The sequence below is a fragment of the Myodes glareolus genome, chromosome 24, assembly GCF_982192425.1.
Source record: "Myodes glareolus chromosome 24, mMyoGla1.1, whole genome shotgun sequence".
Classification (NCBI taxonomy): domain Eukaryota; kingdom Metazoa; phylum Chordata; class Mammalia; order Rodentia; family Cricetidae; genus Myodes; species Myodes glareolus.
In genome coordinates, this window is record NC_142049.1 from 22785128 (window position 1) to 22911694 (window position 126567).

The 126567-nt window shown below is 41.6% G+C and overlaps 1 protein-coding gene across 3 annotated transcripts; it reads left to right on the top strand.

Moving 5' to 3' along the window:
- Positions 1–1999: 1999 nt before the first annotated feature.
- Positions 2000–115082, top strand: Chd2 (chromodomain helicase DNA binding protein 2). 3 transcript variants are annotated; one of them, XM_048434830.3, is made up of 39 exons: positions 2000–2567; positions 2910–3042; positions 22987–23218; positions 26995–27081; positions 28808–28869; positions 34747–34854; positions 37068–37208; positions 38707–38840; positions 39474–39699; positions 40395–40495; positions 42181–42225; positions 42394–42572; positions 45168–45292; positions 48683–48899; positions 51159–51248; positions 52086–52276; positions 57257–57445; positions 60564–60726; positions 61111–61263; positions 63110–63181; positions 66601–66750; positions 67516–67664; positions 68263–68359; positions 69186–69278; positions 72715–72885; positions 73792–73967; positions 77822–77863; positions 79330–79469; positions 86521–86659; positions 86795–86945; positions 87949–88071; positions 89103–89231; positions 90470–90610; positions 93362–93496; positions 95365–95543; positions 99208–99307; positions 101941–102154; positions 107255–107501; positions 111878–115082. In XM_048434830.3, exons 2-39 carry the CDS (start codon positions 2981–2983, stop codon positions 112209–112211), a joined length of 5487 nt encoding a protein of 1828 aa, XP_048290787.1. In that variant the 5' UTR covers positions 2000–2567; positions 2910–2980; the 3' UTR covers positions 112212–115082. The 3 variants fall into 3 exon arrangements, with proteins under 3 accessions (XP_048290787.1, XP_048290788.1, XP_048290786.1); XM_048434829.3 differs by lacking the exons at positions 2000–2567; positions 2910–3042 and adding an exon at positions 6166–6572; XM_048434831.3 differs by lacking the exons at positions 2000–2567; positions 2910–3042; positions 90470–90610 and adding an exon at positions 6165–6572.
- The last annotated feature ends 11485 nt before the right edge of the window (positions 115083–126567 follow it).

The window sequence follows — 126567 nt, forward strand, 5'->3', positions numbered from 1 at the left end:
GAAACTTTCATTAAATGTTCATTTCTCTTTATCATTTTGACCTTTATCGTTGCTTTTCATTAAAGTATATTGAATAAAGCTGGTAAAATGGAATGGCGTACTGAAGAATGTTTTGTTTGGTTGGGGTTTTTTATTTACAAAGCAGTGTCAATGTACCTGTGCTTAGTGGAATGACGTTTTGGTTAAAAAACAATTTGGTTGGTGTTTTTTTATTACAGGGTTTAAATGAATTTCATTAAATTTGTTTGGGTCTTTTCAAAAAATCTTGCATTTTAATCAGTGGATAATAGGAACCTTGAAAGTATTTTGAGATTATAAGGAATTTACAAAACAAAGTACTTGTTGCGTACAGAGACTGAGAACCAGTCTCTCAATTCCTGTTGATGGAAGTGACTCCATTGACCTGTGTTTTCAAAGTATTATAAGTAAAACCTGGAATGCTCATCCTTAACATCTGAGTTACAATGATGTTTGTATTGTCTGATATTAGATGTGTAATTTGCAGGGCCTTTACGGTATACACCAAAGGGCTTAATTTTTAAGGGCTTTAATTTTTAATGTACATGTGAAAAAATAGCTTGTTTACCTTCTTCTGTCCAGTTTGCGGTTTAAATGAATCACACTATGCTTTAGATTACCCCATGGTTGGAATCAAATGCCAGGTTTTCATTTGCTGATCTTAGGTAATAACAGTTTTGGTAACTAATATAAAGGAATGATGGTGATTTTTTTTTGTTGACATTGATTATGTTTTCTCAGTATAGAGAATAAAGAACAAAATAATCCATTGTTAATATAAAGTATCTTAGAATATACATCTATGCTTAATACACGTGCAGTGTTTGTTGAGTGATGTGAAGTGGTTGGTTTTTGCTTAAATTGAAAAATGAGTTTTGGATTTTGATTGGAATGTAAAAATATCTGTAGATTTGAAACTTGATTATGGATTTTACATTTATTTAGATTTAACATAAGTGCTTTTGGTTGTCAACCTAAAATGAATTACGACTCATGTTGGTGAGTGACATGGATTTGGATGCTTTGAGTTTTTAGGGCACACATGTGGTTACTTGTCTGCATGGGAGAGAATACTTTGTTGCATTTGTAATTTGTTTCTTTAGACCTTTCCACCTTTAGGGAGTTTGCCTTTGAAAGTTTGATTGGCATTTAGATGTGGTCTATTGTAAGTGACCTGTCATTGATGAAATATGAGTGTACCTAGAATTTGATTTTAAAAATGAGTGAAGATTGGTATATGCTCGTTCTTTTGGGTTTGGAGTTGAGGTTGAGTTTTTGATTTAAAGGTGACCATGGTTGGTGTATATTCTTGATTTTGTAGTTACTCATTTTGCCCAAATCAGTTAATGTAACAAGTATGAGAATTTTTTGATGTATGATGCGTCCAAGGTTATTTAATGGGTTAAAGAATTTTGATGATTCTGGAGGGGGTTGTACTAAGTTTTGCTCTACTGCAACTGAACACTAGGGAGGCGCTCTTGAGTTGTAAAAAAAATTACCCCTTCCAGTTGGGGTGGAAAATTCCCCTTTAAACTTGGTCTTTAGATGGTTTTTTAGGGACCATAAGGAGGGCAAGAGTTCATCTTAATTTATGGTATTGATGTTGCTTCTATTTGCAATCCATTTTACTCATGGGGGTGTTAATTTTTTAAAAGATTAGTACTTAAACTGAGCTTTAGATTCTCAAAAATTATCCCTATTTCAAAATGGCTTGATAAAACACCACTTCCTGTCCAGGGAGGAAGTTATTTTAGCTCAAGGACTGAAATATTTAGCAGATCTTTAGACAAAAGGAACAAATTACATTTCTCTCTGGCTTAAAAAGGGTGCTTGAGCCAGAGGGGGTTAAGAAGCCCTTCCCCCTCCCCCTTATGAAGTGGTCTGGAGGGGCAGGGAGGTGTGGGGTTGGGGGTCTTAAGGCTCCCTTGGATGGAGGATCTAGCTTTTTTTCTTTTTTTTTTTTTTTGGTGGAGATGAAGGGGTGGGTCTATGGTACATCACCTGAGTTGTGGGGTAAATGTAGAGAGTGTCAATCAAAGGCAGAGCTCTCAGAGCTGGGAAGGAGGCTCTAGATGGCGGCTGTGCCTTAGAGAGAGCGCGCTTTGCTCCCTGCTTCGGTTCACTTTACGCAACTTTCCCTAACTTTCGGGCACCCTCAGGGGGCCCCCGCAGCCCCCTGCCTCTTCTAGTGAGTTACTGGGGTCGATCCGAACCTTTTTTTGGGAGAAAAGCAGCTTTGAGGAGCTTTCTTTTCGTGCCTTGTTGGAAGAAGCTGCCGTATTGAGAGCCCAGGTCGTTGTTTTTTCCAGCTTAGAAGCCATGGCGCACCTCCATTTTTGTGCGCTCTCCTAATGAGGCTTTTTTTTTCCCCTTCCGGACCTGTTTTAGTATTAATTATTGCTTTATTTTTGACAAGTCAACATATTTGGGGACTATTTAATTTACTTTTTGTTTTTTAACGGAGGATTTTGCTTTTTAAAATTATTTTGGCTCTGATATTTTTCTACTACTAGATAGGACTCTTGCTTTGGACATACTACATGGATCAGGTAAGTCCATGATAATTAGTGATAATTTTAAAGATTTTTATGTTGAAGTTGGCTTTATTTACTGTAAATAGGAGAAATTCCTGGATGACGCAATAAGATACAGAGATTGTTATTTGTATCCAGTGTGTTACTTTGAGAAACTTTCCTTATTGATAGTGATGCTTCTACCGTTCAGTTTATCCCCTACTTATTTTAAAAAGGAAAAATAGAAATATTTTTGTTTTTTTGGTGCTTACCGTTGTTGCATTGCATGAATATCGCTAACATCGTCAGGACTTTGTTCCTGATAATAAAAACCACCCATAGAAGCTGGGACCTTACCTTTCTTTCAACTTTTGACAGTAAATACCTGGGCACAGGACTTCAAAGCAAACACTGGTTCCCCCTCCCCCTTAATATTTAAGAATTAAAAGATGATGAGAAATAAGGACAAAAGCCAAGAGGAGGACAGTTCGCTACACAGCAATGCATCGAGGTATGAGCTATCAACTTTCTTTTTCTTCTGTTTTTTTTGGGGGGGAAACCTCAGCTTACACTTGTTTACTTTGACAGACATGGATTGCTGTCTGTGTTATAAGAATTTTCTAACTTGGGTTGATTTTTTTTTTTAAAGCGTGACCTTGAGATTGCTAACATGCCACACCCTGATTTTTTTGGTAGCAATTTATGAAAGTTGAGTTGTGACTTAAGGCCTCTTACAGCATTCAGAAGGTAATGTACTTTTGTACGGAGGGGCCTTTCCTAGAAACTGTAGTTTTTCTGTCAGTAAATTTTTAGTTTTTAGGTTTTCGTGCTGCAGAAAAATGACCTTGTCTGTTTAGCCATTGCTGCATTGCACCATTTTACATACAAGGCAGATTTTTTTCTTTGAAGAATCTGGGATATTCAAACTTGTAACTGAGGGCCATAGAGGAGCCTTATGGTAGTAAATTATAGTAAATAGACATTTGAGAAAGTTACATGAATGGAAAATGTATATTTAAAAACAGAATCACAAATGGGACCCTTTGACTGATGCCTTTCGTTTATATTTTTGATTGTTTCTTTTGATACACTTCCATTTCGGGAATTTTTATGACTTAACCAAAACCCCTTCCTTATATTTCCTGAAATCATTAAATCTGTAACATGCAAAAATCCTGGAATGTTATTAATAGTTAAGCTTTGTATTTGTTAATATGACAATATAATTTTAGATTTTATGTTTTAAAATGCTCCAAGGTTTATGTTTGTGTATTTATGTTAAGACAGTGCTTTCAGGATGGTAATTGTATTTTATCTTTACCTTTTAGTTTATGCTGCTTTAAATTTATCCATTTATTTTGACAGAGTCGTCTGGAATGTTTTCTCTTCTGAAGCTTTAATGTACTGTTTGTTCAAATAATGATTTGTCTCACATTCCTTGAAGTAGTTTATCAGCAACCGAAGTAATAAAACCTATAAGATATTTTTGTTGTATGACTATCTTTATCTTAATTTTAAAAGCTAATGTGCATGCATTTCTGGATGTATTAAGAATTGTCATAATTTTAAATCATGTAACTAACAAGGATGTGATTGGTTATGTGTTCTTTTCCCAATTTTGATTTTACTTTATAATTTTGCATAAAATTATTTTCTAAATTAGCTTGTAAACTTGGAAAATTTGAATATGGTTATTACAAATGATGAATTTTACATTCTACTTAAAGATATTTTGAGTCTTGCTTTTAAAGATAATTTCCAAGTTCCTCTTCAAATTGAGTTGTTAGAATTTTGGATGTCTTTTGAGTTGCCTGTGTAATTATTGGGTTTTATATAGGACAAAAAGCTTCTTATGCAAAACTAGTTTTCTGGAAAGTAATAATTTGAAGCTATATAGGAAGTTCAGATATATTTGAAAATTATGAAAGACCCAGTACTAAAGTTGTTACTCCCTTGAGTATAGATTTGCATATTCTCACCAGGGTTTTGGCTTTCTTATGCAGGTTTTTTGTTTCATTGATCAGACTGCTCTCTAACTCATTGCAAAGTGCTGCTTTTGAATACACTTTTACTTTTATCTGGAATATGACTAGGGTATTGTCATGCATCTATTTGATTTCTTTAGTTAAAACAAGAAGCATATTTTTAATGCTTTTGCCAACTATACTTTAAATCAAATCATATACTTTATGAATGTCCAAATACTCTTGAATTCTTGAAGATGCTGTTACTCTTAAGTGTTATACATTATTAATGCATGTACATAGTTATGACATCACTTCCTTTAAAAGATTGTAAAGTTTAAAGGATGTTTGTGTTGTTTTGGTACAGTACACTGTTATTTCCAGTGAGCTGAAATTGGATTGCCTGTGTACCTGGTTCCTGTTATTAGTAGATTGCCTAAAGAGGCTAAATTTTTGAAGTACAGTGTTTAGGGAACATTACTAAAATAACTTTTGCACCTTGATACTGCAAGAGAGGAAAGGAATTGTTTTCAGGTCAAGTAAACTTTGGAATGAGAATCACTTGGGAAACAGGAATGAACACTAGTTTTAAGTAAACTTTTTTTCGTGCTTTGGAAACACGTGCTATAACTTACTATTGATATCTTGTATTCTTTTGAAGTTAATGCTTAATTCTAAAGTGCTTTGTATATCATGATTTTTGGAGTTTAAAAATTCACTTTTTAGAATGTAATTTTAAACAATTCATATTTGTAAATTTCTAAATAAAACAGTTTTAGTGATGGACATATAAAGTATGCCACATACTTACCTAAGTTATATCCAGGAGTGAAACTAGGGGAAAGAGAATGCACATGAAACCGTGTGCACACATTTCTGTGTACTTGGCACGGCATTTATAAACTCACAAATGTGTATCCAGAATCATCTGCCTTTGAGCCATAATTTGATATTCGGAGGTCTGGGTAAAATCTTAACGTTTTAAAGAGCCTCTTACAAGAGCCTCTTAGCCTTGTAAGGCTGGGGGTGATTAGAAAAGGCTTATGCAGTCAGTGCTTGTGGACTGGAACAGGCAGTTTTCAGTGGCAGCCATTTTATGACTGATAATACGTATAAAAATCGGATTTTTAAGAAGGCTGGAAATAAATGAATCCAAATCCTTAATATCAGAACATCCCTTTCCCCATGTTCCCATTGGTACTCTGATGATGAAATAAGGGGGCAGCTCGGTAGTTGGCGTAGGGAGCAGCTCTCGGAGGCTCTGGCATCTTGGTGCACGTCCAGCTCAGTCACAAAATGGCTGTTCCTTTGTGCCGCAGCGCTGACAGACATACTGCATTGCACTGTGTACTCGCCAAACAGCAGGAAGTTGCCGTGCCGAGTTCAAAGGCCGGCCGGCGCTGGCGGCGGGCGCTGATTGGCTGCCTTCGCGCCTGGCAACAGCCGGGTCAACGGCGGCGCCGCGGGGATGGCCCCGCCCTCTTACGTCAGCCGTGCTGGGCGGGAGAACGTGGTGACGCGTGGCCTCGTGCGCCGGTCGACTGCTTCCTGTTCGGGCCCGGGTAGTGGCGGGGGCGGGGCAGAGGAAGGGAATTTTGGTCGGGACTTTCCGGTGGGCGGCTTCTTTCCGGAACGATTTTGATCTTGCAGTCCTCAGGCCTGGCCTGTAGTTGTCCACACCGCGCCCTGCAGTGTGTTCCTGAGCACATTCCTGGAATAGTTGTCCGCTTTTGGAGAAAAGACACTGTAATCGTACATCTCCAAATAGAAGTCCGCTAGGTTTTTTTATTTCCAGTTTTCGTGGTTTCTTTTCCTTTTTTAATATTCCGGTGCGTTTTTTCTCTCCCGTTTATTTCCTTGTTCATTGTAAAGAGATTAGTGAGTTTCATTTTGTTCCATTGATTGAAAACAGTTCAGTGTGAGTGGAATGTTTTCAATTGAAAGGCCTTAACGGGTGTTTAAGGTCTGTGTCACACATGGCTCATAAACCAAGTGAAGAGCGCTTGAGCTTGTCCCCGTGCATTTTTACTTGGTACCAAACATTTTCTCAATTGACATTTGAGGAAGAAAAACTCAGGTCAGTATGTGTTTAGTGGTTTGTATGAGTCTCAGTGGGTAGTTAAATGGAAAACGGCCTAGGTACTTTTAGTTGTGACTACAAATGTCCGTGCATTAGGAAATACATTATTTTGTAGTGTCAGCAAACTACTAAAGTGTTACTGGCGCTGGCTGAGATTCAAACTGCTTAGTTAGCAGAATTGCTTGTTAAGGTCTTGAGAAATGCCTTGGCCCTAGCCTCCCTTTAGTTAATTTCTGGTAAACAAACTTCTGTGTTGTTCATTTACTACCTTTTTGGAAACCCTTGGAAGAATTTGCTCTTAAAAATAGTTTACCAACTTCTGCTTGAAATTAATCACAAGTAAGGAATTTAAAGTTGAAGGAAGTGCAGTTAGTACACTTCTGTATTGTTTCCTTACATATTCCAGTACATCTTAGGACTATTAAATGTGTTATTCTCAGGAGACACTATTAACAATTCAGTAGAACGTTTTACTATAAAACAGGTATGGGCACCGAATGTGGAGGCACACGCTTTTCATTCAGCGCTTTGGCATTAGTGGCAGAAACAGGCTGATCTCTGATTTCAAGGCCAATCTGGTCTGCAAACCAGGACAGTCAGGGAAATGTCCGGTGAGACTAATTCAAAATGAAAAACGGAACCAACGGACTGTATGGGCTTCTTGACTGTTACTGGAAATGTTTTTGTGCGTGTTTGTGAAAGCAACAGTTAGTTTCCTCAATGGGTTTTATAGGTTTCCCTTAATTATATTTGTTTAGGTGGAAGTCTTAGGAATATAAGAATCGCACAGAAAAGCTTGCACGTGATTTGAAATTATGTTCTCATGTTTATTCTACACAAAATGCCTAATATCCTTATAGTTCTATATTTTATAAGCTAATTTAATTGTTTCCAACATTTTAAAGTGTTTATTAAATAATAGCAGCAAGAACAACAAAAGCATCTTGTTATCAGAAGGAAGATTGTAATTCCATGTCCCTTTTGGTGTATTGAAATTATAGTAATATTAGATTTTTAGCATTTGTTAAATATTCTTAAATTTCTGTGTGGGTCAGAATTAAGTAGCCAACCTTGCATTGTATTTATGAAAGAATAAACAGTTTTGTGGAAGATAATTTCAGCCCAGGTATATTGCACTGTGCCAGTTGATATATTACAGGTTTAGTGGTTTCAGAACTGATTACAGTACCAGTGAACATTTCAAAACATTTTCTAAGGTCTGCCTTTTGAGCCTGTGTGGATATGGTAGAAATTGGCAAGAAACTTTTTTCTTTTCTTTTTGGTATGTGTATTTCATTTTTTAAAACTTGCATGCCATTTTTTTTTGGCCTTTTTTAATGATTCGTATTTTTTGTAGATTAAGTCAGTGGGGGATGGGAGCTCAGTTGATTGCCTTGCATGCAAGAGGTCCGAGGTTTGTTTCCTAATTTTGTAAACTGGATGCGACACACCTGAAATCTCTTTATTTGGAATATGAATTCTGAGAATAAGGAGTTCCAGATTATCTTCAACTGCATAAGATTTGAGGCCAGTCTTGGCTACTACTTGAGATTACTGTTCCAAAACAGGATAAAAAGGCGGTGTTGCTGGGTGTGGTGATAGAAGTCTTTAATTCCAGCACTTGGGGGCAGAGGCTGGAGGTTCACTGTGAGTTCAAGGTCGGCCTGATTCACCAGAGCTTGCTAGTTCAAGGACAGGCTCCAAAACTGGAGAAACCGGCTCCAAAACAAAACACAACACAACAAAACAAAACAAAACAAAACGACAGAGTTAATAGAGGGAAGTGTAAACAATATTTGATAAAGTTTATTAAATTATAGCCAGTTAATTTCTTGAGGAACGAATATGAAATTTTATTTGAACTTTGTATGACATTCAGATTTTATAATTTACATCGCTGTAGTGTTCAGCCCAGCTGTGTAAATTTGAACCCCATAGCTGCTGAGATCACCTGGGATATGCACACCCCTACCATTTCTCCCATAAACTTGGTATGTAGTGAACTTGTTCCTGACAAAGTCTTGTGACTGCTAGTAAGTCATTTTTGCTGGTTGTGGGTTGCTTTAGATTGCCTCACTTCTTGAATGTTACTTTAATAAAGAAATTGTGCTTAACAGTTCTCCTCTGGGGCTACCTAAGAGTTACTATTTTTCAAGGAAATAAAAGCAAAGTTGTAAGCTTGTTTATCTTAGGTGATTGTCTTGATCCTGTAGCTTAGTATTATCTCATGCACTGTAGCATGACTGGGCAGCCTCTCCACTGTTGCCAATTATTACTTGTTTTGGAACATTAAGGTTATTGAGAAAAGACCAGATTAAAACTATTATGACCCAAATCACCAGATCCCCAAGGGCTGTTTTCCTTTCCCAGGTTTTACTTTGTTTATGTCTGTTGTGACCTTTGCTCCCTAATCAATTTGTGTTTTAGTTGATTAGGTGACACTGGGGTCAGAGACATTTCTGAAAAGTTCTTATGCTGAAAACATTTGATCCCAAATTGGTACCTGAGGGTCAAGGCCGTTCTGAAATAAGTGATAATGAGCCTAGAAGTTGCTATTCATGTTCTGTTTTCTGAAGTACTTAGCTTTGAGTACTTCATTTATGGGCTCGCTTATGAGTCCCCCTGTTTTGGTGTTTCAAATGTCTTTGTGACTCTATGTAGTAATTATTATCACCATCACTATTCTCCTCGTTATTAGGTTTTTTGAGACAGGGGTTCTTTGTGTATGTAGCCTTACCTGTCCTTTTTTTTGTTTGTTTGTTTTGTTTTTTGAGACAGGGTTTCTCAGTACCTTGGAGCTTGTCCTGGAACTAACTCTTGTAGACCAGGCTGGCCTCCGAACTCACAGAAATCCATCCACCTGCCTCTGCCTCCCAAATGCTGGGTTTAAAGGCGTGCGCCACCACCACTCGGTTATATCTTATTTTCAAAAGACTTTGGATTCTCTTGTAGGTTGGGAAAAATAGGTTCCCTTCCTCTTTTGAAATTTATTTTTTTATCCGTATGAGCATTTGCCTGGATGTATGTATGTATGTGTACTACGTGTAAGTGTGCCTGGTGCCCTTGGAGGCTGGAAGAGAGCATTGTATCCTCTGGGACTAGAGCTACTAACAGTTGTGATAGGCTACACACGGATGCTGGGAACTACAGATCTTCGTCTTAAGAGTAGTAAGTTCCTTACCCCTGTAAGAGGCTGGGTGAAGGAAGGTCGAGTGAGGCCTGATTTTAGGGCTTCATTCTCGTCATGCTCTTGCTAGGCTCTAAGAGTTGTGTTTGGAATCATAATGGGTATCAATTCGACTTTTACTTTAGTGCTCAAAGCTTCCAATTTGGGTTATTTTGGGGCATGAAATTTTCTCATCTTAAGAATGTAGACCGTGTAAATCATTGGGTTGTGAGGATTTAGTATTAGAATGCCTGTATGTGTAGGTCCTTAGCAAAGTGCCCAGCACTCAGCGAATGTGAGCTACTAGTAATACTGTTCTGTTACTGCTCAATTTATCCTTGTCTCTCCTCACCGTTCAGCCCTGCAGTTCTAAGTGTACTTCTGATGAGCCAGGTTCTGCCCAAGTACACTGGTGGTTACCAAGAGCTGTTTTAGGCCAATTAGAGGAGAGATTTTCGAGAATGACCTCAGGAGGCAAGTCCCATTTAATTTAAAATCTTGGGTGCATTTTGTAGTTAAACCTCAGTTTTGTTTTTGTATTTTGTTTTTTTTTTCCTACTCCAAGGAGCCAGCCAGCCTGTGGGAGCTGATTGTTCTTCCTGTTGTGAGTCAGAGCCCAGTTCTTGGCAGTAATGAGTTACTTTCCCCACCCCTCTGATGGTAATTGCTGCCTGTTCCTGGCTGCTTCTGTTGCTCCTCTAGCTGCTGGAGGAGAGTGACTAGTGAGTGCTCTGGTAGTAGTAGAGCCCTGCACAGTCTGATGTGTATGGTATTTCATTGGAACTGTAGTGTCAAGATTTGGGTGCTTCTGATTTCTTCAGTTCCATGTGTTTTATGGGTTAGATGAGTTTGTTTCTGTCATTGGAGGGCTTTTAAAATAATCCAAGTCCCGCCCTACCTTCCAGGTTTACTTTGTAAAAGTCCTCCATGTGACTCAGTTTTTTTTATATGTTTTTATGTGTTTCTATGTGTTTTTCTATATGCAGTGTTCACTTTTTGTTCTTCTTTTCTTTAGTAATAACCACTAGCCCGTCGCATCTCCTTTGTTGGTGCTTTCAGGCCAATGGTTTTAGTTTGGAGTCCAGAAAATAAAAGGTGGGTGGAGTTTTGAGAAAAGGAATTAGAGGTTTAGTGGAGAAGGAAGGAAGTGTTTGGGTTCAGTATGCTCCTGCGTCAGGCATTCTTTTCAAATGTGCAGTGAGGAGCTCTTCCGTACTCACACTGTTCAGTTTGATTCGGGAGTTTGTTTGGATGCTAATCTCTTCACGTTTACTTAGTACCTTCCCAAATCTTAAGAATTACTTGGTTTCAGTACATTCATATTCCATGCTCAGAGGATGGGGGAGGGGTTGAGAGTGGGCGGGACTTGTCTCTTAAAGGGACAGGGTACCCATGTGACAGACCAGGCCAGCATGCTGACTACTTCCCCTGCCCCCTGTTGCTTATATAGGTAAGTACCTAACCAGATCATACAGGAGTGGAACTGTGGTGTGCTGTTCTCAGACTGTCTCCCAGGTGACAGATATAAACTGTAACAAGCACCAGCATTTTAAAAATTGATGAAAAACCTTAGGGAATCTCATTTATGTAGTCTTTCTTTTTTGAAACAGAGTCTCACTTTGTAGCTCTGTCTGTCTTATAACTCACTGTGTAGACCAGGCTGATCTTTGAACAGTCTGTCTGCTTTGCCTCTGCCTCTAGTGCTGAGATTAAAGGATTGTACCACCATACTTGGCCCTGCCTTTTTCCTCCCTCTTCCCTTCTTTTAGAATTTTGATACGAGGTCTACTCTCTCTGTAGCTCTGGCTGTCCTGGAATGCTGTAGACCAGGCTGCCTTAACTCAGATCCACCTGCTCTCACCCCAGAGTGCTGGGATTAAAGATGTGTACCACTGTTCCCGAGTAGCCTTGTGTTTTTGATCTTTGTATTTTGATAGGCACCAAACCTGTAGATGAAATGATTTTAAGAGAATGTTTAAAAGAAAATAGCGAGAAGGCTCAGTAAGAACCACCATTCATTACGCCTGCTGTGAACCCAGTTGTTATGATTTTTATCCCTGCATGTGGGAAGTGAGAAAAATTGAAGTATAGGGGAGTCAGTATGGAATCGTGACTCAGATTTTTGGTAGCTGGCTTAAGCATGCCATGAATGGTTACTGTCCCCTTGGTCGATTCAGAGAAAAATGTAGAGGAAATAGGAGACATAGTAAAACATCTTGGATCCTTCTCTTCTGCTTCTCCTAAAGCTTTTATGTTTGTTCATTTACTCGCTCGTTCGTTCATTTGTTCTTTTGTTCATTCATTCATTCATTCATTGTGTGGCGTATGTAGGTCATGCACACGCTAAGGCCAGAAGAGGTCATCATTGGGTGACCTGTTCCTTTGAGACAGGGGCCTCACTGAATCTAGAGCTAGACCGGCAAATTACAGAGATCCTCCTCCCTGTGTGCCTCAGCATTCCACTTTGAAAAAAAGACAGTCTCACTATGTAGTTCTGGAATAAGTGTAAAGATTTTTATATATTTGTATTTTATTTGTATGAATGTTTCCTGTATGTATGTTTATGTGCTTCATGTGTTCCTGGTGCCTTTTGGAGAACAGAGAAAGGTCAGGATCCCCACAGAACTGGAGTTATAGACAGTCATGAGCTGCTGTGTGGGTGCTGAGAATTGAATCTGGGTCCTCTGGAAGAGCAGCAAGTGTGCTTTAACAACAGACCATCTCCAGCCCTACACCTGTTTTTTTTTTTTAATTGAGGATTCTGGGGATTTGAATTCAGGTCTTCATGTTTGCAAAGCAAGTGCTCCTTCCTGCCCACCTTTTCTACATTTTACTTTTATTTATTTATTTATTTTTGAGACAGGGTTTCTTTGTGTAACCCTGCCTGTTTTGGAATTTGCTCTGCCTCAAACTCAAGATAATCCATTTCCACCACCTCCCAGCTAACCTTTACATTCTAAAGAAACAAAAGCCTCAGGAGTACAGTCTTTCCTGGATGTGATCTTCAAAAGGCCAGTGTTTTACATAAAACCTGAGGTGGGAATGTGGCCACTGAAGTGGTTTCCTTGGGGGTAGTGAAGTACCTGTGGGTTCCTTGAGTGGCTGAATCCTGGAAGTGTAGATGGGGAGGTCTTGGGAACCTTAAACTTAGGACTTGCTCTTCTGTTGCTTGGCTTTTATTCACACGTGAATAAAACTTACTTTGTGTTAGTTTGTAATGCATGAAAAGTTTGTGTTTGTGGCCTCCCCTGTATCCTAAGTTTAATTTTTGTGCATCTTTTGCTTGAGAATTACCTGGATAATTTAAACAAGTGTCAGAATTGAGTGGACTTTTTTCTTTTTAAGATTTCATATAGCAGGTTAGGGGAAAGGGAAAGCTCATGTTGGGTCAGTTGTTTTGTAGATGTGCCTTGTCAAGAAACAGTACTAGGTGGCAGGGTGGTGGCGCAAGCCTTTAATCCCATCTCTGGAGGCAGAGGCAGGCGGATCTCTGTGAGCTCGAGGTCAGTCTAGTCTGCAGAGCAAGTTCCAGGACAGGTTCCAAAGCTACACAGAGAAACCCTGTTTCAAAAACCAAAACCAGGGCTGGAGAGATGGTTCAGCGGTTAAGAGCATTGCCTGTTCTTCCAAAGGTCCTGAGTTCAATTCCCAGCAACCACATGGTGGTTCACAACCATCTGAAATGAGATCTGATGCCCTCTTCTGGCCTGCAGACAGACACACAGACAGAATATTGTATACACAATAAATAAATAAAAAAAACCAAAATCAAACCAAAAGTAACAGTCCTTAATCAATCAGGTAGACATTAGGAATCTTAAGAATTAGTGTGTCCCCTTGTTCACATTCAGATACAGGTTGCTTGACCATTCCCATGATCAGTCTATGACTGCTAAGGTGCAAGTTGGGACTGATGGACCAAACAGCTGTAATACTTTCTTTTTCTGTTTAACAATCTATTAACTTCTAACTTGAAAAATATTCTTGCTAAGAATTAATCACCTGTCCAGGACAGGCACCAACGCTACAGAGAAACCCTGTCTCAAAAAAAAAAAAAAAAAAAAACCAGAAAAAGAATTATTAATCACCTGGGTTGCCTGTGAATACCAGATGTCTTGCGTGGAAGTGTGGAATAGGGTAATTGAGGGATTTGTACCTAGGAGTCTGCATATGGAACAGTAGACTCAGGTGACTGTGGGTTTCATAGTTTGGGCAGCAGGGTAGGGTTGTGTGGCAGGTGCACAGAGAGCTCTTGACAGCTTGGATCTCTGTTCTTTTCCTCCCTTTGGCTATTAATTTTTTCTGGAGATGTTTTCACCTAGTCTGGACTGGTATTTGAGGCAGTTCAGTCTGGCCTCCCGAGCGAAGTTGTTATGGCTGTGTGAAACCCCAACACCTATTATTTTGCTTCCTTTTGTCTGTAGAATTCCATGCAAGAGCTTCTGAGCTTTTTTCATTTTTAAAATAATAGGTGGTAATACTGTGTTTCTGAAGCAGGATTATGGGCAGTGGCAGCTTTTCATTCTTGATAGAGTGTGGTCCCCTTATCCCCAGTTTCATCTTGTTTGATTATTCATATTTTTGGCTTACCAGGTGCTGAGGTGCTGTTGACATCTAATGCAAAGAAGTGTGGGGTGCCAGGTAGTCTACAAACATTGGCACTCTCTCAACAATCCAGTTCTAGCCTCATCAAAGGTGTCCCAATGTAGAAAGCATGTGTAATGAAAAGTATGGTGGAGTTCTTCTCTTAGTGACTGTTGGTGCTTGCTATGCTGAGGTGCCTCCCCTTGCTTTCTTAGCTCCAAGGACTCTTGAGGACATGGGCATACATTTCACATTTATTATTGGGGTGTTAACCAGGGCTTTTAATTTCCTTTGAACTTTGAAGTTTCGTCAGCACAGTCTGTTTCATAAAAGTCTATAAAAGTTATAGTCTACAAGTTAGCTAATAAGAAAATAGAAGACTCGCAAGTTTAAAGGGAACTCCAGGCCAAACTAGGTCGTTTATTCTTAGTGTTCAGAGTGTAAGTGTCCCCTTTGATGGTTGGTGAGTGCAGGGAGGTGTCCCCTGTAGCCTTACCTCTTCAGTTTCCTGCTTTGTCTTGTTCTTTTTATTTTTATTTTATTTACTTATTTTTTTACCTGAATGGAAAGCTTTCTTTTTGCCTTTCAGTATGAAACTGTTGCCAGATCCTGATTAGCTGCGCATGTGATTCTCCAGGTAGACCATATCTAGCCTCCTTGATGTCATTCACACCCCTGTCTGCTGGAGGCAGATTAGTTGATTATTGGGGAGCAGAAGTAGCATGAGAAAGCTTAAGGTGACTTCTGCCTAGTTCCAGATGAGAATTTCAGAAACAGCTAGTTACATGCTTTTCTTTTAAAATTCTGGCTATCCTTGCTGCCCCAGCCTCCCATAATAGCTAGAGTTGTAGGCCTAAACCACCATACTGGGTATTGAACCTAGAGGACCTTAATGAACGCTGGCTGGGAAGCCCTCTGCTACTGAGCTATAAACTGCAGACCATTGGCTGACTTAATTTGAGAAGCACTGTTGGGTTCTAGCTTTGCTATCCCGTAGAATTGTACGTGCCATTTTGAGGCATTTCCTTTAAAGGGAAAATGCATTTTCCTCCAGAGAAATGACAGTGTTTAATAGAAATGGGAAGATGTTGTGGGCTTTATTAGCGACTGAGGAATGGGCTGCCTCCCATCCCTAAGTAGAAACTGTGGAGGAGCATGTTTCTAAAGCATTTTGTTAGAACAAGAAAACAAAAAGCAAAGCAGTTTCAGTTACATTAGGTTGTAAGACAGAGAACTTGACTGTGCCAATATAAATTGCTAATTTAGAAGCATGAGTGACTTCATTTTGGTTTGGTTTCTTGTTTACTGGTGTATTAGCTTGGTTCAAATCATTGGCCTTTCATAGATTTTATAGTCAGTGGGACAGAGATAAACTCAATTTCTGCTGACTCCACTACCTTGAAAATTTTTTTTTTCAGTTAAAGGAGAACTCATTGCTTCGCCACAGCAAAGAACTTCATTTCAGGTTGACATATATAAGATAGAGATTTGTTGTATTGACCCAGGAAACATTTCTAATGTAAAATTTAAGCACAGATGTTAATAAAGGGGCACTCAGGAAGGTACATTGTGAGTTTGGCTTCCTCAAGGGGTTTGAAATTAAGGTCTTTGTAGCCATAAATAATGACTTTGGTGGCTCTGGAGTTCCATCCTGAAGACCTGCTAGAGGAACCTTAAATTCTTTGACAGTTTCATGCATGTATATGGGGACTTTAGTTGTTTTCACCCTCCACTGGCCTTTTACTTCCCCTTTCTCTTCTGCTGAAATCCTCTTCTGAGGGACATTGTCTTTTTTGGGAAGTAAGGTGGTGGGGGTGGTTTCTGTTTTGCTTTGGGTAGGATTATATTTGATCAAGGGGAGGCCTAGAGCACCAGGGTTGCCGGGGAAGTTAAGATGTTCTGTAAATAGCCTGGTATGGTGGTGCACACACTTAGTCCCAACACAGGCAGTTAGATCTTTGTGAGTTCAAGGCCAGCCTGTTCGAGGACAGCCAACTAGCTAGGGGTATGTAAAGAAACCTTTTCTCAAAAACAAAAATAAGATGTGTGGGCGTGGGAAGGGGTTAATATATAGTCTTGTTCCTGTTTGAGATTCTGAGGAAATGAGATGTCAGAATGCAGCGAAGCAGCCAAGCTCATGTTGGCAGGTCTGCCTTCACAGTGGTGTCGGCTGGAGGGACCTGGACCGGATTCCTCCCTTCCCTGCCATTTCTAGCTCAACCAGGAAAGTCCTAAGGTGTTGTCACTGTTAAGAAAACTTCCAGAAGAACTGAATACCATGAAGGGATAGATTCAATGGGAAAAAGAGCCCTTGCTGGCTATTTAGCTCCAGCACTTGTGAATCTCTGGGTCCTATTTTGGTCTACAGGTTTCAGGCTAGCCAGAACTTCATAGTGAGACCTTGTCTCAAAAATAAAATAAACCTTTTTGAAAAATTACGAATAAACAAGAAGCTCAAAGAGTAAATTCTAGTGAGAGAGTTAAGACATAGCCACGCTCCCAGCATACCCTTATATTATTGTTGTGTTTGTGCTAACCTGGCATATATATACGCTCTGAAAAGCGTTTGTAGTTCTTATAGTTATGTTTCAAAATTTGTAGTTTTGAATTGTCACTGGTATTTACAGATATATTTTGTTTATTATTATTTTTTGAGACAGGGTTTCTCAGTGTAACAGCCCTAGCTGTCCTGAAACTAATTCTTATAGAGTAGGCTGGCCTCAAACTCAGAGATCCGCCAGTCTCTGCCTCCTGAGTGCTAGGATTAAAGGCGTGCCCCACCACTGCCTGGCTTGTTTGTTTACTTTTTTTTTCTTTTGTATTTACAGATATATTAAGGCCCAATCCTGTTTGGGTTTGTATGGACAGTGTGGGTAATTCACATCTTGTATATTTTATACATGGATATGTAGACTTTTTTTCCACCTCATTTTGGCTTTGAATAATTTTGTGTTTGGCTGTTGCCCAACTTTGATTTATCTAGGAACATACCTACTTACTAATTGGCAGGATTTGTGTGTGAAGCTTTGACTGTCCTGGAACTCACTCACACTATAGACCAGACAGACTTTGACCTCACAGAGATCTTCCTGCCTCTGCCTCCCAAGTGTTGGGATTAAAGGCCTACACTACTGTACCAGAACCGTTTCTGGAACAGACAAGAAGCTCATGAGTAAAGATGCCCTGGAACCCACAAAGCTTCACATGTATGTTATGGAATGTCATGCACATATACTCAGTTTAAGTAAGAAAAAACATGCTGGTTAATACCTTCTTTCTCCAAACCTGTGCTAATCAAATCACTTTGATTGATTAGTGGCGTGACTACTCTTTTCCTTTACTGTCTTATCATTGCTCACAATTTTTATTTGGGCAAAATATAAAATTGACTATCATAATATATTCTCCAAATTACTAATAAAATTAATTTTTTTATGTCATGATAGTCATCCTTTCTTCTTTCCTTTCTTGTTTTGTTTTGTTTTGTTTTGTTTTTCAAGACCGGGTTTCTTTGTGTAGCTGTGACTGTCGTGGAACTTACTCTGTAGACCAGTCTGGCCCTATACTCAGATCTGTCAGCCTTTGTCTGCCAAGTGCTGGCCTTAAAGATGTTATATTTTATTAAGTTTATTGACAATTTCAGTTTCTTTTCTTTGGTTGTATGTTTGTTGTTTTTACCTAATTTTCTACTGTATTTTTGATTTGCCAGTCTTTATATGTTGTTTTGTTAATGTATACATTCAACTTTGTTTTCCTAATTTACTAGACTTAGCTATGTTCATACTATAACTTAAAAACTTACAAGTTTATACTATAACTTACTCTTCAGAATCTGAAGACTTGAACTTAGACGCATAAGGGACCTTAGAAACAAAGCTTAAGGAGTTGTCCCATATCCTCGTTGGTGAGAACAGCTTCCCCTTTCCATTTCCTTAGAGCCTAGGAGTGGTCACGTGGCAGTTTGTTGATTTGATAAAGTGTTTGACTGAAGAATGTGTGGGATGCAGGGCCAGCAATGCCACAGGAATGCATAGGGCAAATTCTGTAATTCAGACATCCTTAACACACTAGGACTTTGTCTTTATAGGAGTCATGCAAGGATTAGGCTTTCTGTGTATTTTTGACACTTTCAATGTCTGTAATGCAGACTTTGTATGGATATCAGTTGGCGGTTCAGATTTTGGTTTTACCTGTGGTAACCACGGAGCTCTGTCAAGTAGTAAGTAGTTCAGCCATTTTGTAAGTTAGGAAAATAAACACCAGTGTACTGAAATGGAGACTCTTGGAGAACCTACAGACTTTCTCTTTTAAGTGAACCGTTGCTGTGCTGTCCTCTTGTGACCATTTTGGAAATGGCACTTTAAGAAACAGAAGTGACCCTATTGTCGTCAAAGTCCACTGTTATAAGAATGACTGACCCGTTTCATAAAAACCTCAGTAAAGGTGTTCCTTTTCTTTTCTTCTTTATTGGATTTTGACTCATCAGTTTTTTTTTGTCCATTTGAAAACTAATGAAATTTGCTTGAAGTTTAGAGTTTGAATAATTTTCAAATAAATACGATCTTTATGAGACTGTAGTAGATAATTTCTATGAATTTAAGTTTCAGCTGCCTTGTTAACTATTACATCTTGAAAGTCAGACAATCATACTTATTAGTGGGAGTTTTATTTAAGTATTGTCACCCGAATAGGAGCTGAATTTGGCATTCTCTCTTTCTGTTGGAGTGGTGTCTCCTGATCTTCAGCTTCCCAAGTGCTGGTATTAAAGCATGTACCACTGTACCAGGCTGACCTTTTTCTTTAGGGATTTCTCTGAATCCGTGAGAAAGCTACAGCGAAGTACTGAAGCCCTTAGTATTGCTAGGCATTAAGAAATACCGTGTCACAGTAATCCTGTTAAAACAATTCTGTTTTCAACAGTAAAAACGTTCTCTTAGGCTTCTGATCCCAGCACTAGTGAGGTAGAGGCCGGTCTGTCTCTGAGTTCAAGGCCAGCCTGGGCTTTTATCTGAAAACAAGTAACAATTCCCCCCCCCCCCCCACCCCCAAAGACCTTTGTTAAGGTTTTTATGAGAAGCATCCCAGCATTCTTCCTGGGAATGTTAAGTCTTATATCTAACTTGCTTGTTCCAAAATAAAGTTCCTTTTCTTGGTTTTTACATAGCACTTGCTTCCCTTGATTTCGTACAACCGGTCTGTACCCTTATACTTTGGCAAAAACAAGTATTTTATTGATTTTGGAGACTGTTTTACTATGGTTCTCCTGAAGGTTGCCTTTTAGACCAGGCTGGCCTGGAACTCACAGAGCTCTCTACCTGCCTCTGTCTGCTGAGTCCTACAATTAAAGCTGTGAGCTACCACTGCCTGGTCAAAGTAAATATTAAATTACTTAGTCGTATACTGACTGACTCACATGCATCTTTATTTTAGTTAGTGACCTAGTTTATGCATCAAAAAATTTTAAGTTTTAAGCAGCTGTGAGTTCACCACTAAAGCCATAAGGATGCCAATGTCTTAACCTGGTTACACCTGTTTTGCTCTGATCTACAGGCAACTGTAGCTTTCTTGTTTCCTTAGGTTTGATTTCTGTTACATTTTATTTTTTACTTTTTATTTTTTATATTACAGCATACTTTTCCCACAGAATAAGTCACTCTTAACTAATTAAATTTGTAGACTAACATTTACATACATGTGTGCTAATGGGAATGTGGGTGTTTTTGTGGTAATTGTATGCAGTGTTAACATTTCTAATGGTCACATACACAAAAAAATACAGCTGTCCTAGAAGAAGGTTTATACAAGAATATTTATAGTTTTACTGATTATAGTGAGCAGTGGCAAAAGAACATAAATATTCTTCTTGGGAGTAAAGATATTCAGAAATTAATCATAGATATTTATAGCTTATTGTTTAAGAGAACAGTTTGAAAATAGCCTGAGTAAACATTGAAGTCCAGCTTTCTTACATGGCATTTCACAGAGAACTGTCTTTTTGACATGGCAATGACACATTGTGCCATGTGTGATTCTTTTTTTTTTTTAATAAACTAAGGATCCTAAGGTGAAGTGTAGGATTTATTTATTTAAAGATTTATTTATTATGTATACAGTGTTCTGTCTGTATATATGCCTGCAGGTCAGAAGAGGGCACCAGATCTCATTATAGATGGTTGTGAGCCACCATGTGGTTGCTGGGAATTGAACTCAGGACCTCTAGGGAGAGCAGCCTGTCCTCTTAACCGCTGAGTCTTCTCTTACGCCTGTTTTGACAAGTCACCACGTTATTTTTATAGGATGGGACAAGTGGAAGACGTGGCATTGTGTCAAGTAAATAGCTGGGCTTTACAAAAACTTACATTTATCATTCTTTGGTAGGTGTTGTGGGACCAAGCCTCATATGCATGATTATGCAAGCACTGTATCACTGAGCCAAACCCCCATCCCAAGAGCTCGGGCTTTGGATTCTGTTTAGGATCAGGAGTCATGATGAAGAGTAAAAGGTAGCAGAGGTTGGGAGTTGAAGCCAATACCAAGGTCAGGATGCCAGTTTTCACTTCTTACGGTAGTGATTTCAGTAATAGGTGAGTGTCTGGAAGTGTCTAATAGGCTGATCCTATTAGAGAGAGCAAAGCTTGCTTTCCTACAGAAGATGATACCCGGCCCCTCAACGTCAGATACTTAGCTTGCTGCATAAGCACTGTGTACTCGGGTTGGAGGTGAATGGTACTGTAATTTCTGCCATGCTTCTCTAAGTGTTACATGGAGCAAATGGAGTTGAGGGAAGGAATGAAGAAGAGATGAGCAGGGGTTGGAGAGAGGGCCCGGGTTGAGAGGATTTACTGGTTTTGTAGACAACCTTGGCTTCAGTTCCCTGCAACTACATGATGGCTCACAACTGTCTATGATTCCAGTTCTAGGGTATCGGATACCCTCTTCTGGCTTATGGTACACAGGCATGCATGGAAACAAAACACCAATACAAAAAAATGTAGATCTTACAGAGAGAGGTGGGAATCATTCAGACATGAGCATAGGGGGATTGTCAGAAGCTAGATTTTTTTCCAGCTCATACTGAGTCTAGTAAAAATACCAGGCTGGGGTGTCTGGGCTGTTAGGGACAGGCCTTGTAAGCTCTGCATGACAGTTTGACCTCTAGTCCTAGGGGATCCAAGTGGCTTCTGTAAGTCCTGCACACACACATACATTCAGGCAGAATACTAACACACATGAAAGGAGATGAAAAAAATGTACAGCCAGAAGGTAAGAGATGGCAGAGGTTTTCTTTGCTTCCTTCCTTCCTTTCTTTTTTTTTTTTCTTTTTCTTTTGACTTTTTGAGACAGGGTTTCTCTGTGTAGCTGCTTTGGAGCCTGTCCTGGAACTCTCTCTGTAGACCAGTCTGACCCCGAACTCATAGAGATCCACCTGCCTCTGCCTCCTGAGTGCTGGGATTAAAGGCGTGTGCCACCACCGCCTGGCTACGGTATCAATTTCAAAGGAAGAGAGAGGGCTGAGTTTCTTAAAAGTGTGTCTTTTCATAGGATTGTTCTGGAGAATAAACATGTATAAAGTATTTAGCATAATGTCTGACACTATGAGGTGATCAGGAAGTTTGTAGTTGTCTTGCCTTTTCTTCTTAGAGATAGATTTTTCCATTTCTTCATCTTGACTGAAAGACTTCTATTCTATAATGGGCTTTTTATAGAGTTGAATCAATTCAAGTTTCCAGTAATTTATTTTCTTTCTCTTTCTCTCATGTTTTGGCAGGGACTCATATATTCTAGGCTGGCCTCCAATTGTGTAATAGAGGCTGCCTTTGAATTTCTAGTCCTTCTGAGCGTGTACCACCATACCTGGTGTGCTGAAGCCTAGGGCCCTGCTGGCTTTAAAAGCACACTGCCAACCCAGTTCATCTGCAGCCCGGCGGTTTTCTATAGCCGTTTGTTAGTTGTGTGACCTCATTTCTAGTTTGGAAGCTTCGTGCTACCGTGTCTGCCTCTCAGCCTAAAGCTTGGGTTTTGTGGCTTTCACCGTCATTTACCTCCTCAAGATTGTTCTCTGAGGGTGGTTTCAAATGAGGGAGGTGACTGGATGTCCATAGGCCATTATCAGGTCTGTGGGAGGACCATCATTAGAGTCACTGCTGAGGAGGCAGGGCCTGTGAACTACAGACGGTGTGTGTGGCTCCCTACCCGAGTTTAACCCCTGCACGAGAACCGCTGATTGGATAATTACATTCTTCCTGGGGGTGGTGGTGGTGTTTTTCTCATTTTTGAATTACTGTTTTTTTTTTTTTTTTTATTTTGAAGGGGCATTGGTATTAAGGTGACTTAGTCAGTTCTAGTGTTTCAGTGAGGTCTTAGAGTTTCTTAAATACTCGGAGCTATATAGTTTTACCTCATCAGAATGAGAAGGGGTCTATGTTCACTGGAATGTGAGAATGTGTATGTATGGTTTCAACAAAATTCAAAGTCAAGGTTGAAAACGGTAGGAAAGTGTTACCTGCAGCACAAGAATAAAAGTGAATTTGAAGATGTGGATGTTTAATTGCTGAAATAATGGTCTGAAGACATTACTAGAGGATTTAAAAACCTATTTCTGTGGCAGTTCTTAGATGATTTTAAGTTTTCTCTCTCTGCCTGTGTCTCTATTAAATGAAGTCATTCGGCCTCTGAAGAAGCTTCGGGTTCAGACTCTGGCAGTCAGTCGGAAAGTGAGCAGGGCAGCGATCCCGGAAGTGGACATGGCAGCGAGTCCAATAGCAGTTCCGAGTCTTCTGAGAGTCAATCAGAATCGGAGAGTGAATCAGCAGGTTCCAAATCCCAGCCAGTCCTTCCAGAAGCCAAAGAGAAGCCTGCCTCTAAGAAGGAACGGATAGCTGACGTGAAGAAGGTATCTCCCGGGCTGTCTATTGCAAATCTGCTCCTATCCAGGACCAGCGCTCAGACGGTTTCCAAAGAAGATTGATTAGTGCGCCTTTTGGTCTGTCTGTTTCTGGAGCTAGCCAGGAACTTGCTTGCCGTACAGCCAAGACTGGCTTTGTACTCCTGATCCTCCTGTATCTGTCTCCTAAGTGCTGAGATGATCGGTGTGCACCATTATACCTGGTTAGTCCTTCCCTCCCCACTCGACCTTTTTTTCAGGCAGTGTGTTACAGCACAGCCTGGTGTGGCCTGGAGCTCAAGATGCTGCTCTTTTGACCCAGTGTGCTGGCCTTACAGCCCTGACCATCACACTGTCATAAGGAGACTTCTTGCCAAGTGCAGCTGCACTTTGATTATTAGAAAAGAGTCTTATAGCAAAGACTACCAAAGGCACACATTAACTTGCATAACATTTTCACGTTGATTCTAAACTTTGGATACATTCCCTTTTTTGGTGGAAAAGGATTAGTAATTATGTGGCTTCATCAGCAGGTGAACTTATTTTTGGATAGGATATCATATAGCCAAGGTTGACCCCGAACTCATAGCAACCAAAGATGGTCTTGAATTCCTCATCTTCCTTCCTCTCCCTCCTGTCCCTCTATCGTGTGGTTTTCTGCGGTGCTGGGTTTGCGCATGCTAGATAAGCACTATCCAGCTAAGCTGCTTTCCAGCCCACCACATTTGAACCTGGGAGATTTTATTTGAGAGAATTCTGTGTGAGCCACCACAGAAGAGTACTGTTTTCTGTTTCTTAAAAAAAAAAAAAAAAATCCTGGGGTTGGGGATTTAGCTCAGTGGTAGAGCCCTTGCCTAGCAAGCACAAGGCTCTGGGTTTGGCCCTCAGCTTTGATGGGTGGGAGGAAACTTAATAAAATTAAGTTTTATGCTGTCATTTTTCAAATTTAAGCTATACTCTAAGATGCAAATATATATTCTACATACTAGCTTTCATATAAGCTGTACTAAATTGTAGGCAGTAGTGAACATTTTCAGACAATATGAGAAGAAACAATTGGAGCTCTGGAGACAGACTTGGGTTGAATAGTTATTTCAGTTGTCAGGAAAGTTGCCGTGTATAGGTGTTTGAATTTTAGGGGCCAGCAGATGGCCAGGCTTAGAAACACTTAGTAGGTTTTTCTGTTTTGTTTGCTGACAGGATCTTATTATGTAGCCCTGGCTGTCCTGGAACTCACTGTGTAGGCCAGGCTGGCCCCGAACTCACAGAGATCCACCTGCAATTAGAGCAGGTACGACAACCCCCCCCCCCCCCGCTCCCAGCTTTTTTGTGGGTGTATGTGTGCTGATCCTTGAAGAGGCCAAAAGTGAGTGTCCAGTCTACTGGAGCTGGACTTACAGGCAGTTCTTTGCACTATTCCTGGCTTGAGAAAGCATTACTGAGATTGGATTTGTATATTCAGGTTTTACCAGAAAAATACATACATATATGCATACATATGCACATACACAAACGTGCATACTATTTTAAGATAAAATTGCAAATGTCCGGCCGGGTGGTGGTGGCGCACGCCTTTAATCCCAGCACTCAGGAGGCAGAGGCAGGCGAATCCCTGTGAGTTCGAGGCCAGCCTGGTCTACAAGAGCTAGTTCCAGGACAGGCACCAAAAACTACAGAGAAACCCTGTCTCGAAAAATAAAAAAATGAATAAATAAAAAAAAAAAATTGCAAATGTCCGGTGGTTTTTTAGTGGTTAGGATGATCAGTACTAAAAAGGTAAAAATGCATAGTTTCATGTAGCTGGACCTAGTAGAAGAATTACCATAAATGAGAAATTCCAAAAATACTGCTTTGTATACATATATACATCCTGTTTACAGTCTAGCTTCCCCCACCTTCCCCTGACAGGAGGAAAGTTTTATTACCTGTGTAAGAGCATGCAGTAGTGAGTGAGTTCTCATGCCAGCTCTTTTTTGGAAGAGCAGAATTAGGTGGCCTCTAACGGACAGATGACACGAGCTGCTGTGTGGTGTAAGTAGTGCAGTAGTGGGACTTGGAGCACAGCTACAGCCCTGGAGCCAACATGCCTAGGCAGAGTCTGCGAGTGCTGAGACTGGCTGATCCGTGTCGCCGTATTAGCGTGATTTATCCATTCAGTTAAACTAGACACTGTGAAATTCTCTGCGGGGTCACACAGATAATTTCTTTTGTGTAGCAGAGGCCCGTAAAGAGCTAGGTGTGGGTGCGGGCAGAAAGGTCAGTGTGCACGCCTCTCACTTGTCTTTTACTTCCCTCCCACTTGGTCGCTTCTAACTCATGCTTGGGTCTTTTGCCCTTTAAAATTTGGGTAATGCTAAAGCCCTTTTTAGGGAATCTAACAACATTGAGTCCAAATCCTACAATTGTGTTGGATTTTAGTTCTAATAGTCTATTCCTGGGCTATTTTAACTTGCTTGCTTTTCTTTTCAGTTTATTCCTTGTTTTTCAGTTTACTACAGCTTTTTTTGGTCACTGGTTAATACTGTCCTCCTTTTCCCATTGACTTTTTGTTGTTGTTGTTTAATCTTTGATCAGTTTTGACTTTTTCAGGGCAGTTTTCTACTTTCTATTTTCCTTGTTAATATCTCAGTATGCCATCCTGACTGTCCTGGAACTCACTGTGTAGACCAGGCTGTCTTTGAAAGTACAATGATCTGCGTGTCTCTGCCTCCTGAGTACTTGGATTAAAGGCATGAGCCACCATGCCTGGATTAGGCATGTCTGGTTTATTCATCGTATTAAAACTTTTAAGAGAAAGAAACAATGGCACTTGTTTCCAGTGCTGTTCTAGACTTAGAAATGCTGCCTGTTTTGGGACATGGTGTCGTGTGTCACCCCTCCCCCCATCTAGATACTTTGTGGTTGATTTCCCATTAGAGTTTCAGAGTGAAATAGCCATATAGCATAGACTGTGTACTGTCTGGTTTCCTAAGGAAAACATAGTTAGGTGCAACATTTCTCTGGCCTTAGACAGTAGCTCCTCATCCTTTGTATATACTGTTTTGAATTTCCAAATGTTTTTATGACATTAGCTGCTGCTTCTGTTTTTAATAAAGCCCCTGTTCCTAAGCTTGGCTTTCTAACATCTGTTCCACATGTCTGACCATGATTAAACAGCTTCACGCCAGTGTTCCACAGTCCATTCAGATCCCTTTTGCTTCCCTGTGGCTTTATGTAAAAATACAGAGTGTACTTAAGCATAGTAGGGAAGACAGTGGAAAAGCCAGCCCCTCCTTGAAGGTTGCCTTTTCAAATTGCTGAAAATTGTTAGCAAAAGTCTGAAAGCCAGAGGGCTAATTACTAGGAGTTGAAGCGGGTGGGCGAGGGAGATGGCGCTGACTCTCATCTGGAGAACTTGTAGCAGGGGTGCTGCCTTCTCTGATTAGATTCTGTGGGAGCTCTTCTGCTTGCGTTTTTTGTTTCTATTTGTTGTTTATAATTGAAACTGCAAGCATCAGGAGATTTCAGAATTCTTCAGTAATTTGTATTTTGTGGAAGGAACTGGATATTTTAGTTTAGTGACAGTAAACAGTGCTAAACACATTGAATAACATGAAGGCAGTGTTAAAACTTTTTAATGCCTGTTCTTTTGGAAGGATACTGGCTAGCTTTCTCTCAAAACTAGCAAAACGATCCTTTGGATAGTTAATGACATGATTGTGTTTGATTTGAAGTAAGTGTTCTAATAATGATAATAGCGGTGTAGTTAAGGAAATGATTCATGTGCAGTCTATTAAATTTTGCAGATGTGGGAAGAATATCCTGATGTTTATGGGGTTAGGCGATCAAACCGAAGCAGACAAGAACCATCACGATTTAATATTAAGGAAGAGGTAAGAAAAAATGATTGGAAGGGATGTGTTTTGGTTCCCTATCTTACCTCATCATCCTTGACTGGTGTATATTATTATTGAAAAGACTAACTTTCAGGTGAGGCAGCTAAAAGTGAATCTGTTGGGGCCTTTGTATGAACAGAGAGTGGGGTAAGAAGTTAACACTTACCAAGCACGTAATAGTTAATGCTTCGTTCCTCTATTGTATGGTGTGACTTAATTTTAATTTAAACTTGATTTAAAGTTAAATTTCTCAGAGTGTAACCGATTGTGGCCAGTTAACTTTAGATATCAAATGTTTTGTTTAAGTGCTTAACAACTAGAACATGGAAATAATTTTGGATTTACTCCAGAGAAAGGAAAGAGGAGTGTTTAATGTCTCTTGTTTTTCTTACTAATTTTCTGATCTAATTATGAGAGACGGAGTACTTTATTTTCTATTTTTTAGTGATGGGGCAGAGTCTTGGTACTTGAGCATTCTTAGCAAGCCCCCATCATGGGACTACATCCATCTAAGGTGCCTACACTGGTGATTTTTTTTTTAAAGATTTTATTTATTATGTATACAGCATTCTGCCTTCACATATGCCTGCACACCAGAAGAGGACGCCAGATCTCATTACAGATGGTTGTGAGCCACCATGTGGTTGCTGGGAATTGAACTCAGATCCTCTGGAAGAACAGTCAGTGCTCTTAACCTCTGAGCCATCTCTCCAGCCCCTACACTGGTGATTTTTAAAGCCAGTAATATTTGGGTTCATACATTCATAGAATTGGATTTGTTTCATATTTCTCAGATTGTGTAATTGTTTTGTGAAACCTCTGTATATTAGGTTTGTAGATAGAGTCTGAAGGGATACTCTTGCCTCAGTGAAATGTCCCCTTTCTGCCATAGGAGGATTGCTCTTTTTTTTTTTTAAGCTATGTAGCATACTTCCAGTGGAAGTTATGTGATTGATAGCCAAATGTTGGGAAGTTAGGTATGGGTTTTCAGCAAATGTCCTATGAAAATCAGATTCATGCCAACACCTGCATGTATGTGCGGTTTGAGTTCGAGTGACTTCTGAGCTGATGTGTCTGTGCTTCCCTTTCCCATAGTGCCTTGGGCCACTGAGCCTTAGTCGTGTGTCCAGTCACATCTGTCTGCCCTTCCTGGTTTATACATTGGTATATACTCAATAGGACCCCAGACTTAGTCTTAGAGGAGTGCCATTTTGCTTCATTTGAGGGAAGAAGCTGTCTCAGTGTGTTTGGCCTAGTGCTGTTAGCTCTTCATCATGATTCAGATGCTCTTTCAAGTATAAAGTGGATACATCAGCGGCAGTGCCGTTAAGGTGCACTCACTAAATTTGGTGTTTTATACGCTGTTTTAGATCTGCAGCATTCTGTACAGTTACTGCCAACACGTGGCTTTTAAAATTTATATTTAGAATTTATTCATCAGCCCTAGTAGGCACATTTGAAGTGCTGAGCTCACACGTGGCTGGCGGCTCACTGTGCTGAACATTATAGTTATAGAACATTTATGTGTAGAAAGTTGTATTTGATGTTACTGCTCTGGGTGTCTGAGCTAAGTATAGACTTGAGAAAGAAAGTGACATTGATTCTTTTTTTTTCTTTCAAAGCAAAAGAGTGGGCTCCACCTAGCAAGTGCTTAGGTTTCACTCTGTCTAAAATCTCACTGTGAACTAAAGTCTGTAATCATTTCCCCCCTCACACATTGAAGGCAAGTAGCGGGTCTGAGAGCGGGAGTCCAAAAAGAAGAGGCCAGAGGCAGCTGAAAAAACAGTAAGTCTTTCATGGGGGAGATGACGGCATCTGATAGTTGTGAGCATGTCTACATTTCTAGGACAATCTTTTTGTTCTGTGTATCCCAGATCTCTTGGTTTGGGTTACTGCCCTGCATTCCATATAGCTTCAACTTAAGTTAACTCAGTTAATTTTTTCTTGAAAGTAAGCATAAATAGCAAAGTAGATGTTGGCATATTTGGTAAGTGAGGACCAGATTTAACCTGGCCACTTCTCATGTTGACGTGATAAGGTTTATATTGCTTGAACATGTATTTGTTATGAAATATGTACTGTTGCAGTATAATTCTAAGATTATAGTTTATAGACCAGAAGATTTTAATTCTTGAGCTTAGATTTGAAATATTTTATAACAGATTATACTTTGTTCATTATTGTTATTTATTATTATTATTATTATTATTTTTTCTTTTGGTTAGCACTTGAGATTGAATTTAGGTCATCATACATGCTATAGGCAAGCACTCTACCATTGATCACACATGCTATAAGCAAGCACTCTACTATTGATCACACATGCTACAGGCAAGCACTCTACCATTGATCACACATGCTATAGGCAAGCACTGTACCATTGGATTAAACCCTTAGTTCTATGCTCATTCATCTTGCAAATTAAGTTTTTTCTTACAATTAAATTAAAAAGTTTTTTTTGTATGTATATGTATATGAGTGTACATGTGAAGGTCAGAGAACAGTTTATGGGAGTCTCATGTGGGCTTGGGAGATGGAAAACAGTTTATCATGCTTGGAGTTGAGAAACTATCTGCTGAACCATCTCACTGGCCTTGTTTATTTTCACACAGGGTCTCAAGTGCCCTAGTTTGTAGCTGAGGATGACTTTGAGCTCTTTATTTTTATGCCTTTCTTTTCCAAATCCTGGAATTACAGGTGCATACCATCATATATAACCCTTTGATTTATATGTAATAGTTCATATTTTTTTTCTTTAAAAATTTTTTAAAGATAGAATCTCATTTTTACCTGGATCATATGCCTTGCCTAGAATTCACTTTGTAGACCAGGCTGGCCTTGAACTATGACAGATTTTCTTGACTCTGCTTCCCAAGTGTTGAGATTACAGGTGTGTGCCACAAACCCTAACTTCAGGATAATGATAATTATTTTTAATTTTAATTTTTATTATTTTTGAGGCAAATCTTGTTTTATTGCCCACCCTAGCCTCAAATTTACAGTGATCCACTTGCTTCAGTCTGATGATGAGAGTGCAGGACCGTGGCACTTCCTGCTGCTCATTGTTGTCTTCATTGACCTTTGAGACAAAGGTCTCACTGTGTAGTCAAGGCCTTCACTTTCCAAGTTCCAGGATTACAAGTGAATCCCCCTTTACCTAGCTGTGCATTATTTCTAGTTAGAAAAATTCTGTGTAGTGAAAACATTGTAAGATTTTTAAATTACAGCCCTTTCCATTTCCATGATGTACTGTCCTTTAACTGTGTGTATTCTGTAGATCCTTTTTGAAAAATGTAGATGTCCAAAACTTAGTATACCAATTCAGGAATATTTTCCACTAAGGTCTGCAGTTACTGTTGTCTAATTATTGGGCAAATTTGAATTTCTTAAACCAATTTCTAAAATATTAATACAAATTCTGCCTGCTCAGCAATGAATAGAAGTGGTTACATTATATGTATATTTTAAAGAACTTTGTAGAGCAGTATTTAATTTTGTCTTGCCTGAATACACCCAGTTTCTATTGTGTTTTACAAACTGACTTGGAGTTGGAGACTGCAAGCTCTAAGCAGGGATGGCTTAGGTTTTCCTTGTGCTTCAGTCTCGTGAGCTGTGTGGGGGACTCTTCTGCTTTTTTTTGGTTGTTGTTCCTGTCTAATGTCTTTGTGGGATGTTTTCTGAAATGTCCTTGATCACATTATGGGAAGGCATCACACTTTGCATATGACTGGCACTCTGAGCTAATAACAAGTGTAATGAAATCTACTGTATGTGGGGATGTGAATTTGAGAGAGAGAACTTATTTGTTCATTTTCAATGTTTTTAATTGGGAATCTATCACGGACTTATGCCAGAATGAAACTGAGTCATTATTAGTCTGAGATTGGAATTGTTGGTGAAAGTATTCTGGCTTGGAGATATATGCTATCTAGAAGCCAGTTTCTTCTTTTCCTGATGTGTCTTTTAAGGAGAAAAACGAATTCTCTTTGGCACTTAGCCATTTTCAGTATAGCCCTTGTACCAATAATATCCAGGCCTATTATATTTAAAAGTGGCTTTTGCTCACTGCCTGCTTAGATGGGAGTCAGTTGTTTACGTTCCTCAGCCTCTCTTTTGTAATAATGAAAGTTGATGTTCCCAGGTGATTAGTATTTGAACTGCTTGTTTGTTTACATTACTTTGTAGTCTCATTACCTATATTTTGGTAGTGTTTTCCTCAATCCCCCAAATTTGGGGAAATTTTTGTTGGTGTTTCTTTTGTTAAGTGAAATAGTTTTTAATCAAATTCTTGGCTCTCTTTTTCTCTTAAATGTATTTATTTTATGTGTACTGGTGTTTCGTCTGCAAGTAAATATATGCACCTATGTATACCTAGTGTCCTTAGGAGTTCAGAGAAGAGTGTGTGCCTCCTCTGGAACTGGCGTTATGGATGGTTGTGAGCCTCCATGTGGTGATGGGAATCAAACTCAGGTCCTGTGGAGGAGCAGCCAGTGCTCTTAACTGCTGAGCCAGGTCCACGTTCTTGTCTATTAAGACTCCTCTTTACTGCAGTGGGACCTAGAGAGTATGGGTGACTGGGGAGTCTCCTTTGAAAAGGCACAAGAAATGAGCAATTTTACTTGTCTAAGAGCTGTATGTGTGTGGGGTCAGGAAATTGATGTTCATTTTTGCTTAATCCCCACTGCTTTTTTCTCCTTGTGGGGCATGCTGGCAAGCACCTGTAATCCCAGTTCTTGGGAGGCAGAGGCTGGGAGTAGTAGGTGTGTCTAGGCGAGCTTAAGGCCAGCCTTGTCTTCTTAGTAAGTTCCAGGGCAGGCAGAGGTGTATAGTGAGTTCCTGTTTCAGAAAAAACAAACCAAAACAAATATTTTTCTCTTTTCTTGTTCTTGAAAATTAAAATATAATGTGCCCAGTTTCAAACACCTGTCCCTCTGTTTGTCTATATATTCTGGAATGTATGAGCTTGACTGTAATTTTTCCTAGGTCTTTTGTAAAACCCCCCAAACGGTCCTGTATTACGTGCTTTACGGTATTATGCATGTAACTTCCGTGCTGCTACAGGTCTGTATGCAAGCCGGAAACCGGGCTGAGAAACTTAAAATCATACAAAGACACAGAAACAGAGAGACAGAGACATGGGTCACTCTTGATACAAGAGTGCCAAGTTTATTGTCCTCAGGGGAAGCTTATGTAGGGCTCTGGCCACTCCCCAGCTCTCGGATCTTTCAGCTGCAGACCCACCAGCCTGCCATCAGGATCTCGTGCTCAGAGCAGAGGAAAATAAGTTTTGCTCAGTTCACTCCAGCAGGCAAAGGGTCTGAGGCAGGCAAAGAAAATCAGGTGGGCAAGGGATCCATAGCTTCCAACGGTCTTTAAGGGTCTTCTATGGATTATGATTGAGACTAGTCTGTGTGAGGTTTGCTGTGCATGCAAGCAACTTTCTTAGTGGACTTAGTCTTCAAGGAAGAGCATCTCACTAGGCTTTAGACCAGTTGATTTGATCAGTTTTTTCCTTATACATTCCTGTGCTGGAAGAGCCCAAACTCTCCTGGTTGTATATAACTTTTTAATTTGACTAGGATACTCTGGCCTCAACATACACTTTCTCTTTTTAGTTTGCAGTATCCTTTGTCAGGTGCCTCATTGATAGTCTTAGCTCTAACCCTAGTGATGCCCTAACTGTAGTGGACCTTGTTGATAGCCCTGGTGATGCTCTAGATCTAGTGGGCCTCACTGTTAGCCCCTAGGTCAGATTATTTGACTCTGGATTTTCCTCATTGATATACTTTCCCCAGGTCCTTAAATGTCCATGTTTTTGAGACTTGTTCCTGGGAGTCCAGGTTTTGCAGCATGACTTTGGAGGGTAATGACTTTTTCAGAGTCCTAGGTCGACGGCTGACTCACATCCCAGTTTTTTGAGTGTTGGGGTCACTTTTTCTTCCATCTTCTTGACAATCAACTTCTATAACTTAGATTCCTTTAGTTGTTGTTTCTTGCAACAGGGTTTCTCTTGTAGCCAAGATTGGTTTTGAACTGGTCATTGCTGTCTTGTTTTGAGTACACTGTTGTGTCTCACTTCTTTGTATTCTTTAGCAAAATTTTATTCTAGACCTTGAGTAAGCAGAAGAAGCTAGATACCAGAGTACAGGTAGATATAAGAAAGTCTTTTTTGGTCAGGGGAGGTTTGGACAGGGATTTTCTGTGTAACAGCCCTAGCTGGAATTGGCTAAGTAGACCAGACTGTCCTCAAACTCACAGAGCCTCCATCTGTCTTTGCTTCCCAAGTGCTGGGATTAAAGGTTTGCATCACCACCACTTGGGGGAAGTTTTGATTTAAATATAGACTGATAGATGGAAACCAGTAACAGGGCTTACTGTCTAGTCTCTCTCCAAAAGTACTCAACGTGGTGACTCAAAAACTGATAGGACTTGTTCATTAGTTAATTTCATTATTTAACCAAGGCCATTTCTATTAGCTTTTGTATCCATCTCTGTGCAAGGAGTCAACGATTGAATATGACTAATGTACATGAAAGTGTTAGATTGCTATTTTATGAAAGGGTTGATTCTCCTCTTCCAAGCTTTAACTAGTTCAGGTGGAGCTGAAGTGGTTGTAGTAACTAATTAGTAACTCTTGCAGCTATTAGGAAGGGCCTCAGGAATCTGCAGATCAACCCCTTTTTGGAGCAATCCAGCACTGTTTTTCTTGACTTGACCTATGATGAATATTAATTTGACTTGGCAGTTCTGTAATAAGCATCTTTGTTATGACCTCTGTTAAGGGAACCCATGGGTACAGTGGTAATTGTTTTGTTTACAGAGGAACCTCAAGCTTGTGCCTGTCGGGTTTTTTCCTAGGTCTTTCATGCTTAGTAGCTATTACATACTTTGTTCACTACAGGTGAGAAATGACTTAGGTCCCTGTGGTGTTGTGGTTAGCCTTTAAGAGATTAAAGCTCTTAGAAGTAGAAGGACACCTACAGGTTATGACTCTTTCAAACCTTGTAAGATCTCGAGAAACAAAAGAACACTTTCCTTCTCTAATAATAATTCAAAACTAGGTCTTAGAAACAGAACAGTCTTAAATTGTTTAGTTGAGTGGCAGGTTCAGCACTGAAAATTTATTTAGGAACTGTTTCCTTAATTATGTTCTAAAGATTAATAAAACATTTCATACAGTCTTCAGGTGGACCTTAGTGGGAGAGTACTTGCTAGTCCGGCAAAATTCGTTCTTGTATTGTTTTCAAATACATTTCTACCCAATATCGGCATCATGTGTGACTATTACAATTCCGAGCTGTCTTGATTGACAGCTTTTGAGTAAGAAGCAAGCTCTTTTGCTACTTCTGATGTATGTGAAAGCTTAGAAATCTTTGGGGTTCAGACAGTGGTGAACAAAATAGAATGGGTCTCAGAATTTTTCTGCCCCAGAAAAGGTGGTTTGAAAATTATACTCATATTCTCCATTTATATGTTACCAGAGTTAAACTAGGAATAGATGGTATGTAACTTAGAAAGAGTAACAGAAACCAAGACTATAAAATATAATGTCTAAAATACATATGTTCTGTGTTTCAGATAATACGTTTGGAATTTATTTTTTGAGATCGTTTAGCTTATTAATTCTTAAAGGAAAAATTTGTTTTGCTTTTTTGATCACAGAGAAAAATGGAAACAGGACCCCTCAGAAGATGAGCACGAACAAGGCACCAGCGCAGAGAGTGAACCGGAACAAAAGAAAGGAAAAGCTAGGAGACCTGTGCCCAGAAGGTGTGCTGCCAGCCTGCCCCGTCTGCCTCTAGCTCAGCTCCGCTGGAGCCAGAGCCCTAATCAGCACAGATTGTCCTGTTGTAGAATTTGGATATCTGGTTTTCTTTGTGCCAGCCTGTATCTTTACCAAGTGACCAAGTGACTGAGCTACTGAGATCACTTTTAAGTATTTGCGTGGATGTGGTTCTGACTGGAGATACTTTTTCCCTCTTCATATACCATGGAGTTTAAACTAAATCATTTTATTATTAGTATATAATAATTGTAAATAGTAATGGATTTGCTCATTGCATTTTCATATATGTGTATCATGGACTCTGATCATATTCTCTGACAGTGGATCTTTGCTTCTTTCGTGGCAGTCTATTTAGGGCATGGTATATGCAACCATATCTTCTGCTTTAAAACATTAACAACAAAAACCAAAAAACCTCCCCTTTTTGTATGGTTAGGTTATAAGTTCTTTTTGGAAGAATTAATTCTTTGCTTGTATTTACTTTTTGGCTTTTTGAGACAGGGTTTCTTCATTTAGTTTTGACTGTCTTGGTACTCACTATGTAGCTCTTGCTGCTATCAAACTCATAGAGATTCTCCTGCCTCTGCCTCCTGAGTTGGGATTCAAGGCCTGTGCCACCATGCTTGGTGAGAACTAATTCTTAAGATGAAAATACTCTTTTTGGCTGGTCCAAAGCATATTTACTGCTTAATGTCCATAGCGTTAAGCAGAGCGCCTAATTGTATAGAGATGGGCAGAGGTTAAGAAGGCGACAAGTTTTAGTAATTTTTGGTGAAACATGGCAACTGATGACAGGTATAAGAAGGCAGAAGAAATTCACTGTGAGGCTCGAAGTGATTGAGGAGTGAGAGCACCGCCCATCCCTTGTTCTGGATAGCCTCGGGGACAGGACGTGACCTTGGTTAAGACAGTGTCAAACGAGCTGCTGTTATGCTCCTCCTCTGGGCTCAACACCAGTTTTTCTCAAGGATGACTAGACTCTGAGAGCAGCTTTAGTACACAGCTTATATTCTTTTTTGGTTTTTGAGAAAAGGTCTTACCGTGTAGTTCTGACCTTTCAGACTGGCCTTAAATTTAACCTCATTTATTTATTTATCTATTTATTTATTTGTGTGTGTGTGTGTGTGTTGGTAGGCCAGAGGTCACCTTTGGGTGTTGTTACTTAGCTGTCTACCTTGGTTTTTAAGAGGATTTCTCACTGGGACCTGGGCTTAGTGATGAGTTTAGCCTGGCTGACCGGCCTAGCCCCAAGGTCCTACTGTCACTACCTTCCTGATACTGGGATTACAAATGCATGCCACTGTGCGTGTGTGGGTTTTTTTTTTTTTTTTTTTTTTTTTTTTTTTTTTTTTTGGTGTGTGTGTGTAGATTATGAAGATTGAACAGGTCATCATGCTTGTGTGACAAACAGTTTACAGACTGAGTCACCTCCACAGTCACAGAATATACCTTCTTTCAGTATTGAGTAGGATGGGGTAAAATCACAACCAACACTTCCTTTCTTAATGGCTTGAAAACTCATAATAGTTTTTGTTGATGAACATTTATCATTTATAGTATGGTAATAGTATTAAATTTGAATCCTAGTTATGTGAATCATTCTCTCTACAATAATTCTATTCTTATTAATCATATCACCAAAACATTCTATATCTTTGTTTTGAATTGTCAGTAAAAATGTTGTGAAGAATATTATGTCTTCTATTTGCATAAATGCTTATTCAATGGCCCAGTTTTATGCCTAGGCCAAAAAAAATCTAAAATATTTTCTCCCTTGCCATTTGCAGAAAAAAATTGTCAACTCCTGGCCTAGTGCCTGTCCTTACCTCATCATGGAAAGCTTGAGTTTCGTCTCCCCGAATTCAAGCTCTCAAGATTGACATGCCGTGCTCGATTTTAGTGCATTATTTGCTGATCATTTTCTAGGGTTCATTAGGTAGGCAGGAGAAACACATCTGTGGGAGTGTACGTTATCTTTTTCCCCTTGCTTTTCCGAGAGTATCTTGTAGTGGAGGTTTACTTTGAACTCCCGATCCTCATTGTGTGTGCTGGAGACTCCAGTCTGATACCATGCCTGGCCGCCTTTAGTGAGTTCTCTCTGTGTGCCACTGCTCTGAGAAATGCCTGTATGTAGGTCTGAAATAGCCACCAAGTGACAGAGTTAAAGCTTTGCTATTTCTTTCTCTGTTTATTTTAGAACAGTGCCTAAACCTCAGGTTAAAAAGCAGCCTAAGCCTCAGCGTGGAAAGCGGAAAAAGCAAGAGTCTTCTGATGATGATGACGACGATGATGAAGCTCCCAAAAGGCAGACTCGACGACGAGCTGCTAAAAATGTGAGGTCAGTTGTGGCCTGGGAGGTCTTTGTTGACGTGATGGTAATGACATTGCTGTTTAGACCTTGACTTCAAGTTTTAGATAATGTGATTGACAGGTAAGAAAATCAGCCTGAACAGGACACAGTAGCACAAGCCTTTCATCCCAGCACTCGGGAGGCAGAGGCAGGTGGATCTCTGTGAGTTTGAGGCCAGCCTGGTCTACATAACTTGTTTCAGAAAGGCCAGAGATACACAGTGAGGCCTTGTCTCAAAAAACAAAAAAGGACATAAGCCTCTGTGATAAAGTTGTTTTCAGAGTCTAGCCCAGGGGAGAAGGAGAGTAACAGCAGTGCATTTGACACTGCCCCAGCCGAGGTCACATCCTGCCCTGGTGGCTATCTTTCTGATGTTTCAGAACAATGGATGGACGGGGCTTTCACTTCTGAATCACTCCTGAGTCCTACTGTATCTACTGACATTTGGGTATAATAATAATTATTATTATTATTGTAGGATACGAGGCATTAATTGATGCTCAAATAAAGTAGAATATATTCAGATATGTTCTTTGTTTAATCTAGAGAATGTGAAGTACGTTTACTTTGAGAACAAATATATCTTTCTTTTGGTCTACTTAGCAATGTGAAGCCGAGCACTAGAGATATTAATTACTTGTTGGATGTTTCCAATTGATAGTTAAATGTAGGGCTAGACTTAATGTGCTGGTGTTTAGCTTAGCTCATTTTCTTACCGTGTTATCTTGTATCTTGCTTTATGTTTCTCTATTATCATTTTGTTTTGTTGGAGATTAAACCCAGCACTTTGCTTATACTAGGCAAATACTACTGAACTGTGTCCCCTTGTATTTACTGTTTATGTGTGTTTTAGTTGTAAAGGCTTTATTTTGTTTTTCTTTTCTTTTTATGTTTTTGATGTAATTTAGGCTAGCCTGGAACTTACTATGTAGTCAAGACAATCCTGAAATTTACTGTGTAGCTCAGATCAGCCTCAGATCACTTCTCTGTGCTCAGTCTCTCCAGTTCTGGGATTATCATGGCCAAATACATTTTATATTTTATAATTCAGAAGTATGAGTTTGAACATTCTCATCTGTTTGGGTCAAATTAAATTTCATTTTTTTTTGTCATTGGGAGATAAAATTGCATGATTGAAACATTTAATCTTAGGAATTTTTTTCTTTTGTCTGAAATAATAGCAATTTTTCTTTCCTTATGGATTTTCTTTTTTCGTCATAATTTAGATATTATCTGATACTAAATAAAGGGTATCCTTGTAGATTCCTGTATCTTGCTCATACGTGTAGTATGAGCTACTTTAGTTTGTGGACTTGTGTGAGTGATTGAAATGGAACGAGGGAGGTTTTGAGCCATCGACTGGAAAATCTGTGAGTAATTTGTTGGCGTCAAAGAGTGTGGCTCTTATGTACGCCAGTGCTATCTGTAGGGATATGTAGTTCTGAAGGTACAGTCCCCTGCTCATTCAGCATTATTTCTCACACAGTTACAAGGAAGATGATGACTTTGAGACTGACTCAGATGACCTCATTGAAATGACTGGAGAAGGAGTTGATGAACAGCAAGATAATAGTGAAACGATTGAAAAGGTCTTAGATTCAAGACTGGGAAAGAAAGGAGGTTTGTGTCTTTGGGAAGCAAATTATTCTCTGGATTTTTGACACAGGGTCTCTGGTAGCCTTGACTGGTCTCCAGTTTTCTATATACTCAGCAATGACTCCCTGCCTCTGCCTCCCAAGTTCTGGGATTACAGACGTGTACTATCATTGGCACTGTCCACAGTGCTGGCAGCTGAACCAGGCCTTGGTGCTCACCTCCCTGCCACACTCCCAGTCTGGTTTACTTGAGGGTAAGACTTAGCTTTGGGGAGGTGAGTAAGGAGAGGAGGTTTTGATTTCTTACTCTGTTCTCAGAGGAAGAGGTCTGCTTTTTTAGGCAGTCATACTGAAAAGGAAAGGTGCTGTTGTTTGATTTTTAAGGTGTTTGCAGATTTGCTTGCCTTCACCTGCAAGTTTGCGCATGCTTTAAGATAAACAGTAGCATTTTTGGGATATTTAAAATTACTGGACCCATCCTGTGTTGCAAGTTGACTTACGTATTGTAATAGTTATAATTGAACAGTAAGTTGACCACTTATTGTAAGTCAGAGGCATTTGGCTTATTTAAGGAGAGATTCTTATTGGCAATTGCTTTTTTCGCCTGGTTTCTTACATTTCCTTTAAAGTTGACCTAAAACTGCAAATCCTTTTGCAGCCACGGGGGCATCTACCACTGTGTATGCTGTTGAAGCTAATGGAGATCCTAGTGAGGCTTTTGAGCCTGAGAGGGAGGAAGGTGAAATCCAGTACCTTATCAAGTGGAAGGGCTGGTCTTACATCCACAGCACATGGGAGAGCGAAGAGTCCTTACAGCAGCAGAAAGTGAAGGGCCTGAAAAAACTGGAGAACTTCAAGAAGAAAGAGGATGAAATCAAACAATGGTATGCTTCCTGCTGCGGATTCAAGTGGTGTTTTCAGTCCATACGGGAAGGGAGGTTTTTAAATGTGTGGAGAGCAGTGCTCTCTAGGATTTCATCTGATCAAGGAGTGCTGAGCATTCTACAGTTCTGTTTCTGAAATTGTGACATGCTGACAGTGAATGCTTTCATGTGTGGTTACTAAATTCTCAAATTTAACAAGAACAGCTGGCTCATGGAACACTTGCCACATTTCCTTTCCTAAGTATGTTGTTTGATCTTGACAATAAAATTGTGAGATTTTTGTTTGTTTCGTTAACAGTTTTGTAGATGGGAGAAGTGACTGCAAGTGAATCAGTGACTTGAATTTAGACAGCTGTATGTAGAGCCAATCTCAGAACATGTTGCTACTTTCGTTTGATTAGGCTGGGGTGGCTTATATGTGAAAGTTAATAGTCTAGAGCCCTCTGGGTTTTGATACACTTGAAATTATTCTTGGTTGTAATACAGTTTGTAGAAATAATGGGAAGTTTTTTTGTTGTATTTTCCCTTTTTTTGGTCTCATTTAAACATCTCAGACTTGTTACTATTGAAGGTTACTAAAGGGACATCTGGAAGCAATTAAGTTTACATTTGTACTTAGAACGTTTGCTCTGATACATATGTGTAGATTTCTAAGCTCTAACTGGTATATGCTTGTTTTTTGGTTTTCTGTCTAGGTTAGGGAAAGTTTCTCCAGAAGATGTTGAATATTTCAATTGCCAACAGGAGCTGGCCTCAGAGTTGAATAAACAGTATCAAATAGTAGAAAGAATAATAGGTAAGTTCTTGGAAATTCATTTTAGTCATGTATAAACTTGGAGAAAATAACCTAGGCTTTAGGATTATATAAATTCATAAGATGCATTTTATAGGTTTACTTTTTGAGACTAAACAGAGGCCTGTATTTATTTATTTTGAAGGGAGAATTATTTTTTGCTTGTAGATTTGGGTGTGGGGAATGAAAGTTGGAAGTGTCAGGGATGCTTGGCTTGCAGGATTTCCTAAGACAGTATAGGTACTGTTCACTGAAATGGAAAGATCAAGGGAAGAACTGATTTTTGGATTTGAAATCAAATGCATTGGTTGGTAACTTCGTTGTTATCTAAGAGACAAGTATTATTTGAGGACTCCAATGTGTATTCATGTGGTGACTTGGAGGTTATATTTAGGTATTGTTGATATATTGGTAGTACTTAAATTTTGAAATGTACTGAGACAGAGAGAGAGAACACACATTGTATGAAGAGAAAGTCTGAGAACATTGTAGCCTGTTTTCTGGAGACCGAGAAGGAGTAGGCCGTGAGCTAAGAGTGATCGCTGCCGTGGAAGTAGGTGTGACTGACGTGGAATAGTGCCTCGGATTTGATCCTTAAATTGGGAGTAGCGCTGTCTGGCTTCAGGGAAATGGCAGCAGGAAGTAATTGTTGGCAGAACAGGTCTGCTTGAGGGGGCCTTAGGAGAGATGAGAGGTGGTTTTGAGTGTAGACTCAGTGATGCCTTACTTTAAAAAGTAACAGAACCAGTTTTTACTCTTTCAACTAGAAGTTCTTTGTTTTGGGAATTACTTCATTTTTAAAGCTTGTGGAGACGGCTCCAAAGCAACACAGAGAAACCCTGTCTCGAAAAACCAACCAACCAACCAGACAAACAACAACAACAAAAAAAGCCAAACCAAAACAAAACAAAACAAAAAAACTTGTGGAGAATGAACCTGTAAGACTAAAAGTTAAGGCTTTTCCCAGTTGCTTTATTGCACCTCTAAATGAGGAGATCATTCTGTGAAATAGTATGTCATTCTGCTGACTGTGCAAAGTCTGTGCCTCAAATGCTCTTTTTTGTCAGTGATAGACACTGAAAGCACATGACATTTACAACTCTCCAGAGCCCAGCACGCTTGCCTTAGGAGACGATGCACAGGAAGTCTTTCAGACATTCACCGATGGTGGCCGTGGAATTTATTTTCCATCACTCATTGCTGTGGTTTGTTCGGTGTCTTGCTGACCCAGAAAAGGTCTTCTATTTATTTGAACCCTTATACTTAAATACTTTTAATGTATTTGAAAAGAAAAATAACAGAGTACTAGGATGAGAGTGTGACACCCAGGCTAGAACAGGCTTCCTTTAACCAATGGAGAATGAGCACACGTTCTTACTTGTAAAAGCTTTTTTTATTAAGCTATTTATATTTTATATGTATGTGTTTTGCCTGCATGTATACCTGTGCACAAAGTTCATGCTTGCTCCTGAGGAGGCCAGAAGAGAAGGCCTCAGATCCCCTGAGGCTGGAGTAACAAAACTTGTGATCTGCCTTGTGGGTGCTGGGAATTGAATCTGGGTCCTTTTGGGGAGCAGCTAGTGCTCTTAACCCCTGAACCATCTCTCCAGTCCCTTACTCGTAAGGTCTGTTTTTTCTTCTTTCTTGGTATATTTATAACTTTTCTGTCTTATTTTATATTTGTTTAGCTGTGAAGACAAGTAAATCTACATTGGGCCAAACAGATTTTCCAGGTGAGTAACAATCTTATATTTAGTGAATATTCAATATTTATGAGCACATCGTGATTTGATTTGCAGATTTATAGTTTTGCCACATGGTGTTTATTAGTTACATATTTATAAAGAATATCACTTCTGTTAATTTGATATTGTCTGATAATTTTTTTATTCATGATATAGCTCATAGTCGGAAGCCCGCACCTTCAAATGAGCCTGAATATCTCTGCAAATGGATGGGACTGCCTTACTCAGAGTGTAGCTGGGAAGATGAAGCCTTGATTGGAAAGAAATTCCAGAATTGTATTGACAGCTTCCACAGCCGTAACAACTCCAAAACCATTCCAACAAGAGAGTGCAAGGTTGGCCATTGTTGGCTTTTGTGTTTTTATGTTTTATAGTTTTATTTATTTACTTATTGAGACAGAGTCTCTTATGTTTCCGTGGCTTTCCTGAAACTAACTGTGTAGATCAGGTTGGCCTGGAACACACAGAGATCAATCTGCTTCTGCAACCTGACTGCTGGAATATATATATGCTGAGTGTGGTGGCTCATGGCTTTGATTTATATATTTATTTTAATTTTGTGTGTGTGTGTGTGTGTGTATGTATAAATGTATGTGTGTATTTGTGGAAAGGTACTATAACCAAAGGATTAGCTGTATAGGTATATAGAGCAAAGCAAGAATGAATGATGACTTAAACGTAACATTAAATACAAATGATTACTGCATGGACTGGGTATATAGCACAGTTAGCAGACTGTACTTGGAATGTGTGCAACCTTTGGGTTTGATTGCCTAACATTACACAAAACTGGGTTTCATTGTGCATGCCTATAATCCCTGGGTTCTGGAGGTGGAGATAGAGGAGTCAGAAATTCAGGGTCAACCTTGGCCTTGGAGTGAGTTCAAGGCCATCCTGAAATATACTTTACTTGGTGCAAAGTAAAAAGAAAGCTAAAGGAGAGGACTAGGGGCTGGAGAGATGACTTAGAGGTTAAGAATACTTACTGGTCTTGGAGAAGATCTGGGTGTGGCTCACAGCAGCCTGTGACTCCAATTCCAGGAGATGCAGTGCCATCTTCTGACCCCTGAAGGGTCCTGCATGCATGTGGTACACAGTAGTGTATTTTTTTTTTTTTTTAGAAATTTTTAAAAACACCCCCCTTTTTTTTTTGAAAGAGAATCTGTTGTATAATAACTTTGCTGCTTTCTATAATTTGCTACTTTATAGAGTTAGATATATTATTAGAAATTTTTGAAAATAGTCATTTTAAAATAAACAGGAAAGATGTCTCTGAATATTAAATCAGAAACTGAATGTACAGGCTTTTTATTGTCAGATTGGTTGTACCAGTCTTTCTCCATTTTTGAAATTTGTTGAGATCTAGAAGTATGCTTGGTTCCTTGGACTGCCTTATAGAAGGTGAAGTTCATGTTAACATCAGTCGCGTCTGTGAAGATCAGCGTGTGCTTGTGGTGGAGAAGCCGTGGTCCGAACAGAGAGGAGGTGGAGGCCACGGCTCTGGTGGGCAGTGAAGAGGTTTTCAGAGGAAAGCAGCTAGTGCTTACTTTGCCTCTGCTCGGAAAAGTGGATTGGTGCTTAATAGCATACAAGAAAGGGCTCTGGGGCCTGGAGAGTTGGCTAAGTGGTTAAGAGCAGTTGTTGTTCTCGCAGAATACTGGGCTTCAATTCCCAGCACCCACATGGTGGCTTACAACCATCTGTAACTTCAGTCTCAGGGATCCGACACCCTCTTCTGACCACCTCAGGTACCTAGCACACATGTGGTGTATATACTTACATGCAGGCAAAACACTCATATACATAATACAATAATAAAATAAATCTATGAAAAACAGTGTTAAAAAGAGCAAAAGACCCTAGGATTGACTTCCCATGAAGAGTACCAAAAGAATTTTGTAATAGAAAACTCGTGGAGCTGAAAGTATTGCTGAGCACATTTCCTTCAAAGCACGCGTCCTGACTGTGTTGACGGAGGTGTGACTTGACTATCCTGCAGATTTTGGGACCTTTCAATGTAGAGGGCCAGGTTGTGATCAGCGTTTTATTTGAAGGCTTCAGATAATGACAGTGAGTAGGAGACTAGAGCCAGAAGATCCATCGAGTAATATGTTACAGAAGTCGGTAACTGAAGACTGCATGGAGGGCCAAGTAGCCGAGGCATGGGACGGTTGTGTTTGTCAGCAGTAGACACATGGCTAGTGTGTAGAAGGTGAGCATGAGGAGCCAGACTGTAGTCACTGTCCCCTTGCATAGGAGAATTGAGTTTACTAATGACCACACAGTTATGGTGGCCGTTCCCATAACAGAGAAAGGCACCTTGCAGAAAGACATGAGGAATTCATCTTATAGATGTACACATCATATGTGTAGAATTTGAAAGTCATGAGTAGAGAAACTTACATAACTTTGAATGCTTCATTTGCGCCCCAAATGGATTTGACTACAGAATCTACGTTTTGTGTAAGCAGTAGACTTGGCTTAGAAGAATGCAAGTTTTCAAACCCCCAGCAGTGGAAAGTGCAAGTTTTCTTTCTGAAAGCTAGACTCACAAGGTTGGGGACTCAATGTAAGTGGGCTGAACCTCAGAGTTCCCAGTTACAGTAGTTGTAGGATTACTTGTTCAGCATTTCTCAGTGACAGACTTCCAGAGTGTTAACGTGTGCGCCACACAGTAAAGGATGAGAAAATACGGAGCTAATTTATGCTCATAACTTTATCTTAGAAAAAGAGCAAGTTATTTAGAAACACTTGACTTTAAGATGAATTCTGAGAACAGAGAGTACTGGGATGGGGTAGGGTGGGGTAACTATTCATATTTAAATTAAGCTTTTTTTGGCGTAGAGTACATAAAATATGGCTAACATTGTAATTTAAGAGCAGGGGAAAATGTTTCTAAGACGTAGGTTTTGTTAATTTTTGTTTTTCAGGCACTAAAGCAAAGACCACGATTTGTAGCTTTAAAGAAGCAGCCAGCATACTTAGGAGGGGAGAATCTGGAGCTCCGGGATTATCAGCTAGAGGGTCTCAACTGGCTTGCTCACTCCTGGTGCAAGTAGGTAGAAGATACGGCTAGATTGTTCTCCACTGTGTTTGGCTTATTTTTATCCTAAGTTATGGGGACCACTTAGGCTTTAAGAATTTAAGTGATTCAAGATAAACATGGTTCCTCTGTCATTATGTGATGCGCATGTGAGAGCCTTCTTTAGTGCCAGTGACAGATTCTTCTACGCATACCTTTTTGTAAAAGAAATTTCTACACACACAAAAGCACATTCACATAAGAACACCCAGAGCACGCACGTGAACACACACACACACACACACACACACACACACACACACACACAAAATGTGTTTTCCTGCATGTATGTCTGTCTAACACTTGTGCCTAGTACCCATAGAGGCCAGTAGAGGGTATCAGTATCCTGGAACTGGCGTTAAAGATGGTTGTGGGCTGCTTTGTGGGTGCTGGGAATTGAATCAGGTTCTCTGGAAGAGCAGCCAGTGCTTTGAATCACTGAGCCATCTCTCCATCCCACCCTTTCTTTGTGTCTTCTTTTTTTTCTCCCTGAGACAGGGTTTCTCTCTGTAACAGCTCTGGCTGTCCTGGAACTCACTTTGTAGACCAGGCTGGCCTTGAACTCACAGAGATCCACCTGCCTCTGCCTCCCAAGTGCTGGGATTAAAGATATGTACTTCCATGCCTGGCTTGTGTCTTCATTTTTCTTCCAGGCGATGGTTTCTAGTTACAGACACATTTACAATTTCCCAGGTGAACCACCTTCAAAACTTATCTTTCAATTGAATGTAGTGTTTAAGACTCTGAAGAAAATCCAGTATTTGAGCTTCAGGTTGTATGAGAAAGTGTATTTTAGCTGCTTAAAACCTTAACCCCCCCACCCATGCTCCTGCAGGCAAACCTAATTAATTGCAGTGGCAGTCATATAGACACAAATAAACAGATAGGAAAGTACGTAAGAGACTTGGGAAGAAGGGGCTTGGTTTGGTGGAGGGAGTGTGGGATAAGAGGAAAATGGAGGGATTGAACAAAGAATATTATGTGTATGAAATTATAGAGCAAATACTAAAAAAAAAACCAATTTTCCTTTCAGAAGATAATAAGTCCTACTCTTTTTAGGGATCAGTATGAACTTAGATGTAATTAAAGAGGTTATATGAGCTAGCCCTTTTATTTTACGATTGAGGGTTCTTAGGAGCCAGGATACCATGATCTTTCTCCAGCGTTGTATAATATTTGCTGTACAGTCATTAGGTAGTGGTTTTGTTTTTTGTTTTTTTTTTAAAGAGTGTCATTGTGGCTCTGACTTGCCCTGGGACTCACTATGTAGACCAGGTTTGCTGAAAACACAGAGATCTGTCTGCAGTCTTGGCAAATTAAATGCCTTTTTCCTGTTCTTCTAGTTAGACATTAACTTTTATTTTTTCTTTCAGTTCACTGGTTCACTAGTGAAGCATACACACACACACACTCTCATACATACATACATACATACATACATACTATAGTTCATTTGGGACAGAAAGACTTTATGTTGAAATACAGTCACAGTAACATGAGCATAGCTAAAGGAACAAGGACTGGGCTGCTTGGGGGGATGTTGATAGCAGCTTCTCTCCAGGCACAGGAACAAGAATACAAATGCCTCAAGTTCTGTGTGCTTCAATCCCCACTTGTCAATATTTATAAGATACAGATAGCACAAAGACCCACCCACCCACAGCTCCTGAACAGCCTCGAACTGTCAGCACTTACCCGTCTGGCTGTACCTTGTGCTCTTCTGGTTTCAAACCAGGTGTACTGATGTTTGCTATACTTCCATTGACTTGTTGAACAGCTATAGTTAAATCTTCCAGATGTCAGAAAAAGCAGGAAGGGAAGAATGACCAATACCCCTTCCTAAAGTAGGCTGGGCAGACCCCTCCAGAGGGACTGTCAGCACCTTTATTCCCCTCCTCAGGCTTTGCCGGCAGGAAAGAGAGCTGGTTTCTGCAGGGAAATGTAGTCCCCTACTACAGATAAAGATGCAAGCAGGAGCACAGCAGAGTGGCACAGGGATTGGGTTATGCACGTATTCTGATTCGGTAAGGACCCACATGAACTGCAGTACCCCGAAACAGCATAAAGCCACAAACAACAAGCAAATTCAGAGCTCTGAGGCTCCTTGGCAGACCCACAACTCTGATGCTTGGGGAGATCTAGAACCTCAGCTAAATACAGGATGATCTTTTATAAGTTTGCTTATATTGCATGTGTACCTCATATGTTTGTATATATATTTGCATGTCTGACATTGAAGGAATCCTATCTTCCCTAATATGTGGGTTCTGGAGACTGAGATTGGGTAGTTAGACTTTGTGGCAAGTGCTTTACTCTTTGACCTTTCTCATTGGCCCTTGAAGAGCCTTTCAAAAATGTTTACAGATTGTGCCGTACATCAATTTCTAGTTTCCTGACTACTTTCTATTTCCCAAGCATACTTTCCTAACCTTGCTCATTTTCTTCATCTAGTTTTCTTTTTACATGTGTACAATTGAAGAAACAAATGTGGAATCCAGCCCATTTCCTGGTTCAGTGTCTCTTAGACTGCCCATGAGCACTTGGTCAGTCTTCAAAGGCTGGATGTACTACCTTTCCTACTAGCTCTTCAAGGTGGAGGAAGAGTGCAAATTCCAGATCAACCTGCACAACACAGTGGGACTTCATAAAAAAACAAAACAAATCCCTCAGAATCCTGCACTCTCTCTTGAATAGTCTCTCGTATGTGCACAAAGAACACACAGCAGGTCTGGAATGAGCTCCAGAAGTCTAGACTGTGACATAGTTAAAACAGTTCCACTTTGCCTAGAGCATATAAGGCCCTGAGCTCTATCTCCAGCACTTCAAACAAACAAAAAACAAGCCCTTCACAACCTGCATCAAGCAGGTCTATAAAACAGTAGATGTGGTATTGGACAGTCAAGTGGAGCACAGTGGAAAGGGGAGGTAATGTGAGCAGAGGCAAGTGACTCCTGGAATTAGCATTCAGCAGCATGCTGATAGCCAGTTTCCTTGGTTTGTATATTGTTGGACCAAGGGCTACATACTTGTGTGCATCTATGGTAGAACTTATCTTCACTGTTAGGGATAGCCTGTGGTAGACAAGATAATTCGAAGCCTTACATGTAAGATAGAAACAATTAGAGGAGTCTTGTGTAATCTGGATCTTGAATATTCTTCCAGATAGATTTGCCTGATCTGTTGTTCTGTCTCCTGCTTTCTTCCTTATTTAGGAGGTTTAAGTCATTAAAAATGAAGGTGAGGAGAAATTCATTGAAGGGTCACTCTGATGCCTTTCTCTGCTGGTATTGTCAAGTGTGTAATTGGTGCACATACTGTTTTCTCATGAACTAATAATTTGTTTGTGTTTTTTTCTTACTGCAGAAGTAACAGTGTAATCCTTGCTGATGAAATGGGCCTAGGAAAGACCATTCAGACCATATCATTTCTCTCCTACCTGTTCCACCAGCACCAGCTCTATGGACCCTTTCTTATAGTCGTCCCCTTATCCACCCTCACTTCATGGCAGAGGGAGTTCGAAATCTGGGCCCCAGAGATTAACGTGGTGGTTTACATAGGTGACCTGATGAGCAGAAATACGGTGCGTAAGCAAAAGGAGTTGAAGTAGCATGTGTGTTAAAAATGTATTTTAGAATCGACTGAAAATATTTTATAGATGTATTAGTGAACTCTTGAGTAAAATCATTCATACATGCTGGGCAGTGGTGGTGCGCACCTTTAATCCCATCGCTTGGGAGGCAGAGACGGGATCTTTGTGAGCTCAAGGCCAGCCTTGTCTACAGAGCAAGTTCAAGGACAACCAGGGGTGTTACACAGAGAAACCCCGTTTCAAAAAAGAAACAAAAACAAAATCATTCACACTGTGTACTATGGGCTCAGTACTTGGAGGTCTGTCAGTGCAACTCAGATATTTTTTAAAGCATTGAACAAGGTTTATACTCCTTTGTTTTAAAACAGCAATAATTGCATGGGAATCTTTTAGTTAGACTGCACTGTTTTCTCTCTGATTTTACTCTTCTTTCTGATTTTTCTCTTCTCTCTTCCTCCCTTCTCTTTTCCCTCCTAGTGTCTGACTGTGTAGCTCAGGTTGGCCTCTAACTTGTGGCAATCCTCCTGCCTCAGCCCCTGAGAGCTATGATTATTGGCATGCAGTACCACTACTAGTTTGATCTTTTTATTTAAAATTACCTTTTCTTATGGAAAATTAATGTCTTTGCTGTCTTACCCGAAATGTTATTGGGAAGACTTGAGTTCTTAGAATTTATTTCCCAATCTCTTAAATCAGTTTGTTTTCATAAGGAAACAAGAAAGAAAGAAATAAAAATCAAGGAGAACAATACATTTCTAGGCTTGCAGAAAAGAGAGTTATTTGGTATCAAACAATGCCTTGAACATCATGAATTTAGCACATGGTGATGTAAAGTTGTCTTTGTTTGGAATTTTTTTTGAGAAATATGATTTTTTTTGACCACCTACTATATGCTAGTTCTTGTGTTGGGTGCTTTTATTTGTATCCCTGTAATTTTTGTGATAGTTCTCAAAATTAATGGCATCAAATATCTGACAGACTGCTGAAGACTGCCCAGGAAGTCTGTCTCACCCTTGCTGTTAGATGACTAGAATGGAGCACTGGAACCTTAGCTCACCAGACACAGTTGTGCCCTTCTAGGTGAGACTGCTTGTAGTAAGAGCAGGTCACCAGGAATCTTTAACAATTTACAGAAGTGCTGTAAACACATTTTCATGGGTTCAAACTTGTTTTTATTGAATGCTGTCATTTTGTTCACACTTGGTTAGAGCTGTAGCTCAGTTGATGGACCCTAGCTTGCTAGACCGTGGGTTTGATTGCCCCACCCTGCAAACAAAACAAAATGAGAAAAATCATTTGATTATAAACTATATTAGGCTTTGGTGCCATAATTTTGACTTTCTAAGACATAGTAGTTCTTAGTTCTTCTAATTAGTTAGTTCTTAAAGGAGAAGGAAGCGCGTGGGAATTTGATTTGTGACAGGTACCCAGTTCTCCTTCCCTTTAGTCTTTGGTGGTAATCACCTGTAAATGCTCATTGTCTCGAGTTCTGTTTTCTCAGTCAACACACCATAAGACCTTTGTCAGTAGGCATTGTGTTTGCTGAATTTCTGGTCATGTTTCAGAATGGATTCATTAGTTTTCCAGTTTCTTTACATTCTCAATGTTTTTCTACTTATATTAAATTCTATTTTTATTCTGTAAAATTTCTTTTCTTGAATGTATCCATTGACTATGATTAATGAAATTTCTGGCGTATAATTTGTCACGTTTTAGTAAATATCACTGTATCTAAGGAATAATGGAAATTTTATTTTCTTAAGAACACTTCAGGGGTCTGGGAAAGCCCTCCATTATTGAGTTCAAGTGCCCCAAGGTTTTTTTTTTCTCCCCCAAGATGGGGTTTCTTTGTGTAATAGCTCTGGCAGTCCTGAAACTTACTTTGTACACCAGGTTGGCCCTGAACTCCGAGAGGTCTGTCTGCCTCTGCCGCCTCAGTGCTGGAACGTTACATCAAACCCAGCAAGTTTCTGAAGTTCGATTGTTGGGAAATGCTTCACACTCATCAGATCTTTGAGGGGTGGTTTAGTTTATTTGAAAGACTAATGATTTTCCTGCTTAGTGCAACATATTGATTCAGACTCACTTTTCAATGCTTGAGTTATTTAAGTTTCTTTAGAGTACATAGGATATTTATTCAATTTTTGTGAGACTTTTATTTTTGTCATTTTTATTCCATCTATTATAAAACTTGTTAAAAGTTTGGAAGTCGAAATTGTGTTTTAATTACTATTTCTTTTCTTCTAATAGATAAGGGAATATGAGTGGATTCATTCTCAAACCAAAAGGTTGAAGTTCAATGCACTTATAACAACATATGAGATCCTCTTAAAAGATAAGGTGTGTAATTAGTAATAAAAAAGTTAAATCTTGGGTGCTGAAGAGATGACTCAGAAGTTAAGAATAAGAACACTGTCTGCTCTTCCAGAGGTCCTGAGTTCATTTCCCAGCAACCACATGGTGGCTCACACCATCTATATGGAAATCTGCTGCCCTCTTCTGGTGTGCAGGCAGAACACTGCATACATAATAAATAATTAAATCTTTAAAAAAACAAAGTTAAGTCTTGCCCATGTGTGTCATACTTCAGTAGTGGGGACTGTGCTTCCTACTTGTCAGTCTTCCGGCTTTGTTTAAAAAGCCAAGCAAAGAAACAAACTTAAGATATCCCTCAGATACTACAATTGTGAGTAGAAACCAAACCTCACAGTTGAATGGGAGCTCACATTGCCCAAGTCCAGTTGAGCTGAGCTACAGTGTAGAGACTGGAGAGCCTTTGCTAAAGTTACTAAGTGGTAACTGTTTTTGTATTCTATTTGGTGGTGTTGTGTTTTCTGTGTTTCAGGGTTGGGGTGGGAAATAGGCAAGAAAATAGTCTTGCAAAGACAGAGTCCTATGAAGTTTTTGTTCTGTTTTGTTCAGCATAGTTTTCATCCTCTTGCCGACGTGGCAGTAGTGGTTTGTGTCAGAGACTCACAGTGTAGAGGATGAGGTACTCTTGACTCTGGCCATTGCTAGAACAAACAGAAGAATCCTAATAGATATTAAAGCTGTGAAGAATAAGCGTGTGCACCTGTGTATGTCTGTGACAGTATTTATGCAGAAATGCTTCCATGTGTAAGCACTGTGGGTCCCCTTCTGACCTAGTGGCTCGTTCTCTTCTGTTTTTTACTTTAGACCGTGCTGGGCAGTATTAACTGGGCCTTCCTGGGAGTAGATGAAGCCCATCGGTTGAAGAATGATGACTCTTTATTGTATAAAACTCTGATTGATTTCAAGTCCAGCCATAGGCTACTGATCACGGGCACCCCTCTGCAGAATTCCCTCAAGGAGCTTTGGTCCTTGCTGCACTTTATTATGCCGGAGAAGTAAGCTCCTTTCTGTTTCTTTCAAAAGGCGCTAGAATGTCTGATTGCAAATGTTTCCCCCCCTTTTTTGCATTTTTGAAAAAGGGTCTAATGTAGTCTTGGCTAGCCTGGAACTAACTATGTAGACCAGGCTGGCATCAATATCGTAAGAGATGAGCTTGCCTCTGTCTCCCAAGTGCTGGCATTAAAGACTGCACTGCCATGTCTGGCAACTTTTTGATGTTAATAGACTTAACATAACTGATGGCATGGGGAGGCAAAACATTTATCTGTGGCAGAAGCAGCTGTATTGTGGTCTTCTATAATAGAGTGATAAAAACTGAAGAAATTAGCCTGCAAAGGAGGACTATGTAATTGCCTACCAAAGGTTTGAATTATTTAAAGCATTTGGAAAGTAATTATTAAGACATATGAGAGTCAGATGGGATAGTGATTCTTTTTGTACCTAATCCCAATACTTGGGAGGTTGAAGCAGGAGGATTAGGAATTCAGTGCCAGCTACATAGTGAGTTTGAGGCCATTCTAAGCTTCATATAAGTCTGCCTCAAAAAGTATAAAACAAAACAAAAACTGAAAAGCCGCATGAATGAAGTATATGGTGTACATAGTCTGACATGTCTTAAATTCTGTCTTTGCTAATACAAGCATTAGTTTTAGTCCTTACTCAAATCAACTTGTTTCTTACAGGACTTTGGCTTATCTCTATTATAAATTATATAGTATAGATATGTAGTATATATATTCATTCTACAGTCTTAAATTGTCTAGTGGTTCTCTGTGGCAACTTAGATGAAATCTAAGTTCCTTCCTCTAGTGTGAAAGACTGAACTGAGCTGGATCCTGGCTCATACTGACTCTAGCACTTGTTCCATTACTCATTATGTATCAACCTTTCTCGCCATCTTTCTGTCCCTTCCACATGGTATTCCATTCCTACTGTGTCTTGTCTGGAATGCTTCTCCTTATTTTTACAAGACAGCCACCTCCTTTCTTATCCTTCTCTCGTGTAAGCAGAAGTTTGTGTCCGACCCAGTCCCACAGCTGTTCAGTCCCAAAGAAACACACAGAGGCTTATATTAATTATAAACTCTTTGGCTTATTAGCTCAGGATTATTATTAACTAACTCTTACAACTTAAATTACCCTTAATTCTTGTCTGTGTTTAGCCATATGGCATAGTACCTTTTATCACTGAGGCATTCTCATCTTGCTTCCTCTGCTTCTGACTGGTGACTGCAGACTGAGCATTTCCTTTTCCCAGAATTCTCCTACTCTGGTCACTCCACCTATTCTTCCTGTTTAGCTACTGGCCAATCAGTGTTTTATTAAACCATTATGAGTGTCAAATCTATACAGGGTACAAGAGCATTGTCCCACAACATCCCTGTTTGATTTGCTGCATAGCACCTCTTCATCTGTTAACACTAAATTAGCCATGTGAAAATACTAGTGATCTTGGCTGCTAGTCAACACTGGTTCACATTACCTGGAATAGCAACTGACACACAGTAAGCAATTGAATTACTAATTGTTTAATTGACAGGTAAATGTTCCATAATATATTTTTCTTTATAAGTACTAAGGATGTTCAGCATCATCTCTTTTCTCTTTGGCTATTTGGGCTTCTTTAGTGAAATCTTTTCCTGTTAAGAAAATTAGATTGAAACTAGCGAGCTGGCTCAGTGATTAAGAGCATTTGTTGCTCTTGTGAGGATCTGGGTTCGGTTCCTAAAAACTCCATGGTGGCTAACGTGGAGTCTGTAATTCCAATTCCAGGGAATCTGCAATCTCTTTTAGCCTCTGCAGTCACTGCATGTACTTTGTACCTGAACATACATGCTGGCAAACATTTATACACATAAAATAAAGATAAATAGAATTTTAAAAGCATAGCTTTGGTTTTTTTTTAAAATTGAGTTGACAATATATGGGTTGAACAACTTATCTCTTTAAAAACACTTGTAGATGCAGGTGTTCTCAATAGATAAAGCACTTTTGTCTAAGTAAAGAGTATGATTGGCTTTTATCAAGCTGTTTTTTGTGTGACATGTATAGAATAGATAGGCCTAACCATGGGCTATGAAGACATTTTTGTTCTAGAAATTTTAGCTGTCACATTAGGTGCATATTTTATTTTGAGACATTTAGTATATGGAGTGTGAGGACTCTGATTCATTTTTCTTCACTGAGCAGTCTGGATAGTTGTTCCAGCATCATTGTTGAAGATGTGTGTTCTGTTGGAAATCTTAGTAGAGACAGGAAGGATTTGCTTCTGGTCTGTCAATCCTGGGCTGTGAATACTTCCTTCCGTTAGTCTGTACAGCAGTCCTTAGCGCTGCTTCCTACTGGTGCTTAACATGGGGAAGTGTAAGAATCCGTTTCTTTCTTTCTTAGAGCATTTTGTGTACTCGTAAAGGCTTTGCATCCCTGTTTCATGATCAGCTCATTAATTTCTGGGGGGAGGAACCTACTGGAGTTTTGTTGGGATTGTGTTGAATCTTAGTATCAGTTAAGGGAGAGCTGTTAATCAGTAATAACTGAGCCATCTAATCCATGGCCAAGGAAGGTTATTTGTTTAGCTGTGTCACTTTTCGCAGTAGTGTTTAGTGGGTTCATTGTTACAGTCTTCAACTTTTGTTGAATTTACTTAAATTTTGATTACGTTTTAGGATGCTTTGTTGTTTCCGTAAGATGCTGGGGCTGAAAGCCTTGTGCGGTGAGTGGGTCAGTGCTCCCTACTGAGCTCATCATATATCCTGGACCTCTTATGTTGTTTTCTTCATCTCATTTTATACTGTACTAGAGTCTCGAGCTACAGTTGAGGCTAGAGCTAGAGACTAAAGCAGTGGTTTTAGGATTGTGGGTCAATGACAGGGGTCTAATGATCCTTTGACAAGAGTTTCCTAAGACTGTTGGAAAACAGATATTTATATTAAAACATAGATATTTACATTATGATTTATAAAGTAGGAAAATTGCAGTCATGAAGTAGCACTGGAAATAATTTTATGGTTGGTGTCACCACACCATGAGGAACTGTAGTACAGGGTTGCAGCATGAGGAAGGTTGGGAATTACTAGTCTACAGCTATAGTTGAGTATAGAGCTGTGGTTAGGGTCTAGAGCTCCAGTTAGTGTAGGGCTATGTTTGAGTGTTTCATATTTATCTGGTGTTCATAAATTTGTCCTCACAACTTTTTTTATTGTTACCAATTTTCTTTGTGTTTTTACTTTGGGGACCATATTTCTGCAGGTACAGGCTTTTCAGTGTCTTTCTTATGTGAATGCTTTTTATATCTTACCTTAGTTAATATTCTGTAGAACCTTGTGTTGAATGTAATTGGTGGAAACGGAAACAGAGCATTAGATCCAAGTTTTGTTTTTGGTTTGTTTTTGTTTTTGTTTTTTTTTTTTTTTGATTAGGTTGAGGCAGTTTCTTGGATATAAATAGTGATAGGGTTGGCCCTGTTCCTGTCATTTGGCTACTTGTTTCCATGGTTCTTGTTTATTCTTAGTTCTCCTTTTCTGCCTTGCTTAGTATATTTATTTTTAGTGTACTATGTAATTCTTCTCTTAGTTTATGTTACTATTTTAAAATTATTTACTCTTGGATTGTCTAGGGATTCTGTAGTTCAGCGTAATCTTCAGGTTAATGCCAATTTAATTCTTAAGAAGGATAACTTTGTTCCACAATGGCTCCACCTTAAATTCTCTTTGTTAGAAACTCAGGAATACAGCAGTAATTATTGGTTAACACAGGATTGCCTTTTAAGGAAGCATTGAAAAGAGAAAAATAACACTTATATTTTATCATTTCCAGGTTATCTTTATTTCTTCCTGTGGATTGAGGTTTCTGTAGACCTTTTCTTTTAGCTCAAAGAGCTAACTTTAGTGTTTCTTGTAAGGCAGACCTATAGGCAGCATGTTTATTGTCTTTATTTGCTTTTGACCTTTTTCAAACAAAGTATTATTTGTGAGACTGTTTAGCATCCTCATGGTGGTTTGAGACATAGAACCTCTGATTGTGCTAGCTCCACTGCAGTTGTTACTTGAACAGATTAACAACAGGCTGATCTTTCTTCCTTCTAACCCCTCCCCGTCCCATCATCCCATCCCGTCCAGTCCCCGTCCCTGTCCCTGTCCCCTCTCCATCCCCTCCCTCTCCCCTCCTCTCCTCTCCCCTTCCCCTCACTCCTCTCTCCCTTTCCTCACTACAGTGTTTTTCTGCAAGGAGAGTTCTCTTCATTCCTCCATCTACTGCCATCTCATAGAGCTGGGCTTCTTATCTTTGTGTTGGACTGGACACCCCACCCTCACCCCAGCTGCCTTGTGTCATTTTCCTTGTAGGACATCTAGCAGTATTCTTGGCTTCTATGCACTGCAGGCCAGTTGTCACAACTAAAAATGTCTCCAGACATTACCAGTCTCCCTTGGGGATGGTGGGGTAACCATCAACTGAGCAGCACCATTTAGAGTTCTGGCTCATATGTCCCTCTATTTGCTGCATGTGTGTTCTTTCTCATTGCTGTTCTTTGTCCCTGTCTGCTTACTGGATCCCTCTTTCCTTCCCTGGAAATCAAAGTCCGTAGTGGCCATATCAATTACTTTACACAATTTCCCACAAAATACCTGACAGAAGCAACTTGAGGGAGGGTTGATTTTTGGCTTCCAATTTTAGTACACAGCACATTGTGGATGGTGGCTGCAGCTGACCACACTGCATCAACCAGAATGCAGACCATGATGAGTTGCAGGTGTCCACCTGCTGAGCCACTTTGTCGCTTTTTGAAATTTAGAATTAGATTTTATTTATTCCCTTCTCTTTTGTTGAAGATTCAGTCCTTTCCTTGAGGGATGAATTGAAGGATTGAAAGTTATTTTGTTTTAAAATCCCCTCCAAGCCACCCTCTTCCTAGTTCAGTTCCTATTTGGTGTGCAGATGCTCTTTTCGTATAACTGATGGTGACAATTTCATCCGTAGGTTTGAGTTCTGGGAAGATTTTGAAGAAGACCATGGAAAGGGGAGAGAGAATGGCTATCAGAGTCTTCATAAGGTACTGGAGCCCTTCCTTCTTCGGAGAGTCAAAAAAGATGTGGAGAAATCCCTTCCTGCCAAAGTGGAGCAGATTCTCAGGGTGGAGATGTCAGCCCTTCAGAAACAGTATTATAAGTAAGTTCCTGCTATGAGTTAGATGAGTCATAAGCGAGACGTGCCAATCTAGCAAGTTCTCAGTAGTAAAGTTTTTTATTTTATTTTTTTGAGACAGGGTCTCTCTATGTAATTCTACCTGGCCTTGAACTCAAGAGATCTGCCTCCCTACAGAACACTAGGAACAGGCCTGCGCCTGAGCTTTGCTTCCTTATAGCAGTAGGAATTGGATTTCAGCCGTGGGCATGTTAGGTAATCATTGAGCTCTGTAAACTCAACACAGAATTAGGTTGAAATTCATACTCAGTTAGGAAAAAAAGGGAATTTGTTTTTCTTTGAGTAAGCGAGAATTTCCACAGAATTTTTGTTATATAAATGATAAAGTTTTTCAATCAAAACATTTTTTGGGAGGATTTATTTATTTTACGTTGTATTTTATGAGTGTTTTGCCTGTGTATGTACCACTTGCATGCCTGTTGCCTGCAGAGATTAGAAAAGGGTGTCAGATCTCCTGGAACTGGAGGTAAGGATGGTTGTGGACCACCAGGTCTGTCCTGGGACCCAAGCTACAAGATCAGCAAGTGCTCTTAATTAACAAACCAGCTCTGCAGCCCATAATTTCTAGTGTTAATACTCTTATACTAAGTAGGTATTGGTTAAGCTAGACAATTTTTGTTTTCCATTCAATAAATCTCTTGTGAAGTTTTTAATGCTAGGCATTCTTCTAGCTACTGAGAATAATAGAGATGAATGAAACATGTCCCTTCCGAAATCCTTGTTGTGCGGCTAGAAACACGTCATTACAACACAGTCTTATTTAAGACAGGAACGTGATGTGCAAGGGCTTACGAATGTCCAGGAAAGATAGCTCTCACTCTAGAACAGTGAGTACTCCTTCCTGTCCAGCATTCTAAGCAGCATGGCCAAGCCATGTTTTTGGCTCACTGTATTATTACTGAAATTTGAAAATAGTATGTCCAGCATAGATGACAGAATAAAATGTGTTTGTTATCAGCTTTCACATTTAATTTCATAAAATGTTGTGTATTAATGTGTGTGCATATACATGTTTCTGGAAGATCAAACTAGGGCCTCATATGTGCTGGGGCAGACTTTGCTGAACTGTAGGTGGTCCCAAACTCCCGTTTGACTTTTAGAGATATTATTATGGGGCGTTTCAAATATAAGCAAAAATAGTACAGTGTTTACTCATCTCATAATCCAGCTTCAGTGGTTATTAACTCATGGCTATTGATTAGTTTACCCCTATCTTTTCTTCTACTCCTGTTTTGGTGTGTATCTTTAAAAGAGAAGACTTCTTAATCAAAAATTTATCCTGTTACCATGCTTAAAAGTAGTTAATGATTCCTTAACAATTTAATAATGTCCCAGAATGTTTACATTTCCCAGTTGACACACACATACACACACACACACACACACACACACACACACACACACAAGAACATTCATGCTTTTTGTTTGTTTGGGAATCTGCATAATTCTCTCCATTATAATTTGTTAGTATGTCTTTTTTATATATTAATTTTTAGAGAAAAACCTTGGCCTTTGAAAATGTTTTTTTCAAGGTAGAGTCTTGTGTCTACATCAAGTTGACCTCAAACTTATGCTCCTTCTGCCTCAGCCTCCTAGTACTGTGTGTTCCACCACATTGATTTTGTAAAGTGTGTGTGTGACACATGTACATGTGTGTACACGTGTATGTGTACACTTTATGTATGTTTTTAGTACACTTGCATTTGACTGTTATCCGGTCTGGTGTGGAATTTTCCATTTGTGGAATCATGTTCATACTTAGAATGTTTTGTAGTTTGTAGTTTGTAGTTCTAGATAGGAATGCTTTCCTTATTGTAGTTGCTAGCTGCTTTACCCTCTAAAATGGTAGAGTGTTTCATGTTCATGTCCTTTTCCTCTCTCAAACCGGAGCCAAGCAGTTAGGAATTGTACCTACTATTTTACTGGTAGATTGTACATGTAGACTGCAGACTTGTGGTCTAGGGGTGCACTTGGTGAATAGAATTAATGAATTCCTTACACTTAGAGAACACCAATATTCCCTACTTGTGAACTGAGTAGTCTACAGGTCTCCTTTCTTATGCCCAGCGTATTGGTTGCTGGTGTTACAGGTGTGATGTTTCTGGCTGCCACCCATTTCCCTCCCCAACCCTTTTGGCAGGATCTTGCTGTTTAGTCTCCTTTGGCCTTGAACTTGATACTCCTCTAGACTCAGGCTCCTGAGTGCTGGGATTAAGGACTGGATTTAGTTGTGCATCATCATGGTACTCTTTTCTGGGAGAACCAACTCTCTCATCTGAGTGTGGACCTGCAGTTTATTTGTCCAGTTCTCTGGTATCCACATGGACCTTTTCAAGTACTTTGGCTTTATAAATGGTGATGCAGTGAGCATTGTGAGATACATTCCCAAAATTGTGGTTATTACGAGAAATGTAAAGATGCCATTACTCAGGTAAAAGTACTTTCAACATTTAAAGTTTATTACTAAGGCTTAGCTATAAATATACCATAATATATGTATTTCTCCTTGGTAATATAAAACGTTAATACTTAACATTATTTAGCATTTTGTACTATAAAATACTCCTTTTCAATCTCTTATAATTTATATATCTAATGAATATATTATACACACACACACACGCACACACGTGGTTTCTATATTTTTTGGAGACAAGTTCTCTCATTATAGCGCATGCTGACTGTCCACTGACTGTCCTCTTACCTTGGCCTGCCGAGTGCTGGGATTACAGATGTGTACCACCATGCTAGCTTCTACAGTATATTTAGCTTAATTAGTGTTGTACTGTTAGATGACTTACTCTCCGTTTTAAAAATTCTTCAGTGATAGTCCCTTATCGCCCCCCCACAGACATGTACATACATATGAGTACATATATATGACTGTGTATGTAACTTTCTAGAATTGTTGTCCTTCAGTGTTCTGTGACATACTCAGTAGAATCATTGATCTTTTCGCTTCTTCATGGAGATGTGAGTGATCACAGTTAGGTGATGGGAAGTAAGAGTCTCTCTGTCTTTTAGCTTTTATTTCTTATGACCATAAACTCTGCTTATTTCCATTAATGTTGTCCATTTGCAGGTGGATCCTGACCAGGAATTACAAGGCTCTTGCCAAAGGAACAAGGGGCAGCACATCTGGCTTTCTTAATATTGTGATGGAGCTGAAGAAATGCTGCAACCACTGCTACCTGATCAAAGCTCCAGAGGAGAACGAGAGGGAGAACGGCCAGGAGGTCCTCCAGGTGTGCAGTTCCTCCTTCAAGTAACTGCCTTCTCAGCAGTGACCAGGCTTGCTTTAGATTTTTATTTTACTCAAAGTGTTCCTTCTCTTCCTTGGTTACTCTTCAAGGGACATCAGAGGAAGCTTTGAAAAACATGAGAAAAGTCAGATATCAGTACTGGTGTGGAGTTGAGGGAGCCCTTGGATATGGTGGGGCTGTGGTGGGGGCAGGAGGGTCTTGAGTTTCAGAGTTCACTTGGGCTGCATAGTGAGAACTTGTCTTCAAACAAAAATGATGAGAAAACTTAAAGTGCAGGAAGCATAGTATCGTGGATGTCATGTGTAAAAAACTTTTTGTCAATGTTGTCTTTGAATTTAATCATTGAGATGTCTTCTGAATCTTCAGTCCCTTATCAGGAGCAGTGGGAAGCTGATTCTGTTAGACAAACTATTGACAAGACTCCGGGAAAGGGGAAACAGAGTCCTTATCTTCTCTCAGATGGTGAGGATGTTGGATATTCTGGCCGAGTACCTGACTATCAAACACTACCCTTTCCAGGTAAGATGACTCAGTGACTGGTCTCACACAGTCTGTCTGTCTGTCTTCTCTCTTCCCCACTTTACTAGAGCAGAAGACAAGTTTTCTATCCTGAAAAGCGTCTAAAATTAAGATTCCGGGAAGATTTCAGTTTTTCTTCATGCCTTTAGACTACTCTGTTATGATAATGAACATATGAAGGTCATTCTTTAAAACACAAAAACAAAGACAAAACAATTTATTTTTTGCTTTCTCTATATATAGTCTTGGCTTTCCTGGAACTTAACTATGTAGCCTAGGCTGGTCTCAAACTCACAGAGATCTACCTGCCTATGTTTCCCAAGTGCTGGGATTTAAGGTGTGTGCTGCTCTGCACAGCAGCGGTTTCTTTACTTTTAGAAAGAATTGAGTAAGGACACATGCGTAGGCATTTGTGTGCCATGGTGCCTGTGTGGAGAGCAGAGGGTAACTCTGAGCAGTTGTTTTTTTCCTCCCACCATGGGTTCTGAGCTGCTTTCTACCCACTGAATGTAGCCACTATCATTAGCGTTAGGTCCAGGTGACAGAAAAGATGGGCAAAAGAAAAGTTCCTATTTATCCATGTCTGTTGTCAAAGTAGATAGTAGTAAGTGTGAACCTGATTATAGAATCCCAAATCCTCAGAAGAAAAGAGGCAGTATTATTTTATCTTAACCCCGTAGAATGTGGCCTTGGTTTGAGGTTGGGAGCAAAGCAGTACTTTTTGAAACATCCTTGTTCCCAGAGCAAGTTGTAGTGATTCTCAGTAGAATTGTCCCAGTGCTCCTTGCTGCTGGGACGTAAAAGGAGGGGTTTCTTATTTCAGATACTGACTGTGAACCTGCCTTTGCAAATGCCTTTGGTTCCAGTCTCTGTGCAGATTTGTTATAGGTAAAGGGAGTAGAGGTAGTTATAGAGAGGCACAAGGACCCTGTGGATCTGATGTTTGGATGTTTGGGTGGCTGGTGTTTCATGGCGTTGGGGAGATAGAGGTCTTTGCAGATTCTGCTTGGATCAGCTTGACCTTTTATAAATTCAGTGTTTCAAGAGTTGATTTTAAGGGATGCAATGTGAAAGTTCTGCGTATTGAGAAATGCCTTTTATGTACAACATTCAGTAGTTGCTTTGTATGTATTGAATATTTATATTGAATAATATGTATTGACTGTCTTATACCTGAAAGTGACATATTTTCTAACTAATAAAAAATTCTTTTCTGAGTTTGAGGCCAGCCTGATCTATAGAGTGAGTTCCCAAAGAACCAGAGTTACACAGAGAAACTTTGTCTCAAAAAAATAAAAATTAAAACAAACAAAAGGTTGTATGGACATACAGATGAGTGCCCGAGGCTCAGTTGGTGATACAGTATTTGAACATTTTATAGTAATTTTAGAGTGTAAATTTTAGAAAAAGTTGGCATATATGATCATTTAATTTGAACATTCCCAGTAGTATTCAAATGTTTATGTTTTGGTTTGTATAGCACTTAATCTTTTTTCCATATTATTTAAGAAGTACTGTTTCTACAGGAGCCACTTGCTGAGTGACCAGAGGTACTCTGTTACACAGGCTGGCTTCTCATCTCTCTCCTTGTAGGCTTTGGCTGAAGGTCTGATCCTTGGATAAACCTAGACAGTCCTATGAATCAGAACCTTCTGACCTTGACTTTGTAACTGGAGAGCTCAGGTCACAGCAGCCATGCTGTTTACACAGGACCCCTTCCTAGTACTTTGCAGTTATTTTTTTCTCAGTGCGTGTCAGGGAGGTAAAGGTTGCAAGTCTGATGTTCTGTTCTGAGGGAAGCTGATCTTCCTCACTTAAGATTTTTCTTGTGGTTTCTTTTTTCCAGCGCCTGGATGGTTCTATCAAGGGAGAGATCCGAAAACAAGCATTGGATCACTTCAATGCAGACGGTTCTGAGGTACATTATGCATGGCTTATTATTTGGACAACTAGGACTTTGTATCGGTGGGAAGTCTTTCCAGCTCAATGTATTGTGTTTCTGAAACATTTTGTGGCAAACTGCTTCTGTCTTGAGGGGAACAGGAAAGCCCTGCTGTAAGCAATGCTTGTTTTGTTGTCCTCACTGCTCAAGCATGCTTTCCTAGCTGCCTTATTTGAACTAGTGATCTTTTCTACTGGCTTATAAAATTTATGGGTTTGAAAGATCAGCAAGGCAAGAATACGGTGGCCAGACCAGTGGTGTTAACCTACGTGTGCAGGTTGTCCAAGGTTCTTCTCTGTCCTGTCCTGGTGCCGATGCTTCAACAGTGTATCTGCCAATGTTAAACTCCTAGTGGGATGTAGCCCATGCTCCTCCTCTGCTTCATAGCTACAGCTTTACATTACTAAATGTCCCACTGGGGATTGGTTCTGTAAAATGTTTTGGCTTGGGCGCATCTATATTAGAGCCACTTTAACCAAGATAGAAACCCCGAGTACCTTATAGTCTGCATATCAATTGGCCAGATGACAGATGAAGGAGAAGTGTGGGTGAAGAGCTTTAGTGTAATTAGAGCTGGTAACATGTAAGGTAAAGGATCAGTGGAGACAGCCTAGCTGCCGGGACAGAATTCTAATTTCTAGAGGCATAGGGTTTTGGTTTTTTTGTTTTTGTTTTATTTTGTTTTGTTTTTTTTGTAGATAGAACAGATTCATGTTCTGCTGTCTGAAGGGTTTTAAAAACTCTGTCCCCTTCATTATTTCAGAATAATAGGCGTTCTGTCTCTGAGTTTAGGTGATCCTCGTAAGACAGTGCTCTGGATGCTTTATTCTGAAGGGTGATACTGTATTGAGAAGCAGGGCTGTGGAATTAGGCCATGAAAACATTACTCTCATCCCTCTCTCTCCTCCAATTTCTCTAAGAGTAAAATCACAGTGGCTCTGAGCCCCACTTTGTAATATTGCCATGAAGGTGAAACGTGGCAGTGAACAGTACTGATCACATTCCTCGACATGTAGTAGGTGCTCAGTAGAATACCAGCAGCTTTTATTACGGTTTTATCCAAGATGACACTCTTCCCTTATCTAAATTTAAAAGATAATTTGAGTTAAATATTCTGTTTCCCTTTCAGAGAAAATCTGAAGTTTTTGTATGGCTTCATTTCTTTGGCTCTCATTACCTCCGATAACCATATGTAAACTATGGTTTCTCTGACATTCTATAGCCTTTTAAAATTAATTTAAAACTTATCTGGGAGAAGATAGTACATGCCCATTTATCACTTGTTATAGATGGTGAAGGATCCCTAAATGAAGCCTTCAACTAGTGACACAGACTTTACACATTCCTGTCTGTATGCACAGATTGAACCATTTGTCTCGATGTATTTACCTAATTGTAATCTTGCTGTCCATGATTTTGGCTTCTTTTAGTCAAAATTATACTTGAAAGTTTTTCCCCATGTCATTAAAAACCTTAGGACAACCCCATCATCACTGTGAGGTTGAACCCAGGTCCTTGTGTGTGCTAGGCCCTCTGCCACCAAGCTACATCCCTAGCTCAATATTGAATTTGATTCTTAGTATTTTTTCATGCCTCCGCTATTACTTTTTATTTTATGTGGTGACTCTTTATTCTGTATATATGTATTGTACTACGTATGTGCCTGATGTCCAAAGAGCCCAGAAGAGGGCATTGGATTCCTTGGAACAGGAGTTACAAATGTTTGTGACATGTGGGTACCAGGAGCTGAACTTGGGTCTTTTATAAGAACAGCAAGTACTCTGAACCACTGAGCCATCTCTCCAGCTCCTGCTATTTCTTTAGCCATTTTATTATTGTTTGAAATAGTTACAAAATAATAAAAACTTGAAAAGTATATTGATGCATTTTGTTCACTTTCCTAAAATAATTTATAATTATATGGTCATGTATAAATACTCCCATTGTATGTTGCTTTTAGCAGCATCAAGCTTCACAATCTACTTAACTGTTATTTTGATAATAGACATAACATGCAACTTATATTATCTTTGTGACACTGAAAATTGTTTATGAGACCATGTGATGTTCAGGTTTTATTTACAGCTTAGCATCTTATCCTGGACTGTTGTCTGTTGCTCTGTAGGCTTCTCCTAAGAGAGGCATCCACACACTATTTGTAGTCTCAGCTGGTTACCAGTTTTTATTGTGATTAACTATATTGGAAGCTCTCTCTCTCCCACTTGTGCTTTCATGGCTTCATGCAGTTGATTGTGACTGTTAGACTGTGAAGAGCTTTCTCTCTTTCTGTCTGTCTGTCTATCTATCTATCTCCTCTGTCATCTGTGAAATATATCCATTTATTGAAGTTTATTTCCCCAAGTCAGCAGTTTCTTTATTCATTTTGTTTTGCTTTGTTTTTAGAGACAGTGTCTCATGTAGCCCAGGGTGATCTCAGACTTCGATATATAACTGTGGATGGCCCTGAAATTCTCACCCTCCTTCCCTTTCTTCCTGAGTGCTGAATTATAGGTGCATGCCACCATACTTGACCCCAGACCAGTTTTTGAGCGATAGTTTTGTACATAGAAGGCATCAACTTTTGAAGGCTAGTGAAATGGCTCAGTATTCTCTCTCTCTCTCCTTCTCCCTCCCTCCCTCTCTCTCTCTCTCTCTCTCTCTCTCTCTCACACACACACACACACACATAGACATTAAATAAAAAATGTACAAAAGAAAAAATAGAACAGAAGTGTCAGCCTTTGATACAGATGATCAAATGTTCTGAAAATAATAATATTAATTAATTACATAGCTGTGTGGTTTACCTTCCTTCTGCCCACATGTTTTTGTGAGCACGAACCTGGAGAGATAAGGCAGGTATATCATACCTGTGTAGTCTCTTCTTGCTATGGAAACTAGAAGATGTTAGGGTCTTTGTCACACACAGTGTTGACTGCAGTTCCTGTGCTTCTCAGCAGGCTTGTTTTATGAGTGTAACTGTTCTCTCACACCTAAAAGTGGGCAGACACACAGATGTGAAATATGTCTGTATATGCTAGCCACCTAACATACATGCTCTGGGTAGCTTGCTCAACAGTCCCATGAGGACTGGGTGTGTGGTGCGTGTGGTCAACTTGTATACTCTAGTTTCAGCTGGGACATAAATCCCTTGTCCCTGCTGCATTAGTGGATTCTACTGTACTCCTTTGTTCCCTGCATCGATTCTTCCTCTTCATCAAACGAGAAGTCCCTTTGTCTCAATTCCTTGAGCTCCTTTAGCCTCCATAAAGTTAGTCCACCATATCTCACTTTTCTTCACACCTGCAGGGGTTTCCAGGTGTGAGGGCTTATTGGCCTGTGAGAGTGTCTCTGAGAAGGCCACTGCATAAAGTAGTATATTGCATTGTGTACAGGACTTCTGTTTCCTGCTCTCCACACGGGCTGGTGGCCTGGGAATCAATCTGGCTTCGGCAGACACAGTTGTCATCTTCGACTCTGACTGGAACCCCCAGAACGACTTGCAGGCACAAGCCCGAGCACATAGGATTGGTCAGAAGAAGCAGGTCAGTAGGGGTGGTCTCTGGCAGTCACTTGGGCCTGCACACAGAGGTTTATTCTTCCCTATCAGACTGTTTGTAAGATGTTTTATTTCCCCATTGCATTGCCTTCTCTTTATTAACTTGTTCAGAAAAGATGTCTTTGGGCTTCCTAGTATGGACTCTTAACCCAGCTTTATTTGATAAGTCTGTCATGTGGGTTGGGAATTAAGCTCAGTGGTAGCAAGCACAAAGCCCTGGATTCGGTCGTCAGTTATGGCAATGTGGGGGGAGGGGTGTTAGGACAATGACAGGAAGCAGGGTAACTGAAGTCTGTCATGAGTGACTTCTACACATTGACCAGGAAAGCTGTATGAGGAGCAGACTTAGAGCAGAGCCTCTCCCGTGTTAAGAGCAGTTAGCTAGTTAAGTCTGTTCTCCCATGACAGTGTCATCTGCAGCAGCTGGAAGTCCACAGGCTTGGCTTTTCCTTTTTGTTTGTCAGTGGATCTCCAAGATTGCTTTCCTAGTGGCTAACTTACCAGTTCATATTGGCTAGTGATTCAGTGTTGGTAATGATTATTGTTGGGAAGATGTTGGTCCAGAAGCAGGCCATGGTGTCTTCGGAAGCACGTTCCTTTAGGAGTGTAGCCTATTAAACCCACCTGCCTCCCTACTTGTTCCAGCCAGCATAGTCATAATGTGTACAAGAGAACAATGTGACTTTCCTTCCCCCTCTTGAAGAAATTTTTGCTTTAGCTGGAAATAAACAAACATATCCTTTTCTTTCAGGTGAATATTTACCGCTTGGTTACAAAGGGGACTGTGGAAGAGGAGATCATAGAGCGGGCCAAAAAGAAGATGGTGTTGGACCATCTGGTGATCCAGCGCATGGACACCACTGGCAGGACAGTTCTCGAAAACAACTCAGGAAGATCCAAGTAAGTGCAGCAAGGCTGAGAGACAGCCCACCTTGTTCCCACCAGCACTTGGCAGGTTTCACAGGGTTCTCCATAGGAAGTATTTGTCCACTCATAGGTGCTGTAAGGGTGGTGTTGCCCTCCCTCCCCCATTTATTTTCATGTATGTGTGTGTCTGCATGTGGAGGTTGGAAGCAAGAATTTGTCTTCTGCTTCTACCATGTTGTTTCTGGGGATCAAACTCAGGTCGTCAGGCTTGGGACAGAGGCCCTTATCCACTAAGCCAGAAGAAGGCATTATAATTTGTAGCCTGAGTTACAGGTGGCTGTGAGTCACTGTGAGCATGCTAGGAACCAACCAAAGTCTTATGGAGAAGTAGCAAAGGCTCTTGCCCACTGGGCCGTATTTCTAGCCCCTCTTAAAATTTTTATTTATTTTTGAGGAAATGGAGGGGGCACACTTGTGTCTCCGTCCGAGTGTGTAGGTAATGGATAACTTGTTTTTTCCATCCACCATGTGGGTTTTGGGAATTGAACGCAGGTAGTCTCAGACTTGGCTTTACACGCTGCACTGTCCCACCAGCCCTTACTTGGGGTCACAACTGTATTTTACTTTATAGCTCTAACCCTTTTAATAAAGAAGAGCTGACCGCTATCTTGAAATTTGGAGCAGAGGATCTCTTCAAAGAAATTGAAGGAGAGGAGTCAGAGCCTCAGGTAATCAACTCAGAGCCTGGAAATGTACTTTTATAGCCGCTATGGGAATCAGTATGAAGTTTCTCGAAATTAAAAATGGAACTGCCACACTCCTGTAGCACTCCTGGGGCTGCACCCAAAGAGACCATAGTGAGGTACCACAGATGTTTCATAGCCAAGCTTTCTGAGCACTACTCACAGTTCTAAGCTACAGAGTCCGTCTGGGTGTCCACTGATAGGTGCATAGGTAACAAAGCTCCACCGTGGGTATACGTATGTGAAATTATGTCGTGTGGGAAAATCTGGGATCTGGAAGTGGTCATTTCAAGAGAAATGAGCCAGATTTGCAAAGACAAGCATCACATGTTTTAATGAGTATTATTCAAGTATGTGATATACTTCAAAGAAATGTAGTTGTGTAACCCATCACTTTTATAGTAAAGATGCACTAGTAGAAAAATGTTTTTTTTTTAAAAGAATATTTTGTGAACATCTAAAATGTTCAGGAAGTAGATTCCTCGTTAGAGATGTTTATATAAAGAAAGTAATTATTTGCAGGGGCAGGGATTCTGTTTTAGTTATTTTTCTGTGCGAATTCAAAGCTCTTAAAGAGGAAGGGATCCAACACTGAAGGAGTCTGTATTTCTCCATAGTGGTTTTTCCTAGAACTCCTTGAATTTTACCTCATTGTGTGAATAAGTATCATTGTGACGGCTTGGGTGTGGAAGCTGTAGACCGAGGCTGTCAGAATAAATAGTGTCGCTGGAAGGCTGTTGGTGCACACCTGATGTTTAGCAAATGCTGAGAGCACTGCTTTTTCACTATACTTGTGCCATTTTCATTCCAGGAAATGGATATAGATGAAATTCTGCGCTTAGCTGAAACCAGAGAAAACGAAGTGTCAACTAGTGCTACGGATGAGCTTCTGTCACAGTTTAAGGTAGGGAGACCTTTATTTATTACCAGGACCTCCTTGTGTCTAGAGCACTTCCTCTGGTACTAGTCTTGCTCTTCTTCCCTTGACCCGAATCAATTCATGCTCAGTGTCATTCTGAGTGAGGCTGTTCGGAATATAGTCTACAGTATCCCCATGAACGTAACCACAGAAGCGAGCTTTCCTTCCTAGGGTTAGGTGCAGAGGAAAAGACACTAATGAATCAGAGTGGGTTGCTAATGAGATAAGCAAAAGACTGGAAGTATGGCAGGACATGGGAGACATTCATAACATCAGATGCCAGAGATGTCAAAGGCGTGACAGTTGTAGGTCACAGTTGAGAGACTTCTGAAAACTTGACCGTTTACCCTTCCCTCTTCACTCTCCTTCCTTTTTCTCATGTTCCCTCCCCTCTGTCTCCTTCCCTCTCAAAGGGAAGTAAATGGATAGTCAGTGGTGTGTAGTAAGTAATAAGAATTAAATAGCATCATGGATAAACATAGAAACTGTGGTCACCAGATCAATACGAAGTGACATCACTGAGTATAGGCGTTTATTTAAAGGCTTAGGAAAGGTATAATAATGTTATAATAGATAGTAGGACTAAATAAGTTAAGATTTTTAGAAAGATGTTACTATATTCCTAGGTGGCTGGAAGAACTTGAGGATAGGGAGATCCTGAAGAGTCCTAAGGAGGAAGAAATCTGATGGCTCATTGCCCCAAAGGCGGCAGGAAGTGATAGAATCTTAAGCGATATTTGAGAATTTAGTTGGATAGATAAAAGAACGGATCACCTGAGTGAAGAGAGGGAAAGTTTGGGAATTCAGTCTATGACTTGAGTTCTGCTGAGAGGCAGGAAACTTTGTGGCAGCTGTTGTCCCGCTCAAATCTGCGAAACCCTACTCTCCAATACGGGGCGCCTTCCATATCGAACCGCGAGACTGGATCAATATCCTAGGAGTTGAAAACAGACACATACAGAGACCAGGATCATTTGCCCAAAGGGTAAATGTCAACTTTATTCAGCACATGTCGGGTTTATATACTTGGGGGCAAAAGGACGAGAGTCCCCTCCCACCTGGGAGTGAGATCATAGTGTTGGCCACCTGGCGCCAGTGGCTAGAGCTTCCATGTAGGGGGTATCGAGCTGGGAACCCTGATAGACAGATGGGAGGAGATTTAGGGCGCCTGTGAGGACCCTCCTTAGCAGGTAAAATTATCATAACAATGACAGAAACAAGGCTCTGAACTAACTCCCTCCGGCTGGCAAAATCGAGCAGGGAAAGCTAAGCTGGTTAGTGTAAACATTTCTTGCATCCTGTGTTTTGGCCTTGAGGAACAAGGAAGACAGGGCCCTACAAGCTGTGGGTAAGAGTGTGCTTGTGGGGAGGAACTTGATAGGGAATCATCTAAATGTACTTGGCGTCTTTGCTGTGGAGCCACTCAACAGGATCATGTGACTTTCTCCAGCAAAACTGATGTGGGAGAAATTGGATCACTTGGTAACCCTAGGATGGGAGATTGGTCTGGAGGGTACAGGGAAATCCAAATAGCCAATGTTTCCACAATGTAAGTGAGAACATGGCTGATTCTGTGCAGGTTAAAGAAGCCAGAGAGAGTTGAAGGTTACTGTGGTGTTAGGGGCAGTAGGCTGCGTAGTGTTGAGGGAGAAGTGGTGGGTTTTCACTGGAAGCTGTGCTTTATTGTGTGTGCTCCATGGCTGACAGGTGGAGATTGTCTGAATGAAGACTAAGGAAGGAGCTGAGGAAGAGTGGTCAGAGAGCTCTTGGAATGCAATTCCCAGGATTCATTCTGGGATGCAGAGGACAGGGTGGAAAGAACAAAGGGGAAATCATTGTGGCTTGTCATAAATTTGGTGTCTCATAACAGTGTCATGGACTGGTTCATCTAGAAAATAGAAATTTGTTTTCACAGTCCTGAAGGTTTCTGAGATCATGGTCCCGACACATTGAGTTTCTGTGAGGTCTGTCGTCTGACTAGCATACTGCTGTCTTCTTGTCATGCCCTCACAAAGTATAGAGAGGCCAGAGAACTCTGAGCCCCTATTGTAAGGTGGCAACTAATCCTGCCGTGAGGACTGTATTATCCTCAGCTAATCACCTTCCAAGTGCCCCTTCCTGGTACTGCTGGATACTGGCATCAGAATTCAGCTTTGATTTCCTTTAGTGGTATTTGTGGTGGGGTTTGAACCCACGATCTTAACATCACCTATAAGTGCAGCTGTGATCATTTCCTAGGCAGAATGTTTGACCCATCACTCACTGTATTGCCTTTGAAAAACTTAATTCCCAGCGACATGACCTATCAACATACATTCATATTTCTGTTTATCATTTTTGACTCCTTAAAAATACCAGACCTAAGACCCCAGGATAGCCTGTAAGTGGAGGAATTTGTCAGCCTGAGCTCTGTTCCTGGAGTACACACTGTGGAGGGAAAGAGCTGACTGTTACAGGCTGTCCTCTGACATGTGCACACACACACAGACAAAATATGAAAAACCCAGACCTAAACTGTTGTAAACAGTACTTAATTTGACAGAATGGTGAATTAGTCTGTTTTTTTTTTAACAATCTCAGAAATTATACCTTTTTTTTTTTTCTTGAAATTTAAAAAATCTGGTTGTAAAGATCAAAATATCCTTGCTGGACGTTAAAGAGTTAATTTTTACTGCATGTGGTAAGGTTTTGAGTTGATTTTGTGTTAGCTCCAAGTGACTTTGAGGAATGGAAACTGTAAAGACCTTTGGTGCTTCATCAGACACTTAGGTCAGGAAGGACGGAGTGTGGAAAGGATGTGGAAGTGGACTCTGCACAGATGGCCAGGGCCTTCCAGAGAGCCTGCTCATGTTGGGCTGTAACTCTAGTCTGGTAGACTAGATGACTTTCTTTCTTGGAGCACATACCATTTGAGTACTGATACCTACACAGATACCACATGTGTGGTAAGGAATAAATGGTGTATTTTCTAGACTTGTTTTTGTTCTCTGACTAAGGTTAAAATGCACTTTTGAGTGATGTAATCTTTACATACGCTGCTGTTTCCACTGTGATGAAAGTAAGTTCCGGTTGACTTCGCGTGTGCAGGCTCCCGGCTGCTGCTCGTCACAGTCACAGATGCAGGATCATCATGGATGATTAGCTACCAGATATTTTACAACAGAGTTAACAACCTTTCAGTAAAATTTACAGTTTTTATATTTCTGCATCTAGTTCACTAATGTTTAATAAAATTTTTGATGAACTTATAGCTTTGGCAGGTTGATTGGGGAAAATAAAAGGGGAGAATAGTAAATATAAATTGATTTTGGTTAGTAATACTGTGAATCTATTACAGTGTTCTAAATTAAAAAGCCGTCTGCTTGGCAGCTGGTGTTTGGAAGTGCAGAAATATCAGATAGGATTGTCCCTTCACTTTCAGGTTGCCAACTTTGCAACAATGGAGGATGAAGAGGAGCTAGAAGAGCGTCCTCACAAGGACTGGGATGAGATCATTCCAGAAGAGCAAAGGAAAAAAGTGGAGGAGGAGGAACGGCAGAAGGAGCTAGAAGAAATTTATATGCTGCCACGAATTCGTAGTTCCACTAAAAAGGTGAAATGAAAGTTTGCCTTGTGCTGTATGGCACTTCAGGTGCAGATTAGTCAGGGGTAAGGCCTTGATACAGGCCTGCAGGGGTACAATCAGGGATGCTGGGACCCAAAGTCATGCCCTTGTGACTTCTTTCTTAGTCTTTGATGATTGGCTTTTCAAGAAATGCCTGGATGGTTCTGAGTCTGCGGAAGTTTGTGTTTTGCCTTTGAGGTTGAAACTGCTGACAGTTGTGACAGTTGGTTCTCACAGCTACTGTTTTCAACTTTCAGAGTGCCAGATCTTTTTTTGTTCTTAAATGTTGACACTACTGGTCTAAATAGTAAAAGATTACATGACTGATGGAGGCCATCCACGGGCAGTACAGCTTACTTAGTCTTTCATAAGCATTTTGATACACCCCCCACCCAGTATCACGGAAGTAAGAAAACACATTTATTAACCATTTTGTTGGAGCTATTAAGCTTGTCTAGTATCATTGTAAATCGGCATTATCACCTGTTAAATGGTTACTGCGTGCCAGGCATAGTTCTGAGGGCATTTTCATTTCCTGATGCATTTAATACTTGTGAAAACCCTTTCTCAAAGAGACTATCATATTATTATCCTCATTTTACAAAGAAGAAAAAGATAAAGAAAAGAAGTTACTTGTCTGTTTTATACCAGGTATCATATAGATTATAGTATAAAAATTAACCAAGTATTGTTAATTCAGTATACTTAATCATTGCAAGATCCCTGAACCCCCCCCCCCCCCCCCATTCTCTGACACTTGGCATTTGTTTAAGAAAAACTGACTTGTCATATATGACGGGAAGTCTGAGTGCTCACAGTTAAGCTGGGCTGCTCGTAACCCTTTTACTCCAGGACTTGACACTTGACACTGTGGCTTTGCCTTATCTTTTCCAGGCTCAGACAAATGACAGTGATTCTGACACAGAGTCTAAGAGACAGGCCCAGAGATCTTCTGCTTCTGAGAGTGAGACGGACGACTCTGATGACGATAAGAAGCCAAAGCGCAGAGGGCGGCCCCGCAGTGTGCGCAAAGACCTGGTGGAGGGCTTCACGGACGCCGAGATCCGGAGGTCAGTGGGTCACACGCAGAAGCATGTGTTCTACCCTTGGTCGGTGGCTCCTGGCTCCAAGGACAGGGTAGGCAGAAAGAGGTCACGAGAGAAGGGCAGCAGAGCCAAGGCATCTGAGGTCTTCCTGAAGAGTGCTATCCTACTTTTCTTCAGGTTTTTGTTTTTAGTTTTGGGTGAGGTAGATCTTATGTAGCCTAGATGGCCTTGAGCCCCTTCTTTGAGGTGCTCAACCCCGGCATTTACCTCTGAGTGCTGAGCTCACAGGCGCTTTTCCATTTCTATCTTCTTACTGTTTTCTGCTTCTTGACTATTTTCAGGAGGAATTTTACGAAAGGGAGACTTAGGTATACAGCACATTATCAGTGTTTATGATAATGGATGTATAGAAGTAGCTCTGCTGGTCGCACTGCCCTTGGCTGCACCCGTCCTTGTGAGCATTAAGTGGCTTGAATGCCTGATCCAGTCGCTCACATAATACTTTGTTTGGCAGCTTGCCTTTTCTCACTTAAATCAATTTTAGACATTGAGCTCACTTTTTGGCCATTTGGAATGGAAATGATAGTGGTATTGCTCATCATTCTATTTTGGTCTGCATCTTTTAAATCTAATATGCCTCTTGTAGGCATCCTTCAGTTAAATTAGTTTTTCAGAGTCTCCTCTGACAACTTTTTGCTTTGTCTTCATGTATTACATTCAGTGCAGTGATTGTTTTTCTGTGTCCAGTGCCGTCTTTCCTTCTTTATTTCTCTGTCAGTGCCTGTTGTGGTCATTAGGCAGGCCCCAGCATGCCATTCGAACTGTCTTGTTTCCATTTCCAGTGCTATTTTTTTTTTAATTTTTAAAAAGTTTTTTTTGGTGGTTTCCATGGAAATTTCAAGTAACATCTGGATGCATAAGCATTTAATGTTAGTGGTTTATGAAAATCTTGACTGTAGTTGCCTCCTTTTTCCTCCTTATATGCTGTGGTTACACACGTTTTTCATATACTGGAAGCCCACAGTTTACAAATCAGCTTTGTGCCATTGTTTATGAAGTTTGGTAGAAGAGTTCAACCAAAAATCCCTTGAAAACTGTTTCTATAGTTTCTCATTCAGTGATCCGAGAGGCACTTATTTCTTCGTGTGGATTTAAGCTACTGCGTAATGCCCTTGCCTCCTCCCTGAATGGCTCTCATTAGTGTTTTCTTTTGGGGTGTGTCTGCTAAGGATGAGTTCTGTATTTTTCAGTTTCTGGCAGCATCTTAACTTCTTATTTGTTCATCAAGTTTTTATTCTTTCTTTTTGTTCTGTTTTCAAGTTTATTGATTCTTTTTTTTTTCTCCTGTGGTCCTCTACTGATCCTTTCAATTTCGGTTTTTGTACTTCTCAAGTCTAGAAATTCTTTTTTTCTCCTTTTTTAAATTTTTCTATTTGTTCCTTTTCCTTTGCTCTCTTAGAATCAAACCCAAGACTGCATACATGCTGGACAAGTGCTGTTCTTCAGTTGTCTGATTTATCTGTTCTTCTCTCATTAGGTGACTCTTTAATTCTTTAGTTATAACTTGGCTCTGGTCCGTGTGTGTGTGTGTGTGTGTGTGTGTGTGTGTGTGTGTGTGTGTGTGTGTTACAGAAGCAGATTGCTGTCTTCTGAGTTCAGGTGCCAGACTTCTTAAAGCACAATTTTCTTGTTGGCTTTTGTCTTCTTTCTTTGTACTTGCTTTTTCGTGTGCCATAATTTTGTTTTTGTTTGAGAAACAGGTGTTTGTTTGTTTTTTGGGACAGGGTTTCTCTCTGTAGTGCTGGCTGTCCTGGAACTCACTTTGTAGACCAGGCTGCTTTTGAACTCACAGAGACGTATCTGCATCTGCCTCCTGAGTGCTGGGATTAAAGACACGTGCAACCACTGCCTGGTAAAAGCCAAATGTTTTAAATAATCTGATATGGTAACTCTGTGCCGCGTAGTCTCCCTCACCGGTCAGTTTGGTGCTGGTTTCTCACTGACTTCCCCCAACTGTTTTATAAAGTCTGTCTTTTTTGTCATGTCCTTCGATTCTCTGCTCCCTTAGCTCAATGATTAGCAAATGACAGGCAGAAATCTCACTTGTACAAAGCTAGCAAGTCTGCTAATCACTTTGGGAGCTTCATATGGATCTTGTTTAGTGCTCTATGAGTCTGTCCACAACTGTACCCTGACTTTGAGGATCTATGTGTGTAGAAGTTAGGACCTTCCAAGATCTTTCGTTTGCATGTGTGCAAACCTCCTCATGCGTGGTCTTTTTGATTCCAAGGAGTATATCCGAGCCTTTCAGGTTATTCTGTGGGCATCTATCTTATTTTCAGTTTTTTATTTTTTTGACCGGTGTCGTATTATCTCCAGGTGTGCCTTATGCCACTTGTGCGATAAACCTTTGTGTACGATTAATGCCAATGACCTGTGAGCATGATTGTTTTAATTCACATTTAAAAAGACAAGCTAGGAGATGGCCCAACAGTTAATAGCACTGGCTTCTCTTGCAGAGGACCCACGTTTCCAGCACCCACCTAACGGTTTACAACCTCCTGTAACTTCAGCTCCAGGGCTTCTGACTCCTTCTCTGGCCTCCCTGAACACCAAGCATACACATGGCATACAAACATTTATGCAGCCAAAATACCCATACATATAATACTAATAAAAGAAAAAGAAACAACTCAAGAAAAAAATAAGGAAAGTAAAACCTGAGAACTCGGCTTTTGTATGGTCAAGTCAGTCTGCCTTCTCTCTGGAGATGGTCTGGAGGTGTCTCAGACCTGCCCCCTCACTGGTGGCTGCCGTGCACGGGTTTCTCAAGAGGATTTGGAAATAAAGCAAACTGCAGTGACAGAAAGCGCTTTGCTTTTCCTGAGACTCATCCATTTTCTTCTACAGATGCTTCAGATGGCTGCAGACTTGTGCTTAATTTTTGGGTTTTCCTTAGAGTCGATTTGGGCAGTTTTTGTTGCTGGTTTTGTTATTTTTGTGGAGGAACAACAAATAACTTTATTTTTGGATAACCTTATTGTGTCATTGAAGATTATTTTCACTGTTTTTAGTGCTGAGGTTGAACCCAGGGCCTGGTACATAGAAGAGCTATATATCCCAGTCTCCTTACTGTTTTACTTCTCAAAACCTGCTATTTCAGACAGAAAATATTTCATTTTATATTAAGGAGAAATGTCAGGTCGCGGGATAGCCCTCAGATCCACTTTCCTATCTACCACTTTACTAAGTTTGTATTCAGATTCTTCCTTAGCTCTTGTCATATACAGTGTTGCTGTCACACCTGACCTCCTTTCCTTACACTGTTACTTAGCCGGTTTTCATAGTAGCTGGGCATGTTCCAGTGAGCAGACCATATGTTGTGCCATCTTGATTTTTACTGAAAGTGTTGGTAGCTAGTATGAAGTGGTGAGGGGAGATGGGGAATGGTCAGCATGATTAAAGGTAGAGACGGTGGAAAGATAGGCCAGAGGTTTGGATGGAGACAAGGGTGGGCACCAGTAAACAGTTTCCTAAATAGCTTTAAATTTTATGTGTTTATGCATATGTATGTATTGTATATGGTTCTGCTTAATTTAAAAAATCAGAGTTTCATCATGGTGGAGCACCGTCTGAAATGACATGCCAGTGCAGTCGCAGTTCTAGGACCTGGTTTGTCACTGAGCATAAACTTGGTGTCTACCCTGAACAGTGCTTGAGTACTGTGAAGTTGGCCTGTTCAGAAACATGGCAGTGTTCACTTGTTAAATGCAGCCTCTTGAAAGTTTGTGTGGCTCCTACTTCATGACAGGATATTGTGGTATTTTTAGTTAATACTTGTGGTTTTTTAAAATTCATTTTGTTGATCCTATTCTTAGGTTCATCAAGGCCTATAAGAAGTTTGGTCTCCCTCTTGAAAGGTAAGACCAAAGATAGATCTGTCCTCTTTTTACTATATAGCAGGCTTTTTTTTTTTCTGTGAGGGGAGGTAATATTTTCCATTTAATATTGGGAGCAGTGTTTCACCTGTTAAAGCATTAATATACCGGGTGCATGTCTTGTTTCGGAAAGGCGGCACAGGTGGTGGCTGCAGACTGACCATTGGGGAGTTTTGTCTGAGCAAGGGGCTTGCATGCAGACTGCATGGTAATGCGTAATCTAGGTGGGATACTTGCGGGGGGGTCCATGTGACAGTGCAGGTACTTACTTCTCTGATGCAGGAGTGTAGGAGAAAACCGTGTTCTTTGTGATTTCATGATCCAGTAACAGAATGGCATGAAGATACTATAAAGAGCTTGTGTTATCTTGACAGTACCACAGAAAGTGTGGGTTACCGGTGTTCAGAGTACACATTTAGAGGTTGGGTTTTTAACAGAAGCATCTGGATATTTCAAAGTTTAGTATCTTGCTTTATATGCAGCTATCCTGTATCCTTCAAGTAAGAGCACTGATTTAAAGGACAGGTCAGATTCCTGCCACTTAGAAACTTCTGGATTGGGTGGACATCCCAAGCGTGTGCTTTGTTTTTGTCTTTCCTTTGGGAGAGGAAGCAGTGATACAGAGTAGTCCTTTACAGTCAGGTACAACATCTCTCTGGGACTCTTTGAGCTTCCAGATGTAAAATTCTCATCTTTGAGGAAGTCAGTATAAAACCCACTGGAATGGAAAGTGGGTCTTTGAGCCTCTGGACAGCCTGGTTCTAGTCAGCCGACTTACTTGCTCTGTGATACAGAGGTGAAATGAGTTATGGAGAAGTAATTGCCCTGTGCTTCTAGGAGGATCGCGGTGGCTAGAGCAGGACAGAAGGAAGTGAACACAGAAAGGCAAACTAATGTGTGCATTTTTTAGGCACCTCACATGCAGAGAGCAGTAGGCAGCTCGTTTGTAGAGGAAAACAAAATCAGATCCTCTTCTCGTTTTTGTGGCATATTCCAAGGCAATTCTTTTGTTGTTGTTTTCTGAGACAGGATTTCTGTGTATGTAGGCCTGGCTGTCCTGGAACTCCCTCTGTAGACCAGACTGACTTCAAACTCAGAGATCCGCCAGCATCTGCCTCTCCAGTGCTGTGACTAAATGTATATAGTATTCTCCCTGCATGTCAGAAGGGGGCATCAGACCCCACTATAGATGGTTGTGAGCTACTATGAATTGCTGGGAATTGAACTCAGGACCTCTGGAGGAGCAGCCAGTGCTCTTGATCTCTGAGTCATCTCTCCAGCCCTAAGGCAATTCTTGATGATGGATGTCTTAGCTATTGTACAATGTTCTTGTTGGCCTTGGACTGACTCATAGCGCAAGCATTTTTCAAGAGCAAGCACTTAAGAGACCCAGTAGCATTCATGTGCTAGAAGAGTGGCACAGTGTCTTGATCTTTGTCCTTTTTCAGGCTAGAGTGCATAGCACGTGATGCTGAGCTAGTGGATAAGTCTGTGGCAGACCTGAAACGCCTGGGGGAGCTGATTCATAATAGTTGTGTGTCAGCAATGCAGGAATATGAAGAACAACTGAAAGAAAATGCTAGCGAAGGTAAGTCTAATTGAGGGATTCTTCCATATCTGGTATTCATGGACTGGTTTTTCTGTTACGAGATTTTTAAAACCTGTCCTTATAGCCCACACGTACCTGGTGCTTGCAGTTATGTATTTTGAGTTGCCTCTCTGTGAGCTCAGTGTTGTAGATCCCACATGTCCACTCTCCAGTAAAGTGACTTTGTGAATGTATGAGGTGATAAACAAGAGGAAAAGTTTCCTTAATGGCCTAAGCAGAGCAGAGCCTGCATATGTTAGCTCTGAAGGGTTATTATAGACTGGAAATACTGTGAGATGTAGGTGGTTAAATTATGGCAGTTGTAAGACATTTAGAGAATTGAACAAATAATGCAAACATTTTGGTTATATTGAGATTTTCATGGCACTAGAATTTGTTGTAATTGGGTTGGCTGTTTAATTTCTTCCCTTTTAGAAACCAGAAGTGGGGCTGGGAGGTGGTGGCACATGCTTTTAATCCCAGCACTCTGGAGGCAAAGGCAGGTGGATCTCTGTGAGTTCCAGGCCAATCTGGTCTACGTAGTGAGTTCCAGGATGGCCAGAACTGTTACACAGAGAAGCCCTGTCTTGAAAAACCAAAACAAAAAGCAACAGCAACAACAACAACAAAACCAGGCAAGTGGTTTTGCCTGATGCATTAATTTTCTTTCTGTTGCTGTGATAAAACATCATGATCTAAATCAGTTTACAAACGAATAAGTTCTAGAGGAGTATGCATTTTCTGGTAGATAAGCATGGCAGCAAAAGGCAGACATGGTGGCTGGAACAGGAAGTTGAGAGCTCATGTTCGCAAATGAAAGCCTGAAGCAGAGAAAGCAAACTGGAAAGCAAAAACTCAACATCCGCCCCCACTGATGCATTTCTACCAACAAGGTTACACCAGCTCTTCCCCAGACCGTGTCACCAGCTGGGGACCAGGAGTTCAGATGCCTTAGACAGTGGGAGCATGTCTCATTCAAACCACCACATTATACTTGGCTTCTATAGACTTGTTGCCATTTTATAATGCAAAAGTCCTCATAGTCTGTCACAGTCTCAATAATTTTTAAAGACCCAAAGTTAAACACCTGTTTAAGACTCAGGGTAATTTGTTAACTGTAATCACCTATAAGATAGAAAAAGCAAGTTACATACTTCTAACATACAGAGGAATAGTGCCATATCCTTGTATGACCTCAGGGAATGATCCAACTGGGTCCTCGAGGTTTTGAAGAAAAGACACACAGAGACAGAAATGCTGGGAACAGGTGGACTGGGCTCTCTGATGGAGGAGCCACAGCACCGGAAGCTCAGAGAGAGCATGCTTATTATATATTGTTGAACTGGGAGGCAGGATTATTGCATACAGCTGAACAAGGAAGCAGGATTATTACATACAAACAAGGAAGCATGGTTTATAATATATAGCTGAATCAAGGAAACAAATCTTGGTAGGGGAGTAGTCTTCAGGCCACACATACCCACGAAGAGAAAGCTATGGTGGACATTTTCTGTACACACTATCAGTATTCACACTCAGACCCAAAGGAAGGCTTTGCCATAGTTCTGAGCCTCGTCTGCGGAGGTTCACCATTGCCATGGGGATGAGCCATTGGAGTCCTCTACATAGCCATGCCTGTTTCAGCAGGACACATTTACTCCGGACTTCATCTGCTCCCCACAGAATAGAATATCCATTACCATTCCAAAAGGGAGGAATGAGGACGTGGGAAAGACTGGACCAAAGCCAGACCAAACCCATCAGGGCAAGCACCAAATCTTGTAGCCTCCCTGTTTCATATCATAGGGCTTGAATGGCTCTGCTCCTCCAGCTCTCTTTTGGGCTGGTTCCATTCTCTCTATGCACTTTCCTAGGCAGATGTCTGATGACGTGTCATCTCCTGAACACGTCGCATCCTCTGCCACAGCTGCCGGCTTTCAGTGGCTGTCTGAAGTCATGGAGGAGGAATACACAACCCCTTCATTCTTGCATCCTTCATGCCTCTACAGCCAGTTACCACGTGGAGGACAGTGTTATCATAGGCTGGGCCCTAGTGTGCTTGAAGCACATTAGTAGCAGCCTTGTTTGCAGTTGCTTTCTAGGAGCAGAGAACTCAGGAGCCCTTTTCCTTGGCTGCTTAGGGAGTGGGGTCAAGGAACATCTTACCCTGAGGCACCCTCCCCTTTGTTCTAGGGCAGAGCAGGCCTCTCCTTAGTGGCTCTAATCTCTAACAATTACAGCCTTTGATTTACCATATGCCTTGGCTGTAACACCTAGCTTTTTGGCATTCTTTTTCTCTCCAAATAGAATATTTTGTATTATTCTGCCTACTTGCTCTTTTTCATTATAGACCTGAATAGATGATATCAATAATATCATACCTCAGCTTCAACATTATTCAGTCTTGAAATAATGTTCCTCCACCAAAGAAACTAGTGCATTACTTTTTTTTTTAGTTCTGGCTGGCCTGAAACTTTCTATGTAGACCATATTGGCCTCAATTCCAAAGATATCTGCCTGCCTGCCTCTGCTTTCCAGTGCTGGGATTAAAGGCCTGTGCCACTCTGCCAGCTCATTACTTTTTAATTTTCCCTTGGCAAATTCTTAGGACAGGGGCAGAAGACTAGCCAAATACCATCCAGATTAGTCCAGTTTCTAGTACTGTTGCCCCCGACACCCTTTGAGTTTGACCTCCATAGTCCACAATTGCTTGCAGCACTGTCTTGCAGCCTCTTAATAGAATAGCAGCCGAATTATACTCATGGTGTTCAACTGTTTGAAAGTCTTCTTCCTCTAGAAACTGTCATGGTCCGGTTCTTCACGGCAGCAGCCCACATGCGGGCTCCAGTTTCTGTCCTGGTTCGCTTCTGTTGTGAGATTAGACGCCGGCCAAAAGCGTGTTGGGGAGGAACGGGTTTGTCGTCATTAAGGGAAGTCAGGGAAGCTGCTCAAGCGAGAGCAGAGGCAGGAGCCATGGAGGAAAACTGTTTAATGGCTTGCTTTCCATGGCTTCCTCAGCCTTCTTTCTTATATAACCCAGGAACCACCTGCCCAGGGCTGGTACCATCCAAAGTGGGCTGGGCCCTCACACAACTATCACCAATCAAGAAAATGTCCTAGAGACAGGTCTACCGGCCAGTCTGATGGAGGTAACCCCTCATTTGATGTTCCCTCTTCCCAGATGACTCTAGCATGCCTAGAAGTCTGATTCTGCTTTTTCATATTTATAAGACCCGCAGGCAAGTCATATACCCTCATAGTAAACGGAAGCTTGGATGATTAATAATTTTATACATTACAGTAGTTATCTAGAGTATGGCTTGCAGTGTTGACTGTTCTTATTAAGTAAACAAGTATTTACTCTGAATTTTGCTTTCAAGGATATTTTAGAAATTAGCAAAATTTAAAAACATTTCAGATACAGTGAAGCTGTTGTAGTTTTTTCTTTTTGTAAAGGAATGTGGTAATTTCAATGGTTGGAATAGTGACTTGAATATGTGCTTTTACGACATTCAGAGACACCTAGAAATAGCTTAAATTCATAAGCTTATTTTATTTTATTTTTTAAGGTGGGATCATATGTAGTCCTGACTGACCATGAACTCATTATGTAGCTAAGGTTGGCCTTTTCTCTAACCCTGGGTGCTGGGATTTCAGGGTGTCTACCTACCTGGCTCGATGAGGTGCTGGAGACCAGAGCCAGGCTTTCAAGCACAGCACCAGCTGAGAGAGTAAAAGTAATCATTGAAAATAATAACTATTGCTTTTTGATATTTTAAAAACGTTTTAAATTTATTCATTCACAGCACAGGTTCAAGCAAGTTTATAATGTACTTTGTCGTGTTTTCTCCTCCCTGCTCTCTTCCACCCCCCACCCACTTGTGTTGATCAAGTTCCCCTTGTACATCCAGGGATATTTTATGTCTTACTGAGCTTACTTAGGATTGCCTGTAAATTTAGGTCAGGGACTCTTTAGTGGAACATCAGCATTATCTTCCACTGAAGAAAACAATTCCTCTTCCCCCAACAATCATTAACTGCCAATAGCTGCTGCAGGAGGGTGGGATGGGTCCTAGAACCTCTCTCTTCTCTGTGATGGAAGTTGATGGTCCTCTCATGCAGGTGACCACAGCTGCTCCGAGTCCAGCAGATCGTGCCTTTACAACACCCTTCCCTGTTCTCCAGCTCCTAACATCCGCCCTCCCCCCCGCCCCTTTTCGTTCCTTGAGCCTTGGAAAGGGAATAATGATGTCCTGTAAGGCTCAACACTCAACTTTGTCCAGTTATGAGTCTCTGCTTTGAGCAGTGTTCACTGCAAACAGAAATGTCTCTGGCCAAAGCCAAGTGGCACTGATGAATGGGTAAAAATGTCAAAGTTTAGAAGGCAGCTTGACACTCTTTAGTAAAACAGCAGTAGTAGAGTCTCCATTAGGACCTGTGACTGCCCCAGCCATGGGCTGTTGACCAGGCTTATGGTGGTAGCATAAATTCCTTCCTGGAGGAGGTTTCAGATCCAGTCAGAAAGCTTTTGTGCAACCCTTGTCCTGGCACTAGTGACCGTTTACATTTTTAAAACATAATTCAAAGGGAGAACACTCTGCATATGTGCATTGTTCTGTTTATTCTGTTCTGTTTTCTTCCCATTTCCATTTTTGAGATTTTTTTCCCTTATTGTAGCTCCATGTCCTCTTTTTCTTATACATGCTCCTGTTCTAGTAGTGGCTTATTTCTTCTTCTGACACTGATTTACTTCCCTGAATTTTTGTTTCTGTAGACTATATCCTAGCATATTTTGGGGCTAGGCTGATCTGTTTCCAATATAAGATTATCAATTCTGTGTTAATATAACTATGTGCCTGTTTTACCCCACATTGTATACATGCATTTTCAGATATCAATATTAATCGTGTGTGTGTGTGTGTTGAGACAGTGTCTCTCTGTGTAGCCCTGGTGACCTTGTATTTATGGAGGCCAGTCTGCCTCTATCTCCTGAGTGTTGAGATTAAAGGTGTGCACCATCGTGCCCGGTCTTCAATATTTACCTTCTTGCTGACAAGGCTTGCACATGCAGTTTTATTTCTTTGCTTATCTTTTTGTCTTTAGAACACATGTCACTAACAGTTCATTTGAAGTTGTTTTTCTCTGTGTGTGATTGCATTATCAGCTGAATTCAGACTTTCTTTACATATATTTTTGATTTTTTAAGGATCATGAATTGACTTCCTGCCTGCCTGCTATCCTTTCCCACCTTTCTTGATAGTCTTGCTGTGTAGCCCTGGCTTGTCTGATATTTGATGTCGCTCAGGCTGCTGTCAGAATCCTGGTCGTCCTCTTGCTCAGCCTCCCTAGTGCTGCCATTGCAACAGTACCATGCCTGCCTTAGTGGTGTTAGTTTTCAGTGATATAAAATATTTACATGAAAATGATTCAGAGTCAAATTGTAGAACAAAAATCATGTAGAGGAGGATCCTGCCTTCATCGTTTTCCGTCTATGTTTGCTTCCTTCCTCTTAGGCCACTGTTCTTATTAATTTTGAATTTATTTTATTGCTTGTTGAAAAAAAAATCTAAGTATGCTTGTATTTCTGTCTGTATACATAAGGGCATGTAGTTCACGTTCTGCACAGCATGCCACGTAGACGTGGTCTTTTACACCTCATCTCTGTCCCTTAGTTCTAAGTATTTGAATTATTCTCAATCTTTTGCTATCATCAATGAAGTTGCAAGGAAAATATGCTTTACTAAATAGTCTACTTTATATATTTCTGTCAGAATTTCTTTAAGGTAGATTTCTAGAAGTGGAATTGTAAGGCCCTGAGGTAAATGCATGGGCATTTTGTTTTGGTATCACTAGATTCTCCTGTGTTGGTCTGGTATTAGCAGTGGGTGGTTGTTAGTCCCTGTTGGCAGATTTTGTGGTGTTAACTGTTTTTGTTGTTACTCTGTGTGTGTGTGTGTGTGTGTTTTGAGACAGGTTGTCTCTCTGTAGACCAAGCTGTCATAGAACTCACTTTGTATACCAGGCTGTTCTGGAACTCACTCTGTAGACTAGGCTGTCCTGGAATTCACAGAGATCCACCAACTTCTACCTGCTGAGTGCTGGGATTAAAGACCAGTGCCACCACACCTGGAAAACATTTGGGTTTTTGCTAGCCTGATAGGCAAGAAAGAGGATCTCATTTCTAGTGAGTGAGGTTGTGTCTTTTAAGATAGACATTTATGTGTTGTTGTAGGTCAACTGTCCATACTCATTTTTCTGTTTTCTACTGAGAACCATCTTTGTTCTTACACAAAAGTGGCAACTTGATTATTTTGTAATTTTTAACTTAGGCTCTGGTTACAGTGGTTTTATTTTACTTGTAGGTGAATTATGATTTCCATGACAGTTTAGAGTCATCATCTCATGCTACCCGTGATGATCAGTCTTTCACTATTTCAGTGTGTTGGCTGTAACATGAGCACACACTTCTCCAAAAAGTAGTAACTGGGGATGAATATGAGCCATTTAAAGCTCTTGTTTTTGTTTTCTAAAATTTTAACATTAATATGCCTTTAGAATCTTCTGTTAACTAAACTTAGAGTGAAGAAGTATAAACAAAAAAATTATAGATACAAGTATCAATACATAGTTGAAGACTCTAAATGTTAAAATATTGCCTCAATTTTCTTTTATAAACATTAGTTGAGGCTGGGTGATAATGATGCACACCTTTAATCTCAGCACTTGGGGAGGCAGAGGCAGGCTGATCTCTGTGAGTTCAAGGCCAGCCTTGGCCTACAGAGCTAGGTCCAGGACAGCCTGGGCTGTTACACAGAGAAACCCTGTCTTAAAACAACAACAATAACAAAACAAACAAAACAAACAAAACAACAACAACACACACACACACATACAAAAACAAACAAAATTCAAAATTGTTAGTTGAAAATTTCTCTTCTAAGCTCTGTCTGTGACCTGCTAATACACTGGAAGTTATAGCTAGAGGGACTAAGTCAGAGTTTGGTAGTAGGGAGCATTTTCACTTAAGGAATATAAAACCTATGTCCTTTAGGGAAAGGACCAGGCAAGAGAAGAGGTCCCACAATCAAGATCTCTGGGGTTCAGGTTAACGTAAAGTCCATCATCCAGCACGAGGAAGAGTTCGAAATGCTGCATAAATCTATCCCTGTGGACCCTGAGGAAAAAAAAAAGTGAGTGTCTTTACCGTGTCCCCGCATGGCTGGCTGGACGTAGAATGAGGTTAGAGCTGTGTGTGGTTGGGAATGTTTCCTCAGTATGTTGGAAAGGCCCCCTTTTCTCAGGCCCTTGGTTTTGAACCCCTGTAGATACTGCTTAACCTGCCGGGTCAAAGCGGCACATTTCGACGTCGAGTGGGGCGTGGAGGATGATTCTCGTTTGTTGCTTGGGATCTATGAACATGGCTATGGAAATTGGGAGCTAATTAAGACAGACCCAGAGCTAAAACTCACTGATAAAGTAAGTAACTGCCATGTTGAACAGTTCTAGATTTGTTTAATATTTTTGTATTGGTGACTTATCTTTAACTATTTTCAAGAGGGGGGTTTTCTTTGTCTTTGGGAAGTTACCATCTTTAGTGGATAATGATAAAAGGAAAGATGACAACCAGAGGAAACTATATAGGAGAAATCTTAAAATTCTGATATCTTTACAGGCCAAATCTCATTACAGCAAATACCAGGTCAGTTTATTGGGACTGAAAGCATTCCTGGGCCTTCCTTCTTGGCTCTGTACACAGAGAACAAGTGTCACCTTGGTATTGTTTGTAATGAAATTTAACTTGCATTGTACTTCTCCCACAAAATTGAGCCTCCCACCCCATCTCTTTTAAGTAGCAAGGCTGTGCTTAGAGCTCTAAGCAAGGACAGCTGACTGGATCCTCTCCATGTTGTGATCCTATCAGGGCTTTGTCCTGGCACATTAAACACTGCTCATCCCATCTGGGTTTAGGAGGGTGACAGCACCCTGTTTAGAAGCACTGAGACCAAATCCATTCTGGCCAGAGAGGTCCAGCTATAGTAGGCGAGCAGATCATGTCCTGGCATAGCTCAGTGCTCTCCGGCAATGCTCTAAGAAGCATTTTCAATCTAAAACGAAGCTTTAACCTAGCTCCAGGGATTCCCTGCTCCTGGAAGGAGGAAATCCACGACGGCTGGGATGCTCTAGCAGACGAAGCCACAAGCCCCTCCTACCTGAGTTGTTCTACCCTGTTAACAGCACAGGTAGGAGCCAGTGGGAGAGCTGGATTTCTCCATCCCATTTTGTAAAACGAGAATGGCTCATGAGGGATTTTCAGTGACTGGGAGCCATGGACATGAGAATAGGATCTGAGGCTTTAATCTGTGTTTCGGGTGGTTGGGAGGGAAAGGACTGTGCTGAGTTCTTTGTTGTCCCTGTTTATCCGAATTCACTAACCAGGTTGTGGGTGGTGGCGGGTGCTTCTCTTCCTTTCCTGTTGAAGATCCTACCAGTGGAGACAGATAAAAAGCCTCAGGGGAAGCAGCTGCAGACCCGAGTGGACTACTTGTTGAAGCTGCTCAGGAAGGGTCTGGAGAAGAAGGGCACTGTGACCAGTGGGGAGGAGGTGAGTGGGTGCACTGCCAGCTGTCTTTCCCCCAGGGGAGCGTGGGACTGCAGAGCCAAGACGGAAAAGAGCTGTCCTTTTGGGGTACCGCCTAGCATCCTGCCCTCACATTGTCAGAGACGGCTTTTGAAGTTGCTCAGAAGAAAATGCTCATTTAATAAATGCAGTACTTTGGTACCTTTCTTGTAATTCCACTCAAGTATTTGCAGCAGAATATTCTACATCTCTTTGGACCGCCCTTACTCTTTTGTAGTCTGTGTCCTCAGTTGGGGACATAGTTCCCATATTTTGGTGTCTGACTGGGCTTCTATGAGAATGCAGTTAGAGTCCACACTTAGTTTCAGAAATTAGACAGTTTTGATTATACTTGGCTCACTGAAAAATACCAAGTTGCTAATGGAGTCATTGGAAGCTTCTCTTCTTTATTTCCCTATGATAAGGAATCAGGGAAGACAGAATCTAAGATGTTTGTACTTTGTGTGGGCATGTTCCTTGCATGCTCTTTAACTTTGTCATGTATACAATAAATAGAACTTATGAATAAAATGACGGTATTTCCATTTGTTGTAATAGTACCACTATGTAGATAGTATGGTGAGAGTATAATTGTGATATATAAAGTTCTAGAGAGGCAGGGTAGCTCATGCTTATACTGTTTATTTGATTGAATAGATAAACACTATTTTAACCTTGTTCTTAGTTTTAGATAACTAATTTTCAAGAGTTAATAATGTCACCTTCAGTGTTAATTCTATTTTTGTACAGAAAATGTCTTAACCTTTTCTGGGGTTTTACCTTTAGGGTAAATTCCAAAAATGAAATTAATATTTTCAAGGAATACAGACATTTAAAGTAATATAGGCTATGTGGAGGATAATAAGTGGTTTTGTTCAGTTTTATTTTCTTTCAGATAGAATGGCTTGCACTTTTGTGTCCCTAAAGTATCTCATTTCATCAACTAGCTGGGATATTTCTTGATCATGCTGTTGGGTTGGGGTGATTTGTAGTGTAAGCATCTTTTTACTTTCCAGACCAAACTAAAGAAGCGAAAGCCTCGAGTAAAGAAGGAGAACAAAGCCCCCAGGCAGAAGGATGAGCATGGGCTTGAGCTATCGTCTCCTCGACACTCAGACAACCCGTCTGAAGAGGGAGAAGTGAAGGTATGGGGCTCCATGAAGTCATGGGATGCATTTGTTTACATACTGAACAGATAATACCATAGAATATGTTTATCCTCACCATATCTGTCAGAGGAATATAGTTGTGTCTTAGTAACATCTATTGATGTGAAGAGACACCATGACTAAGGCAGCTCATACAAAAGAAAGCATTTAAATTGGGGCTGGCTTACAGTTCCAGAGACTTAGTCCATCACCATCATGGCAGGACACGGGTATAGGCATGGTGCTAGAGACGTGACTGTGAGCTACATCCTGATACAAAGAGGAGGGGAGAGAGACTGAGCCTGGGCCTGGTTCTTGGCCTGGTATGGGCTTTTGAAACTTCAAAGCCACCCCCAGTGGCACACTTTCTCCAGCAAGGCCATACCTCCTAATCCTTCCGTTCCTATCAGAGGTTCCACTCCTGGTGACGACACATTCAAACAAGCACATACATAGTAACTCATGTTAAATAAGCATCCACAAATTCCTACATAACGGAAGTAAGTGATACAAACCATGATACGTGGCAGTTAGTAATTGCTTTCATTTTATAGAAGGAAAGAGTTTGGTAGAGACTGGTTAATCAGGGAACTTAAGACTTCACGGAGTGTAGTTCAGTTAATTGGAGATTCTCTCGGTTGGGCTTAGCCATTAGCTTGCCAGTTTGTAATGTAGTCTGAAGAAAGTGGAATTACAGTGTTTTTCAGTGTGTGACGACTCTGTGAGATTTTATTCTATAGTTCTGAATGTAATTCTTTGATGATGGCTCCAGGAGGGCTCCCAGTGGATATAGGGACTAACATAGCTTTGAATGTATGTTCTCAAGTTCAGGTACTATTACCCTTGTCAGTCACTAGCTGACAGTGGACTCATTAGTGTTGGTCCTCATTTTCTTCTGTGTGTGAAATGGGGACAATAATGCTGTTGTTTTAGGGGAGGGGTGGTGCTAAGGACCTAACTCGGCCTCATGTACACCTGGCAAATGCTTTTCTCTTGAGCTAAACACCATTCATTCAGTGCCTTAAAGATTAGCTTTGAGAATTAGGTCAGAATATGTAAAGCTGTGTGCCTGGACAAGTCTACTGGATTCAGGCTTCTGCAAGTGAGTGCTGGTAGGCACTGGTTGAAAATGATCTGTTTTCAATGCAGTGATGTGCCACTGAGCAGTGCTACTTCCTCTAGAAACAAACTAAGAAGCAGAAGACTGAAAAAGTCCATGGCTTTCTGTTTCCTAGGATGATGGCTTAGAAAAAAGTCCAATGAAAAAAAAGCAGAAGAAGAAAGAGAACAAGGAGAACAAAGAGAAACCAGTGAGTTCTCGGAAGGACAGGGAAGGAGACAAAGAAAGAAAGAAGTCCAAGGACAAGAAAGAGAAGGTATTCAACACACTCGTCTTGGAAATTCTGTTTAGGTTTTAAATAACATGAGGTACAAGCCCTGATAGAGTCTTTGAGTATATCCAGCAGGGAAGGTTGGGACTGTGCAAGTTATACCTTCACCCTCCTTACAGGAAAGCAAGGGGTATTAATACAGTCTTGCTTTTCTAATGTAGAAGGCCTTTGTTTGATCTGTCATTGCCTGTTTGGGGAGGGGTATTTGGAATGAGATAGGACAAGTGAGGATATGAGGTACAGATTCTTAGGTTGTAATGTCAGATGAATGCAATCTACACACAATCAAGATGATTTGAAAAGTTTAAGATTCAAACTAAATACCACATGTCATCAACAGCTACTAGAGTAGACTTGGCTTAAAAGCCTTCATGTTGGGAGATTTGTGAAGCTGTTTACAGACTATGGAATTGATAGACCTGGTGAGGTGTGTAGACATTTGTAACCGACCACTGTCCACTGCTCCACGCACGTCACAGCTGTACGCCTGCCGTCTATTAAAGACGTTATTGTTTTAGGTTAAATTTTTAAGTTTGATGTGTATGGATGTTTTGCTTGCTTGTATGTCTGTGTACGACATGTGTGCCTAGTGCCTGAAGAAGCCAAAAGAAGGCATTGGATCCTCTGGAACTGGAGTTACAGGTGGTTGTGAGCTGCCATGAGGGTCTAGGACTGGAACTCAGGTCCTCAAGAAGAGCAGCCAGTGTTTGTAATTCAGGGGTCACATCTCCAGCCCTTGACATCGTAACTTCTTGGGAGTTCTTTAAATTTCCCCTCGGAATATGAGTATAAATATAAAAATACTGGCTAGTGTAGTGGTGGCCCAGTTTAATTCCAGCACTCAGGAGGCAGAGACAGCGGATCTTTGTGAGGACAGCCAGGGTTACACAAAGAGAAACCTGGTCTTGAAAAAAACAAGCCTCAACAACATTATATGTATACTGCTCAAACCATTGGGTAGCCTCTTCTCTCCACACAGTAGTATGTTGCAAACTACCTTACCACTGAAGAACAGGTGTTAAGGTTGTTTTAAATAAGGTAAATTCTATTTGACTCTAATGTAGTGGAAGCCATTTAAGTTTTATACTAAAATTACTTTGCAGTTTTTAATGTTAGAAATTATACTATGGGTGCTGGTGCTGGTTCAGTGGTTGAGACCTGGGTTTAGTTACCAGTCCTCCTAACCATTTGTACTCCAGTTCCTGGGGATCTGTTGGCCTCTTTTGGCCTTTGAGGACATTGCACACATGTAGTACACATGAATTCAGGAAGGCGCATCCTCATAAATAGAAAGTAATTGTAAATCTTTGGAATAAAAGAGAAACTATACTGTGATAAGTTCTTTTGCATCGGTCTCAGAATAGTGATTTATTCTGGTTTTGTTTTGTTGGTTTTTTTTTTTTTTTGGCTTGTTTTGTTGTTAATTGTTTTCTTTTTGAGACAGGGTTTGACTCTATAACCCTGGCTGTTCTGGAATTTACAGAAATCCTCCTGCCTCTGATTTCTCTGTTGAGATTAAAGGCTTATGCTATCACTTGGCAGATTCACATTGTTTCATGTTTAGTTTAAGTGGCTTTTCCCCCCTAGTGTAATGCATTTTGCATCTCATGAACACATTACAAGCACTGCAGACACTTCCCCCTTCTCTTCTCATAGGCGCTGCTATAAAGCTGATGTGACACCACACTACCTAGGATCTCAAACTATTTACTTATGTATTTAGTCAGTTGGTTTGTTTTTCAAGACAGGGTTTTTCTGTGTCGTTTTGGCTGTCCTGGAACTCGCCCTGTAGACATGACTGGACTTGAACTCACTAATTTTTATTTTAAGAATATTTATTTTATGTTTATGTGTGTATGTATGCCAACCACAAGCAGGCAGGAGCTACGGAGGTCTCAGATCCCTGGAAGTGGAATTACAGACATTTGTGAGCCTCCATGTAGGTACTGGGAACCAAACCAGAATCCTGTAAGAGCAAGCATTCTCACTGCTGAGCTATTTCTCCAGGGACCCCATGTGCTTTAAAAAAAACAAAAACAAAAAAGTCTTGTATTTTATCTATATCATATAATTATACACCGTGTATTCTAAATATTTTATGTTTTTCAAAATTTCCTAATTTTGGTTTCCATGCCTTTTCCTCTTGACTTGCAGCCTTGCACGGTTATGCAGTTGATACAGATTCCTAGATCAAAAGTTAGCTGCTAATAAAGGCTGCAGCATGATACTCTGGAAGAGTTCTCTGTCGATTCTTAGTCCTTTCATGACATTCTTGTAAATTATATTGATAAACCTGAAGCTGTAATTTAGTACCTTTAGAGACAGAAATGGGAAGAATTATAATTCAGCTGTTAATCTTGTAGGTTTGTGTAAATTGAGGTCTTCTTATTTACTTGCTCTAACAATGCACCATAGTTAAGAAATTCGAATTATAGGCCTGGAGAAATCCTTAGTGGTTAAGAGTTTGCTGCTCTTGCAGATGACCCAGGTTCAGTTCTCTGCACCCACACAATAGTTCACAATGTCTTTGTAACTCAAGTTCCTGGGGATCTGGTATCCTCTTTTGGCCTCTGCAGATTCATTCACGAGTGTGGTATATATAAACTCATGCATGCTCATACATATCTATATTCATAGGAACACCACCACCAAATAAAAAAAAGCCAAATAAAAAGAAGTCTACCCTGATTTCAAGATTATATAAATGACAAGGTCTCTTTGTAACTCTTTTGAAAGGTTAAAGGTGGTGATGCCAAGTCTTCAAGTAAATCAAAGCGATCTCAGGGTCCTGTCCACATTACAGCAGGAAGTGAGCCTGTTCCCATTGGGGAGGACGAAGATGATGATCTGGACCAGGAAACCTTCAGCATTGTAAGTCTTGAATAGAGGGTGCTGATGCTTGGGCACAGTGCTGTGCTCTTCCCTTCACAGGTTCATCCACAGATGTGGAACATTGTGTAAACTTGTGTATTGCTTATTATGTTTGCATACTGTATTTTGAACCAGAATAGTAGGATATCTTATATTCTTGTTTTTATGAGTATATGTGGACCCGTGTGAGTTTATATGTTCCACACCTGTAGAGGAACCTGCAGAATTTAGAGGGTTCTCAAAGGCATTTGGGAAATAGAAGTATGCTGAATTGGAAGCAGAGCATTTAGAGATCCCATCTTGAAGAAGAATTTGCCTATTCTTCTTTGGTCTGTTGTTTATAGAGAAACTGGTATCAGTGACTAAGTTGAATAATATTAGGGTAGATGATAACTCCCTGGGTCATGTTGGTACTCTTATGATAAGGTATAGAGGAGAAAGTGGATACTGTGGAGGTCTAGTAAGAAGGGAATCTGACCTAGTCTGGAAGGTCTAAGAAGAGATGTTTGATTTGGGGTTCCGAAAGAGGAGTAGAAGATAAGAGGGAGAAGCGGGATGAGGGTGGGGCGGATATACCAGGGTGCTAGGAGCATGTGTGGTGGCTCCTGTGGCTAGAGTGGTGGGTTGAGACTGCCAGCTGGTGAGGAGAAGGACCTTGCCTAACATTTGAAGTGATGAAGTTCCTCACCATACCTACTTCCACGATGCGGAGCTGAGAACTGACCCAGGACATGCGGTTGTGTTCTCAGGGAAGGACGGGAAGGTGCTGCCTCTGTTATGTGCTCCCCAGCTCTGTTCTCTTTGCGAGCATCCACACGTCACAGCTCACTACAGCAACTCCTTGCTAAAGGAGAAGCTGTCTTCATTGAAAGGTGAAAATACTGTCCTAGGCTGACCGAAGAGATACTGTTCCAGTTCTGTGAGGTCTTTTGACCTTTCTGTGTCTACTCTAAAACATCCTAGCATATGCATATTTTTCTTTGTAGTTAAGTCCGTTTTCTTAATTCTTAATTTCTCTTATTTTCTGTGAGCATTATGTTTTATATGAAGTTCACTTAGGTACTAGAAAGATCTCAATAAATGAGTGAATTGAATAAAGGAACAAATTCATCATTTCTTTGTTTTTCCTTAGTCTTTTGCATATAAACAAACTAATGTCTGCTGCTTCTGTGTTACTGGTTTTCCTTTTCTGTGAAATTGGCTTTTGAACCAAGGGTCTTGCTCATATTAGCCACTTATGTGGCTAAGTATGTTGGCACAAGTTTGTAACTGCACTACTGTGGAAGCAGAGGCAGGAAGAGTACAAACCCAAGGCCAATCTGGGCTACACAGCGCGTTCAGACTAGCTGGAGCTGCATGGTAATTTATCTTTTCTGCAGAAATCACTTAGGCTTTTTTTTTCCACAGTCATTTGTATTTTCCAATTTGTAGTGTCTTCTTTTATTACATTTTAAAAGTTGAAGTTAAACACTGAAATATGCCCACGAGTTTCTAGCTGAGGAAATGACCTTAGTGTAGTGGTTTTGTTTTTGTTTTTTCATTATGATGATCATGGTTTTCAGGTTAAGCCTATAATACTGTTTTACATTTGATCTTCTTAGTGGCCACAGCCCTCTTGCAGATGAGGAAACAACATTCAGAGAGGCTAAGTCAGGTATCAAAGGTTCTCACATGATCCCAAATATGGTGACGGCACTTGTCCCTCGGAGTTTCTAGGAATCTGCACTTGTCCCTTTTCACTGGTGTTACCCACTCCTATAGTGACACGTAGCATGACGGCGGGGTGCGTTTTCTTCAGTCTCGAGTGTGTGGACGTGATAATGAACTCTCTCCTGCAATGGCTCATTTCCTCTGTTGGCCTGTTCCAGTGTAAAGAGAGGATGAGGCCTGTGAAAAAGGCCCTGAAGCAGTTGGACAAACCTGACAAGGGACTCAATGTGCAAGAACAGCTGGAGCACACCAGGAACTGCCTGCTGAAGATCGGAGACCGCATAGCCGAGTGCCTTAAAGCTTATTCAGACCAGGAGCACATCAAACTGTGGAGGAGGTAACCCGCTCTGGCCTTGAATCTCCCCAGTTTCATTTGACAATATGTGGGTGTGCTCTGTTTTTTAAAATAGGTAGCATAGTCACCTAATAAAGCTTTTGCTGACAGAATTTAACTGCTGACAGCATAACTGTAGGCGTCAACTTCTTTTTCACGAAGTAAACCATGTTGTCATTACGTTAAGACCAGCCTTCTGATGTGGCAAGATTGTGCCATTAGTTTAATTTATAAGAGAAAGAAGAAAATGATGGTGATGATGATGATAATCATCGTCTTTCTGGCTTATTCTCAGAGTATTTGCTTTAAACCCATAAGACATAGGAACTAGAAGAATACTTTACTCATCAGGTTAGTAATTACATATTATTATATCTACTATAAATTGGTTGGTTCCGTACTGTCTTAGTTATTGTTTCTATTGCTGTGATACAACACCATGACCACAGGTAACTTGAGGAGGAGTTTATTTCAGCTTATGTCTCTCAGGTCACATTGCATTGCTGAGGGAAGTCAGGGCAAGAACTAAAGTAGGGCAGAAACCTAGAGACCTGAACTGAAGCAGAGCCAGTGGAGGAGTACTGCTTACTGGCTTGTTCCTCATGGCTTACTCAGCCTGCTTTCTTCTAGAACCCAGGATCACTGGTCCAGAAGTGGCACTTCCTACAGTGGGCTGAACCCTCTCATATGTCAATCATCTACCAAGAAAATGTATGGGGGCTGGAGAGATGGCTCATTGCTTAAGAGAACTGACTATTTTCAGAGGACCTGGGTTCAATTCCCTGCACCCACATTGTGGCTCACAGCTGTCTGTAACTCCAGTTCCAGGCTGCCCGACACCCTCACATAGATATATGTGCAGGCAAAAACACCAGCGCACATAAAATAAAAATAAATAAATAAATAAATAATTTAAAAAGTATGTGATAGGCTTGCCCACAGGCAATCAATCTGGTGAGGACCTTTTCTCAACTGATGTTCTCCTTTCCAAAGCTGACATAAAAACTAGCCAGTAGAGGTATAACACAGGAAGTGAAAGAAAAGTTAAAAGCACATGAGCGTAGATTCTCTATTTTCATCTCCTTTAGTTAAAGAACGCCTAGTAGTACTTTAGATTAAGACATTATATATGTATTAATAGATATATAATTTATATGTATTAATTTATAAACAAGTTAAGTGGCCCTTATCAGAGATGCTTAGAATCAGAAATATTTTAGATTTTGCAATACTCATAAACATAAGTAATGACATGTCTTGGGAGTGGAAATCAAGTCTTATACAAAATCACTTTTGTTTCATATATACTTAATATCCAGAGCCTACAGGTATTCTTTCACAATGCATTTATTGCATTTACAGTTTGATTGTGACCTATCATATAACTTACTTCTTGAGACCTCAATCTCGGGATTTTCAAAATAGGGACACTCAATGTGTATTCCATTTAGATATTTTGAAGAGATGATAACTCTCTAAAGCAACAGTAACAGTAATTAAGATAGCAGCACGATTTTGTAATTGAGGATTTTGTAATAGGATGATGAAACAGGAGGGTCAAATATCAAGACCTTCATAGGCTATAGACTGAGTTCAGGGCCAGACTGGTCAACCTAGTGAGAAGGAAGCTAGGCAACAGTGGCCCACACCTTTAATCCCAGCACTCAGGAGGCAGAGGCAGGTGGATCTCTGTGAATTCGAGGATAGTCTGGTCTACAAAGTGAGTTCCAGGACAGCCAGGACTGTTATACAGAGAAACCCTGTCTCAAACTCCCCCCAATCCCCGCCAAATAAATAAATAAAAGAGGAAAAAAAATGGGGGGACAGGACTGGGGATGTAACTTTGTGACTGAATAAGGGCCTAGCATGTACAAAGCCCTGGCTTCAGCTCCCAGTATTAGAGGGAATTTTGAAAGGCTAATGTTTATTTCCATAAATGGTATTTACTTTGAGTCCATGTACTTCATGGTTAATATATCTTTGTAGTCTACTTTAGTAGATCAGTTTTGAAGTGAAAAGTAGGTTTTCAGAAGCCTCAGTCATGATGCTAATGATAGCATGCCACACACCCCTGACATACAAGACAGAGTTTTTGAAAAATCATTTCTTTCCTCTTAAAACAGTTTGCATTTTTTTCCCTTTATGGAGCATAATATGGCTTTTGTCTTACCAGGCCAGAGGATGGCAGAAGGCCATCTTAAGCTGCCTAATGTGCATTTGGATTTGTTGCCATTTAAATGCCCCATCAGCAGCAGTAGTTCATTGCAAAGTCCTTGACTTTTTAAAGTTCAAAGATAGCACAAGCTATGACCTCCATAGAAACTATTCATCTAAAAGGTATGCAAACAGTTTTAGAAGTTGTATAAGAAAATGCCTTATAGGGCTGGAAAGATGGTTCATCAGTAAGAGTACCTGCTCTTCTTCCAGAGGACTCAAGTTCAATTCCCTGCATCCACATAGTGGTCTACAGTCATTAATAACTCCAGACCCTCTTCTAGCCTCCTCAGCCACCAGACATGCACATGGTACACAGACACACTCAGACCAAACACCCATAAACATAAAACAATAAATAGAAATTAAAAATCAAAAAAGAATGCCTGCAGAGGGGTGGCCAGGGAGGCTGGCTACCTTGAACTGTAACTATAGACAAGCTAAGTGGAAACTCTTAAATGAGCATAGTCAGAGCTTCAGCAGAGGCGTAAGTGGACAGCTAGGACATTAAGTGTGTTTAGGGCTCAGCTGGAATGTGCTCAGAAGACTGTTGTTCTTTATAAGAGGCCTCAGTGAGCTAAGTGGCTCTATACCACATTTCCTAGTCAGTCGCTTATCAGTGCGGCCATAGTGAAAGTGCTCCCTGGAAAACTTGGATGAGAGGAAAGGTTGTTTCTGATTTACTGCTACTTCCAGGATCTCTCTGTATAAACCCCATTTTTGTGCCATTCCTGCGCTATACAGCTGTGCCATGCTAGGACAAGGAGTTCCTGAGAGTATGAAGGAACAGATGACAGGCCTTTGTAGTGACAGCTGAGAAGAAACATGCCAGTGACACACGTTACTAGTTGATTGTTGCTTTCAGTGTGGGAGATGGTGGCAAAGATGTAGTGTGTGGCAGTGTCCTGTGTGTGGGCCAGCTTATAGAACTAGAGATGCAGGTGCTACTGTAGAAGTTAGGGGTTCCTAACACTGTTGACAAATCCCCATCTTAAGACTCACTGTCAAACTCTTGACAGAAGCACATAATGATATATTACTGATGCAAAGACTTTTTTGTTTTATTTTATTTATTTATTTTGAGATAGAGTGTCATTACCCCAGGTTGGTCTCAAACTCACTCTGTAGTTGAGGATCTGAGGGTCACCTGAAAAAACCCACCATGTGCTGGGATCACAGCATGAGCTTGTACATCCAGCTTAGTGCAGGGACTTGGAGAACATTTCCTAGTAAAATTCAGTAGCTTGCCATAAAATAAAGTCACTGTTTAGCTGGGGCAATCATGCACACCTTTAATCCCAGCACTCAGGAGGCAGAGGAAGGCCAGCCTGGTCTACAGAGTGAGTTCCAGGGCAGCCAGGGCTCCACAGAAAAAACCCTGTCTTGAAGAAACAAAACAACAACAAAATCACTTTTTAAATTGTATAATTTACTAGTACAATTTTTCTTTTAGGAACCTATGGATTTTTGTTTCCAAGTTTACAGAATTTGATGCACGAAAACTCCATAAGTTATATAAGATGGCTCATAAGAAAAGATCTCAAGAAGAGGAGGTAAAATACAATCTAGTCCTAATTTATAGAAGTGTATAGAGATACTTGCACATAAAATTCCCTTAGTGTTTGTTTTGGGCTGGTAGTGAAAAATCTGAAGGATTGTTGGTAGTAGATAGTCCACTGGCACTTTGCCTGTGTTTTACGTGGTTTCAGTACAGCCCAAACAGGGTGACAGAAACCACCACAGGTCACAGAGTGTGTCATCTGTGATCCAAACATAATTTCATACAATGTGATTTTTCATTTTACTAGCTGTTCTTAAAATTCTCCATGAGTTGCCAGACAGTAAGACTGTTATTTATTAGGTATAATAGCCAATACATTAGAGCAAAGTAGTATTTTAAAGTCCTGACAAGAATTTGTTACCCTGTTATCTCATGACCTGGAGTACTTATTTTCTAGACCCTTTCTTCTTTATATATATTTGTAGTTTGTAATGCAGCTAGTCATAAGTCTCAGGATCATAGGCAGGAAATCTATTCCTATTCTTATACGGTCATGTACGTGGCATCCTTCCAGTTTCTTACATAGAAGAATCCAAATTGCTTACTTAAAGGAGTAGACACTTGCAGTGCCCAGAAATTGTTGCCCTTTCATTTGAGTGGGGAGATGGACATAAAGGTGACTTGGCTTCTGCTGTAGAGTCAGTTCTCGTGCAGACAGGCCCTCCTATAGACCTACTAATTAGCCACATGGTCCATATCCAGATCAGCCACTGAGGAGCAATTGTGAAAATTGTTCCATTTTTACTAATGTGTCAGGTTCATGAGCACAGAGAATATGTTTTTTATCTACTGCTATTTCCGAAGTGTCTGTAGTCATGCCAGGACTAGCATGGGCACTTAGAGGAATTTGTAATGTGAACTTAATGCATTATTAACCTGGGAATTATACCGTCTAATAGTTCATAATTTAATGTTATATTCTGAAGAATATAATGTAGTGGTAATAGGAATAATACAGTAATTGTGTATTAGTGAAATTCTAAACGTAATAAAATTTTGCATTTATATGTTTATTTTGTGTATGTGTGTGTGTGTGTGAGAGAGAGAGAGAGAGGGAGAGAGAGAGAGAAAGCAAGAGAGAGCACAAACACAGGAGTGCAAGAGCCAGCACTTACCCCATGATGTGGTTTCCTATCATTCCCTAAAGTGTATCTCAGGAATCGAACTCAGGTTGTTAATCTTAGTGATGAGTGCCTTTACCCACTGAGCTATCTCACTGGCCCCTAGTCATCATAGAAATCCATGAAAGGCTCCTAAGAAGAATAAAATAGTTGGGAAAGGCTCTGATATAGAAGGGAAAGTTGGGTTGAGGATCTGCTTATACTGGTGAAGGACTTCACAGAAGCTCATGAAGCTGAGTGACAAATGTATCAATATGCAAGTATGGGGAGTGAGTTATCTTTGTCTTCCTATAGGATAGTTGTCTTGGTTAGGGTTACCAGTGCTGTGATGAAGCACCATGGACAAAACAGTCTTGGGGAGGAGGTTTATCTGGCTTATCTTTCATCATCATTGTTCATCATCAAAGGAAATCAGGACTGGAGTTTAAGGCAGGAGCTGATGCAGAGGCCATGGAAGGGTGCTGCTTACTGGCTTGCTCCCCGTGGCTTGCTCATCCTGTTTTCTTATAGAACCCAGAACTATAAGCTGAAGGACAGAACCATCTACCATGGGCTGGGGCCTTTTCACATTGATGTCTAATTAAGAAAATGTCCTGTAGGCTTGTCTTGTGGAGGCCTTTATCTATTGAGTTTCCTCTCAGAAGAGTTTAGATTATGTCAAGCTGACATAAAACAAGCCAACACAATAATTCTTCAAAATTTGTCGAATAGAGCATGCTTCTACCGTCTAAGAATTTAATTTAAAGGAATATTCAAAGGTTTAAGCATGTTTATAATGGGAATGACTGTAGTCCATTAGTAGTGGGAGGATTATGGTCATGTATTCTTACTGAAGAGTGCAGTCAAGCAGTAAATGAAATAGGTAGTATTTAACATCACGTAGGGGAAGATATTTTCATAATGTGCTAAGTGAACAAAGAACAGAACAAATTAATTATACATAAAAGGCTTATATATGGACCAAGTTATTTAATAGTCATTCTCCTCATGGCTAGCTTTTAAATCACTTTACACTTGAAAACTTTTATTTTGAGAATTTTACTTGGGTGAGGGAATGATATAGCTTGAAGACTTTAGTGTGCTGTCTCTTCCCATCTGACAGCTGGCAGTTCTTACTCTCGTTAGCCTCGGGAGCTTAGCAGTCATAACTTTTTGTAGCCAAGAGAGTCCTCTGAAAGTGCCAACTACCTGGCCACTTGTACAGGAATAGGCTATGTGCAGGGACACCTGGCGAGTGTGTTTTTTCATGGGGGCTTTGTTAGCAGAGGTGAGTTTTCTCTGGTAATCTCACAGCCCAGCAACCCCCTTAGACCATTGCAGCTGTGCAGCTCAGCAGAGCTCACAAGCAGTTTCGGTAAGACATTACTAAATGACAGCTCAGAAGCATAGAGGAACAAGATGGAACTGTTTAGGAGGGCGTCTTTATTCTGGTCTCAGGAACTAAGCCAGGGTCCTAAGCTTTTCTACTTTTTTTTTTTTTTTTTTTTTTTTTAAATTCTGCCAGGAACAAAAGAAGAAAGACGATACGCTTGGTGGTAAGAAACCATTTCGACCAGAGGCCTCTGGTTCCAGCCGGGATTCTCTGATGTCTCAGTCCCATACCTCACACAACCTCCATCCTCAAAAGCCTCATTTGCCTGCCTCCCATGGCCCACAGATGCATGGACATCCAAGAGATAACTACAGTCACCCCAACAAGAGACACTTTAGTAATGCAGGTAAGCCGTTAGATAACTTTTAAAGAGGTGTCCAAGCTCCAAATCATTCCATTTCCCAAGACCTTCTTGTCTGTTCCTGGTTTTTATAAAACACGAAATAAAGATCTAGAAGATTAAGGGGATCACAGGTACTGTAAAAGGTAATGGGTGGGGCTGGAGAGATGGCTCAGAGGTTAAGAGCACTGATTGCACTTCCAGAGTTCCTGAGTTTAATTCCCAGCAACCACACGGTTGCTCACAACCATCTGTAATGAGAGCTGGTGCCCTTTTCTGGCATACAGGCAATACAGGCAGAACACTGTATACATAATTAATAAACAAGCCTTTTAAAAAATAAAGGTAATGGGCAGACTTACAGAAAAACTTTTATTCTGTGTGCAAGAATGATCACTAATTAAGAAAATGTCCTACAGGCTTGCATAGGTGTTAAGGTGGGCATTTTAAACTGCTGATATTGAGTGGGTGACAAAGAGATAACCAAATAGAAAAACTAAGCAGTGGACAATGAAGAAGCGACCTTTATTAATGAGAGAATTTCACAAACTGCACTCTGATAAAGGGCTAGTATGTAAAAATAGGACTGGTTAAGAAATAGGGGACAGATGGATCTAAATAGACATTTCTCAAAAGATGGTGCTGAACTCCGAGATGCCCTAAATTAATGTATAGGCCAGACAGGGAGGGCTTTGATAGAAGAAGCTAAGTCAGTAGAGAGGACTGTACCCATTCTGTGCTGAGTACTGAAGATTGCCCATGGGGCCACACTGCATTTTGCTTTTGGAATCAACCAAACCAGGATGTATCAGAGACTTTGTTTATGGACTAATGTATACAAGATGCTGCTATCTGTATTGACCTGAGTCTTTTTCAGTAAACAACATAGGTTTGTTTAAAAAAATATGATTTAATGTCCTCAGATTTCACTATAAGTAGCCTTAGACCCAGTGGACATTTTCCCAGCTGCTAGAGTCATGCTACTAGTGGCTCAGGGACTTTAACCTGTGGCCTGTCCTTTGACCTTTAGATAGGCATCTGTACCTCAATAAGCCCTTTATTTCAGAGACCTGTTAGTCTCAAGTTTGTCTTAATAAAGGTGTATAAATGACCAACAGGTATATAGAAAAGTACTCAGCATAATGGGCCATACTCTTATCAAAGAAACACAGTGTTGATAAGGATGTGGATGTGTTCTTAGATTAACATAGCCGTTATAGAAAACACAAGTAGGGGTTTTTAATAGCATTAAATATAGAACTCTCATAACCTACAAATTATGTGTATCAAAGGTATCAGATCTCATGGTTTATTAATGCCAAATACTTTTTCACAAGAGCTAGCACATGGAATCAGCCTAAGTGTCCATCAGTAGGGAGTGGAAAAAGGAAGCGTGGCACATGTACACAAGGGAATATTAGTTACCTGCCACTGTGACAGTGTGGATGAGCCCGAGAGTACCGTGTTAAGAGTTGTAAGCTGGTGCAGAAAGATAAATACGGTGTGGTTTCCTATGTGTGCAGAGTCTTACAGGGTTGAACGTAGAGGATCAGCAAGAACAGGATTAAGGGGCTAGGGACTGCTGGTTAAAGAATGCCACAGTTAGGAGAAAGATGCTCAAGAGGAACTGTCCAATAAGTTAATAATAAGATATTAATTAGCATAATATAAAATAAAGTAATATAATTGATACAATAACACAATCATTGGGAGGTTTTAAATATTCTTTCCACAAACACAAAAAACGTGTTAACTCGGGCTGGAGAGATTGCTCAGCCATTTAAGGCTAAGCTCACAATAAAAATATAAGAGTTCGGTTCCCAGCACCCACGGCTGTCTCTCCAGCCATTAAAAATAAAAATAAAAAAATAAAAATAATAATAAAAAAGTATTAACTCAGCTAGCATTGTATACGTATGTATGTAATTAACATGTATTTTAAGACATATACAAAATAAGTCTTATAATTTTTATTTGTTAATTTAAAAAACTTGAAATTTAATTTTTTGAAGCAAACCTTATAAAGGAAAAGGGAAAGTAGATTGAATTAAATTTTGGAGATTTGTTTAGAAAAAAAGAGAAATGGCTAGGGGCACACCTTTTCCATTCCAGCACTTGAGAGACAGAAGCAGGTGGGTCTCTGAGTTAAGGCCAGCCTGGTACAGCCAGAAATGCATAATAGAGAGACCCTGTCTCCAAACAAACAAAACAAAAGAAAAACATAGAAATCAAACTCAAGGTGAGTGTGGTGGAATCTGTTCCCCCAGAAACAGAGAGACTGAAGCAGGAGAATCCTGAGTTGATTTCCTGAAGCCTGCTGGTGGTAAAGTCAGGCAGATATCTGTGTCTTGAACCACCGCCCCCCCAAAGAAAAAAGTTTTCCTCAAAACCTCAATACAGCTATGTGGTTTTTTGTTTGTTTGTTTTTTTAAGATATAGATTAAGGATTAGGAAATTCATACAGAAAAGTAACACCACCCATATGGCAAAATGACCACACTTGTCATTCAGGAAGTGTTAAGTTAACAAAGTTTTCACTCATTCTGATCAGCAATAATTAAAATGAGAAATGCACACTAGTTATTAAAGAAGAACTTGAATGTCCACTAATTACAAGAATGGTAGAATGAGTGTTAGGACATCTGTACCCAGTACCATCCACCATTACAGAGTACTGGCTAGACCAGCCATCGTTCAATTGCTGGTAATATCAGCACTTGGAAGGCCAAGGCCAGAGCCTGACTGCTCTTCCAGAGGACCTGATTCAGTTCCCAGCACCCACATGGTGACTCACAACCTTATCAGCAACTCTAGTTCTAGAGAATCTAATTCCTTTTTCTGGCCTCTGTAGGCACTGCATACGTGTGGTGCATATCCACAGATATCCATCCTGGCAAAAACACTCATAAATGTAAAAGAAAAATAAATAAAATTGGAAAAAAAAGAGAAGTCAATGAGGGAAATAATAAGAAGCAAACAATAATTATGTTATATTTTTACACTAATCATGTATTAAAAACCCACGTCTGTATCTTTAAATTTACTGAGGTGAAATTCATACAGCATACAGGTAAGCATTTGTAGGTGAACCATCCAGTGGTATTTGTACATTCAAAGTTCTGCACAATAGTAATAGTTCTGTCCCTTCCTAAATTTCTCTATCACTCACATGGAACTTCTGTTCCTGTTCTCCATCCTCTTTATCTTTCTAGCTGTCTTTATTGTGCCCTGGAAATGAATTTATTCAGAATAGTTCATATCAGTGGAATATACAGTGTGCTACCTCTTGCGACTGGCTTAGCAAAATGTTTTGAAAGTTCATCCTAATTCTAGTGTGAATCAACACTTAATTTCTTTTTATGGGAGGATAGTATTTCACTCAATGGATATACTTTTTTCAGTCATCAAAGTTTCTCCTTTTTATTGTTGAGAATAGTATTAATATAAACATTTATATTCATTTATTTGCTTGAATACCTATTTGCAATTGTTGTAGCTAGGTATATGGGGATGGGATTTCTGGTTGTATGGTAACTACTTGGCTTCCTGAGAAACCAGCTTCCCCTAAGTACTTGTATGAACAGAAAAGGCCGTGAAAGTGCAAGTCTGATCCGTGGTGGCTATTGCCTTAGACTAGTGGGAGTAGGGGTGAGTGTTTGAATTTAATGGCTAATCATTGTTTATTTCTTCACTAGTTAAAATAAGCAGAAATTATTTTTAGAGTCAGAAGAATAAAAGGAAAATTACTGAACAAGACTTAAAGCATATAGAAAGTATAGAAACCTAATATAAGATTTATCTTACTGATTCAATTTTCCTGTAATAATCAAGAAGTACATTTCTTTCTTTGGTTCTAAAATTCCATTTATACTCACACATACACACGGTTGATTTCGTGTTAGAGGCTACATAGCAAGGTATTATCTTAAGAAGTGCCCCACATCTCCTGTAAATTTTTATACAGTAAAATTATGTCTGGGTCTGGCAAGATGGCTCAGGGGTTAAGAGCATTGGTTCTCTTCCAGAGGAACTGGGTTCAGTTCAACATATTGTGCATGTGTTTGTGCCCTTTAGACTTTTTGTAAAAATTTCAAGTTTTTTTTTTAAAGGAAATTTATCTTTGTTTCTTCCCTCTCAAATGTGGTGTATTGCATACCTACACCAGGCCTGTGGGGAGGCAGAGGCAGGCAGACCTCTCTGAGTTCAAGGCCAGACAAAGCTATATAATAAATCCGACCTAACCTAAAAAATATTGAATTAATTGCTGTTACTTGGGGATTTATTTATTTTTCATTGTATGTGTATGGTATTTTGTTTGCATGTATGCCTGTGCGTCCTGGGTATGCCTGATGCCCACAGAGGTTAGAGGAGGCCACAAAGCCCCTGGAATTGGAGTTATAGATGGTTGTGAGCCTCCATGTGGGTGTTGGGAATTGAATCAGGTCCTCTATAAGAGCAGCAAGTGCTCTTAACCACTGAGCTATCTCTCCAGTTCCAGTTATTTAAAAGTCATTGCTTATTAACTTCCTCAGTGCCAAAACCATTTCTTTGTGTTGTTTCCCATTATATGCTCTTTTTTCCTTTTAATTTTTGTTCTCATGTTTTTGGTTATTTTCCCTAGTAGGTTGCATGGCGCTTTAAAACTTGTTGAAGCATTAGTTGGTATTCCCAGACTAGGAGGTGTCCATCTCAGTGTGGTACCCTTCCCCTTGGGGATCACCCTTAGTTACAGAGGTCTTCAGAGGCTCAAAACAACTTGTGTCAGAAGGTTGAAGCACCTTCAGCTATGTGAGGGCGTTAGTGAAACAGCATCGTCACTTCCAAGCTTCCTTTGGGGTTCTTGAGTGAATCTCATTTTAAGAGTCTATTGTTCATTGAGGCAAGCAAGAATGCAACATGTAAGCCATAATTTGGAAGATCTTAGCAGGGACAGAGGTAATAGATTTTCTTTTGCCTTAGAAGTTGTTGGCAACAGAGAAAATGTTAGGACTCATTCATTACTCACGTTAGCCATAAGGCTGAGGAGGAAATGGTTGTCTCCTGACATGTCCACCCGCAGTAAATGCTTCCGTGTGCTGCAGTTACGAAACAGTTCTCTTCCTGCAGATCGAGGAGACTGGCAGAGGGAAAGAAAGTTCAACTATGGCGGTGGTAACAATGCGCCCTGGGGCAGTGACCGGCACCATCAGTATGAGCAGCAGCACTGGTACAAGGATCACCATTATGGTGACCGGAGACATATGGATGCCCACCGTTCTGGAAGCTACCGACCTAACAACATGTCCAGAAAGAGACCGTATGAGCAGTACAGCAGTGACCGAGACCACCGGGGACACAGAGACTATTATGACAGGTGAGTAGACGTGTGAGAGACCAGGTACTGACCCGACTGCACCTGCTTATGGGAGAAAGGATGGTGACGCTTATACAGTTTGTCTGTCTACTGCATCCTGAGCGTGTTGCATGTGTCAGCTATAAATCCCATATCCCTGTTATCAAGATAGCTGTAGGATGCTGGAAGAGGGAGTTTTGTAGCTGTATTGATTACCTTAGGTGGATGAGTGCTTTGCCCACATGTGCATGTACAAGTGTAGGCCTGGTACCTCGGAAGGTCAGAAGAGTGTGTTTATCTCTGAACCTGGGTACAGAAGATTGTAAGCTGCTATGTGGGTGTTGGGAGCTGAATCCAGGTTCTCTACAGGAGCAGCGAGTGCTCTTAACACCTGAGCCATCTTTCTAGCCCCACCCCCTTAAAGAAAAGTATTCCTTTGTTCTTGGAGATTTTTATGCATGCATATAGTAAATAATTTTGGTTGTTTCACCCCAGTACCCTCTCTCCTCCCTCCCCACCTTGGCTGCAGTTCTTCTTCCAGGAGGCCTCCCTTCTACCCCATGTTGGTAGTTGTGACCCAGTGAGTTTGCTTGTGGTTGCTGCATGAGTAGGGTAGGGTATTGTCTATGGCATGGGTAAGTTACGAGTAGCTGCATCACTAGAGAAAATGACACTATTCTCCCAGCAACCCTTCTGTGTTTTCATCTTTAAATTAGCATATAAAGTGTTCTATACCATCATGATATTTTTGAGCAGAGTGTTTCTGTGGTTCTCCTTCCCCGTCTCTCCCACCCTTCTGTTATCCCTGCTCTCTTGTAACTCCCTCCCAGAGTCTTTTCCTCTCCCGTGTCCCCATACTTCTTCATCACATAAATACATCCTCTCTTGGTTTCCTTTCTACCTTAAACCTGTTCCCATATATACATTTTAGGCTAGTATCCATGTACGAAGGAGAACATTTAATTCTTGTCTTTCTGAGTTGAGTTACATTGTGTAGTGTCATACATTCCAGATTAATCCATTTTCCTGCATATTTTTGGAGAGGCAATGTTAGGAGATTCACTAGCCAGCCAGCATAGCTATAGGTCTCAGTGAGAGACTTTGTCTCAAGGTCGGGGCAGTGACACGTTTTAACTGGTGAAGGTGCTTGCAGCCAAGCCTGATGACCTGCCTTTAGTCTGCATACATATTGTGGCATATATGCACACACATACGTGCACACAAAATTAATAGATGAAAAAGTTATTGTAATGATATTTCTTTAAAAGGTGAGTGGTGCCTGAGGTGTGATAGCTGAGGCTGGCCTCTGGCCTCCACACTCATGTGCATTCACACCTAAATATGTGTCTACATGTGTGAATACACACACACTTTAGAGAACACTAATAGTTTTTAATGTGACCCTCAGTCTTACCAGGTAGCAGAGGTGGATACAAGGCTGTGGTCCTTGCTTGCCTGGATCCACTTGTTAAAGTCAGAGCCTTGGAGGTTGTACCTTCTCTGCAGCCATACAGTGCTATAGTGAGGCAGTAAGCCAGCTCCAGATTGTGAGTTGGTGAGTGTGGGAAGAGAGAGCACTGTTTTCACCAGTCTTTAATTTGGAGTTAGGCTGTTGACTAAACTTCATAGCAAGGCGGTCTCCCCTGGCTCATGTTATACTTTATGTTTAGACTGTACCGTGGGTTTAAAGTGGGGCAACATTTCATACGTCATTTTGGTGTCCTGCTATTGTTTTGGAAGCTGCATTTAGATGAGTAACAGTAGCTCGCATTAGCCGCCTCAGATGAAAGAGCCTCCACCCTCACTGCCTCCTGGCTTCCGTAATCTTGTCTGGCTCCTCTGTGTTGGTCTGCATTTTGCCTGGTCTGTCCTTTTGCCCGCCCTTCTGTGTTTTCCTGGGGCTGTGCTGTGAAAGGTGTTTATTTTGAAGGTGTCTTTGCTGGGTATAAAGTTTTAGATTGCTGGTTCCAGACTTTCAGGGACTCCTCGTTGTCTGCTTGTGTGCTTTCTGACAAAAGCAAGGCCTTTGTTCTTCTTTTTCCTCTTTATAGACCGTTACTATTTCAAGCCCTGGCTATGTAGTGTAACATATGTATCATACGCTGTGCATATCTGCCTGACTGCCCTCCCTGCCTCCATACCTGTGTGGTGCAGAGATTAAACCCAGAGCTTTGAATGTACTAAGCCAGTGCTGTACCACAGAGCCGCTTCCTAGCCCTGGCAGATACTTTGTGTTTCTTATACTCAGGAATTACTCAGCTTTCTAAATGTCTTTCACCCATAAATTTGGGAGATTTTCAATATTTTTCAAATATTATTGCCATCTTTCATTCCTCTCCTTCAGAAATTCGAATTGTACTTACTATTATCCTGCTTGAAGTCATGGTATACTGGCTAGACTCTGTTCTAAGAACTGTCTCAGTATCCTTATCTGCTGACGATTTCATTTGATTAGCTTATCTCATGTATCTTATTCTCTTAGTGGTTTCCATGCCCAGTAATTTATTAGATGCCCTATAAGATACCATTGACAGTAGTACTCCCTGCATGCACCCCCCCAGACGCATGCGTGCGCGCGCACACACACACACATACACACACTCTTATCTGTCTTTCATTAATTATTTGTTCCCTTGACTTCTCGGGTTATTCATCCTTCTCTTCAGATTGAAATAGTCTTTTTAATATCTTCTGCAGAACTGGCTTAGTGGTCACAAATTTCTTTGGTCTAGGCGTTCTCCACCTGTGAGTCACAACCCCTTTCAGGGGTCCAGTGACTTTTTCATAGGGGTTGCCTAAGACCATTGGAAAACACAGATATTGACATCCTGATTTTTTAAAAACGATTTATTTACTTATTATGCATACAGTGTTCTGCCTGCATGTATACCTGCAGGCCATAAGAGGGCATCACATCGAATTATACACGGTTGTGCGTCACCATGTGGTTGCTGGGAATTGAACTCTGGAAGAGCAGCCAGTGCTCTTAACTACTGAGCCATCTCTCCAACACTTTAGTCTGTTTTTTATCATGGAATGTTTTTATTTCTTCAGTTTAATTTTTAATTTTGTTATCTTTTAAAGATAAACTCCCCACAACCCCCAGACAGGGTTTTTCTGTGTAGCCCTGGCTATCCTGAAACTATGCAGCCAGGCTGGCCTTGAAGTCAGATATACCTGCTTCTGTCTCCTCAGTGCTGGGATTAAAGATGTGCAGCACCACTGTCTGGCTTTTACAGATTTATATTTACCTTTATTTATGTATAGGTGTTATGGGTATATGCATTTATGAGTGCAGGTGCCCTAGAAGACTAGAGGCATCAGATCCCCCTGGAAGTGGGTTCTAGGCGGTTGTGAGCCTCTTGACATGGGTGCTAAGAACTCTAGAGGCTAGAGGAGCAGCAAGTGCTCTTAACCACCGAGCCCTCTCTCCAGCTCCTCTCCTTCAATTTTAATAGATTGTTTTGCTGGGTATAATAATCTGGTTGACAGTTGTGGTCTTTCAGGACTTGGAGTCCATCCTTCCAGGCCCTTCTGCTTTAAAGGGTGCTGTCAGTATTATTCTGTGTTTTCTTAGGTGTCTGCTTTTCTGGGCGACTTGTATTTTCTTTCTTATAACTTTAAATACCCTTTATTCTGTATTTTTTGATGTTTTAACTATAATATGCCATGGAGGTTTTGTTTGTTTTGTTTTTCTTTTTTTTTTCTTTTCTAGCCTTGTTTATGTGATATTCTTTAGGTCTCTTGTATCCGAATGGGCATCTTTTCCTCTAGTTTTGGGGAATTTTCTTCTCTGGTTTTACTAAAGATAAAACCTTTTTTCCTTCTCTTTTGTATTCCCCTTCGTGCCATAATACGGAGGTGAGGTCTTCTAATGGACCTCACATTCTCCCGTGTTCTGCTGGGGCTTTCTTTGGCAGCTTCCTCACTGGCCTTGGAGGAATCCAATTGCTCTGTCTCCATCCCTGCTGTTGCTAACATGATCCTTTCGTTGTCATGGGTTTCTACTGAGGTTTCCATCCCCGGAATCCTTTCAGTTTGGGTTTCCTTCAACAATTCAGACTGTTCTCATATTTTGGATTGGCTTACCCGCTCATTCATTCATCTTTGTCTTTGAGTTGTTTGCTCATAGTGAAATCTTTTTTAAATTCTAGGTCTTTTAGGTCATTTTTATTTGGAGCCATACTATAGATTGGTGTTTTTGGAGACATGTTGCTTACTTCTTTGTGTGTGTGTGTGTGTGTGTGTGTGTGTGTGTGTGTATGTGTATTTGTGTGTGTTGGTTTCCTGGTGATAGAAACATTTGTCTCTGGGTCCATGTGTGTATGAGGAAATGAGAGCAGAAGATGGAGAGTCTGGTTGTGGTCCTTCAGCTGATCCTTGCATCTCTCTTTCAGGCACCACCATGACTCTAAACGGAGGAGATCAGATGATTTTAGGCCCCAGAATTACCACCAGCAGGATTTTCGACGAATGTCTGACCACCGACCTGCAATGGGCTACCATGGCCAGGGACCCTCAGACCATTACCGCTCTTTCCACACAGACAAGTTGGGGGAGTACAAACAGCCCCTGCCCTCATTGCACACTGCAGCCTCAGATCCTCGCTCACCCCCTTCCCAGAAGTCTCCTCATGACTCCAAGTCACCCTTGGATCACAGGTCTCCTTTGGAGAGATCGCTAGAACAGAAAAACAACCCAGACTATAACTGGAACGTTCGGAAAACATAAAGGACAGCTCCGAGAGGGGCATGATCACGGGAGTCATCAAGCACTTGGACTTTTTGGTCTGGTCCAGCGGTGGCCAGTGGTCAGGCTAGCGAGTGGAGTTCTTGGATACGCTGCTGCTGAATCCACTAACGTGGCGGCTGAAGGAGCACTTCAGGGAGTCGGAGGCCTTCATCTGCTGCTTTGGTTTGGTCTCCACTCCTGCACTTTGGCACCCTGTCCCATCCTAGCCTGTTGTAGCCTCCCACCTCTGTGGGTGCTAGGAGGAAGAGGTGACTTTATGTACCAGCTTCATTGGGCTGCTTTCCCTGTGAAGGAATCGGGGATCTTGAGAGTCAATGAATGTTATATTCAGCATGAGTGACCAGGGCAAGGACCCGCTGGACAGCGTGTGATTGGTTCACTATGACGTGAGGGTGCTGCTGATGGGAAGTGGGAGGTCACAGGGTGGGTTTCACACTGCAAGACTTGAAAGGGGAGCAGGTATACCCCTCAGATGTTTCTGGGAGAAGTGATACACTTGGTCTCATTACGTGAAGTGGGGTGGTCATAGAGAGACAGGAAACAACTTCCACCATGGCATCCTACCTGCCAACACTAATTCTTCCCGTACTATCTTTGTACATTTCAAAGGTTTGGTCTTCTGGTGGAGTCCACTTTCCCTCTTTGTCAGGGAGAGTTGGATCCCTCTGGCTGACTTTAGAGTACTGTGACTTTGGCATCATTGATGCCACCGTGGGTCTTACTTGTTTGGGGCATGGGCTAAGTGGGTGTAGGGGTGGAGATGGGACTTTGGGGTAGTGTCACCAGGAAATAGGAACCCCCGGTGGGTTTCTGACTCCTATGCTGAGAAGGAGAGTCACAGATCCTGGATGGGAGTGGTGGTAGCCTGCTGGTGGGGTGCCTGCTGGTAAGCCCAGAGCTGGGGCACTCATGCAGATGGGGAGGGGCGGGTTCCTAATGTGGGCATTGGTGGTGCGAGCAAGCAGGGAGCTTTCAGTATTGGAGTGGGTCAGCGAATGTACTTGCATCTTGGTTCCTTTACACAGCTTGAAGAGGCAGGCTATACAAACCCAAACATCTTGACAGTTGAGGTTCAGTCAGTGAGGTTCAGTCAGGGAAAAATACCTGAGGGGTTACATTTTCATTGCAAGTTGGGATTCAGCAGTATCAAACCCTGTTTCTTTACGATCTGTAGAGTATAAACCTAAGTTAATTTTTTCCCAACTCCCAAACAGCCATGTCTGGGGAAGCTGAGCTGTAAGAGGACAGGAGGCCTGTTGGGGTCAGATTGGGTCAGGTTGGGGGGAGGGGCGCTGGCGGGTTGCATCATTGAATGGCTCTTCTTGTGTATGGATAACTGGGTTGCGCCTTTGGTTTTACTCACTTTCAGTATAGCTTGCCAGTATTGTTAAGGTATCCAAAGCCTTTCTAGATGGAAACAGGAAAACTGACTTTAACATATAGATGGTGTGGTGAGAGTCCAGGCTCATTCTGAGTTGATGAAAAGTCTTCTTTTGGACATACGCAGGATTCAGCTCTCTGAACTCCTTTGGGGATGGGGTGGACCCATCCTGGGCAGTACCATTAATGACTTTCCCAAGACAAGCTTGAGTTGTGTCTTTGAGTCCGTCGTCTGGCTGTGGCATGGCTGTGGTGGGCCATTGCTTCCGCTACTTAGAGCACCATAGACCTGGCTGTACTGAGTCGGTCCCTGCAGCCAGTGCTCAGTAGACCGTCACCTTCTGGGTGCCTCATGGCCCCTGGTCCTCATCCTGATCTTGGGCATGCACTGGAGTCCTCTGGCTGTGGTCTCCTGCCTGGCGGCCTGCCATGATTTCTCACACAGTGAACAGTAACTATAGTTGGAGCTTCTTGCTGGTGATACCAACACTAATATTGGTTTGCTGGGCTCTTTGGTGCCCATCCACGCTTACCTAGGCCTTTTTCCCTTTCCACTTGTTGGTAGAAGGTACAAGTTATTCTCAAAGATGTCTCATCATGAGGAAAAAGGAACTTCCTTTTGTTTCCTTCAGGACTAAAGTGCCATAATATGTAGCAAAAGGCAATACTGACCAGATCAGTGTTACATTGATTGTAGATTGCAGTATCTCCCGTCAGACATCTGGTTTGGGTTTTGAAGTGTATCTGATGAGTGTGTTGGGAGAAAGGAGGCTTTCGTCTTGCTTTAAACCAGCATGTGCCCCATACGCTTACAGCAGCAGTCTGCACAAGTGGGCGAGGCTGTCGGTGGAGCTCTGTTGGAGCCTCGCTTTGGGCAGCTCGTTGTTGAGGAAAGGCCTGAAGTACTGTGATGCCCCGTGACCCTAGACCAGGAAGGTGAGGTTTCTGCTGACCACTGTGTCCTCTCATTGGCCAGCCTGCAGGAGCCCGATCTCCTGGTCCTTCCTTGGACTCTTGTGTAGTCATTCCGTAAGCCCCACAAAGGGAACGCAAACATTTCTCACTGTGCTGCTGCTGCTCTGACCTGGTATGGCCGGCAGCTGCATCAGGCGTTGCAGAGCAAAGGTGATGACTTAAGTGTTCACACACACAGCAACACTGAAATCTTAGAGACCAAAACCCACATGTCAGCAGGAGCCGAGTCCAGGCCCAGCACCTGTGGTCTTGTCGCTCATCTGAGGCCAGCTGTGTCAGGTGAAGAGAGCCATGCCAAGGGTCCAGGCTGCTTTAGTCCACCTGTCCCTACTCATTTGGGGACAGGTGGTTTTTCTTGTAAACTTGTGGACTTTTGAAACCTGTTGACTAAACAGTAATTAATTTATATTTGTGAAAAATGCCACTGTCCTAGTGATTTCTGATGTAAATAATGTTGTTTATATAGTATGTATTAAATTTTCCTACATTGTAAAACTGCTGTACTTTTGATTCTTGTATATTAAAAAGCGTTACTAAGGATTTTTAGAATCGGGCTAACCAGTTGCATTACATTCTGGTGTGAGGCTAATGTCGTGAAGATACTTCTCTCTCCTTCCTTTGCTGGCAGCATGGCCATGTGTCCCAGCTTGTCATCGATGGAGTTTTTTTCTAAGTTGTGGTTTTGTTGCTATAGACAGTTTCCTGTCCCTGAACAGCTCCAGGCCACAGCCCACAGCTGTGCACCTCATGAGATGGTAGGTCATGCCGGACTTCCCTGAGCTTCTCTGGGGGTCCTGGGGAGGCCTGTCGGGAAGGAGGTAAAGACATCAGGCCTGCTAGCCTGCAGCTTTTGTGCGGTTCACAGTTGGGTTATATATTCCTGAGTAGAGAAAGATGCCTTCTAATGGGAACCGTGACACAGACGTTAACTTGCAATTTGGCACAAGAGGCAGCTCGGCTCCGACATGGCCCAGACAGAGCAAAAGCGGCCTGGCCTGTGAGTGGAGAGCCTCCTTGCAATCTTGTCCAGGCCCAGGGCCACAAAAGTGACTTTGAACCCAAGCTCACGTTTTTATAAACCCATGCTTCTGAAGAGTGGTGAGAGACCACTGCTGGGACTCCATCCTGCTAGCCATCTAGGACCCTTGGGTGCAAGAGGGCAGCGTTAAGCCTGGCCTGGCAGTGGGTGGCAGCTGGACTTTTACCGTCCAGAGTTAGTTCCTAAGTGGAGAAGCATGGAGGGCCGTTCCTCTGAAGAAAGTACTGGTAATCACCACCACCACACCCCCCCCCCCCCCCCAGCCAGCTGGGCTGGCTCTGGGAAACTCAAGAACAAGTGCTGCAGTAATCTATTATGATTCCCAACAGTGACAGGCTTCCAAGGCCGCTGTTGCCAAGATGCCTGCCTTTTACTGGAAGCTGCCGGCCTGGGGCCCTCACCTCCCAGTGCCTCCCTGGCAGGGACGCAGATGCTTGGCAAACACCACAAACCCTGCTCAGTAAGTGCCAACAGAAAGGTCACTTACTGAAAACTAAAGACCAGCAGTTTGCCAGAAAAGAATAGAGCCTGTGACTCTTAAAGGAGCCGCACTAGCATCGCCATCTAGTCAGAACTTCGATCCATGCTGCCTCCTGATTTTGTGGAGTGCCTTCTGGATGCAGCTGAGACAAATAAAACCTTCCTGCATGTTCTTGTTTATGGTGGAGCCCTGCCCAGCCCCTGTTGATAGGACTCTCCCTCGTGTGGCAGGTCTTGGGGATTTCCCGATTCGTTATGTGTCCAAATGGCTTGTCCCTGGCCACAATTCTCTCTGGCTTTGTGTGGGAACAAAAATCAGGTCTACAGTCTACCTGAAATGTGTCCAGAGTAAATAACTCAGAGCAAGCAAGGGGAGAGTCAGAGCCCTGCCTCCATTTGTCCCCACCATAGTTGTAGGAGTTGTGCGTATAGGGCAAAAGAGGAAGCCTGGAGGCCACCAGAAGGCGCTAGTGTTCCATTCTGAGTTGGGGATTGAGCCAAAGGGCAGCCAGACAGGTTGATGATGCCTAGGACAGGGCATGTCCATCTTGGAAGGCAGCCCTTGCTCAACATGGAGCCCACGTGGCTTGAGACAGAGGCCTGCCCCTGCGAAGCTACCACTTGCTCTGGAATTCAGCAGGGACAGCAGCCGCCCCAAGAACTCCACTGGGACCAGAAAGACACTGTTGGGACTGAATCCTGGAGATGAGGTGTCCATCCTAGTTCTGTGCTAGAACCATGGGTCCCACCTTTCTAGAGTTGATATTTTAGGCGGGGTAAGGTGCTCCAGACAAGCAGCCTCACTGCTAGCGAACGAAGTGTCACCTAAGGGCAAGGTGCTGGTGGCCAGCCTCAGGCAGAGGGGATCAGAGGGGGGCCCATGGGCCAGTGGGTGCAAGGCGTGTGTCCGACTGGGACCCGAACCTAGGCATTTGTGTTCCCACTCACACCTAGGCTTGCCTTTTGAAGTCTGCATTCTGGTAGCCTCGCAGCAGGGGCTGAGGTAGCAAGGATGGAAGCCCTGCAGAACACTCAAGATAGGCTTGGCTGGCCACACCGTCAAAGGCAGAATGATGGGGCTCCTGGAGGCATTACAGATGAGAGACCTCTTTGCTTGTTAGTGCTCTATTTCTATGATAAACACAAAGACTAGAAGCAACTTAGGAAGTAAAGGGGGTTGTTTCCTCTTAGCCCTTCTGCTGTGAAGAGAAGTCTGGGTGGGAACCTGAGGCAGGAACTAAAGCAGAGGCCATGAAGGAGTGCTGCTTACCGGCTTGCTCAGCCCGCTTCTCACACATCTCACACATCTCGGGGACCACTAGCCCAGGGGTGGTACCACCCATAGTGGGCTGGGCTTTCCCACATCTACCATTAATCAAGAAAATGCCCGCGCAGACTTGCCCACAAGCTAATCTGATGGAGGCAGCTTCTTAATCAAGGCCCCTCTTCCCAGAAGGCTCTAGTTTTTATCAAGCTGACAGAAAACTAACCAGGCCCCCCTCTCCCCACATGGAGCCTTGGCCGCTTGAGAATCAGACCCATCATCCCAGAGTAGGTGTGATTCTATAACTGTCCTGCAGAGGGCAGCAGAAGTCCATGAATCCCGGCGGAACCTCAGCCGGCCCACATCCCGCAGAGGGAAAGGCTCTATGATTCTTCTCCTAACTTCTAGATCCCTTCCTTTGCCGGGGAGGGTCCAGGAGACTCGAGCCACCTTGTTCCGGAAGGAGGCCTGAGAGGGGACTGAGAACACCGTGCGCTTCCCAAGCCTCGCTATCTTCTCCGGCCACTGCTCTTAGTGACATCGGGAGGGATCATTGAGTCACAAGGTGACCATAGTGACTCACGGTTTCCTCTGACCTGCTTTCTATGGGCCCATGGTTCCATTCCTGATCAGATATGGTATCTGGGGGATTCTAGTGAAGTTCAGTAAGATTCTTATTAAAGACAGCGAGAGGCTCCGTGCTGAGAAATTCAACAGAACTTTCGAATAGCTGAAAAGTTTAGGAGAGCCTGAGGTTAGTCAAGGAGAAAAATGCTATCAAGAGTTGTTGGATTTTTACTCTTTACATTTTTGGGGGGTCCGCCACCCATCTCCCAAATCATGACACGGATACTTATTCTTACTTATGAATGCCCAATTTTAGCTTGGCTTGTTTCTAGCCAACTTTTCTTATCTTAAATTATCCCATCTATCTTTTGCCTCTGGGCTTTTATCTTTCTCTATTTCTGTATACTTTTTTTTTTTTTTTTTTTTTTTACTTCTTTCTCCGTTGCTGGCTGTGTAGCTGGGTAGCTGGCCCCTGCTGTCCCTCTCCTTGTTCTGTCTTGCTCCTTCTTCTCCCAGATTTCTCCTCCTATTGCTTCTCTCTTCCTGCCAGCCCTGCCTGTCCTTGCTCCTGCCTGGCTATTGGCTGTTCAGCCCTTTATTAGACCATCCGATGTTTTAGACAGGCAAAGTATCACAGCTTCACAGAGTTAAACAAGCACAACATAAAAGAATGTGACACACCTTTGCATCAGTAAACAAATATTCCGCAGCATAAACAAATGTAACACACCTTAAAAGAACATTCTACAACAATCAAGACCCAGATACCCTCTGCTTTGACAGCTCCTTCTTGGTCCCACATGCCTTGCAATGGTGTGCTCTCGGTTCTCCCAGCTGCCCCGTGAGGACGTCATCCTGGCTCTAGTTGGCAGAGGGCAACAAGGCTCAGCGACACAATGGGGCTCATGGTTAAGGTCGGAGAACCAGGAAGCTCCGCTTGAGAGGACTGGCATATACAAGACCTCCACCCCTTCCTCTGCTAAAGGATGGTGGGTGAACAACTGGAATCGCTGTTGCCAGTTTCTCACCACTAGAGGTCACCCACGAGGCAGAGCACCTTCATCCACTCTGGCTGCTGTGTCTTCAGCACGGAGCCCAAAGGTCACTGTCACAGTATCATTAAATCTTTGCAGAATATACGGATGTCCCACCAAATCTAGGCCATGTCCAACCACATTGGGTAACCTCCAACTGTCTGTATTGAGAAGAACCAGGAAGGACTCTTAGTACTGTGTCAGGTCAACTTTCCATGGATGTAGGTACCCAAGAAGGCAGTTGTGGGGAAGTGAGCTCTGTCTTAGAGACCTAGTTCTGGGTAGCTTAGGCCCCAGTCTTGACACCCTCGGGCCTTGCTCACCAAACCCTTCCATGCAACATGCTTGGGCTCTGAGAACCTGAAGCCAAGGAAGGCGGTGGCTGGACAGGGCTTCACAGTGACGAATAGGTGCTAGGCCTCTCTGGCAAGTGACCACAAAATTTAGCTCTTATGATGCCACTGGGATGTTTCCAGCGTTCACGCACATCGGAAATGGGGACCACACTGGCAGCCAGATCGTATCAGATTTGTTGCCAAGACTAGTTCTCAACCTGGAACACTGACTGGCTGCTTCCGGGCGATGGTGACCTAGTTGACAGGCCCCCAGCACACTGACATGTTCCTCCTTGGATCCCGTCTCAGAGTTTCTGTTGCTGCAATGAAACACCATGACCCAAAAGCAAGCTGGGAAGGGAAGGGTTTATTTGATGGACACTTCCACATTGCTGTTCATCATCAAAAGAAGTCAGGACAGGAACTCAAACAGGACAGGAACCTGGAGGCAGGAGCTGATACAGAGGCCACGGAGGGGTGCTCTTTACTGTCTTGCTTCCCCTGGTTTACTCCTGCTGTCTTATAGAACCCAGGACCACCAACCCAGGGATGACGCCATCCACAACGGCCTGGGCACTCCCCCATCACTAATGAAGGAAAAGCCTTGCAGCTGGATCTAATGGAGGCATTTTCTCAACGGAGTTTCCCTCCATTAAGAAAACCCTACTTGTGTGTCAAGTTGACATAGGACTAATCAGGACAGACCCCAAGGCTCTCAGACTGTAGGTGGCTGTTGTCTCAACCCAACTTCTCCTCCCAGTTTGTCCCTCTTCTAAGCACTCCCTGTCCCCCTAGCCTGTAGGTGAGAGGTGGGGGTAGCCCCTCTGGTCACCCAAACTAGAGCCCTAAGTGGATTCCACCCCTGTTGGTGACTCCTGACGTTGTCTTGGCTTGGAGAGAGGAAGCAGGGTGGGTCCATGGTGGGTGGGCTTCCTCTTTTAGAACCTTTTTGTAACCCCCAGAAGGTGACTGCTCTTGACCCTGGTCTACCCACAGGAGGAAGCTAGGACAAAAATCACTTCTTTCCAGGTTGGATGTCATGATGGAGGAGGGTTATCTGTCTATTGTGTTATTTTCATTGGTCAATAAAGAGACTACCTTGGCCCTTTGATAGGACAGAAAATTAGGTAGACAGAGTAAACAGAACAGAATGCTGGGAAGAGGGCTATGAGGCAGAAGCCATGGAGCCAGCCACCAGGTCAGACATGCTGAATCTTTTCTGGTAAGCCACCACCTCGTGGTGCTACAGATTATTAGAAATGGGTTAATATCAAGATATGAGAGTTAGTCAGTAACTAACTCTCTAGAGATAATGGGCCAGGCAGTGCTTAAATGAATACAATTTGTGTGTTGTTATTTCTGGGACTAAGCTAGCCGTGCGGGAGCCGGGTGAGGCGAAAAGCAGGCCTGCCCGCAGCCCCTCACTACAATGTCAGATTTGTTCAGACTCAGAATGGTCCCAATAGAGGGCTTCATTTCCTCTTCTCAATAAGAGGCTGTAGCGGAGGAGGATGTGTGGAGCTGGGTCAAAGCTGTGCCTGGCAGGAAGTAGTCATCTCCGAGGAGGAGTGGCCTTCCCGTACACTCCAGTTAGTTTACAGAACAACCTGGTGATGGAGGGGCTAGTCGTATTTCCTCATGGCCGAGACGGCTATGGCTAGGAGCAATGCTTACTTACCCACCCTGGCACAGAGCCCATGAATGATGGGGTCCACCTAGGCTCTGTCCTCTGCCCAGAAGTTCCCTCGCACAAACTGCTGTGCACCTGGACCATCAGTAATGATGTGTATATGTGTGTATGTGATATGTCTGTGTGTAGCTATGTGCCCGTGTGTATGTGATATGTCTGTGTGTAGCTATGTGCCTGTGTGTATGTGATATGTCTGTGTGTAGCTATGTGCCTGTGTATGTGATATGTCTGTGTGTAGCTATGTGCCTGTGTATGTGATATATGCCTGTGTGTAGCTGTGTGCCTGTGTATGTGATATATGTCTGTGTGTAGCTATGTGCCTGTGTGTATGTGATATATGTCTGTGTGTAGCTGTGTGCCTGTGTATGTGATATGTCTGTGTGTAGCTGTGTGCCTGTGTATGTGGATATATGTCTGTGTGTAGTTGTGTGCCTGTGTATGTGGATATATGTCTGTGTGTAGCTATGTGCCTGTGTGTATGTGATATATGTCTGTGTGTAGTTGTGTGCCTGTGTATGTGGATATATGTCTGTGTGTAGCTATGTGCCTGTGTGTATGTGATATATGTCTGTGTGTAGCTATGTGCCTGTGTGTATATGGATATATGTCTGTGTGTAGCTGTGTGCCTGTGTGTATGTGATATATGTCTGTGTGTAGTTGTGTGCCTGTGTATGTGATATATGTCTGTGTGTAGCTATGTGCCTGTGTGTATGTGGATATGTTTGTGTGTAGTTATGCGTCTGTGACTGCAGATACCCATCGAGGTCAGAAGAGGAGGTTGGATCCCCCAGAGCTGGAGTTACGTGTAATTGTGAACTGTCTGACATGGGTACTGAAAACTGAACTCTGGTGGTCTGCAAAAGCAACACACGCTCTCACTCAATGCTGAGTGATCCCTGCAGCCCCATTCAGGACTCAGCCTCTTGTCCAGTTGCCTTGAGGAAGGGCTTCCAGGGACTGCTACTGGCCCCATTTCTAACTATCTTCATCCTTTAGACTCTGATTCTTTGTTATCTCTTACCCCAGGCTAGCTCATCTTGCTGGTAAACCGTCACAGCACCCCTCCCCTTCTGTGACAGTTGTCTTTTTTTGCCTATGTTCAATTCCCTAACAGTTTCTGAGCAAATCTTAATTCTCCCCTAACAGATCTTTCTGCTGGGACATTTTGATGTATCTTAAGGCCCAGAGAAGGACTCCAATCCGTGCAGGAGAGAGAGAGAGAGAGAGAGAGAGAGAGAGAGAGAGAGAGAGAGAGAGAGAGAGAGAGAGGACAGAGCTGGTGAGCTGGTGTGTGTTCAAATGTGGACGAATCCTCCCAAGGTCACCCTGAAGCAAGGACGGTGATGATGGACAGTCTGCTCATCTTGAGCTTAGGAATCGGGCTTCCTGGTGTCTTGTTTGAATCCCAAAACACCCCTTCTACCACCACAACCATGTACCAAGAGTGCTTCTTCTTTTTCCTTTCCTGCCCTCCTCACCCTTCCTTCCTTTCTTCTTCCTCTCTCTCTCTCTCTCTCTCTCTCTCTCTCTCTCTCTCTCTCTCTCTCTCTCTCCCCCTTCGAGACAGGGTTTCTCTGTGTATCTTTGGCAGTCCTGGAACTCAGACCAGGCTGGCTTCGATCTTAGAGATTCATTTGCCTCTGCCTCCCAAGTGCTGGTATTAAAGGCATGCGCCACCATGCCTGGCTTGTTCTTTCTTTTTTAAATGTTAGCCTCTTTCCATCTCACACAGCCTAGTGTTGATTGTGAAGCCCAACTTCAGTGAACCACCCGCCCTTTCCCAAGCACCTGGCTGGAGGCTGTCTCAGCAAGGTGGTGGTGGTGGTCTGGGGGGCTTTTCGAGACTTCAGCACTCTCTGTGAGCCAAGTGGCTCCACCCGTAGTACTCTTACCCACCACGGCTGAGCAAGCGGCTTGTCCGTCTGCTCCCAACACGCATCCTTTTGTTTGTGACGTCCAGCCTATGAGCACAGCTTGCCTTCAGCATTTGCTCAGGGCAGTTTATGTTATTTAAATGAGGAAGTTCTAGGGCGGGAACGATATCTCTACCCTGGTGTTTCAAGTCACACCTGGCCACAGTCCCTCTGTCTCTTGGCTCTGCCTACTCATCCTGCATGTTCGACGCCAAGTCGATTGCTGTGGGTCAATGGTCTTGTACCCTGTAAAGATTTGTCACTTGTATTGGTTTAATAAAACGCTGATTGGCCAGTAGCCAGGCAGGGAAGTCGAGGCGGGGCGACAAGAACAGGAGAATTCTGGGAAGAGGAAAGGCTCAGTCTGCAGTTGTCACCCAGCTGCAGAGGAAGCAAGACCAGAATGCCTGACTGGTAAAAGGTGCCAAGCCATGTGGCTAACACAGACAAGAATTGTGGGCTAATTTAAGATGTAAGAATTAGTTTATAAGAAGCCTGAGCTAAAAGGCCAACCAGTTTATAATTAATATAAGCCTCTGTGTGTTTCTTTGGGACTGAATGACTGCGGGACCGGGCGGGACGGGACAGAAACCTCCGTCAACAGGCTAGCATTCCACACATCTCTCTAGTTCAGCCACTGCTTGGGACTGGCCTTATGTGGTGGCAATGGCTTCAGCTTCACCTTTCCTTGGTGGAGGCTTGTCTCTCCTCTACACAGCAGTGGTGCTGAGCCTGCGTGGCTCCCTCTGACCTCAAAAGAAAGCTTCAAGTAAGGCTGGCAGTGCAGCTCCGTTGGTAGAAATGCTTGTCAATATATATGAGACCCTGGGTTCCATTCTCAGCACTGAACAAAGGCAGTGGTGCGCACCTGTAATTCTGCCCTTGGAATGAAGGTGAGAGAGCCGGAAGCTCGGGATCATCCTTGGCTGCCTAGTTTGAGGCAATCAGGACATGTGACCATGTTTCTAAGGGGACATGGACCTACATTGTGTTTTTTCCCCAGCCCAGGAGGCCTGCCTTGCTCTAGCCACTGTGTGGTCTCATCCTGGGTCTTCCATCTGTCCCTTCACTATCCTGGAGTTACACGCTGGTTTCCTGCAATCCCTTGAGACCTCCCTCTGGGCTGGGCTGTTCCAGGTCCCCAGCATTCTCTGCTCTTTGCAGAGAGCTCCCCTCCAGTGTGTCCTTGACGTGGAATGCTCTGGAAATTCATGTTGTGGGCTAGCCAGGCTCGCCTTTCGTCCCTCCTCACCCTTCCTTAGTTAGGAGGCCACTCACAATGAACCCGCTTCCTTCCTGGGGTCTGCCACCATGGGCCATTAGGGTATCTAAGTCTCACGTGTTGGTTTGTCTCCCCAGTGAGAATACAGGACTTGTCCCCACAAACAAGTGGAGTTATCCATTGAGTAAGTGCCTTATGTACCACTGCCACAGGGGCCTCTACTTCTGGTGGGTTCCCTTTGTCGTTGGGCCTCTGTGCCAGGCATTAGCTCATTAGATTTCCACATGACCTTGGGAGGTGGCTACATGTAATTCCATTTTACAGATCAGGAATCCCAGGCTCAAAAATATCCAAGGGAGACCACCCAGCTAGCAACAGGCAGGGCCCAGCTCCAACGCCAAGTCAGCCGGCTACCCAAGCCCACATGCCACCTCTGCTTTCAGCCATGCTTGGGCATGACACAGAGGCTCCAGTGCTACTTGGCTCTCCCGGGCCTCTGCCAGGGCGTTCTGAGAATTATTCCATCGTGATTTACCCACTCAGTTATCAAATTTCGTTTATCAGCCTTTTCTGCTTTTACCCCTTACAAATCCCACTTGTCAAACAAGAACTCTAAGATTTCTTTTACTTAGTTTTGTTTGGGGGCAGAACCCAGGACTTAATGTCTCTCACATGATAGGCAAGTGCCCTGGCATTGAGCTACACACCCAGCGCACCCCATCTGTGTTCTAGCAACGCAGGCAGTTACAGGGCCCGAGAGGGTACTTCATGGGCTACGCCGAGCACAAAGAAGACAGGGACTACTCGGGCTCAAGGTGTTGGGTCCATACTCTTGAGATGCAAATTCCCCTGCTCATGAGGGCAAGGAGCAGTGTGGTGTTCAGGAAAGAATTTTTGTGGGTTAAATTTAGGGGCCTGAAAAAATCTGAAGCCCAAACTATTTTCTTGGCAAGTGTCGGGTAGTATTTTCATCTGACGGAGAATGAGAGACTTTTTCCCTGTGTGCCTGACTTTTCCATACCCTGGCCTGTGCGCGGCTGGTGCCAACGGTGCTGCCACCTCTGTACTGCTCTGACCACTGAGGCCGAGGCCTGTGGCTCCTGACAACGCAGGAGGTGTATTTAGCTCTTTCCTCAACAATCAACCCTTGACTGTTTCTTTAGGAGTCTATGTTTAAAACAAACAAACAAACAAAAAACCAGAGTTCTTTAAAGTTCTCCCGTCTCATGTCTGGTTGGGGTTGTTGTGTGGGCTGGGCATATATGCTCTTGCTGGGCTTCTCTCCTCTTGCTGGCCTGTCATCTCATCGCGACCCTGACTCTGTGGGCACCTCCTCCATGGGGAACATATGAAGTTCTGAGTGAGTGTATGTTGTGAACATGAGCATGGCCATGTCAAGGACCTCAGTGCCTCAGACTCATGGGAACGGCAAAGCCTTCCTCTGGTCCATGTGTGGACAACAGGTGTCCAGAAAATGTCACCGGCAGCTCCCTTCTCCCAGATGTTTCGAGCCTGGGCGTGCTTCCCGACCGAGAGCCCTATCAGGGTTAGCTGAGCCTCCCTAGTTGCTCAGCGGCGTGCAATAAAGCCTGCCTCTGATTCAGATTGAAAATGAATGCTGTGTGGCTATGTCTCCACCAGAGGACACAGCCCATCTTTCCTGTACGTGTCTATGGTTTCTTCAGGCACCATCTCCACAGTTAGGGCAACCCCTAAAGTAGGCGGGCCAGAAATTCCTGTCTCCATCCTCAGTCTCTTGTTTGGGGATAGCACCACCACTCAGTGGTCAGAGTTATTGGCAAGTAGAACTCTCTGATTAATCCCCTGGGAAAGATACATGTCAGCTTGTAGAGGAGGGAGCAGGGGCTCAGAGAGGTTAAATAACTTGCCCAAGGTCCCTTATTTGGGACTTCAACCTGGCTTGTGCTGCTCTGTTCGGAATCTCAAGCTTGGAGCCCCATTCCAGACCCCACCCTCACCCTCAGCACCCCAAGCAGTGGCCCCTCCCCCGGAGGACTCACCTCAGTCCCTGAGGAGTGGCCTCAGCCCCTGTGAAGTCTACCAAAAGTCAGTCCCTCCTTGGGGCTGCTCAAGACCACGCCTACAGGCTACTTAAGACCCGGTAGCCATGTTTGCCACGCAATACCTCTCTTCATCCTCCTGAAGGTCACCCAGGACTGCTTTGCTCTGTTCATTCAAATGGATTTATTAATTTGGCTTGATTGGCTTATTACGTCAGTGGTGGCAGGGGATTCAAAACCTATCAGGCAGGTGGGGACACCTCAGCCAGTTCTTAATCTGTTCCTTGACTCATTGTGTAGGTGTCTTGTCCCCCACCCTCACCAGATAGGGTTTCCTCTATGTAGTTCTGGCTGTCTTTGGAACTCACTATATAGACCAGGCTAGCCTTAAATTCAGAGACCCACCTACCTCTGC

Coding starts and splice junctions, on each gene's coding strand:
- Chd2 (XM_048434829.3), top strand. CDS start 6,472: ATGGCTCATAAACCAAGTGAAGAGCGCTTGAGCTTGTCCCCGTGCATT. Junction 66,751..67,515: donor GGATTGGTCAGAAGAAGCAG/GTCAGTAGGGGT, acceptor CTTTTCTTTCAG/GTGAATATTTACCGCTTGGT. Junction 107,502..111,877: donor CACAGAGACTATTATGACAG/GTGAGTAGACGT, acceptor TCTCTCTTTCAG/GCACCACCATGACTCTAAAC.